The sequence below is a fragment of the Betta splendens genome, chromosome 2, assembly GCF_900634795.4.
Source record: "Betta splendens chromosome 2, fBetSpl5.4, whole genome shotgun sequence".
Lineage (NCBI taxonomy): Eukaryota > Metazoa > Chordata > Actinopteri > Anabantiformes > Osphronemidae > Betta > Betta splendens.
In genome coordinates this window covers 28,323,044-28,447,301 of record NC_040882.2, presented here as the reverse complement: position 1 = coordinate 28,447,301, position 124,258 = coordinate 28,323,044, and the positions used below count along the sequence as shown (strand labels likewise).

The window sequence follows — 124,258 nt, the reverse complement described above, 5'->3', positions numbered from 1 at the left end:
CAGTTACTCTTTAAAATGCTGCTGGACTGTACTTAGGAGGAGATATTAGATAGCTTCACTTGGAAAATCTAGAAGAATCAGGTCCCTCTGAAGCACCTTTTGGTTTAGCTTCTACAGACTTTGATGCTGGACTTCCTTCACACACTGAGCTCCTCACCTTTCCTTCTATCGTCCAACTGGCCAGCTCAGCCTATAGCAGTGTATTCTGTTCCATTTGTATTTGTGTTTCTCTCCCTCTTCTACAGCTCATAGATGTCCATTTTGTATAATACTAGGTTCAGCAGCATCAGGGCTTCAGGAAACACAAAGCGAATTTCAGAATAAACATTTTGGCGTCTTTATTTTCAGGTGGGTGCTTTTCTTTACAGAGTTGTGACTGGACACTGGTCCGTCCCATTGTAAAATGTAACACTGCTCCCTGTTTGAAACAGTCAGGAAAACATGAGGTCTAAAGTGTCACACTCACCACTAGAACTTTACACACTTTATTCATCAGAGTCCAGATTATACATAACGACGAGTACGGCGGCCGTTTCCGTCAGCTGACAGAGAGAGGAAGGCAGGCGGAAGGTGGAGGCGGCGGCCATCTTGCTTCACATTTTGTTATGCCGCAGGTGTTGAACATTTTTGAAGACCTGTGATGCCACCTGTCCCCCAGAGGCGTCACTTGTGCCAATAGCTATGATCATAGCTGTGGAGACACAGGAGCAAAGCATGGAGCTAAATGCTGTTGCAGTAAAGGTGTATTATTAAGAACTGATCAGACGTACTTTACTACTGACATCAATTACTGCAGGGTCATTAGAATAGTCTTGTTAGCATTATGTAGCATGTAGAGAGTCTGTGGCTATAGATGCAGCATCATTAGCACATGCTAGCATGGCCCTTGTTAGCCAAACCTAAAGGCCTCGGAAGCTTTTATACCACAGATCCTGCTCTCAGTGACCGTCCCAGGGCCTTTGCACTGATCGAGCTTCAGGTCATGTGCTACTAGACGTTAGCTAGAGTCAACCCAACATGGCCTTACCTGTGTGGGAGTAGCCAACACAAACGTTGTAGCAGTGGCCTGCAGCATCAGCAGTGGTCTTGAAGTCGATGCACCACATCCCTTCTGTGTCCCTGTTGTTTCGCAGGAACCTGCACTTGTAGGGTCCGATGTGGGGGCCCGACTGGGCGAAGGAAGAGGGGTTTCCACACAGCACTTTGATTTGTTCAGGCTGAGGACAAGGAGAAACAAAGGAGCGTCAGCCTCTGCACAACACAAAGCCACGAGCTGAACTAAAAGACTGCATGAGCTGCAGGGAAGTGGTGGAACTAGTTTGACAGCGTGTTGTTCAAATGTTTGTTGACTCATTGTGATGCTGGGCTCTTGTTTCCTAGTATCTGCCCTGGGTTTCGTAACTCAGCATCAGGCTACTGACCACTGGCTTCAGATTGACCCTGTGGTGGAGGAAGGCACGTCCTATGAACCGTCCTGCAGAGCTGCTGCTTTTACAGCTAGAGTCTAAACATCAGGACCAGAAACCAGAGCGAAGAATGTGTGGAGGGCAGGTTACGACATGCTGCCGCTGCTTGCACAGGCACAGCCACTTCCTGAAAGCTTCCAGCCAATCAGAGCGCAGACCTCACACACATGCACTGACATGGGTTCATTCTGCGCGTGGCTTCTCAGGGTTAAAGGTTAAAGACATCTGGCTGCAGGTGTGAGCGTCTCTGGCTTCTCTTATGTCACAGCAGCTCCTCCGCCCTCCTCTCCTCAGCCGGTGACACAGAAACGAGAAGTGATCGTCTCCACTTCCTGTATTTGCCGCTCTTTTTGGCGTCATGACCTTATAAGGCAGTTGAAGTCAGGCTGCAGCGCGGAAATAAAACCACAGAAACGCCCGGAAACGGCGGCAAACTGCTGCTTCTCAGCTCAATCTGCGGCAAAGAGCTGCTTTAGGAGAGTCGTGAAGCTTCTCACTGCTGAACAGAGCTGTTTATTGCACCACCTTTTAATACTGCGACACCTGAACGCTCCACCCGCCTGCGCTGACAGGGCAGGGACGCCGCGAGTCACAAGCTAGACATGAAAACCCAACACTCTACTTCTGTTCAAATGCTTGAAGTGGAGCCACTGGGCGGCGGCTCGGCCTGAAGTCACCTGCCGCTGACTCAGGGATTTCTGGGCTTTAGAGGCTTTTCTACGCTAAAGTCAAGTGAAGCTCCTAAATAGAAGAAATCAACTTAGTTTGAAGCCTGACCTGCGTTAAATGAGAAGGGCTGAAGAAGGAAGTGCTCACTGTGCCTGAACACAACGAGCATCTTCCTGGACACTGACAATCATTTTAAGCAAAGCTTTATGGTCGTTTTCCAGAGTTTGAGTCTTGTTCTTCCTGCCAGTCAGTGTTCCAGCAGTGAGAGTCCTACTTCCTGGATGAACGTGTGCTGCAGCGTTTTACCGTGATTGTGAAGTTAGGTGTGGAGGCCCAGACACTTGGAGGATTCATCCCACAGATGGCCCCGATCTGGACCGACACCTTCCCGCTCTGGTCGGTCCCCATCATGTTGGTAACGTACCCATCCCACGACATCCTGATTAACAACCACAAGCAAAAGGCTCATTTAAACCCAGCCGTCAGAGACAGTCCTGTGTGAGTGTGAGTCAGTTACCTGTTCAGGTGGAGGCTCGGGTGAGTGAACGAGGGAAGAGAAAAAGTCGAATGCACAAAGTAGGAAGACGAGGGTTCTTTTATGCGTGTGACCACTCCCAGGCTGCAGGCTGCTTCCTGCCTGCGCACTCGTGTCTCCACCCGTTTACTCTGCAGCAACGAGCCTGACTCTGACCTCAACCTGCTTTAAATCTACTTTAACAACAGGGATTGAACCGAAGTCTCATCGTTTCTAACCTGAACCTTAACTGAATTTGATACTAACCTGAAAATCTGTTCTGGTTCCAAGCTGAACGTGATTCTAACCCTCTGAGTCTCTGAGATCGATACCAGTCTGAAACCAGTCTGTAACCGGTCTGATTCTCTTTAACTAGCCTGTAACCAGTCTGGTACCAGTCGACAGGCAGGTCAGGACTCCACCCTAGCTAAAAGATGATGCATCATTCAAACTCCTGAAGACGACACATTAATCGATTGAATGTGATTTCAGTAAAAACCTCCTGCTGCAGCATCTGACGGCTGAAGACGTGTCGGCTGCTGTTTGACCCAGTTCTTTGTCTCTGGGCTCCGCTTGGACTGTTTCAGCTGCTGCAGTGCATTCTGGGACATGAGCATCAAGCCTCTTCTGGAGGTTTAGAACAGACGAAGCTTCCCTGCTCACACACGCTGCATTCCTCATCTCTCACATACCTGAGCCAGTTCAGACGTGTGAACGTCAGGAGGCCGAGGACGTGTTAACACAGAGCCCACCTCCAGGAGCAGCCGGGTGGAGTCAGCCAGAACACGTACCCACCGGGAGGTAGAAATACCACGGAGATACAGGCAGCAAGTACAAATAATATATACCGTTACTACAGCTACTAGACAGCTGATATCATATACAGTAAACTAGATACTGCAAGTATTACTGCCTCCAGCAAGCTAAAGCAGAAATACTAGTACATTGAGTTCAACAAACAAGTTACTGCATTTACAGGACAAATGATACAGATACTGTATCACTATAGACCTGTGGATTCTAGAGCAGCATCTCCACTTTGATGAGCTGCTGTGTGTGTTTGGGTTCTGGGTTGAGGTCTAACAAGCGCAGGCAGGTACATGTCCTGCAGAGCTGAGACCTGTGGGGCGGCGGCTGACCTTTGACCCCGTGACACAGTTTGGCGAGGAATGTGAGGCCTGCAGGAGCATTGCTGACCTGCTGTTCACATGTACAGCAGTGAAGTATCTAAGGTACTACAGAATACTTTAGGTAGTTCTTTAGGTAGTACATTTTGTGGTACATAGTATTTAAGGTATGCGTTCCCTGCGGCGCTGAAACACTCGCTCTGCCTCTGATCACAGGATGTGAGAGCTTGAAGCCGCTGTCACTCTGTTTGCTCATTTGTGGATCCTCACTCAGGGAAACAAGCCTCAATGACACAGCCCAGAACCAGAACCACCAGAACCATGAGCCTGAGGGTCTGGACTAACTGCAGATCAGAGGCTGAGGACCATCAATGCAATGTATCGAACTATGTGTACAAGTACTGTGAAGTACTTCTACTTGTACTTTTATTCTGTAAAACCAAACCCACTGCAGTACTGGTTCAACTGCAGGGTGTATGGTTTCAGTGACCTTTGGACCTGCTGAGGCCTGAGCGGCTCTGGTTCTGCTCAGCTGAACAGACAGGTTCAACCACATTGAGGGCCACAAAGTAACAGAACAAATACGGACATGTGGACTTTTGTCTGATCTTTGGCTCCTATTGACGACGTGACGAGTCAGAAGCTGATCTCAGCTCCGGTTGGGGCAGAAGTGAAGCACAGCAGAGACGAGAGCAGAGGAAGAGCTGAAGGTCACACACTTCCTCGCCAGCGATGAACGGCTTCTGAGTCAAGTCGAGAGATGTAGAAGTGATGGAGCAGAGGAAGTGGTGTCGCTGTGTGGGCCCCGCGCGACCTTATATGGCAACAGGCTGTTTCTCATCAAGTAGAGTCTCACCACACTCGCAGCCTGTTCACTTCCTGCTCAGCATCAGCTCCAGCGCCAGCGTCACACTCTGCTGGTTTACTGGGTCTGAGGCAAAGCAGGAACAAACATTCCTGAAGAATCATCAGCTGTCACATTACACAGCTGCTGCTCTGTTGCATCACTCTGGCCCGAATTTCAGTCCAGACCATGTTAGTTCCTGTAAATAAATAATTTCTCTGCAGTAAAGGTGCAGAAAGTGGAACCTGACAATGCCAGAGGAAGAGGGGGAGTCATCAAGCGTTGCACATGATCGAGGAAGTAGCAGAGGCCCAAGCAGAACATAGACCTTCACTAAGGCCGGTGCACCAAGCACGTGTCCATTAACTGGTCAGCAAGTTCTGGTGTGGAGGCTACACCAATAAAAAGCAGCACAGAAGCTGCTTGAAGGTAAAGAGTAGAGCTGTGGGAGTGAATGAGACGACACTGCTGATTCTAACTACGACTAAAAGCCTCATGTCTCTTACTGGAAGGAGTCAGAGCAGACGTCTCAGCCTTGCTGCTGGTGATGTTGCTCCACTTGCTGGACATAGAAAGATGCAACATGTGGATCCCACACATCTAAAGTTAAATATTAAGCTTTCCAACGCAACATCAGGGTCAGTGAACTAAACATTACTATAAACGCAAAAATAGCAGTGGGCCCAGAATTTACTAACTGTTTTGTATGAAGGTCACAAGCTTTTACTTTTTATTCTGCAAAACATTGATATTTTTGTTTGAGGAACTTTTATTCATGAACACATCTCGACAACATTACAAACTGAGGAATAACTTTATTTATCCACCTTCAGATCAGAAGCCGTAACCATGGTAACTTGTCAATTCCATGATGTTGAATTAAAGTGTGAGGATGTTCAATACTTCAACAAACAAGACTATCAATTGAAAACATCATTGATGTTTACACTACACGTTTATCTTTTCTTTACAAAAAGAATTTCATTTTTAAAATAGTGTCTGTCTTATGGTGCCAACATGCCAAGACGCCATTGAGCTTCCAGCTGAACCGCCCGACATCCGGCGTTTGGTATAGTAACGGATGGCTGCGTTTCCAGACTGAAGCGTGTAAAGCGTTAGCGGTCCAGGACGTAGGACTTGTAGAGGCGGTTCATCTGCTCCAGGAAGATGAAGGTGAGGACCGTGTGGGGTCCGAGCCGGGCGTAATACGGAGTGAAACCTTTCCACAGAGAGAAGAACCCTTCCTTCCCCACGACCCGAACCAGAACCTCCTGACACACACACACACACACACACACACACACACACACACAGCAAGCAAATCCACAAGACATTAGTTACAAAATGTTTGCGTAGAAGCATTAAATTTCAGTCTGAACCTGAAATACACGCACGTACGCTGTCGTGTTTCACATCTACGTGGGGACTCATGATTGACATATCGCCTTCCCTAGCCCCTTACTCTAACCATCACAACTAAAGGCAGACCTCTAACCTTTGCTCTCATCTGAACCAAAACTCAATTCTAACCTCCAAAAGCCTTTGGGGTGTCACAGTGTCCTCACCTTGATAGCAAAAATAGGGTTTATTGGTTTATGGCCCCACGTCAAAGGAAAGACATGTACGTACACACGCCACACGCAAATACTGACGTCAAAGGTCAATTGTTTTTGTTTTATTCTCGTCAAACTGAAAGTTGTTGATTAAACTCACCAAACCGTTTTTATACTCAGGCTTCCCGTCGATCATCCTCATGTTCTGAATCCTGGGACACACACACAGATGTTTCATGACAGTCTGGCCTCGTAACAACCTGCCATTCAAACACCACTCACTCTTACCTGGTCTTCACGATGTCGACAGGCATGGAGGCCGCCGTGGTGACCAGGCCGCTGATCATGCTGGCACAGAAGTGACACAGAATATCATCCCTGAAATACCCTGAAGGGGAAGAGAAAACCTGGTTACTGCTGCGTGGCCTGGTCAGTGAGCGGCCAGAGTGACAGAGACGTACCCGAGTCCAGCAGCGCCTGTTTGGACTGAGAGTAGGAGGCGAGCTGAGCAGCGTTCACCACCACTGCCCGAGCCATGGTGGGAAGGCACCCCTGCAACAAGCACACAGCACAGTGATTCCTCTGACAACAACAACAACAAAACTAGTGAATCCTCGCATAACCACAATAATAAAAAAAATACAGTGACTCCTATAATAAGAATAAAAAAAACTACAATGATTCCACTAATAACAACAATGTTGTAGTGTAGACTCCACTACAACAATGATATTTATAATGTTCAAATCTAAATATTTCAATATTACTCTGAAAATGAGTTAAAACAAGAACGGCTCCACTCCAGCTCACCCTCCACAGTGTGGCCACTCCTTCCTCTCTGGTGATTCGAGCCAGAGCGTTGAAAACGTTGGTGTAGCCTCTCCTCTGGTCTGGAGGAAGCCTGGAGACACACACGACACTGTGTCAACCACCAGCACGTCTTTATGGAGCTGGATGCACAGGCAGCGACCTAACACAAACCCACCGTCCGTCGGCCGTCATTCGGATCAGCGCCACCTCCGCTGGCGTCCCCACAAACGCCCCCGTAGCTCCAGCCGTCATACCGATCAGAGCCTGCAGGGGGAGACTCTGTCACCGCGTTGACCAATTAAAATGAGAAAAGCCTGCAGCTCACCCCACCGTACCTTGAGGAAGAAATTTGGCGGCCGTCCGTCAGAACTGGTCATCTTCTCAAACAGGATGGTGTAGATGCCCAGACGGGTGGTGGTGTATGTGGCCTGACGCAGCAAACCTGCTGAGAGACTGAAACAACATGAACACAGCTGTCAACTGAAGAACGCTACAGAACTGAACTGCTGAACGAGCAGGTGTGAAGTGAACCCAGCGACACACACCCGGTGTAGATGCCTCGGACGCCCTCGTTCTTCAAGATGGAGAACAGAGCGTGGAAGCTGGTTTTGTATTCACGCGCCTTCGTTCCCTGACCGCTCAGCTGCATCCGGTTCTTCACTAGGTCCAGAGGCTGCACGAAGACCGTCGCACCCATCCTGCAGACAGACAGGCAGCGAGACAGAGACAAACAGACAGACACAGAAAGAGACAGATGGAGCTGCAGCTTAAAGAGGAACCCATGAGCATTCTTTACTATTGTGAAGAACAACCAAGTCCTTCAGTCAACTTTCAATCATGGGATTTGATTTGAGTTTGGTCTCTGTGACTCCTGGAACACCATCAGGCCTTTCCAGAACCTGCATGACTTCAAGTGAAACACGGCCGTGACCCAACACAGGCTGAAGTTATTCTGACGCTCATGGACACGCTAACCTCCTTGGAAGACGTGTTTTAAAGGTTGTGGGGGTTGTAACATTTAAAGGACACACTTGCAGCTGCTTGCACGTCTCTGTGTCTTTTTATAGTGGGCAGTCACTTCCCCCCTATTGGAGGTTTATGAGCCACAACTTACTAGTTAGATGGACAATTTCATCAGTAGGAGGAACATGTCAAGGTCCCAGAGGAGGAGCAGGGAGACACTGCTGGGAGGAAGGTGTGTAAAACCCCCTGCTGCATCTGCTTCCTGTGCGATGGCAACTTGATCACAGATGAAGAGAGATGAAGACGGTAATGAGGAGATGCTAGTTTTGGCTTTCCAGTTTCTGATCTTCACAGGATAATGTGTCAGTGTCTCTGTAGTTAACCCAGACACCCTGCTGGGAGAAGAGCCACTGTGACTCCAGGATGTTTGGACTTATCGTGTTTTTGTAATTAGCTGCTTTGTGTTGATGTGAATCATTCTGAGCCATTGAACCATGTGAAGCCTCAGGAACAACAGCCAACACAATTAACATGTGATCTAATGCTCATAAGCAGGAGGAAACATCAGCACTAAAATATGATGACATCAAAGACCTCGAGCTGTGGATCAGTTGCTCAGTCCACGGACAGGTTTAACTGCTCACGGACTCTGGTTAGGGTCATGCACAACGTAAATAAACATTGCTGGTTTCCATCACCTCCAGTCAGGCCAGTATCAGACACAATTAACGGCAGGTCCACAGAAAACGTTTTAATGTCACCATAGTGATGGTGAAGGTTTACTGCTGGTCCAGTAAAAGCCCAACTTCCTGCTTTACAAACAGAAGGGAAACCGGTGACTCTGAGGTGCTTGTTGATCAGCTGCCACAAACCACATGGTCATTCTCATAACCTCCAGGATACACATCCATGTGTCCCTGTGCAAAACTCAGGTTCACCACAGAGGTGTGTGAGGTTCTGGATAAAAGACCTTGATCAATGATCAATGACTTTGGACTCAAAGTTTGGTGTCTGTGATGGGCAGCTGCAGATCCAACCATCCTGCCTGTGTCCAGTCCCTGGTCCAATCATCCTGCCTGTGTCCAGTCCCTGGTCCAAAGATACTGCCTGTGTCCAGTCTCTGGTCCAACCATCCTGCCTTTGTCCAGTCCCTGGTCCAAAGATACTGCCTGTGTCCAGTCTCTGGTCCAATCGTCCTGCCTGTGTCCAGTCTCTGGTCCAACCATCCTGCCTGTGTCCAGTCCCTGGTCCAAAGATACTGCCTGTGTCCAGTCTCTGGTCCAATCGTCCTGCCTGCGTCCAGTCTCTGGTCCAACCATCCTGCCTGTGCTCTGTTGTTGCTTGTTGTTGTTGCTGTGCTTTACCTTTTCTGTCCAATAACCTCCCATCATTGTTCTATGTTCAACTAACCTTGTCTCTTTCTCTCCAGTAGTTGTGCTTCTCTCCCGCTCTCTCTCTCTCTCCTCCACTCTGTCCTCACCTACAGGTATCATTGGACTCGAGTTTGGTGTCTGTGATGGGCAGCTGCAGATCCAACCATCCTGCCTGTGTCCAGTCCCTGGTCCTACCATCCTGCCTGTGCTCTGTTGTTGCTTGTTGTTGTTGCTGTGCTTTTCTCTCTCTCTCTATCCTCTCACCCCAGCCGGTCGAGGCAGATGGCCGCCCGCATCCAGCCTGGTTCTGCTGGAGGTTTCTTCCTCGTTAAAAAGGGAGTTTTTCCTCTCCACTGTTGCTGTCAAATTAAATGCTTGCTGTATGTGGGGTTTGTTGGGTTTAGTTGTGTGAGGTCCTAAACCTTACTTTGTATAGTGCCTTGAGATAACTTTGTTGTGATTTGGCGCAATATAAATAAAATTGAATTGAAATCACTGTAAAGACACAAGCTAGTGCTGCCGCCCCCTCATTCTGCCATCAGGTTTGTCTGGAGTCACTGTGGTTTTACTTTGTAGCTACACAAACCTTTCTCTCTGACCCTTCAGCTTGCAGTTCTGCTGTTTGCGTTCCTCCCACAGGTTCTACACACAAACACGTGTGTAGCATCCAAGGATTTACTGCGAGTGAACCCGTGTTTATCACTTTCATTACGCAATGAACACAGCCAGCACTGTTGGTACGCTGATTGGCTGACTGTCTGAGTCTAAGCTGGGACCCTCGCACCTCCTGGCCCAGTTAGCCGAAGTCCAGCCTGCTGCTGATTCTTGGTGAACTTTACAGCAACTGCCGCGCATTGCTCCTAAACACACCTCAGCACGCCTCACTCAATAAAACGTTTCTTAAATTACGTGAGTTATCGACGCTGATAGCATCAGCTAACGTTAGCAACGCTAATCTGCTAACACTAGCCTCAGACAGGTGCGACTCAGTTCAGGTAACGCTTGGTTCAAATCATGAGGGCTTTACACTAAATTCTAATTGAAGTTCGGGGAAAATGCTGCCACACAACACCCTGACCGCTAACGTTAGCATGCTAGCACGTGAGCTAGCAGCGGCACCTACCCTGCCAAGCCCCCGAACAGGAACTTGATGGCTTTTGGAGATGTCTTGGGTTTCGCCTCCGCCATGTTTGCCCCGATTGGTCAATCCCCGGTTCTATTCCCGCTGCTTGTGAGCCTCTGGGCCACAGAGTCTCACCGGTACAGAAGGGGCAGCGGCACCCGGAGCAAGGTGACTCTGTGACGGGCAACGTCCGCAGACCAGAAACCGAGCTGGCCAATCAGAAGGCGAGAACGAAGATGGACGAACTGTGCCGATGTATGCTGCATTCAGGGACCCCAGAAGTTTGTTCATCAGGCTTTTTTCCTGATTGTCATGCATATTATTTATTCGTTTAGTCATTTAGGCTGTTCAAAATTAAACGGTGTGATTATTTAGCGTCTGTATTATCCCGACTCTTGTATAATGAAAACAATTATTGTATATTATTTCTATACAGAGCAACATTTTAGTTACCTCTATTAAACGTTCAATAAACACGGTAAAACGTGGTAACATAGTTGTTTATTCTATATATAGTATATACATACATTAACTGAATACTCTGAATAGTCCGATAATAATATATAATTTAGCTTATATAAACGTATATACGACGTAAACAGGTCGAAACAAGTGACTGACATGAGTCGTCTCCAATAGAAATCCGGAATTGTCTCTTTCTGCACACTGATTGGACGAGCGGTTTGCCGGGGTGGGACCTGGCAAACGCTAGAGCTTTACGAGGAAGTGGTGACGGCTAGGGCGGTAAGTAGAGATAAAGCCTATTTCTATTTTTTACTGAGTTCCGATGCATTTCTCTTTAAAGTACGCGCAGGTAAGAAGTATGAATAGGCAGCTGCTGGTGAGTTTTGCGTTACCACAGTTAATGTGAACGTTTCTGGGCTTAACGCTGCATGAAGCAGTTAGCGATAGCTTTGCCAACCGAGATCATCAACAGAGTTAGACGGAGTTTAAAACGTGTTCACGTGCTCGTTCAAAAACTGATACAGCAGAGACTCGGGAAGAACAGACGCTTGTTCCATTAGCTTGTACTGAGGCCTGTGTCGGTTCTGTTATTCATACTTAGAAACACTGAATGCGTTAATAAGCATTTTGAGACGTCACTAAAGTCACAAACAGCAGCAAAGCTGCTAAAATACAAACAATATTAACTGTGAAAAAAACATTTTACCTTATTTGGCAAATGTTATATCATAACGTTATATAGTGGCAACCAACTGCTCATCTGTGGGTCAAACGTAAAGGACAGGAAGATCAATAAAATATCAACAGTATCTATAGATATAATGTCTGGAAGCTGAAGCGCTGTAAAAGCGGGACAGCGAAGGGCACCCTAACCCCAAACATACTACTACTAATAATAAAGATGATGGGATATTACCCCCAAACACACCACAGGTCTAGCTGAGCTCAAAGCTGCCAGGTGGTTCTATCATGGTTATTAAATTGTTTATCATGTCATAGTTTATTCATTTAATTTTAAAATGTTTGAAATCAAAATGTTTAGAATGTAAATATATGTTGTTGTAATCCTTGTGACCTTTTGAATTCCCCCTGCGCCAGGTGGCTGTGACATCACACCGCAGACCGTCCAATGACAGCACTCGGATCATGGCTGTGGGTGGGACACCACGCAGGGCGGATCAATGAGGAGGAGGGACAACCATGACAAAGTGGGACGGGGCGGGAAGGCGCTGCAGCCGGCGGAAAGGAGAGAGGACAGGGAGCATGCTGTGAGGGATGAAACAGTGGGTGAGACAGGGGGTGCTGTGGCCCTGCTGCCTGTCTTCCTGTTCCCCACAGAGCTGGTGTTCTACTCTGAACAGAGGAGCTCCCACCGCAGAGTGTTGACACTGTACAACCCCTACAGCTTCAGCATCAGCTTCAAGAGTGAGGACCAGTCTGTAACGTACCTGTCTACCTGTATATTACCTGTCTGTCTGTCTACCTGTATATTACCTGTCTCTCTCTCCCTCTAGTGCTTTGTACTGCTCCCTCGCTCTACAGAGTGGTGGAGGCAGAGGGCAGCGTTCGAGCCAAGTCATGCATTGACCTGTAAGTACACAGATAAGTACTGGTGCCACCTGTACCCTATCTTACTGCTGTTGTACTGTTGTTAGTCCTGTTACTGTTGCTAGTTCTGTGACCGCTGTTACTGATTCCCCCCTGTCCAGCTCAGATATGTGACTTTTGATGCTCTCAGGGTGGTGCGTCACCTGGACGTCTCCCTGCAAAACCTGGGTCGCAAAGATCAGTTCCGCATGGAGGTCAGAGGAGGAGGCCAGGTGGGAGTCAGAGAGATCTGGGCTGAGCTAAAAGGAGGAGATGAGGGAGGAGAGGAGGAAGATGAAGAGGAGAAGAGGAGGAAACAAGGAGGCAAGAGGGAGAAGAGGAGGATAGAGAGACATCAGAGGGCACTGTCGGCTCTGTCTCCTCTGCTGGTGCCAACACAAACACGCCTACAGTTGCCAACCTGTACAGGTGAGATAAGGAGAGGAGAAGAGTGGACAAGGATGAGGAGGAGACAGAGGTGCAACCTGTAGTTTGGACTAATGTGTGTGTGCATGTGTCTGTGTGTGTACAGCTGTGCGCAGTGTGTCTCAGGGGGTGCTGTGTGTGTTGTTGGCATTGTTGTGTGTTACAGTGTTGATGCTCCCCCTTCAAACTGAGAGAAGCTCGCTGGTTCCACGCTGGCTGCACGTCTCCACCAATCAGAAGCTGGCCTGCGCCTACACACTGGGTAACGCACCCCTAGTGTAGATCACACACTGGTCTGAGCTAGATGTGGAGACAAGTCGGCAGAAAAGGAATTAAGGAGACAGGGAAGGAAGGAATCTAGAGATGTCAGGGGTAGAAGATGAAGGAAAGAAAAAGAGCGAAATGTGGAATTAGGAAGGAGAGAAAGGAACAAAAAAAAAAAGGATGTTAGAGGTGAAAGTGAGGTAGTAGAGAAGGTAGTCAGTCTGACTGTCTCTCTGTCTGCAGGTCTTCTTACCGTGATGTTTCTACGGTAATACTCCTGTTGCTGCCGCCTCTGATTTAAAACTGCGTCTAGCCACCATGGTAACTGCAGACATCAATCGCCTGACCTCTGACCTCAGAGCCCCATCCACGTTGGGACCACACAGAAACAGACTGTGTTCATTATCTCAGCACACACAGGAATGTAGTCCAACAGTTGAATGAGGACATGAAGTCTTGGTCCGATTAGATTGTTAATCAGCACAGACTGGCCGCTCGTAGCTTCTGCTCAGGTATTAGAGCAGAATCAGTCTTGAATGTCACAAGGTGGTTAAGGTAGAGATGGTTGTTTATCTGTGTTAACATTTTTTTATTGTTATCGGCCTTTAAAGGAGAAACATGCATCATCAGATGAACCTGTTTAACCAATCTGAATAAAGTGTTGCTTTGACAGCATGTTTTCTTTTGTGTGGTACATTCTCATCATAACAGAGAAGGAAGTAACCATGTAGAGGAGCAGGTACAGGAGTTACGTAGCCCAGAGTTTTTATCAACTTTCCTTTATTACTGTCAATATTGGTGTCTAGGTAAAATCCTTAGCACCGCACCAGAGTCACTCCTCGTCTTCTTTCATGGTTCAGGACAGGATTTGGAAGTCACTCACACCTGGTAGCTTAGTTTTCTATTTTGGTGGTGTCTCCATATCTGATTCCTTTGTCAACCTGAAAAAAGCTTAATTCTTTTTATTCTTTTCCCTGACCATTGATTTCACAATTTCCCAGTTTTACCTTTTTCCAGTAGGGTTCCAGTACAGTCTGATGTAAAAGCTTAGGCACCCCTGATAAATTACAGATTTTGGTGATTTTTTTAAAATTGAAAACAAGTTAACATAGTCTCACTTAGGATGGAAATGGAAAAAATGCACACATTTTTTAGCAAACATTGGTGCATAGTTACTTCTAATGCCATAAACTGAACAAAGATAAAAATAACATTATTATGCCACTGTGGAAAAGTTTGGGCACCCTACATAATCAATGTTTAGTAACAGCTCCTCTGGCAGATATCACAGCTTGCAAAAGTCTTTTTATAGCCAGCTAATAGTCTTTCCATTCTTGTACTTGGGATTTTTCCCCCTTCTTTGCAAAAGGCTTTTAGTTCTGTAATATTCTTTGGTCGTCTTGCATGCACAGCTCTTTTAAGATCTACCCACAAATTTTCAATGAAGTTTAAATCAGGGGACTGTGATGGCAACCTTCAGCTTGAGTCTCTAGAGGTATTCCATAGTAGATTTTAAGGTATGTTTAGGATCATTATCCTGTTGAAGAAGCCATGCTCTTTTCAGCTTCAGCTTCATTACAAATGTTTGCTGGTGGTTAGTGGAATCCATTTGTCCTTTCCCCTGTGCTATGTTTCCTGTGCCACTGGCTGCAACACAACCTCAAAGCATGATAGATCCACCCCAAGAGTTGGCAAGGTGTTTTCTTTCTTTTCATGAAATGCTGCTCTGTTTTTTTCTCTAAACATGCCTTTGCTGACATGAACACTGTTGGGGCAACGCGAGGGTGGTGGTAGTGCCAAATGAATTAGCAACACCACCTAGTCTCAGAAAGGGCGGAGTTTGATTAACCTCACAGGTTTGCACCAATTATGTTGGGGATATGCGAGGAGCACAAATTATAATTGGATTTATAGATCTTGAGTGGAGATACCAATTATGTTTATAATTTAGATTCACAAATTTCGGTTATTAGCTTAAATATATATAACTATATGACAAAGTCTATAGTTTGGTAAGTGAAACACCTAACTATTAGTAAATTAAGTAATTATTAATTCAATTAATAATTATTAAATCAATAACAATAGGTATCTCTACTCAAGAGCTATAAATCCAATTATTATAATTTGTGCTCCTCGCATATCCCCAACATAATTGGTGCAAACCTGTGAGGTTAATCAAACTCCGCCCTTTCTGAGACTAGGTGGTGTTGCTAATTCATTTGGCACTACCACCACCCTCGCATTGCCCCAACAACACAAAGCGAGAGATGATGCACAAGGAAGGTTTAAAGTAATGTACAATCAGGAAGAGCTGCCACCACTAGACAAACCCTGGAACTAGCATGTGTTGAGTTCTGGAATTTTTCTGATGTCCCGGCGATAATCTGCAGATATTTGTTACGAACATGGAATCGCAGGAATCATGCTTTATGCCACATGCCAGGCCATGTCATCCGCTCCATATTGGGTGACTAAAATGCTCCTTCTGCCTGTGTAGTAATTAAATAACAACCTGAGGTTCAAAATGCCAACAATGGGCTGGGTCATATTAGATTCAGAGGATGTGCTGTCTGGTAAAAAGATAAGACTGATGTCATTGGGTTGGAGACAGGAGACGTACTGTAACTTCTGAATGAGGATGTAGTAGCTGTGTGAACATGATAATATGGTTGTTGTTTGATAATCAGCTAATATAAAAGTCTGTAATTACGTTAAGTGTAGAGCTGCTAACTAATCCAGCATGACATCACTTTGGTCCCACAGTGCATGTGAAGCAAAAGAAATGTGCTCTGGACAGATTTATATCAGCACCAGCTGTGTACAGAAGCATCCAGAGCAAAGGACACAAGAGGAAGCGACTGGATTCAAAACTAGAAAATGCAACCAGGAGGAATTTGTCCAGAAGCCCTAGTAGCTACAGCTCAGCTTAAAAGGTCCACTGGGCCACATGTCGGTGTTAAAACACAAGCGTTACTGACAGCGGTTCTGCTGTAACTGTAGCTCAGAGAGGAAACGTCTACACTTCACATGACCGAGGCTTTAACTGGTTCACAGCCTCCAGCAGGTGGCCAGCAATTACAATGGTACAAATCCAATAACGGAGTCGGGTTTATGTTTACTGTCATTTAATAGACAACATGTTTACGTTGTAATTAACACACAACACATGTCCATGTTACTACTATAACAATTATCATTATCACTTGATAATTGCGCTGCTAACTACAAACAGTAAATACCAGTAAAGCAGGTAAATGATTCATTCAGTCAGTCACAACCTGTGGTATTTACGCAGGAAAAGACTAGTCCATGTTTGGAGAAGCTGCCTTCTGCCCAAACACCCAATACTTTGTACGGTCCCATCAGACCGTAAGACACTGACTCTCTAATCAGTGAACTGATGGTGACTGGTCCCTGGGAGGGCCTCATTTATCATCAGCAAAAAGAATGTGACCGATTAACACGGTGAGAATTGGTTTTATGGATTACTGTTTAAAAAATGAACATCCAAGAAAATCCTGCAGGACAGACCTAGAGGTTTAAACTGTGTGGGTTTGTCATTTTGACACTTTCCTTCACCAAGGTTTAAACACAGCAGAGCAATTTGAAAAACAATAGCACAAAAGTCAGTAAATGATTTTAACGACGGGTGCAGTTTCAACATTAGTCGAAGGTTGGATAAAACCACCCATCCTTTCAATTCATGTCAGTAAAGTGCTTATAGTACAGTGATCACTGACTGTGTGCTATCAAAGTGCCCTAAAACCCTAGAGACCACTGTGTGTGAAAGGCTGAATGAGAAGCATAAAGTGCTTAGAGAAGCAATGAAGTTAAAACGCTGTAATTAAGTGCAGAGAGTTTATATTTTGTCAGTCAACTTTTCAACAGACTGTAAATGGGACAGGTTATGGTTCAGACTAATGTTTAGGTAGAGCTCAATGCACAGCAGTAGCGCATGTACATTGAGTTAATACAGTGGACACTGACGTTCAGATCCAGAAGAGCAATCATATCATCATATCATTATAATCAGGTCAAATTCAAAATGTCACCAAGGATGTGGGCACGCCTGTTGGTGTGTTTAAGGAGCTAGTGCTAAGTGTTTAACTGTACATGCTAAGCTTTACAGTTATTGTTAATGTATTATCCTTGTCAATATAATTTAGGATTCTATCTCGCAGACAGAAAGAACATTGATTCTAAGTTCATTTATTTTTTAAAAAGAATTATTACCATGAGTAAACATTTAGCCTCATTTTGTTCTGAGCTCAAAGTTATGCCGGCAAACCTTCAGCACATGCAAACTTACACTGTCACTTCGGTTTCAACGGTTTCAACGGTTTCAACACACTGGTGGTTTCTTAGGTTGCTGTGCTGAGAAAAGACTTTTCCACACTGATCACACCAATAAGGTTTCTCTCCAGTGTGAACACGTTGATGACTTTTTAGATGATCGCACCTGGCAAACGCTGCCCCGCAGTGGTCACAGCTGTATGGTTTCTCTCCAGTATGGACACGCTTGTGGAGTTTGAGGTGATCGTATCTTGCAAACGCTGCCACACATTGGTCACAACTGTATGGTTTCTCTCCAGTATGGACCCGTTTATGACTTTTCAGATGATCATATCTGGCAAAAGCTGTGCCACATTGATCACAACTGTAGGGTTTTTCACCTGTGTGTACACGTTTGTGTGATTTTAGGATATTTATTGTAGTGAACGCTGCTGCACACTGGTCGCAGCTGTATGGTTTCTCTCCAGTATGAACACGTTTATGATTTTTTAGATGATGGTAAACAGTAAACGTTGCCCCACATTGATCACAGCTGTATGGTTTCTCTCCAGTATGTACACGATGATGGATTTTCATATTACTTAATGTGGTGAAAGTGGCGCCACACTGGTCACAGCTATAGGGTTTCTCTCCAGTGTGTACACGATGATGGATTTTTAAAGTGTTCAATGTGGTGAAAGCTGCCCCACATTGATTGCAGCTGTAAGGTTTCTCTCCAGTATGAACGCGTTTATGAATTTTTAGATAATCATATCTACTGAAAGCAGCTCCACACTGGCTACAGCTGTACGGTTTCTCTCCTGTATGAACATGTTTATGTTTTTTTAAAGTACGTAATGCAGTGAAAGCTGCTCCACATTGATCACAGCTGTACGGCCTCATTCCGGTATGAATTTGTTGATGAGATTTTAGATTACTTGACCGTGTAAATATTTTCCCACACTGGTCACAGATGTTCAGGTTCTCTCTGGTGTGGACTCTCTGATGAATCTGTAGGTCTGATGGTGTAGTGAAGGCTTGGTCACACTGCTGACACCTGTGTGTGCTCTGTTTATAAAGAAACAAACAAAAAAGGCAAGTTAGGTTTTATGGTAGACCGATCTGTCCAGTTATTTCACCTTTTGTATTTTATGTTGTGTATTACAGTCATTTTACAAAACATGGGTTGTTTGATTGTTGTTCTAATAATTAAAGGCCGCATATGCAGAGGAGAGAGCTCAGTCTGTAGGAGTCTTCACATTACTATATATTAGAATTAAAGGAAACATGCTGATATTTGACCTGAGACAGGATGATGAATTTTAAATGTTGTTTATGTATGCTGTATGCCTAATAGTCACAAGTCAAACGGGACTGTTTAAACATGACTACATTACAACTAAAATGTAATAAAACCTGTAAGGTTTACAGTTGTTTTTTTTATCTAACACGTTTGTGCAAAAATGGTTAAAGGAGCCATTTCATTATATTAGATATAAGCTAAACAAATTATTGAACAAGATTCACCCAGCTGACATTGTCTGGAAGGACTCAGATAATGACTAGGAAGATGAGGGAGGCACAGGTGACAGTTCCTTTATCTGTCCATCTGACAAGCCTGTGTTTTACAGCTGGAGGATAAATGTGTGGCCTGAAAAGAGAAGACAAAGATCCAAATGCCAGGACTCGCCTTCTAGAGTAAATCCACATATTTAATGTTTGATTTACTGGACAACTCTTACATTTGGTATTTGAGTAAGTATTTTTCTGAGCCTCCTGTTTCCAGTAATTAATACATTTGTTTTTCACTTAATGAAGTTAACCAGGGTCAACATTGTTCCTTTGTGTGCTGTTTTTGTACCTTCGCCGATCTGCTTCACTGGTAATGTCCTCCACCTGTACCTGACCTGTGAAAACATTAAAGACTGTGTCTATCTAAACCTGCGAGTCTCCCGAAGCTGTGCATGTGGGTCCGCGATCCTCGTTCACACACTGATCGTGACACTGCATCAATATGAGGAGATTCAAGAGCTGAAACTGAATCAATCGTGCCTCATAACAAACATCTGTAACCAGCCTGTGGGACAATAAAGTAGACAGAACAAACCTGTGGAGCCTCAGATTCAAATATCAAACTTCACCTCTTTAACTTATCAGCACTTGCTTACATTTACATCACAGTGTCTATGTTTAATACTTATTGGGAGTAAATTGGCCACTTTTACTTTTACTAGAGCTTCATCGATACAGCTTGATGGCAACAGCAGCTGCTGGAAATACATTGGAGAAAACAGGTCAACCAGAATTTTACATTAAACAAAGATGATGATAACCTGAAAGTTGTGCAAAGCTCAGTTTGAGGCTTAGACATACAACAGTGATACACACGCACACGCTGTGCATCCATTACATGAAGATGCTTCATTAGGTGCAGCTGTGTAGAAAAATATACTCTACTACTATACTACTGCCCCTTGCTAGTGTCAGCTGGTTGAACAATCATCTCACTGCTACATAGTAATGAACAGTGCCACCTTAGAACAGCTTAGTTGAAGCAGCATTAAAATATGAGGACATGTTTCAGTGGTTTTCACTGTTGCCTCAGAGCCAGAAGGTTCAGGAGTCTGTAGAGTTTACACGAATTACACAATTCCTTGATAAAGGGATTTATAATAAGCAAAACATCAAACCATTGTTTTATTCCTATTCATTGATTTATCAAAATAACCAATGGATTACCAAAATAAATGTTAGTTACAGCCTTACTGTGTCCTACTGTCAAGTTAAATCTACTCAGTGCCTAGAAACGCCCCAGGGCCCATTTAAAGAAGATTATGTACCAAAATTTTTCCAATCCATTTCAAGAATCAAACCCTCCATGATTTTGTTTAGTTTTTGATGCCCTGAAAATTTCATCCTCAATCCTCATCAGGGATCAAGACAAGATGAGACAAACACACTGTAATGGTCATGTGTTACGTTACGTTTTGTTTGTGTTTGAGGACTGGTTGCTTTTGATCACATGATTGTTTCTGTTTGATTATTAGATGCACCTGTTCACCTGTGCACAGCGGTGTGGTGTCACTGAGAGCATTATTTGTTTGAGGTTTCGTTTTATGGGAAAATGTTACAGTGACAAGAAACTTCCAACACCTGTACCTCCATGGAGGTGAGGACCTCCATTGACATTATTACTCCCCTAGCATCACAACTGAAGACAGACGTCTAACCTTTGCTCTTAACTCAATTCTAACCTCAGCCATAAAATCTTAACCCATGTGACATACGGTAAACATGACGTCACCAAGTGAAAAGTGGTAAAGTTTCAGACAGTAACTGGACAATAGTCTAACTGTTTAACGTTGTAACTGTTCTAACTGTTCTAACTGGAACCGTGTGAACCGGGTCGAACCCAGTGACGTCACTAACCGCAGCACCATTCTTACCTCACACAACCCCCTGATATCTGCTCACTAAGCGCTGAGGCTAACGCTACCAGCCGACATGCTAACAACAAGCCTCCCTCCATCCGGCTGTAGCTCCACACTACGAGTTTAACTGGTTTCTAGTTTAACTGGTGGCCGAACGCCGCACTGGTTGCTCTTAGTTACCGCAGCTGTTTGAATGTGGGAAAAGCGGTCCTCGTCGATGCCTCCTGTCGTCTGTACTTGATCTAAACAGTCTTAGATCGGTCTTTAACACCGGTCCTGGTTCGGACCCAGTCGTTTAACCGGAGGTTAGTTCCGTGTTTTGTGTGTGAGGTTAAATTACTGCGGTCAAGTGAGCCGTCGTTCGTTCATCCGTCGTTCAGCCGCGTTTCAAAAACGTCTTGCGCCCGTATTACGCGCTTTACAGCAGAGCACAAAACACGCTCGTCGCGACTTCCTCTTTTCATAGCGAGACGTCGGTCTGTTCAAAATATGGAAAACTACGAAACAAATTATTGCATATATAGAAAAACTGTCGCCTAATAAAGATCTGTGTACTTTTACTGTAAAATTAAGCATTTATTAGTATTTAAAAATACCATGTCATACTGTGAAACTTTTATAATTAATAACTTGACTTTGGTGCATAGTTCCAGGCTCAGACCACTTTCCCCTTCTTCTACTAGAGGTGTACTATCACCCCCCAAAGATTTGTGCACTTTTACTTTATAGTTTAGGATTTATTAGTATTCAAAACTTCCAGGTCATACTGTAATACTCTATGGGCCTTATATTCAACTATGATGATGAATAACTTGACTTTAGTGCATAATGCCAGGCCCAGATTATGTCACTTTTCATATAAAAAACGTGAGTGAGGCTAAGCACACACACATTAAATCCTTTTATTACCATCTGTTAGGACTCCAAAGTGTGACTTTTAATATTGAAACTAAATGTTTAATGTTTAATATAAAGTCATGGAACAGTCAAAAACTGAATATTTATGTGTGAAACATACATTAACGTGGTGGAGGAGTTTGTGTGCCTGAATGACCCCGGGAGCTATGTTGTCGTAGGCTAAATGCCCCTGGTAGGGTCTCCCAAGGCAAACAGGTCCTGGGCTGAACTGGAGGACGTGTCTGGAGAGAGGGAAGTTTGGAGTTTGCTTAGACTGTTGCCCCCGCGACCGCCCCCAGAAAAAGCGGTTGAAAATGGATGGATGGACATATAATTACAGTTTTGTGCCAAAATGAACAAAACTATAAAGAGAAATAGGATATATCCTGTAACTGTTTTATGGTTGAGGAATTATTTACAAAGACAGCAATTCCAGTCCAGTCTTCAGTTGTTGCTTTCTTAAGTGTGTTTTTATCTATTTGTAAGCACTGTGCATGAAACCACCTGCAACAGCCGTCACAGTGTATCTGTAAAAGGGCACATGAATGACCATTTTATAGCACCTGAATGAAATCGTTATTTGTTCTTATGAAACCATTTCCCATGTCTGGAGTTTGTTTTATCTAAGTTATTGCCGTCTTTGTTCTTGCACATTGTAATATTTAGTTTTAAACACTAAAATGTAAATACAAAATGTATATAACCAAATATTCAGGATTAGATTTAATGCAATTATTCTCTCTTCACAATACAGACTTAAAACAATAAAAAAGAAAGTTACACACTACACTGTTTGTAGTGCAGTACTTATTGGTTTTATGCTTGACTGTAAGGGCCATATTTCAGCATAACATGGTACTACTAAAATCCTAAACTATACAGTAAAAATACACAGATCTTTGTGTGGTGATAGTACATCTCTAGTAGATCATGGGGAATGTGGTCTGAGCCTGGAACTATGCACCAAAGTCAAGTTATTAATTATAAAGGTTTTACAGTATGACATGGTATTTTTAAATACTAATAAATGCTTAATTTTACAGTAAAAGTACACAGATCTTTATTAGGCGACAGTTTTTCTTTATATGCAACATTTTGTTTCGTAGTTTTCCATATTTTGAACAGACCAGACGTTTTTGTGCTCTGCTGTAAAGCGTGTAATACGGGCGCAAGACGTTTTTGAAGCGCGGCTGGCTGAACGACGGACGAACGAACGACGGCTCACTCGACCGCAGTGTTAAAACTACAGGTGACGTTTGTCTCCTGCTGTAGCGAAGGCCTCACTACGCGGCTGATAAGAACCGACACCGACCTGCTGCTCGGAACCAGCTGTAGCGGTGCTCCGGTTCTCCGCCTCCTGCTGCTCTTCCTTGATGCTTATCTGCTCCACCGAATCCAAATGTCGGGTTTCCTCCTTAACTTGGCTCACGTAGAATTCCTGGTTCTCCTCTTTGAGCTCGTTCGTGGTCACACGATCCTGCGTGATAAGGTCCAGATCCGGTTTCTCCTCCTTTATTTCTATCTTGTAAACGTCGTAGTCGACCCAATCCTGGTTCTGCTCGTCCATGGTGGTTTGTTTTGGTCTTCTTCCTCTTGTGTTTTGTTTTCTCGTGGTTCTCTACCGCCCCCTGGGCCCGGTCCACCTGGGCCCGGTCCACCTGGGCCCGGTCCACCTGGGCCCGGTCCATCTGGGCCCGGTCCATCTGGGCCCGGTCCATCTGGGCCCGGTCCATCTGGGCCCGGTCCATCTGGGCCGGGGCGGTAGAGAACTGTAGGGGTTGTATTTCCTGCATCCCATAATAACGTTCTACTTTCTCCAGATCCTCACATAATTCACACAGCCCATCCAGATGCCTTCCCATCAAATGCAGCCTGCTGTTTAAATAATATGCCCCATCCTCACTCTGTCTAACGTGACTTCAGCTCTCCTCCCCCTCCAGCTGATCCTTCACGCCCCCCCACCTTCAACTGTATGCAGCTTCCTACCTTTCCACTCTTTATCCCACTCCTCCAGGATCTTCTCCCACACTATGTTTTCCTCTCCTTTTCAAAACTTTATGTCTCCTTCAGCTTCCTCCTTCTCTCGTTCTACCATCTTAGCGCCACCGGGATCACACTCACAGGGTCTGATGTTGTGATCCTGTCTATCCTGTTCCCTCCACATTAACTTCTGATCAAAGATGATGCTCCTTCTTCACTACATACTTTCTGTTCTGTCCCCTTGTCTTTTATATTGTCCAATCATCTCAAGTCTTTGTCTCTCTCACTAAACACACCATCTGTTCTACTTTTTCCTTTCGTTCTGATACTCTGTTAAAAGATTTTATTTCTCCAGCTCATACATGCTGGGCCTTGAAACGGTATTCAAACACATGTCTTCACAGCTTCTGGAGGTTCTGTCACGTGTTGAGTCTGATTGAAACGACACAAAGCTTGAACAGTGATGCAGCCACGTGTCTCATGTCCAGTCTGAGCTGAACCACCAACCATTAACTACATCTCCCATCATGCCACATTGCTGGCAGCAGCCTCTGACCATGTGCACAGTGTGTCGTTAGTCTGATGAAAAAAAACAGGAAACGTGCTGACTTGATGTTTACACCAGTAACACAACCCAACACAAATGGCTCTGGCATCTCTGCTCAGTTTATTCAGATGCCTGAAGATGCTCCAGATGTTTCCTGGCTTCTGTTAACATCTGTTCTCTTTTCCCCGGATCACCAGCGCCACCCACAGGTCGCAGAACATTTACCTTGGCAGGCAACAGGAGGCATCAGCAGCCCGAATGCTGCACAGCTGCTGAGGTTCCGTCATGTGATGCATCAGTGGAGTAACAACATCAGTGTCAGGAATAGAACTGTCACACAGAACTCTGGCTAAATGCACACTGAGCAAATATGAAATGAGAATGTGGTTACATCAATGAATAGACTGAACCAATGCTTAAAGGATTTATTGAATGAACCTTTGGTGTGTCTCAGATCCATCAGAACCAGAACTAGAGCACTGCTGGTGAGACCGAGCTGACACCACTCAGCCCAGCGTGTAGGAGTAGTTGAGGGTCCCTCCTTTCTCCAGGTAGCAGTCATGAGTGTGGGTCCCCAGCTTCATCTGCCTCTGACAGACTCCCAGCCTGTCGTCAAACAGGAAGTCGCTGTCATAGACCTCCAGCCTCAGGACGTCGTTCTCCTGAGCCTTGAAGTAGGAGAACTCCTCCTTCCACCAGGGGTCAGCGTTGTTGTTGATGACGGAGGTTTCGCCCATGGAGGCGGAGCTGCAGAACACTTTGACGTAGCCGTCTGTGGTGGATATGAGGTTGGAGGGGAGTCCGGTGGCCCTCAGGTTGAACACCTTCACCTGGGCCTGGGTTGCAGTCAGACAGGCCAGGACCAGCACGAGTAAGGCAGGAGCGGAGGCCATGGCTGCACTGCAGGACATTTGGACTCAGTGTCCACGTTATTAGAACCAGCACCATAGTTCAACCCACTGAGTCGACACCGTGAGAAATATCTGTAAGGTTTATGGGCAAATACTGGAAGCTGTTTGCCAGAATTTCACAATCACAAAAAATGAATAACAATGAAATAAACAGTATAAAAAGTGTTTGATTACAAATGTTTACAGTTTCTAATCGTGATCCAAGGTTTGGCCCCTGTTTGAAATGAACAAGGAGCCAAACAATGCACAGTGTGAGATTCATCAGCCACAATGATCCAACATAGACCTGAGTCTAAGTCTCCAATACCCAAACTGTGAGAGGCTGAAAGACTCTTCACAGTAGTTTGCACATGATCAGTGTTGATCGGATATAAACCATCAGTTGAAGGTTAAACCCAGTAGAAGAACACAGATGACTGATGAATTAAACTGAGCTCGGCCTCTGAATTAAACCAGAGGGCTCAGTCGTTAAAGCTGCTGTGACAGTTCTGTCCTCCAGCAGCAGTAAAACATATGTAAAATATGATGACTGGACACAAACACATCAGCCACAGGTGAGGTCTTACCTGTAACCTCGACGCCGAGTCTCAACACGCAGCGTTTTGTTCCGTAAGCTTTTAAAGAGCGGAGCTCAGCCGCCTGCTGCTCCCACTGTTACGTAAGGTCACCAAAGGTCGGGCCCTTATCGGACCTGGGGGGGGTCCTGAGCAGAGCACGACGGCGTCTGTGCAGAGACATGCAGCTTTACTCACCGCGTCTCACAACAGCCAGTTTGAGCTCGGCCCAGTGGAACCCTGAGGTTCTGTTGGTTGGAGCAGCTGCTCGTCAGATAACAAACCACCGTTCACTGGTGGAAACCTGCAGATATGAAGCGAGTGGGAACGTTGTGCTCTGCAGCAGCTGGACGTGTTTGTTGTCAGGTCACAGTTTGCTCAACAGGAAGAATTCGTTTGGATCAGAGCTGTGAGTGTGCCTGGTTCTGGACTTTCTACTCTATCCGTGAAAGACAGTGGGAAGAAAACAGTGTAAAAATAAATGAAGTTAGAAAACACTGATTACAAATAGAATGATCATAACCAAAACTTTGATCCTCCTTGTGGCTGGATCTCCTCCTGAAGTGGGCGTTTGTGAAGTAGATGAGACTAAAGGCGGGTCTCAGTACACGAACGTGACCTCACAGACTGGACTTTAAGTTCCATGGTTTATTAGAAAAACACAGAATCACAACCAAGGACCTGGAAGGGGTTCGTTCATCCATCATGTGATGCCCCAGGAGCGTGTGGCTGCTTTGTTAAACGACGACCTGCTGCTGGAAGGAACCATCCTGGAACACAAGGTCCCACCTGTGGCCCACAGCCGTCCACAGAACCAGCTCAGAACCAGGTGGGCTCCCTGATGAGGGGCCCCGGCTCTACAGCTGGTGCAGCGTTTATTATTATGGTTTATTATTAAGGATGCGTATTTGAACAGTTCTCAGTTTTTAGACCTGAAACAATCCCAGCATGAACCCAAAGCATGTCGGTTGTTACTTTAGGTCAGTTCTACTGAGTTTACAACTTCACTACCCATGGTGCACCGCATGTGTCGTTGCCAGGATACGGTCCATTCCTCCGGTAGCTTGTTCGTTCCGTCCGCAAGCATTTTAACACACATAACTCGGACCCTCGGTACGTCCCTCGGTACGTCAGCGTTTAATCCCGAACATTCTGGCCGTGTTCGGTTTCTTTTGTCAGTCTGCAGTAGTTTGAAGCCTTTGGCGGCTCCGTCGTAGTTGTAGCTTGTTGCTAGGTGCTAGCTAATGTTAGCTTAGCCCAGTGGTGTCTTAGGTCGGTTCTGTCGCTTCGGACGGGACGGGTTGATCTAATGGATACTTAACAAATCGGTTAAACCTGCTGACAGTTTACGCACAGTTGACGTCAGATTTAGTTGAGTTCGTCCGGGGTCCAATGGAGCGAACCGACCGCGGTAAGAACACTAGAGTGCTGAAGAACCAGCCCTACGACGAAAGTCTGGACGTGGCCGACACCGAGGAGGTGGCGAGCGTCTACAGCCCGACGCCCAGCGGACAGCGTCAGGTACCATCCACCTGTCAGAACCAGAACAGGACCAGCCCCACACACCCTGAACCTGCAAAACACACTAAAAGACCATCTAAACCTGGCTCCTTTGTTTAAACTGCTGCCATCAGTCAAAAGGCACAGAACCAGTAACAAACAGTTTTTATCCCAAAACTGAACCAAATCAAAGAATAATGAAAATAAGAATGCTTTAATTAGTCCAAAGGCGCGGAAACTTACAACAGCTTGAATGAACAAACAAACATGAAACAATACACACACATGCCCATTAAGAGCTCTGGGATGGAAAGCGGATGCTGCACATCACGAGTGTGATGCAGGAGTAGAACACAGAGAAGAGGGTAAAAGGCCGAGCTGTCTGTGTTTACAGGATGACTGTGTGGGAGACGTATGTTAGGGTTTTAGTCATTCACACATTCAACCTACTGTAAAATAAAGAACTGGACCAGGCTCAGTTTATGGCGAAGCACCTTTACCACAGCTGGTTTCTCTCCAGTCCAAGAGCAGGATTCGTGGCCTGATGTCAGCCAACAGCAGCAGCGACGAGTTCGATGACGACCCGGAGCCTCCGAGAGTCAAACAGCCGCTCAGCCCAGACAACGAGGATGAAGATGATGATGATGATGATGATGACGACTCTGATGAAGAGGAGACGGACGATGAAGACGATGAGCCGGGGCTGGCGCCCGAGGGAGCATACGACCCGGCAGACTACGCCAACCTGCCCGTCAGTACCGAGATCAAGGAGCTGTTCCAGTACATCACGCGGTGACTATCACTCACTCCTCCAGACGTCGGGCTCATCAGCACGTCTGTGCTTTTATTTGTTCTGTCAGACTCAAAATGTTTTAGACCATCTTCAGTCTTTATTCTGCGTGGTCTGCTTCCAGCTACACTCCTCAGACTGTGGAGCTGGAGCACAGCCTGAAGCCTTTCATCCCAGACTTCATCCCAGCTGTGGGAGACATCGACGCCTTCCTCAAGGTCCAAACCCACCATCAGCATTAGTGTGGTAGAAGGCACCAGTGTTCATTCGTCTTCACCTGGACCTGTGTGGTGTTTAGGTACCGAGGCCGGACGGAAGCGCGGATGGTCTGGGACTGCTGGTTCTGGATGAGCCCAGTGTGAAGCAGTCGGACCCCACGGTGATGTCGCTGTGGCTGTCAGAGGAGACCAAACAACACGGAGCCGCTGAGGTTAGTTACTGGACCAGGGTCGGAGGTAGGCGTTCCTGTCAGGTGACTCACCCAGCAGTGTCACCTGTAACTACAGGAGGTGGGAGGGCAACACCTGAGCATCAGAATTCACATCTTCCACATCAGCACATCAATAACCCCTGAATGAAAACATCTCTCCCGTCTCTCATGCAGTTGAAGAAGGTGACGAGTGTGGCGAGTCCTCAGTCCAACCCACGGGTCGTGGACAGTTGGGTGGAGAGCATCAGCGCTCTGCACCGCTCCAAGCCTCCGGCCAGCGTTCACTACAGCCGCCCCATGCCCGACATCGACAGCCTGATGCAGGAGTGGCCGGCCGAGCTGGAGGAGCAGCTGGGCCGCCTGCAGCTGCCGCCGGGCCGGCTCGGCTGCAGCCTGGCGGACTACACGGACGTGGTGTGCAGCCTGCTGGACATCCCTGTCTACAGCAGCAGGATCCAGTCCCTGCACCTGCTCTTCAGCCTGTACCTGGAGTTCAGAGACTCGCAGCACTTCACACGCAGCGCAGCCCCCTGACGGCGCCGGGCAGAGGGCCGGCGCCAGCCTGCACTGCGGCCTCAGTGTGTTTTCTGATTTTCCCACGATGAAGTAAAAGAAAATAACCTGCTTAAAAATCTACAAATGACTGTAAACAATGAAATAAATTTAATTTTTAAACCAAAGCAGTCGACCAGAGAGGTGCAGGAACACAAAAGGAGACCAGATCAAATGTCTGGGATCATCAGGCAGAACATGGATGAAGGAGGAACCACAGGAACGTCTCAGTGAAGCGTCCAGATTGATGGAGTCCAGATCTGACCCAACGATGGGTCGCAGATACGAGCAGGCCATAGTTTACCATCACTTGCTGGTACGATTAGTCATCTTTACACGGTTATGCTGCTTTTAATTCAGTTTTATTTATGTGGCACCAGTTCACAACAAGTCATTTCAAGGTAATTTACAACAATAGAATCTAACTAACCATTAAAGAGACAATCAGTTAAAATGTCATTTTTACCAGTTGCTCCTCAGTGGTATAAGCTGGATCTGAGGTTCTGCTCAGACGTCTTCTGCTCAGACGACCGGCACAAGGTCAAACAGTACTTGTACTAGCAGGATTACTATTGCAGCAACACATCATCAGTAGGGTAAAACTAACCGGTCTCACGGCGGTCTAGTACAAGTAGTACAACAGATTCATTCACATTCACCCACGTCAATCTAATAAACGAGTTTCTGGCGTTAACAGCCGCCTCTGCCTCTATTTCCCACAATGCACCGCTCTGTTATTGTTACTATTGTGTCCAATATGGCTGCTGCTGGCTGCGTCTTCCACAGAACCCTGGCCCGATCCAGACTCGACCCGTCCAAGGTCCCGTTGTTGTTTTGGTGCTTCGTCTTGTGTTGGTCACGTGTTTCTCGCTGCCGCCTCCTCACCCCGTTTCCCGCTAACAACGTCCGTCTCCATTCAGAAAACGGAGCTTGATTTCAAAGGGGAAACCAGAAAAATGTAACCACTGTAGAAACTAAAACCGCAGTAAAACGGTCGTTTTTATGGACGATGTTTTTCCTAAATGATAAATACTTAAGAGTTGCTCAGTGAATATAACAGTTACAGTAAACGGTTTTTAATTTTATTCAATCGTTTTCTTTTTCATATTTATTCGTCATAACTTCCAGCTCCATCATCGGAACCAACGCAGTCACCCAAGTGCCTTAATATAACCTTGTTGTGATTTGGTGCTATATGAATAAAACTGAATTGAATTCAGGGACCGTAGCTCGCCCGTCTCTGTCTCCGTGCAGGCGTCCTCGTCCTCGTCCTCGTCCTGTGTCTGCAGGGACCTTCTCTACGTCGTGGACCTGCATCGCTACAGCAGAGACCAGGGCTCGTCCGTTTACTTCCCCCAGTCCGTTCTCAGCGGTAGGACAGTAGCTCATGCTGTTATAACCAGCGGCTTCGGTCTCACTCACACGTTGGGTCCACTGCAGGTGACGACCTGTATGACGTCACCGTGACGGACGGGGACTGCAGGCTTCGGGTGACGCTGGATCCAGGTTTGAACAAGCTGGTGGAGCGGAACGTGCTTGCGCCCGGATCGACGCTACGTAACGCCACCTTCACCCCCGCCTTGTCTGCTCAGCTCCCAGCATGCACTGGGGCCTCCGACAGGTGAGTAGGACAGGTGTCGTGCCAAAAAGTGACTGTCTGCCAGAATTTGATTTCCGCACGCGGGAGCGCGCACCGCCTCGTTAATGTGTTTAGCTCGGTTTGTGTAGGACTACAGCTGCTTATTTCGGTTTCAAACGGCCATAACTTGTAAATATGATCCGCTACACGTTTTCTAGTGGACGTAGTGACGCCGCGTCTTTTAGAATTTGTGTAAACGACGGACATAATCATCGTAATTCTCTTTACAGCGATCGTAGATCGTGACTGTTTAACTCTATGACATGACGCTAGGACTCAGATCTACGACCCAATGTTGCTGCAACATGTTTGTTCTTCACATTTTGTGTCTGATTAAAACTGCACGAGTGACCACCGAGTTGTTTCACCACTTTTAACTTCCTGTATGGGACCAGTTAAACCAGTAAGATGCTTTCATGTTGCCAAAACGTGATTATTAAAGCCAAAGCTTTCGGTCAGAAGCTTAATTATGTCTTATTTTAAATACACTGAGCTCTGCTTTGTTATATTTACAGATGTGATACACCAAGACCAGTAGAACCAGTAGCATGCTGGTTTTATGTTGCCACAAAGTGATTAAAGCCAATATCTGTTTACTGAAAGCTTCTTTCTCCCTTATTTTAAGTTCATGGAGCTCTGCTGGATTATAATAATAGATTTAATGAGCATCCAGTACATCTTAACACTTTCCACACCTGTCTGAGACCAGTTAAACCAGTAAGATGCTGTGTTTACGTTGCCAAAATGTGATTACAGCCAATATTTTTTAATAAGAAGCCTATTTCTTCCTCATTTTAACTTCATCAATCTCTTCTTGGTTATATTAACAGATTTAATAAACATCCAGTTCACTTGACCGCTGTCTGTACCTCTCTGAGAACAGTACAACCAGTAAATAGCTGTTTCCATGTTGCCAAAATGTGATTCATGCCAATATCTTTTAACAAGAAGCTTACTTCTGCCTCATTTTTTATCTTTATCAAACTCTTCTTGGTTATATTTACAGGTTTAATGAGCATCCAGCTCATTTGACCCCGTCTGTAACTGTCTAAGACCAGTACAACCAGTAAGAAGCTTTTTCCACGTTGCCAAAAATTGATTTATGCCAATATCTTTTGACGCGAAGCCTATTTCTGCCTCATTTTAAGTCAGTGGAACTCTCCTTATTAATATTAAACAGATTTAACCTTGACCTCTATCTGTACCTGTCTGAGGCCAGTAGAACCAGTAAGATGCTGTCTTCACATTGCCAAAAAGTGATTCAAGCCTCTCTGATTTGATGAGACACTTATTTCTGTCTCATTTTAACATTAGATGTGTTCTACTGGATCAAACTGAAGATTTAGTTAACATCCAGTCCACCTGATCACTTCTTGTACCAGTCTGAAATCAGTAGAACCAAGAAAAGGCTTGTTATCATGTTGCCAAAAAGTGATTCTACCTCACAGGTGCAGACTGTGGTCAAGTGAACTTAAATCTGTTAATATAATCAAAAAGAGTTCTGTGAACTTAAATTGACACAGAAATAAGCCTATTGTCAAAAGATATTGACATGAATCACATTTTGGCAACGTGGAAAAAGCTTCTTACTGGTTGTACTGGTCTCAGAGAGGTACAGAGAGTGGTGAAGTGAACTGGATGTTTATAAAATCTGTTAATATATAACCAAGAAGTGATTGATGAAGTTAAAATGAGGAAGAAATAGGCTTTTTATTAAAAAATATTGGCATAAATCACTTTTTGGCAATGTGGAAACAGCATTTTACTGGTTGTACTGGTCTCAGAGAGGTAATGACAGGGGTCAAGTGAGCTGGATGTTCATTAAACCTGTTAATATAACCAAGAAGAGTTTGATGAAGTTAAAACGAGGAAGAAATAGATTTCTTCTCAAAAGATATTGGCTGTAATCACTTTTTGGCAACATGAACACAGCATCTTACTGGTTGTACTGGTTTCAGACAGGTACAGACAGCGGTCAAGTTAATTTGAATGTGTTAGTATGAACAAGAAGAGCTCCACAGACTTAAAATGAGGCAGAAATAAGCTTCTTGTTAAAAGATATTGGCATGAACCAATTTTTGGCAACGTGGAAAAAGCTTCTTACTGGTTGTACTGGTCTTAGACAATTACAGACAGCGGTCAAATGAGCTGGATGCTCATTAAACCTATAAATATAACCAAGAAGAGTTTGATAAAGATAAAAATGAGGCAAAACTAAGCTTCTTGTTAAAAGATATTGGCATGAATCACATTTTGGCAACGTGGAAACAGCTTTTTACTGGTTGTACTGGTCTCAGAGAGGTAATGACAGGGGTCAAGTGAGCTGGATCTTCATTAAACCTGTTAATATGAACAAAGAGAGCTCCACTGACTTAAAATGAGGCAGATATAAGATTATTGTCAAAAGATATTGGCTGTAATCACTTTTTGGCAACGTGAAAACAGCATCTTACTGGTTTAACTGGTCTCAAACAGGTGTAGACAGTGTTCAAGTGAGCTGGATGCTCATTAAATGTCTTAATATGAACAATGAGAGCTCCACTGACTTAAAATGAGGCAGAAATAAGCTTCTTGTTAAAAGACATTGGCATGAATCACTTTTTGGCAACGTGAAAACAACTTCTTACTGGTTGTACTGGTCTCAGAGAGGTACAGACGGTGGTGAAGTGAACTGGATGTTTATTAAATCTGTTAATATAACCAAGAACAGATTGATGAAGTTAAAATGAGGAAGAAATAGGCTTCTTATTAAAAAATATTGGCTGTAATCACATTTTGGCAACGTAAACACAGCATCTTACTGGTTTAACTGGTCTCAGACAGGTGTGGAAAGTGTTAAGATGTACTGGATGCTCATAAATCTATTATTATAATCCAGCAGAGCTCCATGAACTTAAAATGAGGGAGAAAGACGCTTTCAGTAAACAGATATTGGCTTTAATCACTTTGTGGCAACATAAAACCAGCATGCTACTGGTTCTACTGGTCTTGGTGTATCACATCTGTAAATATAACAAAGCAGAGCTCAGTGTATTTAAAATACGACATAATTAAGCTTCTGACCAAAAGCTTTGGCTCTAATAATCACGTTTTGGCAACATGAAAGCATCTTACTGGTTTAACTGGTCCCATACAGGAAATTAAAAGTGGTGAAACAACTCGGTGGTCACTCGTACAGTTTCAATCAGAGTCAAAATGTGAAGAACAAACAAGTTGCAGCAACATTGGGTCGTAGATCTGAGTCCTAGCGTCATGTCATAGAGTTAAACAGTCACGATCTACGATCGCTGTAAAGAGAATTACGATGATTATGTCCGTCGTTTACACAAAATCTAAAAGACGTGGCATCACTGCGTCCACTAGAAAACGTGTAGCGGATCATATTTACAAGTTATGGCCGTTTGAAACCGAAATAAGCAGCTGTAGTCCTACACAAACCGATCTAAACGCCTTAACGAGGCGGTGCGCGCTCCCGCGTGCGGAAATCAAAATCTGGCAGACAGTCACTTTTGGCACCACACCGGTGCTGCAGGGATGTCGTCGGCTGGTCTAACGTCTGACGTCTGTGCTCCTGCAGCTACAGGCTGGTGAGCATGGAGGTTGTAGCTGATGGGGTCAGGAGGGAGGACGTGGACGTTCTGCCCTGGTTTAGATCCTCTCAACCTACAGGTACCGGAGGAGGTGATCAGCACCTTTTACAGTCAACATGTAGAGACATGTACTTCAGGTTCTGTAGCCTGTAAACAGAGGTGGGACTGTACAGAACCAGCCTGATCCAAACCGCAGGTCCTCTGCGGGCCAACCGGAGCGTGTTCCTCCCTCTGTGGAACAACGTGGACTACAGCGGGGACGGGTGGAGGGGAGCCCCACCTGCTGAGGAAGAGGAGGACGAAGATACACAAGAGGCTGGTCAAGGTGGAAACCACACACACCGACATGTTGACCAGCTTTGATCAGCAGCTCGTCTGCACACTCTGACGGTCTGTGCTTCAACAGGACTCCGTCCTGCCGTCACCGTGTCTGAGCTGCGTGACTCCTTCCTGTCCGGTCGTCGGCCTGTGGCCAGGGGCTTTGTCCAACATCAGCTGATCGTACGCATCATCAGCAAGTCCCACTTGATGTATTATGGAAGAACAGAGCAGAACTGTGAGTGTCCCTATAAGGTCAGTGAACCCCACGCTCAATAAACCAGTAGTGTTTGTGGCCATGTTAGAATCAGAATTAGCTTTAATGGCCAAGTTTACACAGGACAACCAAAGAAGAATATGTGGTCTGACTCCGTATTTGTCCCCTCTTGTGACAAAGAACAAATTATATATGTTATATATCTGTAACTATGAAGTGGGCGAAGACGATGCCACAGTCTGTTAAGGTCTCTCTCTCTCCATCAGGCGGTGCTGGAGGTGTGTGACCAAACAGGAAGTGTGTGTGTGGTGCTGTGGAACAGTGTTTGTGTGGACTGGTATCGTTGCCTGAAGCCAGGCGACATCATCGGTCTGAGGCGCTACCGGGTCAAACCTCACTACCAGGCTGAGCGGGGCGCCATAGGTACCGGACACAGCACCCTCCCACAGCTGATGAATGGAGTAGCGTTGACTGTCCGTAGCCTTCATGTACCTGCACTCACTGTCATTTCCCTCGTTCTGTGCAGAGATCAGTGTGAACAGTAGAAACCCGGCTGCACAGATATCTGTAGTCCCAGAGTCCTCGCTTTCCCCTGAGTATCTTCCTCCTGCACCAACCTACAGCTTCTACACAAGGTGAAGCCCTTTGATGCTCTCAATGTGATCTGTGCATCACAGCTGCAGGTTCTGCTGCTTCCACTGACTGTTAATAAGGTCTGTCCTCACCAGTAAGCAGCTGCTGGAGCGTCCTCACGGGTCTGAGTGTGATGTTATTGGCCTGATCATGTTCTCAGGACGATCGGAGCGAATCAGGAACAAAGGTGAGCTTTGCTGTGCTCACGCAGGGAGTCGTCAATACTTAAGTGAGCAAGTGTGGGAATGTGGTGCTGTGACATGTATGTTGTCATCAGCTGGAGGGGCGGAGCTTCTGGAGTATCACTGGTTGTCGTTGGAGGACGGGACCAGTGATCAGCCGATCAGGGTGAAACTCTTCTCCACGTCTCAGCCTGAAACCCACAGCAAGCTCCACCCACGTAGGACCTGTAAACTCTGAGGACCGGTTTATGTGTGAGTCACACAGCATCTGATAAGCTTCTGTCTCTGTCTAGTGTCAGTGGTTGTTTGTACCAGGCTCAGGTGTATCAGAGATGCAGATCGGACAAACGTGGGCTTCTACCTGACCAACACCTCGTACACACAGGTGTACTGCACAGGTAAGAGCCTGGTTGGTGTTTGCCGCCCCCTGGTGGTGGTGGGTGGACACACACCAGCACTGCATGCCTAAACTGTCTTCCTCCTTGATGGAAGGACTCGGCCACCACTCAGAGATGAGTTACCGAAAGCTCCGACCAGTGCGGCAGTTTCTCCAGTGGCTCCGCAGCCAGGATGATGGACAGGTGCTGAGCAGGGCTCTGATTGGAGGATTCTTCATCCACCCGCCTCCTGCCTTCTGCTTGGAAAACTACATGAAGGACAGGAGAGGTCAGTCCGTGCTCACCTTTTTAATTAAATAGGACAAAGTGAACCTGAAGGACAGTGATATAGTTTCAGCTCTGCATCTTCATCTGGTCTTACATCATCACATTTTGTGGTCAACGAGAGCAGAGTCAGCAACATTTCTATCATCCTGTTCATCTGTTTCATGGAAGAATGAAGATTTTCAGAATAATAGTTTGCTTGTATTTGCACAGTTACCACATTATGGTGTGACCACAGCAGAAAGCTGGGACCTCTGTGCCAGTGATGGTGACTCTGTGACTGAGTAATATCTGTCAGCGTCTGTCTAGTAAAGATGGATCCCTGAAGAACCAGAACCTAAAATCTGGTGCTTTGTTTGCAGGGGAGCCAGGTTTCCTACGAGGGGTGGAGCTTCAGAGGGAGCTGGAGAGGCTCTGCTACAGAGAACGGCAGACCTTCTGCATCCAGGCAACAGTTGCCATGGTGACATACTGCCGCAGAGGAGAGGTAGCTGCTAAACGAACACCCAGATGTTTTCTGAACTTCCTGTGTAACAAACTGTCATGTTCATGTTCTCTGTCGTCCTTAAGGAGGATCGATCTATGTTCTGGTCAGACCGAGCTTCGTCTCTGCCCTCTCCCTCCTCATCCTCCCTTCGTCCGTCTCCCATTCTCTCTTTTCCCAGCACCCCCTCTCTCACCTCCACCCCTCGCTCATTCAGGTCTTCCTCCCCGTCCTCATCCATTCACCAGCTGACGCCTCTGCCCCGTGGAGCAGGGTGAGTCGTTAAAACACGCGTTCACTTTGGAAGTTAACTAAAAACAATGTGGGTTCTCATAGTGTGATGTTCCAGCAGGACGTCACGTAAGAGGAAGCAGCAGTTGCAGGAGCAAACACCTAAAAGGAGGTAAGGAGGTTCGGTCCCATGGCAGAACACATAAACAGAGAACATGAAGGAAAATGTTAAGTTATATCAGTAAAGCATCACAAGTCTTTGTGACACTGACTGTGACCCTTAGTGGTGAGCAAACAAAAGCAGTGGGGTTTAGAAAAGATCCAGGTGGGTTTGCACACAGAATCAATAGTGAACACTGTCAGAGGAATCAAAGTCCTGGAGGTCAGAGGTCAAAGGTGATGAAGCGTCATATCACCATATGAACCAGCGAGGACAGAGGCTGTGGAGTCAAACAGTAATCATACATTCAAAAACATTTAGTTTTTTTAGTGAAACTATGATTAACGGCTGTCAGACAGGAAGGTCCCGTCAGGCTTCATGAGCAGCGTCATCATGAAGATGGGACCTCTGTAGGTGGAAGCGCAGTGACCCTGCTCTCTCTGTGCAGACTCCCGAGGTTCAGGCTGCAGCCGGAGCAGAACACCCAGACAGGTGAGAGTCTGTAGGCCTTGGCTCCTGGTTGCCGTAGCAACAGTAACCATGCTCCTCTGCCTGCAGTGATTCTGTTCGAAGCCTCCAGGGAGTTTCTAGACAACACCAACGCTGACGAAGACAAGGACAGCACTGATGAAGACGCTGCGTCCTTCGTTATCTCCCCCCTCCCCCCTGACTTTACACCCATCGCACTGGAGACGCTACCTATGCGATTTGACTACACGCACAGAGAGGAGCAGGCGGTCGCCGTGGCGATGGGAGGCAGAGTGACAGCTGAGCGGCAGGACTGGGCCCTGGAGGACTACTACACACTGCGACTGAGAGGTAGAACCTGGTAGAACCTGAGAACTGGGCGGGTTGTAGATACAGCGTGTGCTTCACTGAACCTCTGTGTCTTCTCAGCGCTGTCAGACAGTCTGATGGTCGACGCCGTCTTCCTCCCTCATGCCTCGACTTCACCCCTCCTCCCTCACTCCAACACCTGGATCTCCATCCTATCCCACGGAGCCTTCTCCTCACACGCACCTCCACCCTCACCGGGTCAGAACACACCAGTATAACAGGAGTCATAATATGATAATAATATGATAATGCTGACGCTCTCTCTTTTTTGTCTCAGCTGACCTTATCGCCATGGCGACCCAGTTGACCAATCAGAGGCTGGTGTGTGTCCTGGAGGCCTGTCACCTGGGCGGGGCCAGAACCGAGCTTATCCTGAGCAGAGCCTTTCACCTGACTGACTGACACTGGATGTGAGGACAGACCCAGGGTCAGCTTCAGAACTATCTGTCGCCTCCCAGCCCTGGGACCAATCAGAACACGGCTGGTGAGATGGACCACTGCGGTACCAGAACCACCTTCCCTTACTGAGTCCAGACTAGCAGCTGATGAGGGGGCTGGCTGATGGTGTGATCATCTCTCAGTCCAGCGGGAGTCAATTCTGCCACTGACTCTGGCCTGGATCAAGGGCAGCGTTTAACCGATGTGAAGTCGTCTCACAGTTATTAATATTTAAAATTATTTAAATTAAACTACATGTAATGATGCACTTTGTCCCAAGTTGGGAGTTGTATTTTTTTAACTCATTTGTTTATTTTGTACCAGATGTTGTGTTTGGTTCCATGTGCAGCTTTACTTCTGTTAAATGAGAGCTGACACACATCATGTGACTGAGTTCCTTTATGAGGCTGAAGTTTTTGTCTGTTTACGTTAAAATGTGTTTGTGAGTAAAGAAATTTGAAGGATTTAAACAACGTGTCTTGTTTTGAGGTTTTAGTTTTTTAGTGGCCTCAGGTTTGGGTTTTGGTGCTGCTTAAGGCATTTGGTCGCATTTTATCTGGTGGAGGCAGTTTTCTTGTGTTTCACCTTGTGTTCGGTGTCTTTTCACACAGAGCCACATTATTATTACAGAGAGACAATAGTTTAATTCTCCTCACTCTGATATTTCATTGTTGTTTTTTAAAGTAAAACCATTCATCCATCTTCTTCCTCACTCCTCTGATGTCACACTGAAGGTCGGCGGCAGCAGCTCCAGCTGTTTGTGGACCAGCTGGGTCCGGTTCTGTTCAGCTGCTCTGCTTGTGTCTCTGGCAGATGAAGCGCAGCCTGGTGGAGCAGTGCAGGTCGTTGAGGCGTCCGTCGTTGTGAAGGTGGGCGCAGTCTTCGTCTCCGGGGCCCATCCCGTGGCCGGTCCAGCTATCGGGCTGGTTCGGTCTCCACCTCCTAGAGCACAGACGCACACGGTCAGTACCAGACACACTACAGACTGGGTTCTGTAACCACGCTCTGTCTAGAGTCTGGGTCTAAGTCAGTGCATCTGGATACGGACGCTACCGGGGATCAACTGGTACCAGGGAGTTACTTCACTCCAAAGCTGTAAAACCTTCAGAGATGCACTACGAACAGGTGTTCATTTGATGAAGCTCATCACATCAAAGCATCTACAGCTGCAGGTCCGACCCACCTCCGGTTCATCACGTACGGCGTCTGGTTAACCCACTCCCACTTCCCGATTCTGTCATCAGACAGGCCGATCCAGAAGAAGACGCCGTTAGCGTGACGGGTCACAAAGTCCTGGAGCGACATCACACACGTCCATGAGGAGGACCAGAACCGGGCCGGCAGCAGGTGGACAGATGCTCACCCACTCCTCGTCGCTGTGCAGGATGACCAGGTGGGACTCGTGTCCGTTGCACCAGTCTCTGGCTTCGGGCCACGTCAGCGCCGTCTTGCTGTACAGGTAGCAGCTGGACCCGGACAGCTCCCAGCCCAGAGGACAACAGCCGTCCGGCGCTGAAGCTGGGGGGCAGAGACAGACGGATGCGACCTTTGGTTCTGACGGCAGCAGCAGTGAGTGAAAGCTTCAGTACCGTTTTTCATGAGGCGTTCGAGGGAACACTTGAGCGTCGCCACGGTCCGGCTGACGGTGTCCAGAACCGAGAGCTGTTTGAGGGCTGCAGACACTGAGCAAACATGTTTACAGGTCAAGTGACTGCGAACCCTTGTTGTCATGACGATCAGCTTTAAGGGTTGTCCGTACCTGAGCTCAGCTGCTCCCTGTTGGTCTCCACAGAAAACTTCAGCCGGGTCACGTCTTTAGCTGCATCTGAGACAGAACCAGCAGAACCATGGTCATCTCAACCACTGACCTCAGAACAGATCAGGGGACCTACCTTGAATGAGCTGCTGGCTGGAGCTCAGAGAGTCACTCAGGTTGGAGACAATGGTCTCCACAGACCACAGGCGCCTCGACAAACTGGCGTCTGGAGACGCACAAAGGTCACATGATCAGCTGGTCCAGAGCCGCCTCCGCTCCAGTCTGTCTCTCTGCCTGTGTGTGTGTGTGTGTGTGTGTATGTGTGTGTGTGTGTGTGTGTCTGTCTGTCTGTCTGTCTGCTTGTGTGTGTGTGTGTGTGTGTGTGTGTGTGTGTGTGTGTGTGTGTGTGTGTGTCTGCCTGTGTGTATGTGTGTGTGTGTGTGTGTCTGTCTATCTGTCTGTCTGTCTGCTTGTGTGTATGTGTGTGTGTGTGTGTGTGTCTGTCTGTCTCTCTGCCTGTGTGTGTGTGTGTGTGTGTGTCTGTCTGTCTCTCTGCCTGTGTGTGTGTGTGTGTCTGTCTGTCTCTCTGCCTGTGTGTCTGTGTGTGTGTGTGTGTGTGTGCATCCTCACTGCTGGCTCCCAGCGCTATGACCAGAACCAGGACCAGTGAAGCCGTCAGAGCAGGGATGAGCCATCGTCTGAACCTGGAGACGCCAGAGAAAGCGGCGAACGTGGGTTCTGCAGCAGAGAGGAGAACCCGGCCTGTTAGCAGCTCGTTTGTAGCTCCAGCCAGGACGGATGTTAACGGACCGGTACCTTTGTTCCAGAAGGAGCTGCTGTCGTCCTCGGGCTCGTCGTGGTATTCTGTCGTCATCTTTCTCGTGCTTCTCTTCTCTCCCAGACCCTCCACTGACAAACACTGCCTGTCCAAACACTGAGCGGAGGTCGTTGCACCAAACGCACTTTGGACCCGTGCTGCTGTGACCGGGTCACTCAGAGGCTCCATGGTTCTGAGAACACGGTGGTCACTGGGCCTCCGTCTGATGCCACCTGCTGTAAACCAAAGGGAAGCTCCGCTCTGTGTGTTTACACCTGTGGAACAGCTTCATGAAGATAATAACAAGAGTATTTACTGTTAAATCACATCCTTCTGTTCAGACACACAAGGTACAAATGCATTTAGAGTTTGATGTGAGTTAATGTTCAGTTTAACTGATCAGTAAATGGACAAGCAGATTAACGTGTGAACCTGGATCTGACTGTGCTCAGCACTGACTCGAACAGGTGAAGGTGGTCGTAAACCATGTGAACACATCATGAGACGTTCTGACGTGTGTGTGTGTGTGTGTGTGTGTGTGTGTGTGTGTGTGTGTGTGTGTGTGTGTGTGTGTGTGTGTGTGTGTGTGTGTGTGTGTGTGTGTGTGTGTGTTTGCCTGCGTGCTTGAGCGCGTCCTCATTGTGCATAACCTGTTGTCGTGAACGATGTGAACACATCATGTGACCTCCAGACGTTCTGCCTGTAACAGTGTGTTTATTATGGGGACATAGACACTCCTCCGCCTTCAGCCTTCACACTGTGTTTCTGGCATATATATTTCATTCTGATGGAGCAGTGCAGGTCATTGAGGCGCCCGCTCGAGTGAATGTGGGCACAGTCTTCGGTCCTGCCGAGCTTGTGGCCGGTCCAGTTGTCGCGTTGACCCGGTTCCCAGCGCCTGGACACCACACACACGTTAAGCAGGTCCTACCAGAACCGTGGCACCACCAGCTGCCAGCTGACTTCACCTGCGCTGCATGACACACGCACATGCGTACACGCACACACACACGCACACACACGTACACGCACACACACACGCGCGCACACACACACACACACACACGTACACGCACACATACACGCACGCGCGTGTACACACACATACACACACATGCACGCACACATGCACACACACACACACACACACACACACACACACGCACGCACGTGCACACACACATTCTTGTACTTACATCAAAGTGAGGACCTCCATTGACATAATGCCTCCCTCGCCCCTCACTCTAACATCACAACTAAAGGCAGACGTCTAATCTTTGCTCTAATCCGAACCAAAACTCAATTCTAACCACAGCCCTAAAATCACACACACACGCCCACACACACTGAGGCGTTTTCATGGCGATGTTGTCATCCTGGTCGTCTTCCATCAGTTCGTCTTCCTGTTGAGACAATCTATTGTCCAGGTCAGAATCAGACTCGTACCTGTTTATAGTTTACATGTTTGTACTTTTCATGTTGGTCGTCATTTTGGTTCATCTTAACCCCCATAGATTGAGCAGATGTGTCAGCTCAGTTGGTGTCTATATGATCAACTCACGTGAAGGATGTTTATAAGGTTTAAGACTTAACAATAAAAAAATGAAAACCCAACAAATCTCAGCAAAGTCCAGTTGAGCAAATGGTTGCATTCAAAAATTGATCAAATCTAAACTTTCATTTTTTCCTGTGAACATGTTTGTTAAAGTTAAAGCCTGCACACACACATTCAGAGATGTGACCCCTCCATTAGCAGGTCAATGATGACTATGATTCTCCAGAGCCTTGGAGGTTCTGTTGGGCTCATTTTGGGTTCTGGCTCACCTGGTTGAAAGATACACACTATAGGTTGTAGCACAAAAAGTCTGAATAGTTTTAGACTCAAGTACAAATTTGGACATTAAAAACTGAAATGTATTTTAAATTTAGTTCCCTTTAAAATAAAGGTCCGATCTAATTAAATAAATTACAGGGAAGCAGCTTCACCTGCACATTCATGAGCTCATCCATGAACCTCATCGTCATCAGCGTCCGCATATCACAGTCACACGACTCACGTCACAGAATGAAGAACCCGACGCAGAACGTTTCCCACCCTCAAAGTTCAGCAGAGACGTTTTCTGTTCTGATCCTGCTCGTCCTCTCGTCCTTCTGCCTCCTTCTACAAAACGTCCAGTCACTGATTCACAAACATTCTGCATTCTGATTAATTATTTCATAACATTAGACAGATGTTCAGTTTTGTGCTGACATAAGTTCTTTTTGCTTCCACTGACTCACATTCAACTCTTTGACAACTTCTCTTTTATTCTGAAATGGTTTCTGTTTGGGAAACGGACCCTCAGTTCACACTTCTCCAAAGAATGTTCAGAACAGACAAACAGGTTTGGACCTTTATGACGGAGCAGAAGTCCAACCACCAAAGACAGATCATGAATCAGAACCTTGATTAACTAGATGCAGAGGTGACGCTTCCTCCACACATTCATCAAAAATGAGCCTTTCTCCAGATCTGCAGGGTCTTTATTAGTCATGTTCTGACCAACATCCAGAGACAATGCAAGCAAGAGATCCTTCAGCCTCACCCATCACTAAATCCACTCAATAACAAATGGGACATCTGATCCACTGGAGGTCAGAGGTCAGAGGTCAGCCCTCGGTGAGGTCGTCGTTGAAGTACAGGAGGATGGCGGGCGTGAACAGGTCCCGGTCCAGTCGCAGCCGCTCCAGCTCGGGGTCATCGTCGAGGATGTGGTTCTGGCTCAGCGTCCTGCTCATGTCCAGGCTGCAGCCGCCGTGTTTCCAGGTGTAGCTGCCGGCGTGAGAGTTGAAGCGCAGGTAGCGCTGGAGGATCTCAGCCAGAGTCTCCTCTGAGCACACCTGAGGAGGGGGACAGTGTCGGACCGCGGCAGCTCCTGGAGGACGACCCCAGAACCAGACCACTCACCTCCAGCTGCTGCTCCTGAGACGTCAGCGTGTTGATGATGCGGATCCGCCTGGTTTTGGCCGACAGCAGTCCGACCTGGAAGCGTCCGTCCCTCCACCAGGGCTGAGCCACGTCATTGGCCCAGTCGGAGCGGGGGCCGGGAGGGGGGACGTGCAGGAAGCGCCCCCTGGGGGTGTAGTACCTGACGCAGTTGGTCTGAGGGTCCACATGCGTCAGTACCTGAGGACGGACGTGGATGAAGACAGCAGAATACGTTACTGCTACTGTAGTAGTAGTAGTAGTACTCTAGCTACTGTAGTAACCTGTACCATCAGCTGTAACTGGTACCAGCTAAACCAACGACACGTGTTACCGTAGGAACTGGTACCAGTTACAGCTGACCACACGTGTTACTCGTACTGATCATCTGGTTAAGTTTTATGCCAGTACACAAAGTTTGCACTTTTACTGATCTTCACTTGTACTTTTACCTAAACACCTACTTATCGGTTTTACTGCTCACATCTTTGGTTTCAGGGTCAAACCAGGAGCTGATGTCCTTTCCTGCAAACTCCATGATGGGTAGGAGAAGAGCATCTCCTGCAAATACGAGAGGATCTGATGCTGGTTATGAGGATGGGGAGTGGTCACTGGTGGTTGGTTTAACTAGAAACAGCTTAAAATAATGTAACACAAGAAAAATGCCACATGTCCATAGTGACATCATCTACATCATGCTCAGTCACTTAATCAATTACTTCCATCCTATAAATACTGAGTCAGGGAATAGTAGTACTGCTGTAGTTTTAGCAGGCAGAAGTGCATTCGTGCCCGCTTCCTGTTGCTCACCTTCGTAGCGGCTCATCAGAGGAGTCAGGTCGCACACTTTGCCCAGAAACGACAGCCACAGGTCGTTCGCCGTGTTGTGAGCAGCGACGTCAGAAGGAGTGAAGTACGTCGGTCTGTCCATGACGCAAAGCAAAGCAAAACCCGCTTTAATCTGCGGACACGCAGCCGAACGACGCAGTTTACCTTGCGTGAACACGTTACCATGGCTACGCGAAGCCAAGGGGGCGGGACCGATGAAGCTAATGTGTCAATGTTATAATATTTAAATATTATAACTTTTCAATATTAAGTTGTTATTATGGATAGATTTATCCTTAACCAGTTGCTTAGTAGTTGGTGAAACATTAAATCAGTAAACAAGTAAAACAAGTACTGCTTAGATGTTTATTAAATCATTTATAGAGATCAATTCTCGCATGCTTTTCTGTCATTTGTCATTTTACGCATTAATACTTCTGAGCTATTATTAAAATAGGATGGTCTAAAAATTATTATATTATATTATATTATATTATATTATATTATATTATATTATATTATATTATATTATATTATATTATATTATATTATTTTATATTATATTATTTGTAAACCAATTTTACATTCGTTTTACTACACCAGTGCAATAATGTATTTAAATTTAAATTGTTATAAAATAAATTAAATACTTTTAATTATTTAAATTAAATTAAGCCTTTCTTCCGTTAGGAAAGGCAAACAGACATCGATCCCTCATTATTTCTCGCCATTCCTGTCTTTCTCTACGTATTGTTTCCAGCTCTCTCGCTCTCTCTTTCTGGAAAGTTTCGGACGTGGCAGAGATTTCACTTTCACGAAGTTTCTCTAGCTCCGGGCCATGAAAATCACATATTTCCATTTGTCCTCTTTTGATTGGCTCGCATCTCCTCACACCGGCGGGTGATTACTCACTGATCGTGTCAATCAAACATTTGGCGCTGCTCAGTGGTTGACACCCAACTAATGGGCGGGTCATGTCTGTCCCTTGATTTCTGGTGGTCCCTCTGGGGTCGGGACATCCCGGAACCCGAAGAATCGCGAGATTTGCAGAGAGTGAACCGATGGAATGAGCTCGGTGGTCAAGAAGGAGTAAAGTGACTATTTGCATTCTCGCCCAACGCTAACAGGTTGAGAAGACACCATGTCTTGCCTCGTTCTTCTCTGCTTGACAGCTCTCGCCTCCTTCCCGGCGTCCGTGGCGGCCGAACAGCGGAAGCTTTCTCCCGGTAAGGCGGCCTCAGAGTGTCCCTGGCTGGCACGGCGGACCGGTGTGTCCGCACGGAGCAGCGCTGCTCCGCTAAATGTTGTTATATGTTGATTTATAATCTGCCCAAAGCGACATTACCCAGTAGAGCTGTGACAGTGACTTACTTAACTTTTGAACTTAGCCTAGCATAAAACATCTCAACTGTGAGCGACGCTTAGTTTGATTATTGTAAGAGTCGATGAGCTCATCGCACATTTAACCGAACACGTCTCATGTTAAATCCTGCTGAGGTGCTTTATCTGTGAACTGTGAAACACTCACATTCTGAGCTAGTCTTGGTTGGTGAATGTTTGTACTGAACAGTGTCTGCAGTGCAGCTATGATCAGTTAAAATACTATTAATTAACATAGAGCATAGGTTTACATTGAATCATCATTAATAGGTGGTGTAATGCTGAGTGTGTTGTTATCTGAGGCCGCTGCTCGTTTGAACAGCTGCCTGGATGTCGTCTAACACTTGAGCTGCACGGTACTGAAGGAGGAACCTAGATTTGATGACCTGCCGTCAGGTAAACCCACGTGTCTGTGATAGGTGGCTGTTGGAGAGTCACCTGTGACGTGACGGAGGCTGCATCAGCTCAGCACGTCTGTATTTTACACTGAAAAGCTTTGAACTTGTTGAATCAGGTTTAAGCTCAAACTTCAGTGGTGGTGACGCTACAGTTGTTGAAGCAGTTGTTTACTTTTTTTACTGCCCAACAAAAGCTGTTTACTTCTGCTGCTTGTGGTTTCAGTGAGGAGAACCTCTTAGAACATAACTGTTCTGTCCACATTATCCTCACACTGTTGTGGTGAAGGTTGTCGGGTTAATTTATGCTTTAAAGCCAGACTCCTATTTAAGAACAGCAGCACTGGCTCAAGGAACGGTTGGATATCAATGTTTGGCCACGTCAGGACTCCGAGAGCGTGAGAAATAAGTGACTAAAGCCCAAAAGAAAGAAGATCCTTGTTTCCCCCAGTTGCAAGATTCCGTTTTTTTCAGTACAGTTGTGGCGTTAGGTCTGAGTTTAATGGAACCATTTGTGTCTGATTCCTGTGTCTTTGCTGATCGTCTCACAGTTTGTCACTACAGAGGCACACGCATTGAATTCCACATCTCTGGTGATTAGATTCCTTCGTATATATGGTTGAGCTGTGAAAGCGTCAGTCTCAGCTCTGCAGAGCTGTGATGAAAGGAACAGCTACTGGTCAGATTGTTTGTTACTTCAGCCGTTTCCTACCAGCGGCGGGTGTGTTCTTCTTAGATGCAGATTCAGCTCAAAGGAAGGGCATGAAGAGCCGAGCTGAGGTGGAAGCAGATCCACAGAGTTAGTGACTGACCATGAAAAGCTACAGCTCATCTCAGTCAGTAATCAGCTTGTTCAGCTCAGGTGAAGTACTATCACATGTACAACCCTTCAGTAATTATTATGTTTTAACACTAAATAATTGAACTTCAACAGTCTGCAGGAGCGTGTGTTAAACGTCTGTGGCAGCAGCTGTGCATATTTCCTCAGAATGTTCAGGGAACCCTTTGTTGCCCTTGGTGCCGTCAATGGGTCCGTTCTTGGTCACAGAGCGTCTGTGTTCCCTCCTGGTCCTCACCTCCTCACCCGCTCACAGGAATTCCTGAGGAATTTCACTTTTTTTTCCTCAGCACTGCTTTGAAAGCCTGAAGGAAGGGAGGGAGCAGTGGCAAACAAGAGGGAGGGAGTTTATGTGTTCCCGTTCCAGGCTCACCTGAGTGGATAATCATTGATTGTTAATGAATTATTATCAATAAAATTAGTGATCCTTAGGTTTCATCTGTTTTTCTAGAAAACCTGCTGGTGATCACCGTGGCAACAGAGGAGACGGACGGCTTCAACCGCTTCATGAGAACAGCGCGAGAGTTCAACTACACTGTAAAGGTAAAACACACACACTGACAGTGATGATGCTGACGATGATGATGACGATGACGATGATGGGCTGTGCCCACTCAGGTGCTGGGTCTGGGGGAGGAGTGGAAGGGAGGAGACGTGGCTCGGACCGTGGGAGGAGGGCAGAAGGTGCGATGGTTGAAGACGGAGCTGCTTAAACACGCTGAGGAGAAGGAGAAGGTCGTCATGTTCGTGGACAGGTAATCTGCCCTCGCCTTGGTTGCAGACACAGTCAAAAGTTTATTGTGTTTAGATCTGGAGCACAGGGCGTCCGTGTCTCGCATCTCAGAATGGTTTGATGTAACAGACTTAGTCATGTACATTAACACTGGCTGGAGACTCAGCAGCTACATGAAGGCAGACAGACCACAGCAGGAGCAGAGACCCCAGGTTTGCTGCATTAACAGCAGATCTCAGGTCAGGACTTGCTTACAGTGTCTGGGTCACAGTTAATACATAAATATCCCTTAAGTTTTTGTGCTACGAGCAAAACAATGAGCTTTAACCCCATATGGTTCCATGTAAATCAGGGGGCATTTGCTCCTGAACAAACAGAGATTCAAATGAAAGCTGTTCAGTGGACTCGTACACACATTTTTTGATATGTTACATTTCTAACATGAAACCTTTTTGTCTCTGTGCAGTTATGATGTGATCTTCGCTTCGGGGCCTGAGGAGCTGCTGTCCAAGTTTTCTCGTCTGGGACACAGAGTGGTTTTCTCAGCCGAGGGTTTCTGTTGGCCCGACCAGAGACTGGCCTCCAAGTACCCAGAAGTGCATTCTGGGAAACGCTACCTCAACTCAGGTGGTGAGTGCCAGTTAACAGTTAATCCCTGAAGACGGTTTCAGAGCTTTAGTCAGACCCACAGAAGCATGATTGTGTGTGTGTGTGTGTGTGTGTGTGCGCGCATGCGTCCATGTGCGTGCGTGCATGTTCAGGGTTTATCGGCTACGCTGCTCAGCTCAGTGCGATCGTGAATCAGTGGAAGTACAAAGACAATGATGACGACCAGCTGTTCTACACCAAGATCTACCTGGACAAGACACAGAGGGTGAAACAGCCACCGACAACTGCAGCTTTCATTTTGATCCCGTGTTAAGAGACGACCGATAAATGCTGTCTTTTCTTTTCTTACAGACCAAGTTCAACATGACTCTGGACCATCGATCCAGGATCTTCCAGAATCTGAATGGAGCCGTTGGTGAGAACCTTAGGCTGCTCTTTGCAGCAGAATGAGAGTGAATGAAGCTTTTAGACCAGAGATGTCCCTGAGATCAAAACATTACTTGAAGAACCAAATTAAACTGAGAGTATCTAAAATGTGGGAAGGGGAGAAAGGAGCCCACACAATCTGACCCAACTCTCTCTGTCTCGTAGATGAAGTGGTTCTGAAGTTTGAGAGGGCAAAGGTCAGAGCGAGAAATGTCGCCTACGACACACTTCCTGTCGTTATTCACGGCAATGGACCCACAAAGGTAACGTGCAAATCCAGTTCAACATGCAGCGAGTATCAGTCTGACGCCCGAACCTGGTGGATGTGTGTTAACGTGTGACGTGTTTATCTCCGAGATCTGACTCAGTGAAACACGATGGTTGGCTTTAAGTTCCAACTCAGAGAAAAACAACAACTGCAGGAAACCTGTCATTAGCTCCCACACACTGACAGCTGACTGGATCCTCATGTCACTGTCTGCACAGGCTTCTGATTCTAACTGACCTGTGAGAAAAAGCAGTTAAAGCGTGTGTGCGTGTGTGTCTCTCCCTCTCTCTCCCTCTCCCCACAGCTGCAGCTGAACTACCTGGGTAACTATGTCCCCACAGCATGGACCTATGAGAGCGGCTGTGGCACCTGTGACGACGACCTGCTGTTTATCTCTGAGGTCCGTGTTCTAGCTCTGCCTGGGGATTCTGCTCTCACGCACAGCTCTGACCTGGATGTTGTTGCTGTTCCAGGAGGAGGAGATGCCTCTGGTGTACGTTGCTGTGTTCATCGAACACCCCACTCCCTTCATGGAGGAGTTCCTGGACCGGCTGTCGACGCTGAACTATCCCACAGCGAGGATCCGCCTGTTCATCCACAACAACGTAGGACACAGAACCTCCCACACTGTAGTATCAGTCACGGTCTCACACTGAGCTCCTTCCAAACCCTCCCATGTACTCTGTGTCCTGGTTCCACCAGGTCGTGTACCACGAGCGCCACATCCAGAGGTTCTGGGAGCGTCACAGGTCCTTGTTCCCTGGTGCCGTGTTGGTCGGACCCGAGGAGAACCTGAAGGAGGACAAGGCCAGAACCATGGCTGTGTGAGTATGGAGCTGCTGGTTGAATGTGAGCGAGCAGGTGGTCTGGTCCAGCTGCTTCATCTCGTGTGTGTGTGTGTGTGTGTGTGTGTGTGTGTGTGTGTGTGTGTGTGTGTGTGTGTGTGTGTGTGTGTGTGTGTGTGTGTGTGTGTGTGTGTGTGTGTGTGTGTGTGTGTGTGTGTGTGTGTGTGTGTGTGTGTGTGTGTGTGTGTGTGTGTGTGTGTGTGTGTGTGTGTGTGTGTGTGTAGTGAGGGGTGTAGGAAGGATCCAGAGTGCGATTACTACTTCAGCATCGACTCCAACGTGGCCCTGACCAACCCCGACACCCTGAGGATACTCATCGAGGAAAACAAGTGTGTACACATACGCAGTGTGTATATATATATATATATATATATATATATATATATATATATATATATATATATATATATATATAGATATATATTAAATTAGCCTGTTTATATTTAAACAAGCTAATTCCCTTCATACAAGACGAAGTAAGTCATGTGTGCTTCTCTGTCAGGTCTGTTATAGCTCCCATGTTGTCCAAACACGGGAAGCTGTGGAGCAACTTCTGGGGCGCTCTGAGTCCTGAAGGTTACTACTCCAGATCTGAGGACTACGTCGAGATCGTCCAGGGAAAGAGGATGTGAGCAGGAGACATCAGCAGGCTGTGGATTACCTCTCTAAATCGAGCTCCTTCACCTGTCTGTCTCTGTGTGTCTGTGTGCGTGCAGTGGTCTGTGGAACGTGCCCTACATCACTCAGGCCTACCTCATCAAAGGCAGCATCCTGCAGGGTAAGCTGTCCCAGGTGAGCCTGTACGAGGACAAGGGGATGGACTCAGACATGGTGTTCTGCAGGAGCATCAGGGACCAGGTAAGAGCAGCAGCACCACGGTGTAACATGAGCATAGGACGCCTAATCAAACGTGAACCCGTTACAGGGAGTCTTCATGTTTGTGTCCAACCGCGATGAGTTCGGCCGCCTGGTGGATCCATCCAGCTTCAACACGTCCAGGCTGCACCCGGACATGTGGCAGATCTTTGACAACCCTGTGGTCAGTCAGCACTGAACCACAGCAGACACTGTGACATGAAGGCAGCAGGCTGAGTGTGTGTCTGTTTGCAGGACTGGAAGGAGAAGTACATCCACGAGAACTACTCCAGGATCTTTGAGGACAAGAAGGGCTTCGTGGAACAGGTAGCACACAGACTGGTACCACCACAGAACTGGGCCTGGGAGGTGCTCGTCACCATTTCCCTTCTCTCTTCCCTCAGCCCTGTCCAGATGTTTACTGGTTTCCAGCCTTCTCAGAAAAGATGTGTGACCATCTGGTGGAGACCATGGAGCATCTGGGCCAGTGGTCGTCTGGGTCACACAAGGTAACCTGTCGACCCGTGGGCCATGTATCTGAAGTACACATGTGTGGTTCAGGTGCTTTAGTTCTGCTGTGTGTTCAGGATGAGCGATTAGCCGGTGGCTATGAGAACGTCCCGACCGTCGACACCCACATGAACCAGATTGGCTTTGAGAAGGAGTGGCTCAAGTTCCTCAAAGAGTACATTGTCCCTGTGACAGAGAAGCTTTATCCTGGATATTACCCCAAGGTAAAGTTAAACACCGCCCAGTTATCAGTTAGTGAGTGCTTTATTCATGTCCAGGGGTTCTGGTACGGGTTCATGTCAACTCCTCTGTCCAGGCCCAGGCCATCATGAATTTCGTGGTGCGTTACCGTCCTGACGAACAGCCGTTCCTTCGGCCGCATCACGACTCCTCCACCTTCACCATCAACATTGCCCTGAACAGGAAGGACATCGACTATGAGGTACAGAGTCGCACGGACTGATCTGAAACCCAGCAGAACCAGAATCCTAAACATTCTTCACACTTCTGTGTCTGAATCTCCGTCAGGGTGGAGGCTGCAGGTTCTTACGCTACGACTGCAAGGTTGAGTCTCCCAGGAAGGGCTGGTCATTCATGCACCCTGGCCGGCTGACGCACTACCACGAGGGTCTGCCCGTGACCAAAGGCACCAGATACATCATGGTGTCCTTCGTCGACCCCTAGACTGACTGTGAAGCATCACAGGTCGTCGCAGAACATGTAGGTTTTTCTCTGGAACTGGTTATTTGTGATTGGATCCATGTGTCCTGCGTCTTCGCCAGGTCGAATCTGTACCTGTGACTCACAAGCTGTGGATTTTTTTCATGTCATGAAGCAGCTATGTTGTGATGAGACTGTGACATGGATTCGAATGCATCACTTACTATTTCACAAGAGTAAATTTATTTCATCTTTATTTTTATTCAGACAAGCATAGGTGATGAGTTGATGAACAGGTTTTCAGCTTTATTTACATTCTTTAGTCCTATTGACACCAAGCTGCCTTACACATGCTAAACTACCTAAACCTATGCAAGCTGAACACACTCCATGATCTGACAGCATGCAGCAGGGGCCTGGCTGGGTAGGGCCAGGTAAACACGGCATCACATTGGCAGTTACCATGGCAACCGTCAGATTACACGGTGTGATGGGGCAGACTGCAACATTCAGACAAGTTTCTTTTTGGTTTTAGTGTGTGAACTGATGAGGTTTTTAACTGTTACTATATAAGGACCTTTTTATGATTTTTTTCCTGTTTAGTTTTTTATGCATCTTCTTTGCATACTGTTGTGTAGCTAGTTGTGGTTATTTTGTGTCAGAATGCAGCATCCTGGTTCAGGTAATGAAGAACCCTCTGCTGTTTTGGCTTCTCTCTCCATTTGTGCCTGTCGATCAAAGGGATCACTCTCCAGCTTTGTACAAACTGCGTTAAATTATTAAGGGTGAGATGAGATTTAATAAATAATTTTACTGTTACTGTGTGTTTGCTTTGTCAGCCATCTAAAGAATGCAACAGGAATTATTTGTTTTTCATTACCGTATTATCAGCTATATTTATTATAGGTAACCTGATGATTGTACTGGACTTTATCCAGGCTCATGGACCAAATGTGTCAAGCTAGAATAAAGTGGAAGCCACATGATAAACAAGGGAATATGTGTTAAATTGCATGTTTAGCCTGAAATCAAGTAGTACAGTAGCAGCTTCTTACAGACCCGAACAAATATGATGGAACATTTAGGACCAAACTATCGATTGACCACGTCGGCAAATAATCAGTAGATTATTATAGTATTTCAAAAGTGTTTAACAATTATTATGTTAAAACATACAGTTTTCATTGTTGCTACAAAAATGATTCTTCCCGGTTGCACCACCTGATGGCGACGCTGAACAAAATCGTTCTCTGCGGCTTAAGTATCGGAACATATGACTCGGTCAGAATGGATCTATAATAACTGTCGACTTGAGGAGTTTGAATAGATCCTAAAGACGATGTAACAAATAGAGCCCAAAAATTACAGTTTGCTGTTCATCTGTAGCAGAATTAAAACGCGCTTCGCCCTTTAGGTCCTTTTGCGGCTGCCGCAGACCGGAAGTGGAAATTTCCAACATGGTGCTGGAGAAGAAAGCTTCAGGTGAGAGTTATCAATTTTAACAGAATTACAGAACAAAACGCGACTTTTTTGCGGTACAGCAGGCAATAGTAATGTTGTAGATGTAGACGTTGTCTCTGTGATACGTTATCTTTAACCGATGACGATACACACAAATTGTCCTTAAGCAACGGCCTGTGTTCAAGTTGAACTCGTTTCCAGTTTAACTGGTGACCGACCTCCGAATGCGCACTGGTTGCTCTTAGTTACGGCAGCTGTTTGAAGCAGAGAAAAGCGAGTTGCTGTCCTCGTCGATGCCATGACAATGTTTTGTCGTCTGTACACGATCTGAACAGTCTTTACAGTTTTATAAGGCGACATCTGACGCAGTTTGATCGTTGCTCCTGGACAATAAGGACTGAATAAGTCTGCTGTTATTGCTGCGATCTTTTGTGAATAAAATATAAAATGTTAAACATCTGCATTCTGTCTTTTGAGTCTTGTTTTAACAAGCCTTGCTTATAAAAAATCTCATCAATGTTTTACCTCGACAAAACACCGTCAAGGCGTTAGACTTGAACACCTGTGTGTTTTAACGGGTCGTTAGGTTTAAGGTCAAAGGTCAGAATAGAAAGGCTGAGACATCTACCACCGCTGAGGCTCTTTAATGAGAGTTCAAAAGCAAACTTTGTGTTTTTAACTGATGACCTTCTTTGTTTAGCCTCCAACATCAGACACATAACAGGAACAGAGAGCACACGCTAATAAAGTCAAACCCGTCATCCCTTCATATCATATATATTCACTGGCTGCAGCGAGCAGCCAGTGGCCCCTGTTCTAGTTAAAGGTATTTCATAGAGAAATGAATCAGTCATTGTTGTCAACTATTTCATCTCAGCTAAAGAGTCATAAACACTTTGGATGAACATTTTGAAAGACTTTCCCAATGGTTCAGGATGGTGTTTTGTGTAGCTAGTTGTGGTTATTTTGTGTCAGAATGTGTCTTGTTTTGGTCTGAATGAGCAGCTGCTGCTTTGTTGCAGCTCCAACCTCAGTGAGATAACGGACACTGTGTGTTTGTCTGTCAGCTCGGGTGGAGGCGGGTCAGCGTAGAGTCCTGGATGAAGCCACCAGGCAGCGGAGACTGACCAGGCAGCTGGAGGCTCTGGAGAAGGACAACTTCCAGGTAATCTCAGTGCAGAGTCCATGTGTTTACAGAGAAGCAGTTTATCACAGTTTGTCTCCTAGGTAGAACAGAAGTAGACTAAAAGTACCAGTTTACCTTGCATTTCTAGGACGACCCTCTGTCATCGCTTCCTCCCCCTGGTCCAACTGCTCGACTCCCTGCCTTCAGTGAGACAGAGGAGCCTGGTGAGACCTGAGTCACCTCCATACTCTGCTCATGATATCATATCATCATATGTAGTGTTTAACAAATAAGGTCTCTGCAGCCCTGACCAGCGCTCAGCCACCACAAGCCAACCTCACCATGCAAGAGAGGAATATGTTCACTGCTGGATCTGTGCCTTAACACCACATATTTCAGCTAAAGAGGTGACTTCTACAGACAGCAGCACGGCCGTGCTAGGTTCAGCAGTGTCATCCATTGTTGCTAAGCTGTACATGGACGAAGCGGCGAAAGAGGCTCTCAAACTCCTTTCCAGGAATTGCCCCAACACACTGGTTTAGTTATGTGGATGACACTTGGGTGAAAATCAAAATCCAAAAAGTGCAGGGTTTCACAGACCACATCAACACAGTGGAGAGCAAGTTTCAAGCAGTTTTAACAGAGAAGACACAAAGAACAACAGGTTAGCCTTCTTGGACTGTGCAGTCATCGGAGAGAATGACGACAGTTTAGGAATAGAAATTTCCAGGAACGTCACTGACAGACATCACCCATTACAACACAAACTTGGTCATCAGGACCCTCAATCACAGAGCACATAACATCACCACTTCCATCGAAGCCAAGAGAAAGGAAGACAGGCATCTGAAGGCAGCACTTAAGACCTGCAGCGCTGGATGGGTCTTCAACAAGGCAGTGTCACAGTCCTGAAGAAGGACAACAGAACAACCTGAGACCCAGGATCAGTGGAAGAATCTGGTCATTCCTCACATGAGCGGTGTTTCAGAAAAGTTGAAATGATTTTTGGGAACTACCTAAACTTGTTTATTTCAAACCCACTAATACACTCGGACAGAAACTTGTTCACCCAAAGGATCAGACACCGAAACAGAAGAACAGAAGAGCAACATTGTTTATGCAGTCCAGTGCAGTGAAGAGTGCTCAGAGCTGTACATTGGAGAAACCAAAGAGCCTCTACACCGAAGGAACCTGCACAGAAGGAACAACACATCAGACCCAGTTTCAGCGGTGGATCTCCATCTGAATGAAAATGGCCACTCGTTTGACGATAACGAAGTTCACATTCTAATCACAGAGGACAAGTGGTTTGAGAAAGGGGTGAGGGAAGCGTTACATGTACAAGTTAACGCACCCTCTCTCATCAGAGGAGGCCTCAGACACAATCTGTCTCCATTCATCATGCTGCCCTTTCATCTATTCCAAAAAAGATCAAGACCACTTCACAAGTCCAACAGAAAGGACAAAACCAACGATTCTGTACCGATGGAGGAGCCTGGACGTTGACACTTACTCACCCCCGGCCCTTTGGAGGGGAAAAGCTTACTGAAGGATAAATGTGTGGCCTTCAGCCAACTTCTTTCAGAGTGAAGAAGCTAAAACTGGTGAAATGATTCTTTTTTCTTTCTTGATTCTTTTTTTTTTTTTTTTTCTCCGGCGCCGGTCGAGCTGGCTGCTGGTCACAACAGCTCCTGTCCTCTTACTTCTATTTATTACTTTCTTTACTTATTTAAGTTTACCTTTCTAGTGTGTTGTTAGTAGCATTAGTGTACACAACCTGTGCACAGCTTTTATATAGTTTTTCTAAGTTTGGCGCAGTACAAACGCTGTTTTAAAGCTACGATGTGCGTCGGGGTCAGAGCGCGCATTGTTTACACCGCGGAGCAGCTGATCGCGCTGCGCAGCGCCGTAGTTCTGCCCAGAGACAGACACGAGATCACCGCTGAGGTGCTGGTGAAGTCCCGACGTGGGCGCCGCGCTGGAAAACTACGACGGGAGAAAACGAGACGCTTCAGGCCCGCTGTCCCCTCCGTCATCATGGGGAACGTGAGATCTCTCCCCAACAAGGTACCAGCCGGAGTACAGAACGAGCAGCGTGCTGCTGTTCACGGAGACCTGGCTGACGTCACTCATCCCGGACTCGACCGTCGCACTGAACAATTTTCATCTGCGGTAAGAGGAAGGGAGGGGGTCTGGCTGTGGTTGTGAACACGAGGTGGTGTATTCCAGGACAGTGCACTGTCAAAATGAAGCTGTGTAACAGAGACATTGAGCTGTTGGCGGTGGGCATGAGGCCATTCTACCTGCCACGGGAGTTCACACACGTTATAATAATTGCTGTGTACGTCCCACCCTCCGCTAGCGCTGACACAGCTTCTGAGACCCTGCTCTCAGTCACCAGCAGGCTGCAAACACAGCACCCACAGGCCCTCTTCCTGATCTCTGGGGACTTTAACCATGCACCTCCTTCAGCTGCTCTGCCTACATACACCCAAGTATGTGACCTGCCCCACCAGAGACAATAAAACACTGGACTTATTCTATGCCAACACCAAAGAGGCCTACGCTGCATCCTCCCTCCCACCACTGGGCAGAGCTGACCACAACATCCTGCATCTCCTGCCCGTGTATAAACCTGTTGTATACAGGCAGCCGGTGGTGCCCCGCACAGTGAAGAGGTGGACAGCTGAGAGCGAGGAGGCTCCCAGGGACTGTTTTAACACCACTGTGTGGACGGAGCTCTGCGACCCACATGGGGAGGACATTAACGCAATAACAGACTGTGTAACGGACTACGTAAACTTCTGCTGTGAAAACACTGTTCCCACCAGGCGGGTTCGGTGTTTCACCAACAGCAAACCATGGGTCACCCCTGATATTAAAGCTCTGCTAAAGGAGAAGAAGAGAGCATTTAAATCAGGGGACAGGGAGGAGCTGAGGAGGGTGCAGAAGGAGCTGAGGAGGAAAATCCGTGAGGGGAAGTCCAGCTACAGGAGGAAGATGGAGGAGCAGCTGCAGCAGAACAATGTGAGTGAGGTGTGGAGGAGCCTGAAAACCATCTCAGGCTTCAAAGCTCCACACCCACAGGCTGAGGGGGACCTGAGCTGGGTCAACGAGCTGAACTCACACTTTAATAGGTTTGACCAAGCACCCACTCACACCACCCAGCAGCTGCCTCCAAACCTTTTGTCACCTCATACCACTGGATTACCAGCCCCCACAGCCCTTCACACCTTTACACAAAGCCCTCTACCCTCAGCCCTGACGACTGGTGACTCATCCCAACCACACCGCCTCACTTCACACCACACTGAGTCACTTCCTCAACCCCTCGCTTCACACCACACTAAGACACTCCCTCCACCCCTATCCTTCTCCAGCACCCAGGTGAGAAGTGAGCTCAGGAAGATCAAGGCCAGGAAAGCAGCTGGACCAGACGGCATCAGCTCCAGACTCATAAAGTCCTGTGCAGGCGAACTGTGTGGAGTTATGGAGCATGTCTTCAACCTGAGCCTCAAGCTGAGGGTGGTACCACAGCTCTGGAAGACCTCCTGCGTGGTACCAGTACCCAAGACACCGCACGCCAAAGACCCCAGCAGCTTCAGACCAGTGGCTCTGACATCACACCTGATGAAGACACTGGAGAGACTGGTCCTGGGTCACCTCCGCTCTGCAGTGGGAACCTACCTGGACCCGCTGCAATTCGCCTACCGACACGGCATAGGAGTAGACGACGCTGTCATCTTCCTCCTACATCGAGCCCTTTCCCACCTAGAAAAGCCCGGCAGCACTGTGAGGATCATGTTCTTTGACTTCTCCAGTGCCTTCAACACCATCCAGCCGATGCTTCTGAAACACAAACTGGAGGAGGCTGGTGTGGACCTTCATCTGACGGAGTGGATTATGGACTATCTCACAAACAGGCCTCAGTTTGTGAGAGCCAGGGACTGTGTGTCTGACACTCTGACCTGCAGTGTGGGGGCCCCACAGGGGACTGTACTGGCCCCCTTCCTTTTCACCCTCTACACGTCAGACTTCAGACACGACACGGACAGCTGTGTTCTGCAGAAGTTCTCTGATGACTCTGCGATCGTCGGACTGATCACCGATGATGACGATGCAGAGTACAGAGGACTCACTCAGAACTTTGTGGACTGGTGCCAGCGGAACCACCTCCTGATCAATGCAGGGAAAACGAAGGAGATGGTGGTGGATTTCTGCAGACAGCAGCCTGCTGTCATACCACTGATGCACATCCAGGGAAGGGACATAGAGAGAGTGGACTCTTACAAGTACCTGGGAGTGCATCTGAACAAAAAACTGGACTGGACTCATAACACGGATGCACTGTACAGGAAGGGTCAGAGCAGACTCTACCTGCTGAGGAGACTGCGGTCTTTTGGAGTGAGGGGGCCACTCCTGAAGACCTTCTATGACTCTGTGGTGGCATCAGCCGTCCTGTACGTGTGGTCTGCTGGGGCAGCAGCATCACAGTGAGGGACAGGAAGAGACTGGACAGGGTCATCAAGACGTCCAGCTCTGTCCTGGGCTGCACTCTGGACACGGTGCAGGAGGTGGGTGAGAGAAGGGTCCTGGCTAAACTGACATCCATCATGGACCAGGACTCTCACCCACTGGAGGACTCACTGTCTGCTCTGGAGAGCAGCTTCAGTAGCAGACTGATCCACCCTCGCTGTGTGAAGGAGAGATATCGTAGATCCTTCCTACCTGCTGCTGTCAGACTGTACAATCAGAACTGTTGACCACGTCCCACCACAGTCACTCACCCACTGCATCAGTGGTTTATATAGCAACCTGCTCTGCACAATATTTGTGTATATCTGTGAACAATCATGTATATTGTTACCGGTACAAATCTTATACCCATTACTGTGCAATAACCCTGCAATGACCTCATACTCACTCTAACTGTACTGTACTGCTTTGTACTGTGCCAACACAAACTGTTCTGTACCTGTATTCTTGCTCATCTGTACTGCTGTTGTGAGAGGTAATTTCCCCACTGCGGGACTATTAAAGGTTTTCTTATTCTCATTCTTATTCTTATTCTGATTCTACTGAAAAGAAAACCCCTGGACAGAAGTGTCCAGGGAGAAGGAAGTGCGGAACTCTCTGCTCAGACTGCTGCCCCCGTGACCCGGCCCCGGATAAGCGGATGAAAATGGATGGATGAAAAGAAAAAATCCAATTGACGTGACTCAACCTTTAGAATAAATGACGTTGTGCTTTGTTTTTATGCAGAGAAGAAGAAGAGGAAGACGAGGGGCGACCACTTCAAGCAAAGGTTTAGGAAGAACTTCACCACATTGTTGGAAGAGGAGGTCAGTTAGACACTTTGGAGTCTCCTGCTCTGTGATTGGTCGACAGTCGGCTTTGACCCTTGACCCCTCTGCTCTCCGATTGATAGAATCTGTCGGAGAAGGCTGAGCCTAACTACTTGTCAGCAGCGGCGCCGCCTTCATCGCTGCCCCCCCGTCATTTCTGCTGCGTCTGTGGGTTCCCCTCACACTACACCTGTACCACCTGCGGGGGGCGCTACTGCAGCAGCAAGTGTCTGTGTACACACCGAGAGACCAGGTATGAGCAGGTTCCTCACGTTTCACAGAAGTTTAGACGGAGAGGTGATGGAACCTAATTCTGTTTAGTTTACTAACTTCATCCTTCTCTCAATAAATACATTTTCAAGAAGTTCTTGATGATGCAAAAAAGATGCTATAAAAAGGAATCTAGCAAAACAACAGAGTGGAATCTAATGAATTTAAATAGTTTCATAACAGAATCGATTTGAAAATCAATGTTCACAAAAAATCTATTTCACAGTTTATGAATTATTCTTCTAACATGTTAAATGGTACTTTTTCTTTGTCTTTGCAGGTGTTTGAAGTGGACCTTGTGACTGCTGCCTCGTCACCACGGTGATGGAGATGATGGGCTGATGAGTCGGTTATGGCTGGACATACATAGACTCATCTGAACAGGTGGAGAGTCTGAGTCACCAGCCAGAGCAGAGTCTATTGGCTCAGTTACTGTTAAACCTTTATCCAAAGTGGGAAGTTTTGCTTCTGTTTCATTCCACATTGTTAAATATGGCATCAACTCGTCTCCTGCAGAGTCAGAGTTTTGACTTGTGGCTTTTTTGTTTGTAAAGGTATCAAGTGGATAAACACGAAACGGGACGTTGGGTTCTTTTTAGAAAAAAACAAATGTTTACTACTGTAGTTGTGTTTGTAAATTTGCTAGTGGATATTATGTTGTATGTAATAAATATCAGCAGTGATTACTCGTGTTCAGTCTCATTAACGATCGTCTGACTGAGCAAACGTCTTTAAAAGGAAAGAATGAGTCAGAGTTCAGGCTGAGCCAGGGTCAGATCTCTGTCCTTGGGTTAAAAGTCCACCACTCTCTCTCTTTCCTGGTATCCATGGCAACGGGGTCATAAAGGCATGTCAATAATTAATGTGAACCTTTGGATGAAGTTTTCAGAGCAGAGCAGTGCCGTCTGCCTCGTCCTCGTCCGTCAGCTCCAACACACTGAAAAGCTGCAGCTCCAGACCAGTAAGTACAAAGTGGAAGAAGTGGGAGGCAGACGACAGGTGAGGAGAACCAGAGGCTTCGCTTCGGCTCAGACTGGCGCCATGGGGTGATGGAATGATGTAATGAATGGTAATGATGGTTTGACTCAGCAGCAGCGAGTGGATGTTTTTACTGGTGGTTGCAGCTGCTGAATGAATGAACCCGCTGAAGCTTCAGCATGAAGTCGTCTTCATCATCAGCCAACTCCACCTCAGAGACGCCACCACAGGAAACTCAGCTCCTCCCGTCTTCATCGGCTCCTCCTGCTCCTCTTCCTCGTCTGTCTCTGCAAAGTCCAGAGCTGCAAGCTGCGTTTCTACGAGGTGACAGTCACAAAGATCAGGGCAACAAGTAACGAGCAGAAAAACAAAGCAACTATGGAGAGACATGTTGATCCTATGTTAGGCTTCAATCAGCGAACAACGTAAAACCAAATACATCCCAGCGTTAAACCACCTCAGACACTAAATTCTCTCTCCTTTGATTTCCAGAGAGTCAGAACAAAGTTGAGTTGCGCAGAAAAACCAGTGAATCCAGCATCGTCGGCTCTCCTTTCTCCCCTCTTTCCCTTTTTTCTTCCTCGTCGCCCCCGCCCTCCCCTTTCACCCCCTCTTCCTCACCCCGGAGCTCCTCGTCCTCCTCACCTTCACCGTCTCCTCACCACAGCAACAGGCCAGGTGAGCTGACTGGATGCAGGAGATTCTTCCCCTGAAGGCGGACGGAAGCACGAGGCCATGAAAAATCAAGTGAACACAACTTCCTGCTGCAACGAACAATGGCTCAGTGTGACGCAGGATAGTCTCCCTTCCAGGGTTCTTCTGCAGCATCTGGGCTCCTCTCACCACCTGCTGTTTGTCTGGTTTGTCTGCAGCTCGTCTCTCGCTGTCCAGCCCTGAGCTGCTCTCTGAGCTAAAACAGCACCGGAGGCGTTCCCTCCATCATGTTCCTGCACACAATGGAATGACCACTGTGTTCTCTGGACGAGGAAGAGGAGGAGGACGGGTGAGGAAGCATATTTAACCATCGTCGGTCTTAAGAGTTCCTTCCCGCCTTAGTGTTCATTGCAGCAAGAATTCCTTAGATGTTTATGCTCATCAGCATTTTACTAATTTATTAATAGTGTATGGTTGGAAGTTGGTCAGAGAACACACAACCTATGACGCATTCGTCACACTGCAGGTTTTTTTCTAGTTCTTCTTTTGAGAATGAACCACTCAGTGTAACAGGACCATTTCTTCCACCAACAACACGAGATGTGGAATAAACACTGTCCCCAGATCTTCCTGCTTTCTTCAGCAGCCAGCTCCTCACGACGGGTTTAGCTCCTGCACCTCCCTCCGGCCCAAACAGATGATGGTGATGATACTCTTATTTGCAGGCGTCTGGCTCCACTCCCACCACACAAGCAGCCAATCAGAAGGCGTCAAGCCGAGGTCGTCAGAGCAGATGATGTGAACCAGAGGCCACAAGCTTCAGCTCCATCGTTTTCTACAGTCTTCAAACAAAACCCTGCAATATTTGTAACTTACATAAAATCCTCTGTATGAATGAAAAGTAAACTACAGCAGTGTTTTGTTTCTAACTGCGCTTTTCTAGACATAAGAATAATATTATATCATATTTACACACATCTCTGTCAAAACCTGTAGACCTTAACGCAAGTCACTTTCGAACAAACTCAGTTTAGTGTCTTTAGTGTCAGTGGAAATCAGGAAACATGTTCGATGAGAAAAAACTTGTATTTATAGTGTCAAGCATCACAAAGCTGCATGTTTAATTTGTACCTTTAAAAGGAATTTTTGCACTGATTTTGCATAGGGGTTAACCAAAACGACATTGGGTAGTATGTAAGAATGAAGGGACACTCACATTCCTCCATATTGTCTACACTACAGTTCAAAAGTTTGGGGTCACTCAGAAATGTCCTGTTATTGACAGTAAAGCACAGTTTTTTGCAATGAAAATAGCTTCAAACTATTCAGAAATACACTGTATACACTGCTAATGTGGTAAATGACTATTTTAGCTGCAAATAGCAACTGCAAAATGTTTTTTGATGCAATAAATACATAGGCGTATGGAGGCCGATTTCCAGCGACTATCACTTCAGTGTTGTAATGGTACAATGTGTCTGCTCATTGCGTCAGAAGGCTGATGGAAACGACCAGATTACCTCAATAATCAATGAAGCAGGAGACGAGGAAGTTGGCAAGAAGAACGAAGAAGAAAGGGGGAGTTAAGAACATATGGAAATCTGTAGTAAGATTCGTTTTTAGAAAGAAAGTGAACAATGGGGAGAAATTAGCACGTAGGGGAGGAATCAGGGATCTGTACCTGCTGTCTCTGTGTGAGGAGCTTTGATCCACCAAGGAGACATCATCTCTACAGGAATCTGGGACCAACAAAAGCTGATAGTTGCAGAAGACCCACAGTGGGGGAGAAAGGACACTCTCTGACCTCTCTCTGACCTCTGTGCAGGAAACAGACCAAGACTCTAACTAACTGCTCCTTCCAGGAAAAAAGGATTTTCTTCCAGCAGGTGTTTGTTGATTACAGGCACCAAAATCAGAACAAAAGAGAAGATGCAACAAATGCTCAAAAGTGAAGACAGGAAGGTGTTGGTGACTGGGAGATGGAAGAACAGCTGCTGACTCTTCAAAGAACTGAAGGTGATGGAAGTTTACACCAGCCGGTGTGAGAAAGGTCCATGAAAAAGAATGAAGGAGAAAACAACAGCACTGCCAGAGCGGTCAGAATCATAATGTGACCGTTCTAATCAAGAAGAACCAGATCCTGTTCGATCCAGACCCAAGGATCTCATCAAAATCTGCTAAACCACTGAGACAACAGAGGACGACGGGTCAGAAAACAGAGAACACACTGACATGAACATAGAAACATATAGAGAAGGCATAAATTATTGGGATGTTTCTCAAATCAACACTAAATTTCAACAGTAAATTTAGAATTAGTAGTTTTTTATATCCAGACTATTTATTTACGCTCTAAAAGTTTTTGAATAGAAATCAGTAGGATTGAATAGAATTTTTTAAAGGGTTTATACAGAAAGCATACATGGAGATAAGAGATAAGATGTTGTGAGTCTCCTCCCAACCTCAGAGGGCGGCACTGAGCAGCTGTTTCTTTCCGGGAACATCATTAACTGGGGGACTATTTAAGTGGAGGATGGAGACTCCTCCAGTTGTCAGTGTGTCATGGTGGACTCTCTGTTTGCATCTGTCTGGCCCCGGTCTCCGACTTCATGTACGACGGTTGGATTTGTTTGATTTGAATTGTGGACAGCCCCGCTACTTCTTGTCACAACTTCAGTGTGGACATTTGCACAACGGTCATTCCCTGTTTTATTTAGCATTACTTCCGGGTTTTGTTGATCTTCAATGTCATGTGCTACAGTAGCTTTACTTCCGGTCGATTTTCACATCACCTGTCGGCAATAGACAATCAGTTCAGGTATTTTACCACCAGTACTCACCTCAGACCTCCGCCAGATTGTAGTGATGCAGGTGGTCTTTCCAGCGATTCTTGTGTATAGACCTTGTTGCCAGACCTTGCCTGTTTGTGGACCTCGTCATAGCCTAGCCCTTTGGTACCGTCGCCGTAGATACCCCGGTTCTGACCTTGCCTGTTTGTGGACCTCGTCTTAGCCTAGCCCTTTGGTACCGTCGCCGTAGATACCCCGGTTCTGACCTTGCCTGTTTGTGGACCTCGTCTTAGCCTAGCCCTTTGGTACCGTCGCCGTAGATACCCGGGTTCTGACCTTGCCTGTTTGTGGACCTCGTCTTAGCCTAGCCCTTTGGTACCGTCGCCGTAGATACCCCGGTTCTGACCTTGCCTGTTTGTGGACCTCGTCATAGCCTAGCCCTTTGGTACCGTCGCCGTAGATACCCCCGTTCTGACCTTGCCTGTTTTGTGACCACTGATCCTGCCTGCTCCTGCTTACCACCTTGCTTGTTTTCCTGTGAATCCTGTTTTCCTGGAAACCTGTAAGTCTATTAAATCGGATCAATTCCACCTCTTCCACCTCACAGTCTCCTGTGCCGTGCATGTGGGGCCGATTCATCCGTCCCCTGACACTTCTAATTTGGCTACGTTTGTAGAAAGGTGTTGAGCCTGACTCTGTAGTGTGTGTAGACTAGTTACTCTCGGTTATATATTACTTGCTCAGTGTGGTGACCTATTGTGTGAAATGTGAAACTTGAGTATTAATGTTATTTCTGACTAACGTTATTGGGATTTGCTGAAACTTTACAGGGTTAATTTGTGTTATGTGGCCAGATTGTTTTCTCCGGAAGGTTTACAAGATTTGATTCTATTCGTAATTTTCCTAGAAATATTGGAATATTGGAGATGCTAAATTTACAAACAAAACATTTAATAGAATCACTAAGCAATATCCTAATTGGAGTTTTTAGAAGGGTATTACTGTCCATGGATGTGATTTTGAAGAGATCTCTCCCATATAATTTACGTTGGGATTGTTTTTGCGACTATACATGACTTTTTGACTTGGATTTCTGACTTGCAACACAGACTTGATTTTTATTTTGTTTCATTTAGTTAACCTAATTATGCTCTGTGGAAATCTTATTTAACAAACATAGAAACAAACAGATGTTATGTGTATATATATATATATTGTATATATGTGTATATACAGTATATAGGTTTGTTCCTTGCTTGTTTTGGGATTTTTTGATTGTTTTATATGCTTTTGTTTGTTTTAACCTTAGATTACTTGCAGTAAATTGAGTTTCTAATTAGATGGTTTATACAAATGTTTGAAGGACCACAGTATACAATCATTTCTGTTCTTGTAGCTTTTAACATTGGGTTATTTGTTGACTTGTTTTTGCTGAAAAATTTCATTTTCAATCCATATCTTCTTTGTGAAGTCAGGTTTTGATGAAGGGTGAACCTGGCTCAATCCAGGTGCACATGCTGACGTTTCCTTTCTTTTTAGCACAATCCACTCATGGGTTGAATCCATGTATCAAAAGAGAGGAGGTCTAAATATTTGTTTGTGATTTTTAGAGGTTTTGTTTTTGAAAGTGGTTTTGATTTCTGATCCAATATTGAAAGTTGAAAAAGAATTTTATTGATGTTAACCTACACAATTTCTTCAGAGAATGATAGTGTTGGTTTCTAGATGGCAATCAAAAATCGATTAAAAATACATTCAAATCAAATTAAATCTTAGAAATTGTGACAAATGACACAAATGCAAGTTGTACTTGAAGAAGCCACATTATCAATCATTCAAAAAATAAAAATATCGGCGAAGGTACAGGCAGGCAGGCGGCTGGTCAAACAGGCGGAAGGTCAGAACACAAAACACACTCAGGCTACGGTACCAACAGAGATGAACCAAGCAGAAACGGTGATCAGGCAGGCAAGTATACAGAATGCTGAAACGGAACAAAGTCCACGATCTGGCAGGGAACTCAGGTAAGTGCAGTGCTTAAATACTCAGTAGAGTATTTAGGCCAGATAGAACACAGCTGTACGATCACGTGACTAGTAACGTAAAACCTGGAAAAGGCATGACTGAACATAAAACGGAAACTACAAAATAAAACAGGAAATACATGACACAAAAACCCCAACTATGACAAACGCGCACCTTCCCACATCCGCTGACCAGGTCGCAAAGGCAAGGGAAGAGGAATTAGACCCCAAATGTACAACCCACGTATACGAAAGTAAAAGTTAACACAAGTGATTTATTAATTACAAACATAAACTCACTGCAAGGCAGGACTAAAGTTCAAACAACGTGAGAACAAAAAATCGCTGCAATGCAGGAAAACTAAACACCACTACATTAACAACCCTACAACGCTCCGTACACTATGGCAACTGAAACTCTAAACATGAAACGTGGAAACACAAGACAATCACAAACCTTCACAAGAGACAAAACATCACATGAAACCAAAACTCCACTTCATCCAAAAACTCCTCTTTGACTAGTAACGTGGTGTAGCTTTCCAGCTTACGACCGTGTACACACCAGCAAGGAACGAAACACATAACAGCCCTTAAATACAAACTAAAGCAGGTGGTCAACATCAACTAATTACAGAGCTGCAATAGACAGAAATTAAAGGCCTGCTGTATGTGGGATCTGTTGAGTTTAGTTGTAAGTGTAAGGTCCTAAACCTTATTTTGCCTTGAGATAACTTTGTTGTGATTTGGCGCTATATAAATAAAATTGAATTGAAACATTGAATAGAAGAGCAACATCAGAAACTAAGGAATCGTCTGTGAATATGGGAACCATGTTTCCCTCTATGAATGCGGACGAGCACCAACGGAACATCAAGGACTGAAAGAGAGACTGACACTAAATGGAGAATAACTTAAAATGTTGTTTGTATGTTTGACACTTAGTGTCAAAAAGGGAGGAATGTGGGAAATTTTGTGTTTGTCATGACATGCTGTGCCTCTGGCTGAGGGTTGTTCCTGGGGGTCATGAAGCATTTGGTTTTCAAATGGTGGAGGTTTCACTGTGGTGACCATTGTTAAAGGACGTAAAGGGGGGTTTACTGCCTCCCTAGCCCCTTACCCTCACTCTAACCATCACAAATAAAGGCAGACGTCTAATTTTTGCTCTAATCCATGATGTCTCAGTGTGGATAGAGATAGAGCTCTCCCACACTGGCCACAGCCTCTCAGTTGCGTTCATGAGAGATAATGAAAGATTCCTCACACTGATCACATATGTATGGTTTCTCTTGGGAGTTCTGTCTCTTTGAATCTGTAAATTTGAATGATGTAAAGGTCTTGTCACACACCTGACACCACTGATGGTCTGTACCTCTGTGAACACCATGTTTTTAGGTAACATAAGGTTTGGAAACCTTTCCTACATTGGTCTTAAATGTATGGTTTCTCTTGAAAGTGACTTTCTAAAGAAACAACGTCTGAAGGTTTTCTTACATTGTTCACATTCATATTGTTTCTGCTCAGTGTGAATGCGTTGTGCATGTGCATTTTTAATAAATAATTTCCCACACTGGTAACAGATACTTGGTGTCGTTCCAGCATCGTGCTTCTTTTGAACTGTGGTGGAAATTTCCATAAAAAGGCAGATGAGAGAGTTGTTCTTTTGTGCGATTTAAGTGAAGTAATAAAGAAAGTAAAAAATAATGGGGAAAGCAAATAACTAAATAAGTACTTCAGCTCATCCTCCTCAGACACCACCACCCTAAACCAGTGACCCAGTGCTTCAAACCACCACCTCAGACCCAAGTTAACCACCTACTGTGGCCTGTCTGGACACGTCTGAATTAGGCTCTAATGAATTCTAATGAAACCATTTACCCTATTTTACTATTTTCCTCCAATCTGAAGAGAGCAAACCACCTTTTTCTAGTCGAGAACTGTGGCCTCAGACTTGGAGGAACTAATTCTCATCCCAGCCCTAGCACACGCTGGAGGTCCTGGTCCGATGATGCCAACAGGACAACTTCATCTGCAAAAAGCAGAGACACAATATTGTATATTTTTTTATAATTTCTTTACATAAAGTTCTATTAACATTATTTACTATCTACACATTTTCTCCGTTGCTTTTGCAACTGTAAGGACAATTGTCACAACCCCTCAGTCATACTTTAAAACATTTTTACATATTTAAAACCATAAAAACCTGAAATCATTGTATGTAACAGCCTTTTGTTTTTCTTCTCATCTTTTGGTCATCATTTCTTTGGTTATCAGAAATCAGAAATCAGAAAACGTTTATTGCCAGGTCCTGTCAAGCGCACTTTACAGAACGAGGAATTTGACTTGGTGTTGGCAGGTGGTGCATCTCAGCATAAAAAAGTACAAACAGTATAATATACAACATGACATGGTGACAGTACAACATACAACATGACATGGTATTTGAATAGTGCAATTAAGGATAAATTAAAATGAAGTTACCAACAGTGGAGTGAAGTGGATGCATAGGTGGTCTGGGATGGTGTAAGTGGCAGTGATAGTCCTTTGGTTGGTGGGGCTGAACTGGGGGGAGTTTGGGCACTATTCAATAGACTAACTGCAGTTGGGAAGAAGCTGTTTTTGTGGGGTGAGGTCCTAGTCCTAATGAACCAGAGCCTCCTGACGGAGAGGAGGGGCTGAAAGTGTTCATGTCCTGGATGAAGGGGAGGTGTGCAGCTCCTGGAGAGACAGGAGGTGGCAGCCGATCACCTTCTCAGCAGAGTGTATGACACACTGCAGCTTGGCCTCGTCTCTGGCCGTGGCCGCAGCAACCAGACTGTGATGGAGGACGTGAGGATGGATTCCATGATGGCAGTGTAGAAGTTCACCAACGTCTTTACAGGGAGGTGGGACCTCTTCAGCTGCCTCAGGAAGTCCATCCTCTGCTGAGCTTCTTAGTGATGGAGCTGATGTTCTGCTCCCCAGGAAGTGGACGGATTCCACAGAGGTCACCGGGGTGTCACAGAGGATGACATAGGGGATGGGGGGGCTTCCTGAAGTCCACTGTCATCTCCACTGTCTTCAGAGCATTGAGCTCCAGGTTGTTAGCGCTGCACCATGACACCAGACTGATCTCACTCCTGTAGCGACTCATCACCAACAGAGATGTGCAGCCATTTGTTTACAGGGAGAATAACAGGGGTGAAAGGACACAGCCTTAGGGGGATCCAGTGCTGATGGTCCGGGAATCAGACAAGCTTCCCCAGCCTCACATACTGCTGTCTGTCCATGAGGAGGTCTGTGCTCCACCTGCAGGTGGAGTCAGGCACATTCAGCTGGGAGAGTTTAATGGAGCAGGGATTGAACTATTGTGTTGAAGGCAGAGTTGAAATCTACAAACAGGTTTCTGGCGTAGGATCCTGGAAAGTTCAGCTGCTGGAGGATGAAGTTGAGGGCCCTGTTTACAGCATCGTCTACTGATCCATTGGCTCTGTAGGTGAACTGCAGGGGGTCCAGGAGGGGTTCTGTGATGTCTTGAGGTAGGAGAGGACGAGGCGCTCAAAGGACTTCATGACTACAGAGGTCAGGTCCACGGGTGTGTAGTCATTCAGTCCTGTGATTCTGGTCTTTTTGGGGACAGGGATGATGACTGAGGATTTGAAGCAGACTGGCACATGACATGTCTCCAGTGAGGTGTTGAAAATGTCTGTGAACACTGGAGACAGCTGGTTTGCACAGTGCTTCAGGTGGAGCGGGAGACAGAGTCCGGGCATGCAGCTTTGCAGGAATTCAGCTGTTTAAAGAGTTTGTTGTTTTGTTGTTTGTTTTGTTGGTGGCAGACCTAAAAACGTCCCAGTCTGTGCAGGCACCATTAGCACCGCTGATGGTGGTGTAGCAGTGGTCCAGTATCTGTCTCTCTCTGGTCGGACATTTGATGAACTGTTTGTATTTGGGGAGTTTAGATGAGAGGTTGGCTTTATTAAAGTCTCCCAGGATGATGACTACGGTGTCTGGGTTTGTCTGTTCTACGCTCAGCGCTCGCTGGGCAGCGCGCACATCGCCCTGTGGTGGGATGTAAACACCGACCACCACACCTGTTTTACTGTACTGTGTGAGAGATTTGGAGATCTGTTCATGTTTCTTTACATGGTACAGTACATTTTGCCTCTATCCTGCACAATTTAAGTACACCACATGACTGAGCTCTAAATATATAAATATGTTTGATGTTCTATTTCCGCACATTTCTTTCTAATTGGAAATTTCCCACTGTGGGATAATTGACAAAATGACAAAGATTAAATCCATACGCAGATCCAAAACGTCTCGTCCCTGGGTGGGCTCGAACCACCAACCTTTCGGTTAACAGCCGAACGCGCTAACCGATTGCGCCACAGAGACGTCCTTTGATAGGTCGAGGAGCAGGTTTCTAAGACACCCAATGCTACGGGTATGTTGTGTTTAATTTCTGAGGTTAAGAATGGATCCATTTACTTCCCGATCGAGCCTTAGTGTTCATTTGTCGACCATAAAACGTTCTTTCACTTCTGTCGCCAACGTGTCATTCTTCCATCAAACCGACAGGAGCGCACGTGTCTTACCACGAAATCAGCCCCGGAAATTCCAGCCACCGGAAGTCTCGTTGATTCTTTGCATTCTCCGACCAGCGGCGGGATAACGGTGTTTGTTTAGGTTACTACAAAAGCTTTTACTTTTGACGTCTGAATTTCAGGTAAAACTGGACCGAAGCTTTTTATCCATGGTTTGTTAAACGACAATGTGGCCAAGTGGAAATCAAACAAATACGAGGAATGAGCTCATGTTAGCACAACGGCAGTTAGCTGATATGCTAACTAGCCGTGATTAGCTCAAGGCTAACTACTAGCGCAGCCTTTGCTAGTTCCATTGAAGTTAGTGCATCAAAGCTTTGTTTTTTAATTGTGTGCTACTGTTGCTTTTTACTGTACTTCCAACATAGGACCGAAGTTATTAAACTGACTGAATGAGTCCAAGCAGCTTCAAGCTAAGAGGCGGATTATTAATGCGTTGTAGAAATGCCTCCGTCAGGAAGAGGCGCAGTGACTGATGAACTCTTTATGTGGTTGTGGTAAACGAAAGGTTCGGTTTGTGGGAGATAAACATCCGCTTTTTAATCTCAGCTCTTAGATTTGACCAATTTCATCAACGTCAACAATCATAGCAGCGGTCAATCGATGAAAGAGTAATTGTTTTCCTTGGAGAACGTACTTATGGAGAAGTTCGACAGTGTGTCATGTGTTTGTATGATAAGAGGAATCATCAGTTTATAGACATGGAGAAGTGAACGTTGGTGTGAACTAAATCTAAGATTTGTTCTAATTAAAACGTGTTGGTGTCTGTTTTAGTCAAATGGGAGACAGCGATGATGAGTTTGACAGGAGGAGGCGCGACAAGTTCAGGAGAGAGAGGAGTGACATGGAGCGGTCCAGAGAGCGAGAGGAGAGACGGAGGGACGACTGGCCTGACAGGTACCGGCCCGGTCCAGTGATGAACCCTTTATTCTTAGTTAAAGTAAATGGTTTTAATGCTTAGTTCATCTTTTTTTAGCTTTGTTAGTGTGTATTCCTATTGTCCAGTATCTGGTTCCAGCAGACACTGAAGCTTGTCAACTTTCAAGTTGTTAGTTGCGTAATAATTACACTGAGTGAACACGCTATGACCGACAGCTTTGACGTTTTCAGGGACTGGGACCGTGGTAGAGAGCGGAGGAGAGATTACGATCGAGGTCGCAGGGAGAGATTTTCTCCACCCAGACACATCAGCCCTCAGCACAAACGCATGAGACGAGACTGGTGGGTGTGTCACAGCAGCCTCACATGCTTATTTCATCTCCATAAATGGTTTATGATAATTCCCTTTTCCCCCAGGGACGACCACCGGGGTGAACCTTACCACTACGATTTGCCTTATGGAGGAGGTGGGGCCCCATTCCTGGGAGCAGGGCCTCAGGCTTGGCATCCGGACCTGCCTCATCTACACCCCCCCCACGGAGCTCACCTGTTACAGGGCAGGTGAGTTCACCCTCAAGTCTCAAACTGATGGAAGTTTCTTTAATATATTTGTAAACAACACATCCCAATGAGCTTTGGAGTCAAATATTTAAAAAATATGGGACGACTCTGTTTGAATGTACATGAGCTAAAATGTGGAAGAGCAGTCAGTCTTTTTTTCAACAGGAAGACATTGTGTCTGTCTCATTACTGGCTGTGTGGAAGGAACATGATAGAATAATATGGGTTTATAAATGATGTTTCATTCTTAGGCTGGGAATGGTGGATCCAGACCTCCCTCCTCCTGGTCCCCCTGTAATGAGGAGCTTTAAGGTCAGAACATGCAAAGCTAAAATGTGCACTGGTGTTGAGGTTGTGATTTTTTTGGGCATCAGTTCATTAAAAGTTGTGTGTACAGGAGTTTCTATTGAACATGGAGGACAGTGTCGATGAGACAGAAGCAGTGAAGCGCTACAATCAATACAAACTGGATTTCAGGCGGCAGCAACTTCAGGATTTTTTCCTCCAGCATAAAGACCAGGAGTGGTTTCGCTCCAAGTACCATCCTGACGACATTTCAGCAAGGAAGGCAGAGTCTCTGTCCGCTCTCAAAACACGGCTCAGCATTTTCCTCTTTCTGCTTGATAATAACTGGCTGGACAATGTGTCGCTGGACATGGACCACGGCGCTGCCATCATTAAACTACTGGATGCTGGTAAGGACACACATGTTAAGAAGAAAAACAAAGCATCTTGGGTTCATGGTTCTGTTTGCTGGTGGTGTTCTGGGTAAGTCCACAGTGCAGCGACTCTTTTCTTGTACTTGACTTTTCAGCTGTAATAAAGATGGAGGGAGGCACAGACTTTGACTTGCAGGTCCTGGAGGCTCCAACCACTGCATCCGGTTGTGTGGCCAGCAGCAGCGGTGTTAGTGAGAGGAGGCAGGGAGATTCCAGTGCTGCTATCATGAGCATTAACACTGGACCAGAGTTAACAGCTGGTCGGACAGAGGATTCTACCAGAGGAGAAATGGACCACACAAAACACTCTAAGGTGTGTACTGTGTACGGTGGATTTTTTCATATATTGGCCGCACCGGTTTATAAGCCTCACATCCACGTAACGTGAGATATTTACCATACACTAAGACGTTATACAGTTTTTTTTGTAAGCTTTAATTCCGTAAGTACTGCAAAGTTAGCATTTGTTACACGGCTAGTTTAAGTACAGCAGCGTACTGCAAAAGTAATTGACCACTATCTACCGCTCCCTTTGTGCATTAAAACCACTAAAGTTGTCGTATTTGATGTTAGAATTAAACAATCACACAATTTCTGGGTTTTTCTTTTGCTGTTTTGCTGACGTTTTCCTCTTAGCCAAGGGAACACTGTCGGCTGTGCTCTGATGGACAGGCCTTTTCGTCTCATCTTCTTTAAGGTGGCGATTGTTTTGGCTTTTATTAAGCGCAGCAACTCCTGCATAGTTTGCGTGTAAGAATAAGTGAAACATTTTAACAAACTCTTTTGGCGAACTAGCCATTTATTTAAGGCAGAAAGAGATCCTCAAATTAGCTGCACTGTTGTTTAAGACGCAGGGTACAAAGTGCATGGAAAAAGTAAAGACTACTATAATTTCTGGACTAGTCCATAAATTATGGTAGTTTTTATGTGGGATTCTATTGTTACAAATACTCTGCCATGTCCTTGTTTACTAATGTTTACTGATGTGTTTCTTTTTAAATTCTTGTTTTTAATTTGTTAAAGTCAGCATCTTTGAATACCGATGGTGGTCGCAGAGTCTCAGGGAACATGTTACAGGGAGGCACAGGAAATGTCAGGACGTTTCCTCTTCCGTTGGTCACATGATAAAAGCGTTAGTAGACTCACAACTTGATCCTGTGTAAAATCCAGATTGTTTTGGTTTAGGACTGTGGAAAACAGGCCAAGCAGAATGGAGCGAAGCAGAAGGATGATGAGGAAGAAGAGGAAATGAAGGATGAAGAGGCGGATGAAGAGGAGGATAAGAAGACCAAGAAGGTGAGTTAGTTGTTCTTTGTGCTAAGTTGATGCTGCTGCTGTTGCTCCTATTCATCGTCCGTTTCCTCTCAGGGCAGGAAGAGAAAACGCAGCGTGTCTGCCGACAGCGGTGAGGGCAGCGCCTCTGACTCTGACTCCTCCCACTCTCATGGAGAAAAGGGGGAGGATGAAGAGAAGGAGGAAGAGGAGGAGGACGAAGAGAATGGTATGAAGGTGCTTATCCAGGCAAGACATCAGGTCTGGGGCATGATTTGAGCTGTGGTGATCAACCTCCTTCTCACCTCCAGAGCGCCATAAAGAACGGGGAAAGGAAAGAGAGAAGGAGGCGCCAGTGAAGCCCCGCCCCCTCCACCTCACCACCTCCCTGTTCATCAGAAGCATCCCACCAGAGGTGTCCAAGGACGAGATCACTGCTGTGAGAAAGCACACACTCGTGTTCTCACCTGTCCACTTCACAGCACCGTCACTGACTTGTTTTTCTCTGTAGTTGTGTCGCAGGTACCCTGGCTTCCTGAGGGTGGCGCTGTCCGACCCTCAGCCTGAAAGGAGGTGAGGCCTGAAGTGTCTTGTGGTAGTTTGTCCTGCTTGTTCTGCAACATGTCTTTTTAATGTCGCACACCACGGTTGTGTGACTCAGGTTCTTCAGGCGATGCTGGGTGACGTTTGATCGCAGCGTCAACATAAAGGAAACGTGTTGGAACCTCCAGAACATCAGGGTAACACACACACACACACACACACACACACACACACACACACACAGCCATCGCTAGCATTGACTGATGAGTGGTTACTGTCATTTCAACGTCTCGTCTCTCAGCTCAGAGACTGTGAACTTGCTCCGGTGGTCAACAGAGATCTGTGTCGCCGCGTTCGCAGCGTCAACGGTCTGACGCACCACAAACCGGTGGTGAGGAACGACATCCGCCTGTCTGCTCGGCTTGTCCACAGTCTGGACCAGAGGGGCGAGCTGTGGGGCGGACAGGTACGTCACTAGTTCCTGTTGGTGTACTCGACAGCCAGCTAAACCGCTACTGTAAATGCGTGCACTACGTTACCCACAACACCTAGGTCACTTCTCTGCCTGCAGATGGAGACCAACCCCGTTCTGAAGAACATTACAGATTACCTCATAGAGGAGGTGAGTGCTGAGGAGGAGGAGCTGGTCGGTGCCTCTGGGGGCAGCAGGGACGATGCGGGTGACACCAAAGACCCTGCCTCATCCTCTGACGTTTCCGTGGAGACAGACGAGAAACTACTGAAGGTAGGCGGAGCCTGTTCTTCCCGATGGTCTTGGTTGTTGAAGTTTAAATGATGACAGCTGGTTTCTGTGTGTGAGTGTAGGTGCTGGACAGACTGCTGCTATACCTGCGTCTGGTTCACTCTGTAGATTATTATAACTTCTGTGAGTATCCTGCCGAGGACGAGATGCCTCATCGCTGTGGGCTCATCCATGTACGAGGACCTTTACCAGTGGCCAAGATCACTGCCACCGAGGGTACGGCGCACGCACGCACACACACACACACACACACACACACACACACACAGGCTGCTTCAGTCTAGAAGGGGTCAAACTCAGGCCACCGTCCTGCTGGTACTTCAGCTCCTTTTATTCACCTCCATCAGGAGTGACACCTGATCAAGATGATCAGCAGAGAGAGACAACTAGTAGGGACCCCACAGTCTGCTCCTAAACACTTTGTGTTGCTACCATATACTCTAGGGGGTCTCATAAAGGCTAGTTACGCACAAAAACATGTCGTAGGTCTTTACGCAAACATTCAGATGTATCAGAAACTACATGACGTATATGCACATAGATCATAGATGGCAGCTCTCTGGCTGGTGTAAGTACTTTTCTACAGCTATTGGTCTGTCGGCGACACCAAGAGGTGAAAGAGGAAAACTGTTGATTATTAATCACACAGGAGAAAAAGATAAACAATTAATACAGATAGGTGTCTGCAATAACTGCAAGGAGTAGCAGTGATGCAGGGTGCTCGATGAACTATTATGAAGTGACTTGCTCAAGGGCACACCTGATGCCGAGACAGGAATCAAACCGGGGACCTTTTGCCTCCCAAGCTCTACCAACAAAGCTGCAGAGCCAGCCACATCCAGCTACTGACCACACTGGGCATCCAGAGGGAGCTGCAGACCGGTCGGGTATATGTCAGCTGTGTGGCATCATCTTCCCACACGTATCCCATGTATGTCAGTGTATATAAAGTTTCCATACGGTCCCAACGGTTGATCGGGGCAAAATTAAAGCGCCGTTTGCATCAAGAGCAGGTTACCTGATGTGATCGGACTCATCGACTAGACACCGTCACAGGATGAAACATGAGTCAACAGGAAACATTTTTATTTCATCAACGTACAAATAATAAGTGACGCACAAATGCAGCTACAGTCAGCAACATTGTAGCGAGGTGCCTGGTTTAATGATGATCCATTCATCGTATCAGATTTGAAGCTGGTACCGGATCGGTGGTTTCCTGGTCAGTCAACAGCAGGTGGTTTAATGTAGAGAAGTCCTGTTAGTTGAACACAACCTGGTTTGGTGATGCTTTGGTAGTAAACTTTATTTCGCATCCACCTTCATTTCAGACCAATTTCCACTACTTTGCAGAACCTACAGCATCACACCTGCTTGATGTGGTAAATGTGGGACATTAATAAATAATTAGGGGTTCAGAGCTAGATGAGATCTGTAAACGTGGCAAATGATTTGAACAGTTTCTGAAGCTGGGTTCCTTAAGGCTGTGCTCATGACCCACTGTGTATTTCTTTTTATTGGTCAGTCAGTGAACATCAGAGGATGTGTGAGGAGCGTCTGGCCCCGCTTCTCTCACCGTCAGAGGCTCTGAGCGAAGACGAAGCTACGAGGTTTGGAAAGAAGGACCCAGAACAGGAGGTACCGCTGCTGTCCGTCTTAGCCGTCTGTCTGTGTGCCTGAGTGTGATGCTGATCTGTCTCCTGTGTTTGTCCAGGTGGAGAAGTTCCTGTCTGCCAACACTCAGGAGCTCAGCAAAGACAAGTGGCTCTGTCCTCTAAGTGGGAAGAAGTTCAAGGTAAACCCTGTTACCTGTACCTGTATGCAGCTAGCTTGGCTGAGCGGTTACCGTGGTAACGTGTCGTTGCTGTTCTTCAGGCTCCGGAGTTCGTCCGTAAACACATCCTGAACAAACACGCTGAGAAGGTTGCTGCTGTCAGACAGGAAGTACAGTTCTTCAACAACTTCCTGCTGGACACTAAAAGGCCTGCTCTTCCTGAGAACAAGCCCCTCCCTCCAGCTGCACAAGGTGCGTCTCATCCTCCAGGAGGCATCGGAGGTGACGCTTGATTTGGATGTCAATACACACTTGTTCCCTGTCTGTGTTTCAGCGGCTCCCCCTGGTGTAGCAGGGTTTCCTGGTCAGTCTCCACAGCAGCAGAGCCTCCTGGGATATCCACCCGGAGTCCGGCCTCCGATGCCGGGCTTTCCTGGTAAACACACTCTCCACTACCAGCATTGGTATTAGTTTGAGATGACTCGGTCAACAGTGACACCAGGCTGCTCACAGCATCAGATCCAGAAAGCGCTCTCTGTGCCAACTAAACCCTCTATGTTCCACGTTGGTCTTTCCTTGGAAGCTTTGCTAATAAAGCCAACCTGCAGCAGAAGTTACCAAATCTACGGATCAGCGAATGTAACAAATGTAGATTGTAAAGAATGTAACTTTGTGTAATGCTTATTGCTGGCGTGTGTTGCAGGTGGACCCCCCTACCCCCCCAACCAGTTTGTGGCAGGACGTGGTAACTATGACAACTTCAGAGGTCATTTAGGAGGAGGAGGAGGAGGCTTTCCTGGAAAGCAGCGAAACAGCAGGTGAAGATGTGAGGAGCCTGGACAGAGTGACCTGGTTGGTACGTGGCTAACGTCTGCGCTGTTTGCAGGGGGATGCGAGGCGACCCACGCTCCATCATTGAGTACAGAGACCTGGACGCACCGGACGACCTCGACTTCTTTTAGGCAGCAGTGAAAACAACAGGATGTTTCTTAAAAGGTTTTTTATTCCTGCTTTTGTCTCGATGTCTTTCACCTTCCTGCCAATATTTGTTGGTCTTTTTTATGATGAGTTAGCGAAAATAAGGTGTGTGCGTGTGTCTCAGCAGGACCACTGTAACCATGATGATGTTGATTTTATTTGTTCCACTTTCCAATAAAGATCAAAACGGGAGAGCAAGTCCTACCTGTTTGTTTCTTATCATCATCATGTTACAGGAAACGGCAGCTTTGCCAAGTCTGAGTCACAGTTAGAGTGACCAACAGGAGGAATTTGCATCTCCTCCTACAGATGTGTATCAGTCTGGGACTACAGCTACTTATTTTTGTATTGGTTTCCATCCTCCAGATCTGTTGTCCTCAGCTCAGAGACACAGACTCATGTTTAATGAGAAACAGTGACAACATTTAATGTATCAGTAATAAACTGTTTTTTTATATTTTTATACACACCCCTTTTGCGGTTTTTCATTTCAGCTCAGATTTAGATCAACATGTTCAACACGACTCACAGGTTTTGATGAAAAGCTTTTAGACTCATGTTACAGAGGCTAAAATATAGAGTACAGACGAGGACTAAATGTCTAATTCTTTTTAAAATAAAATAATGGTATAATAATGAATGCTATTAAGACTTTATTCGTCATATTTACACCTTACATTGAGTTGCCAGATGATCAATAAAGTCTGCAGAAGACACACCTTTTATGCAATTAGAATAAAATTCAGTTGTTTACTTCCACACATTCATTATTTCAAAAGAAAAAAATATATATTTTGTTGTAACTATGTGCAGTGGTGCTATCACCAAGATATCAAAGAGCTTGAAGCTCACAGTAACAGATCAGAGAAATCTGCAGAAACCACAACCACTAAACTTAATTTAAATACAAGATTAAACAAAGATAATATTTGCACAACAAACCAAATATAAACTAAAACGCACTATTACCCCCAACACGAAGCCTAAAATAAAACCATACTGCAAGGGGAAGATTCCCCCTCCTGGGCTCACACACTTGACCACTCACTGAGAACGCACCCGAACACAAAGAAAGGTAAAACAAATTAGACTAAGACAGAATGTTAAAGAAAATGCATGCACTCAAATCAGATAACATACTTCCAAAATAAAGTGTGTGCTGTGTGAAATCAAAAGAATATGTGTGGTCATTAAACTGATGTTGGTTACATGTTTTTACAAACCAAACAATCACTAACGGCGTGGCCGTCACAGCCTCCTTCATCCTTGGCTTAGCCATTTGTAGTTTTTCCATCCCTACTGGGGCCTGTGGATCAGAACACACAAAAATCACCAGTTGCAGCTCTGACACATACACTGACCCACTTGGTTCTGACCGAAACCCACTGTCTCACCTGGTTCCACTGTCAAGGTGACAGATCTTATCTTGCGTCTTTTTCCCTGGGTGTCATAACATTCGTATATTCCACTGTCAACAGTCATGGCCTCTTTCAGAACCAAAGAAATGTCTCCATTCTCCATCTCTGTGTCCTTCAGCTCTACCCAGTTCTTAAAATACGGATGCTGCTTGTCAGATATGTGTTTCCCATCTGTAGATATGAAGACATCACCTGCTTTGATCAGATCTTCTCGCTTCCACTCCACATCAGTGACGGGGCCGTTACTGTTACAGGACAGAACGACCCGTTGTCCAGATTTAGCTGTGATATGGTCTGAAGCAGAGAGACAAAACCCAAACCAGTGACATTATAACTCAAAGTTCATCCCATCACTTTAACATCAGCCAGTCAGAGTTGGCATCTGTTTAGCTGTGACCAGCCTGTAAATATCAAATTGCAACCAGACCGGTGCATTTGACCACTAGTTTCAGCTGTTGCTGGTTAATACAAACACCAACATGAGGAATCAGTAGTTCAGTGAATGCTCCACGTCCTGTGGACTCACCTTCCACCACCAATCTGATGCTGTTGATGAGTTCAGGTGCAGACCTCTTTCTGCGTTCAGAGGTGGTCTTTCCAACATAACACTCATATGTTCCAGCGTCGTAGTCGGTGACGTTGCTCAGAATCACATCCACGTTTCCGTTAGTCATCTCTGGATCTCGAAGCTTTACCCGACCATGAAAAGAAGAAAGCTGGTAGTTGTCATATGTCTGCTTATCTCTGAAGAAAAACACGTAGTCATCTGACTCCAGATCAGCTTTGGTCCACTCCAACTGTTTGATGTCAGCATCGGTGGGGCCCTGACAGGTAAGAGTGGCATTCTTTCCCGTTTTTACTTTCACCTCTGTTCAAGAAAAAAGCAGAAAGTAACAGTTAAAAAGAGACCTTTGTATCTAAACCAAGACTTTTTAAAGATTTTAAAGGGTTGACCAAAACGACCTCGATTAATATTTAAGAACGAAGAGACACTCAGATTGCTCCATAATTTCTATACAGAGGAGTTATCGTTTCTTCCTCCCGTAAGATGCCTCAGCAGATGGTTTGCCGTGGGCTCAAAAACTACAACTAGTGATTCCTGGTTTCCTCTGTACCTGCCCCAGCAACGGTCAGACTGAGAGGGGGCGGGGCCATGCGGAGAGGGGGCGGGGCCAGGCTTCATGACCATGCGACCTTTCTCTGGATTATTTAGAATACAGCGAATTCTCCAGCGGCCGAAGGGCGACCGCTATGAGTTGATAGCGAAGCAGCCGACAGGGAGATCCGACCACGGGGCAGCTTACAGTAGCTGTGTGCAGGGGACAGCCGGTGGTCTGCACCACACGCCGATGTAAACAACTGAATATCACTGTGCTGAATTTCACCGCTACCGATTTCGTTCAGGTAAAGTTGCGGACTCTACTGCTGAAGACACATCATCACTCTTGGGCTACATGTGGATAGAGGAGCTGGAAACTAGCGTCAGGATACCGAGAAGAAACCGGAAAATAGCCGGGACAGAACGGTGGAATGAACAGAGTAAGTAATATATATAATCATTTATTGTTTTATTTTGCGCTGTAAGGTTTGAGCACAGTTACGAGCTGCTGCTTCTCGTGTTGTGGAGTGTCGGGGATAGCGTTAGCTTACCTTGCTATCGTTAGCCTGTGTGTCAGCTTGGCTAACAGCAACACTACTATACTAATGAAATAATTAATGTCATCCTATTGCAGGTAATATCTTCGGGTCGCGTATCGTCACAGACGAAGAAACGGGGGTTTTGCCTATTGTAGAATCTGTGGCTTTCTAACAACTGTGCCTCGATTCAAAATGAAAAGTTGCGGATCGACTTAGAAATTATGTCAATTGTACTCATTTCAGCGCAGACACATAATGCATCTCTGCCGGACGCCAGCTCTCTGCTGTGGGGACCGGTGTGGTGCCAAAAAGTGACTGTCTGCCAGAATTTGATTTCCGCACGCGGGAGCGCGCACCGCCTCGTTAAGGCGTTTAGCTTGGTTTGCGTAGGACTACAGCTGCTTATTTCGGTTTCAAACGGCCATAACTTGTAAATATGATCCGCTACACGTTTTCTAGTGGACGTAGTGACGCCACGTCTTTTAGATTTTGTGTAAACGACGGAAATAATCATTGTAATTTTCTTTCATGTTGCCAAAACGTGATTATTAGAGCCAAAGTTTTTGGTCAGAAGCTTAATTCTGTCTTATTTTAAATACACTGAGCTCTGCTTTGTTATATTTACAGATGTGATACACCAAGACCAGTAGAACCAGTAGCATGCTGGTTTTATGTTGCCACAAAGTGATTAAAGCCAATATCTTTTTACCGAAAGCTTCTTTCTCCCCTATTTTAAATTCGTCAAGCTCTGCTGGGTTTTATTAACAGATTTAATGAGCATACAATACACCTTATCACTTTCTACACCTGTTTGAGACCAGTTAAACCAGTAATATGCTTTGTGCACTTGCCAAAAAGTGATTACAGCCAATATTGTTTGATAAAAAGCTTATTTCTGCCTCATTTTATCTTTATCAAACTCTTCTTGGTTATATTAACAGGTTTAATTAGCATCCAGCTCACTTGATCGCTGTCTGTACCTGTCTGAGACCAGTACAACCAGTAGGAAGCTCTTTCCACGTTGCCAAAAAGTGATTCATGCCAATATCTTTTAACAAGAAGCCTTTTTCTGCCTAATTTTAAGTCAGTGGAGCTCTTCTTGTTCATATTAAGACATTTAATGAGCATCCAGCTCACTTGAACACTGTCTACACTTGTTTGAGACCAGTACAACCAGTAAGATGCTGTCTTTACATTGCCAAAGAGTGATTACAGCCAATATATTTTCACAAGCTTATTTCTGCCTTATTTTAGCTTTATCAATCTCTTTTTGGTTATATTAACAGGTTTAATAAACATCCAGCTCACTTGACCACTGTCAGTACCTGTCTGAGGCCAGTACAACCTGTATGATGCTCGTTTCACGTTGCCAAAAAGTGATTTATGCCAACATCTTTTGATAATAAGCTAATTTCTGTGTCATTTTAAGTCCATGGAGATTTAAGTTAACTTGACCACTCTCTGTACCTGTCCTGAGACCAGTAGAACCAGTAAGATGCTGTGTTCATGTTGCCAAAAAGTGATCCTCACGGACAGCCTCGTCCTCCTCCATACGACGTAACTTGTCGGTGCTGTACTCTGACTCATGCAACTAACCACAAATATCAGAATGTGCGTGCTGAAGTAAATGGTGGTAAAGATGGAGCTGATTTAACTGATGACTTTGTGTCTAAACTGGAGAGGCTGGGAAACAGTGAATATGATAGTGGAAAATAATGTGTGAGCTTTTCCAGATTCAGATTAATGAAGTTGAAGGCTGTAAATGTGTAAAAATAATAAATAAGAAAGTAGGACAATGTTAAACAACTGAAACTAGTTGTAAAGTGATTTTATGTGGGTTTAGATAGTTACAGCAAGTCTGAAAACTTGCCTTAAGTTTTCAATTGCGTTTGACTTGGATGTGTTCATGAGAAATATTCACAGATCTAGTTTAATAATGAAACCAACAGCTCAATGCCTGATCAGCAGCAGCTTCTTCCTGTTGTCGGCCATTAAACCACCAAAGTAAAACGACAGCCGCGCCGCCATTACACAAAGGAGCAGAGATGCGTCATCACGACTAGCACCAACAACAGGAGGTTAATAGTTAAACATTAAAATTTGAATCTCTCCCCCACACAAATTTGTTGTCATATTAATTTTTTTGGAAAGTTAAAAGAGACAGAGTTCGAACAGAGCAAATTCACAGTCAGTAATATAGTAGATAATTTGCTTCAGAACTTCAGTAAATTCTTATCTTACCTAAGAGTGGAGAGCAGCTCAAGAAACACGACAGGAGACAAAGAAGCTTTAGACTGAACATGGACATTTCTTCTTTTTCTCCACAGTTAAAATAAGTAGACCTGATATGAGGCGACTGTACCTGTTTGTTCTGTTTTTTTCTCTGTCTTTGTACATGTAGCTGAGCAAAGAGGGAGGAGTCATACAAGACTTGCACGAAAACAAAACCTAACCACAGAATGCAAAGTGAAACTGAGCACTGAACATTCTCAGACAAACAATCTATCTTCCTCTCAAGGTTCTGTCGCACATTAAGTGCTGACATCTAATGTTGTGTTTGACTGACCGATTGTTTATGGCTTGTGTCTGCCTTTTACCCCTGGTCTCTGGCTCCTTTCTATCTGATGCCCCACCAGACCCAAGGCTGTAGACCTTGTGTATTCCCTGTGTAATGTAAACATCTTCACCCACAGTGTGATAGGAAGATTCCACCAGGTCCCGGGAGAGAGGTTAAAAGGCAGAGACAACCTCAGAACGGGGTGATCTCAGCATTATACCTCCGTGGTGTATGTTCAGATCTCCCCAGCTGGCTTTTGATTTGCTTTCCTCATTATTTTTCATTTCCTTTATTATCTCAATAAATCGCACAAAAGGACAAGTCTCTCATCTGCCTTTATTCCAAAATTTCCACTACAGAGACTCAGTCCTGACAGATGTCCACTTTAATGGAAACCCGTACAGACTTTTTCAACCCATTAACATTGCTAATTAGCTGTACTGAGACACACTGAAACTGGACTAGACAGAGTGGCAAGGTGGCATGGAGATTCCTCAAGATGCCTCCAAACCCACCTGAGAACCTTTTAGGGTACAAGGTTCAAGATTCAAAAAACTTAATTAATTCCATATCGTAGATCCTTCCTACCTGCTGCTGTCAGACTGTATAATCAGAACTGTTGACCACGTCCCACTACAGTCACTCACCCACTGCATCAGTGGTTTATATAGCAACCTGCTCTGCACAATATTTGTGTAAATCTGTGAACAATCATGTATATTGTTACTGGTACAAATCTTATACCCATTACTGTGCAATAACCCTGCAATGACCTCATGCTCACTCCAACTGTACTGTACTGCTTTGTACTGTGCCAACACAAACTGTTCTGTACCTGTATTCTCGCTCATCTGTACTGCTGTTGTGAGAAGTAATTTCCCCACTGCGGGACTATTAAAGGTTTCCTTATCTTATCTCTCTCATCTGCTTCTTTATGGAAAATTTCCACCACAGAAATTGGCGTCACGAACAGGATCCGCGGCAGGTCGTCTGGACGGTGTGACCAGGGACGATAGTCCTGAGGACTAGGGTCGCTCAGCCTCCAAACCTCTACAGCTGTTCTGAGTGGGAGGACTGCTCACCCGTCTGGATCGCCTCTGACGAGATCCAACGAACACAAAATGCAACCTCTACTCGGCCCGGTGAGAGAGATTCCGTTTTGTTGCGACTTATTTATTAAAAAAAAACAAAAAAAACGATTTGAATTTGGTTTCAGGTATTCGGGGTTTACTTGGCTCTGATCATTTGGTTTAGGGAAAGTAAGGCAAATAACAATTAATTCTAAAGCATCCCCTACTAGACTTAAACAAACAACGACAAAAGAAAATATAACTAGGACTAGAGACAAAAATATTTCTAAAACGACTATGTTTGGTTTAATGTATAAGGTTTGTTAAAAAAAACAATGGATGTAATGCAACTATGTGTTATAACTTTACATTCAGTATTTAAACTCGTTCTCTCGCAGATGTTTCATGTAAATGTTTATTGTCATTCTAATGTCACTTACTCACTCACTTTGCAAAGCGCTCACCATACGTAATCACTCACTTTCCTTTTACTTTAATTTTCCTTCCCTTTACTCTTTTTTCTTCACCTACTTTCACTCCACACTGTTTACATCCTTCTTTTCTCTATTCGTCTCCCACGTAGTCAGCCAGTTATGTAGCCCTCCAGCAGCCACACACAAACATCTACTGCACAGGGGAATCACGTGCACATACATAGATAACACACAACTCAGAATACACAGGTACTTAAGGTTAGCCACACACCTAAAGTCTGTCACACTATATACACACAAGACTAGTGATCCACAGCAGTCAGGTAAGATATGACACCACTGAAGATTGTCACTTGGAATGTACGTGGAATCAATAAGAAGGAGAAACGATTTAAAATATTTAACCATTTGAAAACCCTACAAGCAGACATTGTTTTACTACAGGAAACTCATATTCCCAAAATTATAAATTACACTCTGGCATCAGCAGAGTTCCCACATGCTTACTTAGCCGGTTACAATTCTAAACAAAGAGGGGTCGCCATCCTGATAAATAAAAAGATTAACTTTACGCATAACAATACCATTGTAGATCCAGAGGGGAGATATATAATCATTAATATCTTGATAGGAAACATTGAATATTGCATAGCTAATGTGTATGGCCCTAATGCTGACGACCCCTCTTTCTTCTTCACATCACTGTCTGCTCACTCTGGTTCCAAACTTATAGTAGGAGGGGACTTTAATTTAGTATTTAACCCAGAGTTGGACAGGCTAAGCAAAGCTGTGAGCAACAGGAACTGGCAATCAGTACAGACCTTAAAACAGTACATGGATGACTTTGGTCTCTGTGACACATGGCGTTCTCTTCATCCTACATCCAGGGAATATACCTTTTTCTCGCCAGTTCACCACTCTCACTCCCGTATAGATTATATTTTAGTAAATAACTCAGTCTTACAAGATGTCTCTGACACCAATATTCACTCTATCACAATCAGTGATCATGCACCAATGTCCATTTCGTTGATTAAGACAGCCACACCATCAACCAGGAATTGGAGGTTTAATACATCATTACTCAATGATCAAGACTTCATCAGTTATGTCAGGAGAGAATGGAAAACCTTTATAGAAATCAACGATACACCGGAAATCTCACCCTGTGTTCTTTGGGAGACTGGGAAGGCAGTTATGCGCGGTAGAATTATTTCATATTCATCACACAAGAAAAAAAAGGACATGTTACTTGAATTAGAATTAGAGCAAAAAATAAAATCTCTAGAGATTAAATATGCAGCCTCTCCAACCAATGATGTCCTAGAAGACCTAAAGAATCTAAAGCTGAAATTAAATAATATAATTGATTGCAAAACTCAGTTTCAGATAGACCAATTACGCCGGGAGAACTTTGACCATGCTAATAAATGTGGTAAATTTCTAGCTAACCAATTAAAAAATAATAAAGAGAAACAAATCATCCATTCAATAACTAATAAGGAAGGCAACATTACTCGTGATCCCCATGAAATAAATGATACCTTTAAAAACTTTTACCAAGAGTTATATACGTCCCAAATAGATCCACCCACCTCAGCCATAGAGGCGTTTCTGAATAAACTAGAACTGCCAAAGCTAAATGAAGAACAATCTACAACTCTAGACTCATTGTTATCTTTGGCAGAACTACATGAAGCTCTGCAGGAGATGCCCAATAAAAAAGCTCCAGGACCAGATGGATTCCCAACTGAATTTTATAAAGAGTTCTGGTCCATGCTGGCACCCAGCTTTTACAAAATGTTAGCTGAAATTAAACAACAACATTCATTACCCACAAATATGAATTCTGCCTTCATAAGCCTGCTCCAAAAACCAGGGAAAGACCCTACACTCCCATCGAGTTATAGACCAATTTCACTAATAAATGTAGATCTAAAAATAGTGTGTAAAGCACTTGCTAGAAGATTAGAAAAAATCACTCCATATATAATTCACTCTGATCAAACAGGCTTCATTAAAGGTAGACAGTCAACAAACAATATGAACAGACTAATTAATTTAATTGATTATGTCACCATCCATAAACTAGAGACAGCCATCGTCTCCTTAGATGCAGAAAAAGCTTTCGATAGAGTAAACTGGAAGTTTCTTTTAGCCACTCTGCACAAATTCGGCATTGGGGAAACATTCATAGACTGGATCCAAATATTATACAACTCAGCAAACGCTGCAGTCAGAACAAACAACCAGATCTCACCAAGGTTTAATCTGCATAGAGGGACAAGACAGGGCTGCCCACTGTCCCCATCACTATTTGCAATATTTATTGAACCTCTAGCCGCAGCAATAAGACAGCATGAAGGAATTACTGGAATATCGACCAAATCAGTAAATCATAAAATAAGTTTATATGCTGACGATGTGTTACTGTTTCTCCTTGAGCCACAGACGTCTCTTCCTACAACTATCAGCCTCATAGATGAATTCTCAGGACTTTCAGAGTACTCTATTAACTGGACCAAATCTATAGTGCTACCACTTAACCTTAAGGTGACTAACATCTCCTCTACCACACTCCATTCAGGAAACATTAAATACTTGGGCATTGAATTGTCGTCTAGGCTATCAGAGCTTATTGATCTAAACTACAATCCATTATTAAAACAAATAGAAGCCAACCTCAAAAGATGGCAGTCCTTACCCATTTCACTTATGGGAAGAATTGCCACCATAAAAATGATGATCCTGCCAAAAATTAATTACATATTTTCAATGATTCCAACTCAGCCAGCCCAGGCGTGGTTTAAGACATTAGACTCCTACATCTCACAGTTTTTGTGGAAAACCAAGCCACCACGAATTAGTTTAAAAACTCTTCAAAAATCCAGACGCTGCGGCGGCCTAGAACTACCTAACTTCCACCACTATTTTCTTGCCAATAGACTGAACCATGTCCACAAATGGATAAAACCCATGCCAGCAGACTCCTCCTGGATAGACATTGAACAAACATTTTGTGGAAATATTAAAGTTGCAGATCTGCCCTTTATCAGCACCAAAATCAAACATCATAGTTGTTACCAGAACATTAGCATTAAAGCATCTCTGCAAGCCTGGTGGGAGTTTCTTAAAATTAATGGGTCTTCGCTTACTCTTTGCCAAAACACACCTCTCTGGAACAATTCAGACATCATACAAAACAAAAAGGCAATACACTTTCCAACTTGGCATATCAAAGGGATAACACATCTGAAACATGTTTTCACAAGAGACAAGTTTACCTCTTTTGAAGAACTAGTGTCTCACTATGAAATCACTAGTGCCAATTTCTTAGAATACCAACAACTAAAGTCAATACTTAATGCAAAAAGTAAGAATACTGCCATCCACATGCAACCACCACCAGTAATAGAGCGATTTATTGATATATCAGGGAAAAGGACAGTATCCAAATTATATATCTTAATTTCCAATGTAGACCAGACAGTGAGCCTTCCGATCTCTAAATGGGAAGCTGATCTCAATATCACCACTAATTACACATTCTGGAATAACATATGTTCTAATTCATTCAGAATGACAAAAAATACAAATTTACAACTAATACAATACAAAATTCTTCATAGAACTCACTATACAGGACAAAGGATGTTCCAAATGGGTCTCACAAACTCAAATATTTGCCCTCACTGTACAGATAACACAGCAGATAGATTCCTACATGCATTCTGGTCATGCTCACCTGTGCAGCAATTTTGGCAAAGAGTATGTGAACACCTGTCAACCCAGTTAAGCTGTCCAATCCCAGCAGCCCCTGCACTTTGTCTTCTAGGAGATCTAAGTGGGCTTGATCTAGAGACAAACTCATCACACACACTTCTTTCTGCCCTCTGTGTCGCAAAGAAAATCATCCTCATGAACTGGAAAACTAAAAAAAAATTAAGCATTACTCAATACCTGAACAGCTTGTTAGATTATACCACCTTAGACACATTGTCTGCTTCATCAAATCAATGACCAAAACTATACTCTGATTGATTCCATTTCCAGGTAAGGATGCGTGGGGCTCGGGTGCTGCGTCATGTCTGGCACAGTGGTGGGGGGAGACTAGTGGTTGGTGGTGCCTGCCTGCCTAAGGAACCGGGACAACGGGTTGGTGGACTCAGGGCTGGCCGCAGGGGTCCCCTGCGGCGGGGGTGTGGTGGCTGCTGGGACCGGCGGCCCTGTGCCGGGGTGGGACCATTTTGAGGGTTGGCGTGTGCCTGTCTCCGGGGAGCCGGAGGCGGGCCTCCCTGCCGGTGTGCGGGGGCGGACCTGGGGGTGGAGACCTGGGTAACCTGCGTCCGGGGGACTCCCTCTGGGGGTGCCTGCCTGTGCCCGGAGGGGTGTCTCTCCCCTGGGGCGCTGCCCCTGCTCGGGTGGGGCGCTGCCTGCCCTAGCGGTCCGACGCCCTCTGGTAACTGCTCGGGCCTGTTGCAGGGGGGGGTTGGCGGACTACTCAGGCTAGAGCCTTCATTGGGCCCTGGGCGGAGGCTGGCCCTCAATGCACAACCGCAGAGTATGTGTGTGGGTTTGAGTGTCACACTACACGGGGCGAGCATGGGCATACTTGAGCGAGAGAATGGGTAAGTGTGAAAGAAGGGTGAGGATGGCTCTGGCTGTGCTGCGTGTGGCGCCTGGGCAGTAGTACTGCGGTCCCTGGGTCTCGGCTGTCCCTTCGTGGCTGGGGGTTGTGGGGGGTGGTGGGATAGGTAGCAGAGCCAGTCGGGAACCTGGCTCTGCGGACCCTGGAGCTCTGCTTCCCAACTACATTTCTCCGCATTCATCCACTTAGGTCTGCAAGGGGCGTCCTGCTGATGGAGGGACCAGGGCTACTGGGAAGTGGTTCCGTCCCTTCCAAGTGGGATGCTCTGCAGTTTTAATTGCATTAGTCATACACACTTGTCCAGGAATCTGGGGGCTCCTTCCGGGGGGGCCAGTAGACTTCCCATTGATGGCTCTGTCTGCTGGACCCGCCGGAGAATTGGGTATCTCCCAAAGTTCCTCATACTTAGCTACATACACATACATTTAGGGCCGGGGGTGGGCTCTTTCACTGGGGCCTGGGGCTGAGGCCAGTTGTGGCCTCGGCCACTGGCCCTGATGGAGAGATCACCACCCAGTTTTAACTGCAAAAAGACATTTAGGGCGAGGGGGGGCACTGTCCGGGGGACACACCGTCAGCCAGCGGTTGTGCTCCTGGAGGTGTCACCCACCTTCAGTGCACTTTAGTTCCACACACTCACGTCCAAGCTGGGTTGCAGGGTTCTGGGGTGCCTTTTTCTACTGCCCTCTGCCTCCCCCGGGTTGGGGGGGTTGGTCGGGGCTCGGGAGGAGCTGCGGTCCCTGCCTGGGGCCACATGGACGGCAGGCCGGAGACCTACCCTCCCCACGAATGTGATCAAGCGAATGGTGTGGGTGCGAGAATGTATCTGAGAGTGCATTGGTTCACGTATGATTGACTAGTTGTGAGAGAGTCTATGGTGTGTGTGTGTGTTGATGTGATGATGTGTGTTGCACATGTGGGTGGGTGTATGCGTCTGTGTTTGTGTGAGTTGGTATGCGTGTGGTGCGGTTGAAGTGTGGGGGGTCCGGTTTTTCGCCCGGGGTACGATGATCGTCTGCCTGGGTGGTCTCTTTTCTGCTGACCCCACCAATTGCTGGCCTTGTGCTGCAGGCCGCTGTAGCGCCAGGGGATGAGGTCGGGCCGATGGGGTGGGCCCCGCTCCGCCCGTGCGGGGGTGGTGGACTGGGGGCGGGCCCCACTCTGGGCGCGGGGGCATCTTCTGGCGGGCTCCCTACGGACCGTGGGTCCTCGGGCTCTACTCTTTCAGGCCGACCCCCCCGCCGGGGGGAGTGTTTGCCCCTGGTTCTCATGGGGCGGACAGCGTTGACCCCCGGTGGCCCACTCTCGCCTCGGGTGCTGTCTCTGTGGCTGCTGCAGCTCTGCCTGGGGGGCTCTGTGTGGGCGGCTTGGGTCGCAACACCTGCCCTCCTGGAACTGAAGGTGTGTGTGCTCCCTGGCTGCTAGGATTCATTCCTCTGCTTGCTGGATGGGCGTAGTGGCGGAGCCCCTCACATCACCCTGGCTTCCACAAGTGGCATTGTTCATGCACCAACGTCTGCCTCACCCTTTGGGTGAATAATGTTAAGCTACAGCCTTACTAACCTTGTAGTGGGACACTTTCCAAATCCAACTGTAAGTATTATTGATACTTAGCACTACCAATATCAATAATGTGTGAATATGGAAAATGTGGTGTTGTATGTCATGACCTTTATTAAGTAGTATGGGATATGTATAATAATGCACATATGTATGTATATTGTATGTATATGTTTGTATTAGTATGTGCACATACCTTAGCACTATTATTGGTATTAGTATTAATCTCCAAGGTAAACCACAGCACAAAAATTGTTTAGTTATGAATGTGTTAGCCTAAGGTACATCCATGCTTCTTATTTATTTATTCTATTTATTTATTTATTTATTTTTTTTTGCTCCGATTGTTTACTTAACAGATTTGCTTGGTTTCAGCAGCTGGTTGCACCCCTTACCCCCCTCCCCCCTGCATACACACCCTAAAGCAGAAACCTAACCTGTCCACCAACACAGCAACATCACACACATTTTGGATTAGCTAAATAAACCATTAAATAAACCATAAATCAGGAAGAGTATATATATTCTATATATACTCTTCTTGTTAAAGCAAAGCTGTCCATCACAATATGGCATTCAGCGTAATATATGCTGCTTGCTTAACTGCTGGACAGAACAAAAAAAAAAAAATAATAAAAATAAAATAAAATAAAATAAAATAAAATAAAAAAATAAAACGACTATGTGGCTGAAAACATCCAAAATATAATATTAGGATTTTTTTTTATTTTAAATTTAATATTCTGGTAAAATTAATTAGGTCAAAGTCTGCCCTGGTGGCTGAGACGGTGGTTGCTAAGGGTTGGCTCGTGGGACCGAGCTTGTTTTTGTCTGTACTGAGGATACAGACCAGTGTGCAGATCTGAGCGCAGTCCAAAGGGAGTGGACAAGAAATAAAAGACGGCTTCTGAAACACGGAGCGCGTTTGCAGGGGGAAGTGGTTTTGAGATACGAGGGACCCGGGTCTTAGAGGGGCCTGACGGTGAGGGACCACTTCCGAGAACCCTGTCGCTGATCTGAGCGGTTCCCTTTCTACGGAGACGTCCGTGGAAGAGAAATTTCGAAAAAAGGTTCCGGCCGGAACACAAAAAAGTCTAAGGCAGAAAACCGCCGGGACTCTGAAAGATGGGTTCGGGGCGATCTAAGTCTCCACCACCAGACTGCAGCATTACAAAAGTAAAAAGTAATTAAAAGTAAAAAGTAAATATGGTTATTAGTGCGTTTCATGTTTCCATGAGTGGGAAACTGGTTATGGGTTCAAAAGGAGAATCACTTAGTGTAAAAGACATATGCACCTTAAAAGAAAAGTTAGATACAAAAGATGAGATTTGAAAAAGCAAAACTATCTGTGACGGTCTTCTTCGTCCACTCGCCTGAGTGACAGACGGAGACGATTGGTGGAGGTGATGGGGGCGTGGTGAGAGCCTGGCTAAATGCAGGTGCGTCTAAGCGCCAGTCCTGTCTTGCCACTTACAACGCACGTAGCAGTGAGGCCCAGTAGGGAGGTTGGACCTGCATGGGATCCCTTCTATATGCAGCGCTTATGAGCGATTGTGTTTCAGAACCGCCTCCTACCTGGACCGTTGATCGAGGGAGGTGGGACTGACAGCAGTTGGTGTCGCGGTAGGTGCACACCAGCTTTTAGTCCCTCAGCTGCTTTTGGCCCGTCTTATCTGTATTATATCTTTTTAAAGTGCCAGCAGGTCGGGGTGATGCACCGTCGCTGGCGCTTGTTGGCTGCAAAGAGGACGGAGTAGATTGGGTCGAGTGCTGATCGCAGCATATTGTGGTCAGCTGATTCGACCTCCTCAGCGTCCTCTGCTGCCGCTCGACGGTGTCAATGCGGCTTTGTGGTTTTAATAATCTCAACTGCTGCTCCCGCACGACTGTGTCGATGCACTGCGGTCAAGTGAGCCGTCGTTCGTTCATCCGTCGTTCAGCCGCGCTTCAAAAACGTCTTGCGCCCGTATTACGCGCTTTACAGCAGAGCACAAAACGCGCTCGTCGCGACTTCCTCTACGAAACAAAATATTGCATATATAGAAAAACTGTCGCCTAATAAAGATCTGTGTACTTTTACTGTAAAATTAAGCATTTATTAGTATTTAAAAATACCATGTCATACTGTAAAACTTTTATAATTATTAACTTAACATTGGTGCATAGTTCCAGACCACTTTCCCCCTGATCTACTAGAGATGTATTATCACCCCACAAATATTCATGTATTTTTACTGTATAGTTTAGGATTTAGCAGTACTTGAAGGTACTATGTCATAATGTAATACAGTCAACTTTGATGATTAATAACTTGACTTTGGTAAATAGTTCCACGCTCAGACCACTTTCCCCTTGTTCTACTAGTGATGTACTATCACACCACAAAGATTCGTGTATTTTTACTGTATAGTTTAGGATTTATTAGTATTCAAAACTACCATGTCATACTGTAACTGTATGGGTCGTAGAGTCAACTTTAATCGTTAATAACTTGACTTTGGTGCATAGTTCCAGGCTCAGACCACATTCCCCCTGATCTACTAGAGATGTACTATCACCCCACAAAGATCTGTGTACTTTTACTGTATAGTTTAGGATTTTAGTAGTACCATGTTATGCTAAAATATGGCCCTTACAGTCAAGCATAAAACCAATAAGTACTGCACTACAAACAGTGTAGTGTGTAACTTTCTTTTTTATTGTTTTAAGTCTGTATTGTGAAGAGAGAATAATTGCATTAAATCTAATCCTGAATATTTGGTTATATACATTTTGTATTTACATTTTAGTGTTCAAAACTAGATATTACAATGTGTAAGAACAGAGACGGCAATAACTTTGATAAAACAAACTCCAGACATGGGAAATGGTTTAATGAGAACAAATAACGATTTCAGTATCCATCCATTTTCAACCGGGGGGCGGGTCGTGGGGGCAACAGTCTAAGCAAACTCCAAACTTCCCTCTCTCCGGACACTTCCTCCAGTTCAGCCCAGGACCTGTTTGCCTTGGGAGACCCTACCAGGGGCATTTAGCCCCCAACAACATAGCTCCCGGGGTCATTCAGGCACACAAACTCCTCCACCACGTTAATGTATGTTTCACACATAAATATTCAGTTTTTGACTGTTCCATGACTTTATATTAAACATTAAACATTTAGTTTCAATATTAAAAGTCACACTTTGGAGTCCTAACAGATGGTAATAAAAGGATTGAATGTGTGTGTGCTTAGCCTCACTCACAGTTTTTTATATGAAAAGTCACATAATCTGGGCCTGGAACTATGCACCAAAGTCAAGTTATTAATCATGAAAGTTGACTGTATTACAGTATGACATAGTACTTTCAAGTACTGCTAAATCCTAAACTATACAGTAAAAATACATGAATATTTGTGGGGTGATAGTACATCACTAGTAGAACAAGGGGAAAGTGGTCTGGGTGTGAACCTATGCAACAAAATCAAGTTATTAATCATTTAAGTTGACTATACGGCCCATACAGTTACAGTATGAAATGGTAGTTTTGAATACTAATAAATCCTAAACTATACAGTAAAAATACACAGATTTTTGTGTGGTGATAGTACACCTCTAGTAGATCAGGGGGAAAGTAGTCTGGGCCTGGAACTATGCACCAATGTTAAGTTATTAATTATAAAAGTTTTACAGTATGACATGGTATTTTTAAATACTAATAAATGCTTAATTTTACAGTAAAAGTACGCAGATCTTTATTAGGCGACAGTTTTTCTATATATGCAATATTTTGTTTCGTATTTTTCAATATTTTGAACAGACCGACGTCTCGCTATGAAAAGAGGAAGTCGCGACGAGCGTGTTTTGTGCTCTGCTGTAAAGCGCGTAATACGGGCGCAAGACGTTTTTGAAGCGCGGCTGAACGACGGATGAACGAACGACGGCTCCCTTGACCGCAATTGTCGATGCGGCTTTGCGGGTTTTAATAACTGATTTTTATCGTGGTTTTAACAGTGCTATTGGTATTTTGGTTTATTTAGTTATTTTTCTTTTTTCCAAAGCATTGTTTTCTGGTTTTGTACTTGTTTGTTTTTATTTGTTTTTCTCTCATGTGTAACCCACACGTTCTCTTCCTCTGTCCACTACTGCCCCTGACCAGTGCTCTGCGTTGTGTTAGATGGTGTGAATGGGGGGAGGAGAAGAGCAGGTGGTGATGGTGGGAGAAGGAAGGGAGCGGACACAAGGTTCTGGATGCGGTTCAGACTCGGCCGTCGTTTATTTAGCCTGTGTTGCAGCGCAGCGTAATATCAGCCAATATGAACAAACATAAATTTACCATTAGACATTGGTACTCAGCATAACATATAAATAAAACCTGTCATGTATTTCTTGTTCCGACATTGTTAGAGAGTTCACACAGACTCAACTTTTATGCTCAAATTAACACATGAATTTATTACATAGAATTAAATAGTACAATCACAGAATGATCATGAGAGAGGTGGTGGCCGAATTCACCCGCTTGTTCTTCTGCAGGAAGAACTGAGAGGTCGAAAAAGGTCAGCTGGGTGTCTGCAGCAGACCCTCTGCGAAGCACTCTAAGAAACGTCTCCCAATGCCCACTTTTTAAAGCTGTGTTGTTTATGCAACCAGCGAGTGCCTACGTGTCCATCGAAAGTCCATGTTTACTCAGCTGCAGCAGTTTATTTGTTTCAGTGGCCAACCTGACACCACGGTCAACTTGACATTTGTTGCAATGGACAGAAATAACTCCATAGGAGGAACAGAATTTACCACAAACCAAAACATAATAATCTCAATTTAAGGTTGTACTCTCAGATTAAATTAGCACTTTCAGTGAAGAAGTTAGACCAAAAATATTTCAAATCAATAACATAACAGAAAACGGCTACACATGCCACATCCTCCAAATGTTATAAAAGTACAAAAACACAGACAACTGTCACTCAATTTTAACCAAAACTATGATATTGCACATTAGTTATTAATACCCATAAACAAATAAGCCAGATGGGCGTTATTAGCATTGATATTCATGGATGCTTTGAGCAGCCATGCTCACTGTTTACCTGTGTTGCAGCGTAATATGAGCCAATATGGCAACCAGCGCGCAAATGGGAACAAAACTACAGCGTCCCGGGAGGGACAGGCCGAGAAACAAAACTTAAAATCTGCAGTGACATGGTGCAACAGCGGCATCTTTTGGCCGTTCGGGAACACTGCCCTACACATGCATGGTGTGGTTTTGGTTTTTGATATTTGTTTTCCCATGCATGGTGTGATTTGAAGTCATTTGATTTAATTTTTCTATTGGCCATTGCCTGTTTTTAAAGTACTATTTTAGTCGTTGATTTTTATCGCTGGCGAATGATTTAAATTGTGCAATAAAATCTATTTCAAATTACCGTTTCTTTTAATTTTCTGACCCCTGGTGATCTTCTCTTTCAGATGGGCCTACACTGCCCTGTCACACTTTAAAACTAAACCCCTAAAAGAAACAAAAGAGAAATAAGAGTAACGGGAAAAAAAAAAGGAGATAACAACTCTGGGGTCTCCCATTGTTTCTGCTCTCTATTCTAATGCAGAACTGAGCGCGATGAGGGTAAATCCGGATCTGGACTCCTTTCCCACCATCAGCAGAAGAACCGAAGGAGAAGAAGCGCCGACCAACAACCAGAACTGGGTGGAAGCTCTGACACCACAGCCGCTGGAGGACACAGACCACAGCATGGACGCCTCAGCGACTCCCACAACGTCTGCAGCCATCACATTCTGGGCTCATCAGATGAACCAGCTACTACAAGCGTGTGTGTCTGACACAGACACCTGCTTATGACAATCAGCAAAGGAAAACAAGCACAGAGCAACAGCAGAGAAGACGTGCTCTGACACAGACACTGGTTGAAACAACAGGAGAGGCTTCAGACGTGATCGGCCCAATAGAGCTGCATCTGAGGATCCAGGAAAGGTCTGTCATCGAGGAACAACTGTCCCATTGAAAGGCTTCACCCACTGGCGCTCACATCAGACTGATGGTTGGGGAAGGAGGAAGGTGACGGTTCCTTTTCACGTGACGTACAAGATGGTACCGCAAACATACACACACACATTCATACACGCAATGAAGAAACACGCTTACAGCTGATACACGCTCAAATTCATGTTCATGCTTATCTGCTCGCAATGAAGAATCGCTTTTTGCTCAAAAAAAAAAAAAATCCCACAGAGTGATTTTACAATGATGACAAACAGCTAAATGACAACTGCTGCATGACTTTACAGTCTGATGGGTTTAAACAATTTAACTTGCAACAAATTCAGTAATAAAATCCTCCATGTTTCTAAAAATATTTGTGCACACTATAGGTTCGTCTGGCCAGACTGTAGAAAAAACAAAACAGACTGTAGGAAAACAAAAAAAAAACTAAACAAAACAAAACCAGACCATAGGAAGACTGAAACCAACTGAAACAGACTATTAATGACTATTAAAGGGAAGACGACTATTAGAGAGAAGTAATAATAATGACTGTACGTACCAGACTATTAAAGAAAAACTTATTCTTTCACTGTCTTGTGCAACATCTGACAGCAAGACACCTTAACATTAATTTTTGCTTTCAAACTTATGCCCAGTTAATTTTTGAGGAAGACATCTGATGTGTAGTTTAGGTATTTGATTGATTTCCACTCCAGACGGAGTGTAGGTCACATCTACAGACATTCTAAATAATCCCTCTTTTGTTGGTGTTAACTTCAGCTCAGCTGTGATTATTGGCTGCTGAGGGGGGGCTGTAACTGAGGCCCTCACACAGGCTGCATCACAGCTTGTTTCCATGTGATACGACCTCCAGAGACGCATCTGACCTGTCCTGTACAGCACATGTGTCTTCTGGTCCTGATGAGAGGTTTGAAGAGTTATGATTTCACACACACACTCAAACTGACCTCAACTTCCCTCTTTTGGGATGAACACAGGTCTGCGCTTGCGATTTCTTTTACTAACGAACAAAAAGATTTTTGATGTTTATTCTACAGTTCCACACGTCTCTCTGTGAAAACATGATGGAGACAGACGCAGGACGTGGGTCCTTTCGTGAACAGATGTCAACGGGGTGGAGACTGGTGAACGACTTCTGACCCCATGCGACGTATTTACCTACTTTACATGCTTTTAGAAAATTTTTTACTCTGCCTGTCATGCTCAACAAACAGTGAACTGGGTACCTCCACATTCTAATGACACACTACATGCTTTTGTTTTTATTTTCATTTCAGAGGACGCTCTTAGCCAACACTCACCCTTACAGGAAGCCCTGCTTCCCTGTGGCTCACACAGACATGATGTAGGTTTGATCAGAGGATGTGAACCAGTGGTCATCACACCTAAATCTGACCACAGACCATGTAAACAACAACACCCTCTGAAAGGAGCCATAGATGGTGTTACTGCAGACACCACTAAGCTACTGAAACATTGGATGCTACAGGCCACAAAGAGAGCCTGTCTAAATTACAGTTTGTTCAGACTAAGGTTATTTTCTGGGTCATTGTAATTACAGCTGATGGCAAATCCATCTCACCCAACAGAGTTGAAGCAATTTGAAACCTGCTTAAACCGTGCACGTATAAACAGCTTATCTTTTCTAGGTCTTCGTTCTTATTGTAGGACTTTCGTTCCTAACTTTATTGTCTCTGAGGCCCCACTCAGGGTTCTGATGCAGACATCTTCATCTTCCACTTCTTGTCTCACGTGGACGTCTGAGGCTGAACAACGTTCACTGACCTCATGCTCAGTCGGCTCCTACTTTGAGTCTTCCTGATCTGACCCTACGCGACCTTTCACTCAAACAGTGGATGAGAAATCAGGTTTTACGACTTCTATTCTTGTGTCCTCATACTGTGACTTTGATTCTTTTGGAACAGAAAACATCCCATCTTTCTACAGCCAGATGGCTTAGATACAACACCATTTTCTACCTCACAGGAACGCAGACTCTGGCTGACGAATGGTTCCACCTGTAGCCATGGAGTCTGGTTTGGGCCTGATGGCAGCCGTGCCGCCCAAAACACTTTTTCCCCAAAATTCAGATTTCCCAACAGGTTTAAACAGGCGACAGGACCATTACAACATCCAACCAGGGCACTGGGCGATCGTTAAGGAGTTCAGGAGGAAGCACTGGGACTCCAAACGGTGGCAAGGCCCCTTCCAGGTCCTTCTGACGACCCACACAGCTGTGAAGGTCACCGAGAGAGCGACTTGGATCCACTCCAGCCACTGCAGGAAGGTCCCGGATCCAACAGACGACCCTCCATCTACATCTACATCCCACAGAGAAAACCACCACTAAAGAAAAGAACTGAGAAGGACGACCCTCGCTGTGTTCACACACGCACTGAGGCGAGGCTGCGTTGACCGTTCAGCTAAAGGTGTGAGCCAAGCGCCGCCTGAAGCTGCGTCGGTGAATCACACTATCAGACCATACATCTACACACACGCTCCTGAGAAAACACACACACGAGCAGCCTTGAGTTGCCGACGCTGGACGACGTGTAGACTCTTCACATCACGGGAGTGACAGTGACAGACGACATTGGAAGGAAACCTGGCGGTGATAACGAATCCCAAGTGTCTCTGTGATCAGCTGATCACAACTTGAAGAACTCCAACGAACTGTCAATACATCAACACACAGGTTGGAAATAATCTAACGCTACTGTTCAACAGGAAGAAGCAGATTGTTACAGACATCGATTGTAACCTTGTTGTATTAGACTTCATTTTATGTTACTTGAAATTTTGCCTTGATCACATGATGTTTCTATGTAACTTTACACACTATTTTTGAATGAGAAAATTTCACAACACTGAGTTTAAATATCCTGAAGTTGACTTGGTGTTTAATTTGCTCACATTCACTTTATTCACTGCTACAATTAGCTGTTATCCTTCATCGACAGATGATACAGGTTATAAGACAACACAAGCAGCAAATGCATCATCATTCTGGTTAAATTCCTGATTCTCCTGTTCACTCTAGACCCAAATCTACAATTAAAGATTCGAAAGTTATTCCACTGGTTAGAGGTCTCATCATGCGTGCGACCTCAGCAACACACTCGTATTAAATGACACAATGCACTATGTTCAAAAACCCCAACTCTAATTCACTTAATGACTTTGACGATGGTCTTAGGCTATCTGATCACAAAATATAATCTGATACAAATATGATTATTGACTTATTTGCTTCACATGCTCATACAGAGGTTATTCTTGTTTAACTACCCACCAAAAACAGCTCACAACCTTTTATCCCTAAGTTACTTGCATTTTATGTGAAGATGTATTTTTGAATCTTGATGAGTTAATAACCTTATTGTTTCATTTGTAAGGGCCGTTATTACTACAAAATTCAATGTTTGACAATTTTTTTTTTTTTTTTGTTCTGTCCAGCAGTTAAGCAAGCAGCATATATTACGCTGAATGCCATATTGTGATGGACAGCTTTGCTTTAACAAGAAGAGTATATATAGAATATATATACTCTTCCTGATTTATGGTTTATTTAATGGTTTATTTAGCTAATCCAAAATGTGTGTGATGTTGCTGTGTTGGTGGACAGGTTAGGTTTCTGCTTTAGGGTGTGTATGCGGGAGGGTGGGGGGGAGGGGGGGTAAGGGGTGCAACCAGCTGCTGAAACCAAGCAAATCTGTTAAGTAAACAATCAGAGCAAAAAAAAAATAAAATAAATAAAATAAATAAGAAGCATGGATGTACCTTAGGCTAACACATTCATAACTAAACAATTTTTGTGCTGTGGTTTACCTTGGAGATTAATACTAATACCAATAATAGTGCTAAGGTATGTGCACATACTAATACAAACATACAGTATACATACAATATACATACATATGTGCATTATTATACATATCCCATACTACTTAATAAAAGTCATGACATACAACACCACAGATTCCATATTCACACATTATTCATATTGGTAGTGATAAGTATCAGTAATACTTACAGTTGGATTTGGAAAGTGTCCCACTACAAGGTTAGTAAGGCTGTAGCTTAACATTATTCACCCAAAGGGTGAGGCAGACGTTGGTGCATGAACAATGCCACTTGTGGAAGCCAGGGTGATGTGAGGGGCTCGGCCACTACGCCCATCCAGCAAGCGGAGGAAGGAATCCCAGCAGCCAGGGAGCACACACACCTTCAGTTCCAGGAGGGCAGGTGTTGCGACCCAAGCCGCCCACACAGAGCCCCCCAGGCAGAGCTGCAGCAGCCACAGAGACAGCACCCGAGGCCAGAGTGGGCCACCGGGGGTCAACGCTGTCCGCCCCATGAGAACCAGGGGCAAACACTCCCCCCGGCGGGAGGGTCGGCCTGAAAGAGTAGAGCCCGAGGACCCACGGTCCGTAGGGAGCCCGCCAGAAGATGCCCCCGCGCCCAGAGTGGGGCCCGCCCCCAGTCCACCACCCCCACACGGGCGGAGCGGGGCCTACCCCATCGGCCCGACCTCATCCCCTGGCGCTACAGCGGCCTGCAGCACAAGGCCAGCAATTGGTGGGGTCAGCAGAAAAGAGACCACCCAGGCAGACGATCATCGTACCCCGGGCGAAAAACCGGACCCCCCACACTTCAACTGCACCACACGCATACCAACTCACACAAACACAGATGCATACACCCACCCACATGTGCAACACACATCATCACATCAACACACACACACACCATAGACTCTCTCACAACAAACTAGTCAATCATACGTGAACCAATGCACTCTCAGATACATTCTCCCACCCACACCATTCGCTTGATCACATTCGTGGGGAGGGTAGGTCTCCGGCCTGCCGTCCATGTGGCCCCAGGCAGGGACCGCACCTCCTCCCGAGCCCCGACCAACCCCCCCAACCCGGAGGAGGCAGAGGGCAGCAGAAAAAGGCACCCCAGAACCCTGCAACCCAGCTTGGACGTGAGTGTGTGGAACTAAAGTGCACTGAAGGTGGGTGACACCTCCAGGAGCACAACCGCTGGCTGACGGTGTGTCCCCCGGACAGTGCCCCCCCCGCGCCCTAAATGTCTTTTTGCAGTTAAAACTGGGTGGTGATCTCTCCATCAGGGCCAGTGGCCGAGGCCACAACTGGCCTCAGCCCCAGGCCCCAGTGAAAGAGCCCACCCCCGGCCCTAAATGTATGTGTATGTAGCTAAGTATGAGGAACTTTGGGAGATACCCAATTCTCCGGGGGGTCCAGCAGACAGAGCCATCAATGGGAAGTCTACTGGCCCCCCCGGAAGGAGCCCCCAGATTCCTGGACAAGTGTGTATGACTAATGCAATTAAAACTGCAGAGCATCCCACTTGGAAGGGACGGAACCACTTCCCAGTAGCCCTGGTCCCTCCATCAGCAGGACGCCCCTTGCAGACCTAAGTGGATGAATGCGGAGAAATGTAGTTGGGAAGCAGAGCTCCAGGGTCCGCAGAGCCAGGTTCCCGACTGGCTCTGCTACCTATCCCACCACCCCCCACAACCCCCAGCCACGAAGGGACAGCCGAGACCCAGGGACCGCAGTACTACTGCCCAGGCGCCACACGCAGCACAGCCAGAGCCATCCTCACCCTTCTTTCACACTTACCCATTCTCTCGCTCAAGTATGCCCATGCTCGCCCCGTGTAGTGTGACACTCAAACCCACACACATACTCTGCGGTTGTGCATTGAGGGCCAGCTTCCGCCCAGGGCCCAATGAAGGTTCTAGCCTGAGTAGTCCGCCAACCCCCCCTGCAACAGGCCCGAGCAGTTACCAGAGGGCGTCGGACCGCTAGGGCAGGCAGCGCCCCACCCGAGCAGGGGCAGCGCCCCAGGGGAGAGACACCCCTCCGGGCACAGGCAGGCACCCCCAGAGGGAGTCCCCCGGACGCAGGTTACCCAGGTCTCCACCCCCAGGTCCGCCCCCGCACATCGGCAGGGAGGCCCGCCTCCGGCTCTCCGGAGACAGGCACACGCCAACCCTCAAAATGGTCCCACCCCGGCACAGGGCCGCCGGTCCCAGCAGCCACCACACCCCCGCCGCAGGGGACCCCTGCGGCCAGCCCAGAGTCCACCAACCCGTTGTCCCGGTTCTTTAGGCAGGCAGGCACCACCAACCACTAGTCACCCCCCCACCACTGTGCCAGACATGACGCAGCACCCGAGCCCCACGCATCCTTACCTGGAAATGGAATCAATCAGAGTATAGTTTTGGTCATTGATTTGATGAAGCAGACAATGTGTCTAAGGTGGTATAATCTAACAAGCTGTTCAGGTATTGAGTAATGCTTAATTTTTTTTTAGTTTTCCAGTTCATGAGGATGATTTTCTTTGCGACACAGAGGGCAGAAAGAAGTGTGTGTGATGAGTTTGTCTCTAGATCAAGCCCACTTAGATCTCCTAGAAGACAAAGTGCAGGGGCTGCTGGGATTGGACAGCTTAACTGGGTTGACAGGTGTTCACATACTCTTTGCCAAAATTGCTGCACAGGTGAGCATGACCAGAATGCATGTAGGAATCTATCTGCTGTGTTATCTGTACAGTGAGGGCAAATATTTGAGTTTGTGAGACCCATTTGGAACATCCTTTGTCCTGTATAGTGAGTTCTATGAAGAATTTTGTATTGTATTAGTTGTAAATTTGTATTTTTTGTCATTCTGAATGAATTAGAACATATGTTATTCCAGAATGTGTAATTAGTGGTGATATTGAGATCAGCTTCCCATTTAGAGATCGGAAGGCTCACTGTCTGGTCTACATTGGAAATTAAGATATATAATTTGGATACTGTCCTTTTCCCTGATATATCAATAAATCGCTCTATTACTGGTGGTGGTTGCATGTGGATGGCAGTATTCTTACTTTTTGCATTAAGTATTGACTTTAGTTGTTGGTATTCTAAGAAATTGGCACTAGTGATTTCATAGTGAGACACTAGTTCTTCAAAAGAGGTGAACTTGTCTCTTGTGAAAACATGTTTCAGATGTGTTATCCCTTTGATATGCCAAGTTGGAAAGTGTATTGCCTTTTTGTTTTGTATGATGTCTGGATTGTTCCAGAGAGGTGTGTTTTGGCAAAGAGTAAGCGAAGACCCATTAATTTTAAGAAACTCCCACCAGGCTTGCAGAGATGCTTTTATGCTAATGTTCTGGTAACAACTATGATGTTTGATTTTGGTGCTGATAAAGGGCAGATCTGCAACTTTAATATTTCCACAAAATGTTTGTTCAATGTCTATCCAGGAGGAGTCTGCTGGCATGGGTTTTATCCATTTGTGGACATGGTTCAGTCTATTGGCAAGAAAATAGTGGTGGAAGTTAGGTAGTTCTAGGCCGCCGCAGCGTCTGGATTTTTGAAGAGTTTTTAAACTAATTCGTGGTGGCTTGGTTTTCCACAAAAACTGTGAGATGTAGGAGTCTAATGTCTTAAACCACGCCTGGGCTGGCTGAGTTGGAATCATTGAAAATATGTAATTAATTTTTGGCAGGATCATCATTTTTATGGTGGCAATTCTTTGACAATTTTTATTATTTTAGTGTTTGATTAATGTGAAATCAAAAGAGGGGGGTGTAATGGAAAAATTTTGCCTTTGTGCTATTTCTTATCCAACACGCTCGTCATGTGCTGGTTAGGTGCAATACTGAACTGAACATTCTTACACAAACAACTAATCTCTTGTGCTGTCGTACATCAAGTCTAAACATCTGATGCTCCATTTGACTGACTAATAATTTATGATATATGTTTGTCTTTTCCACCCGGACTCTGGCTCCATCCTATCTGACTCCCCACCAGACCCAAGGCTGTTAAAGCCAATGCATCTTGTCTTGGAAGCTCGGTGTTCCTTCCTTTGGATAACAAGACATGACGATGCAGAAGTGAGAAAGCAAACATTCTCACTCACAGCGATATAAGGTGGCGCAAACTATTCCATTGCTGCAGAGAGACATTCCACCAGAGCCACAGAAAGGGATTAAAAGGCAGAAGCAACTTGAGGATCGTGGGCTCTTTGCATCACACCTTCGTGGTGTGTGCACTGATCTCCAGCTGGTTTTTGGTTTGTTGATGTGCACGATCAACATCCATGCTTTTTATTTGCTTTCCCCATTATTTTTATTTTCTTTATTATTTCAATAAATCGCACAAAAGGACAACTCTCTCATCTGCCTCTTTATGAAAAATTTCCAACACATGCATGCATTGAAATAAGTGTATAGGACATACATGTACTTACCACAGTGCAGCCTGTTACTTAGGGTTGAATCACGATATATTCATGAGTCATGACCAGAGTCAGACTTGGCCTCCAGGTTTGTAACAATATGTGCAGCATCACATATGATCTTGCTGGTGTAAACAATGATACGTCAGTTACAGTATGGTGATGTAGTCTTTGACCATTAGAAAGAGTAGTCAGTGTACCTGCACATTTCTTAGTTTATTTCCAGGGGTCACGGCAAACAGAATGCCTTTATTAGTTCCACAGGGGGGAAATTCCCATCAGCAGCTAGCTTAACCGGCGCTAGTCCGATAGTGGAAGCAATTGCAGTACAAACAATAAAACACATGCACATACAGTGGCACACAGTACAAGTGGAAACCTTGCTGGAATTTTTTCTTGGGTTCATCAGGACAGATAGATAAGGTTATTAACTGATCATCATTTTTCAGATTAGCCTCAATGAAACAAATTAATTACCACATACCTGCAGTCCTGTGAAACTCCTCTTTATAGGCTTTAAGGAGTTTGTGTCATGATGCGCTTGAGGTCGAACTTTTCTACATACAGTGACTTCACTAACGTGCTCAGCATCTCCAATGTTATAAAGAAAACTACTGTTTGCAAAAAAACGTAACGCAACACAAAGAATATGTTCGGATGTAAAAGCACGGCCACGATGGGTGATGTGTTTGACGTATGGGTGAATAAGATTACTAATATATGTCATGGAGTCTCGAGAAAAACAGTACCGCTCAAATAAATATGCACTGCGATATGACAGAAAATTAACTCGTGGCGTCAAAATCCTCTCGCGGCGTAAATTCAATGCCGTGTGAATTAATACAGCGTCCTCATCTACAGGATCCTCTAGAAACGGACATCTCTGCGCGAAGGAAACAGGTGAAATCTATGAATGAACTGAATGAACACTTTAAAAAGGGGCGGAGACCGAAGGAAACTCTGGGTTTCCCGAATAAAACCTGCTCGCGACCAGGTTAGGTTCACAGAGTAAGTTGCCATAGTAACTGACTCACAGAGTCAGTTGCCATAGTAACTGACTCTGAGTTTCGATTACCTCGCTTCTTGAAACGGGTTTAAACTTACCCCGCTTTGCGGGTTTAAGTTACCCCGCTTTCTGAAACCGAAAACTCTGAGTTTTCCTCATTTCGGGGTTAACAAACTCAGAGTTTCAACAAAACCTCCTTCTTGAAACGGGCCCCTGTTCACAAGGATCAAGGTGACTGTATGTGTACACACATACAACTATATTATAATATAATTGTTATTTTTGTACTCTTCTTTAAACAGGATCTGCCGACATCCAGTCCATTTGGGGAGGCCAAAACAAACATCTGTCAAAAAAACAAAAAAAACCAACAACAATGTAACCACAAATATTATATTACATTGCAATTCTGAATACTTTTTCCTTGATACAAAAGTACATTTTATTTAGTTTTTTTAGATTTTGTCAGGGTCTAAAATTAAGGCAGATTGATATGAAGGCTGATGAAATTGCAACCAGTTCAGCTACACTCAGCAAAATGGCAAAAACATTAAGAGATGTCTGTGTGACAGCAGTTGAAAGGATGAGAAGACACACAGGTAGAGATGTCGCTTCGTGAATCTCTGAACAACTATGACGCAGTTGGTCTGAAATCGACACATTACTCGACACCGTTTGACACAGTCAGAACAGCGACATCTGCTGGTTGTGTGTGAGAACTGCATCAGAGCAGACTGACCGTCAAACCCTCGCTGATACGTGGTTGTTCAGGATCACAGTCCATGTTTTATTGTCAAATAAAAGTCAAATAAAATAAGTCAAATAAAAGTTGTTTAATCAAAGGTGTGTAATTGTGTTTCTCTGTGGATAATAATATATCCGTAGCCTTGATGTGGAGAATATTTTTGATAGTCAGATGTTATTAGAGCTGTATTTGGTGCTTCTGCAACTCTGTTTATTACCACATTGAGGAGACATGTTTGTCATTTACGACGGGCCAGACTAAGAGCGGTTCACAACCCCCTATGAAAGACAAACCACCAAGGCCAGAGACGTCGCCCGGTATGGCGCAGCCGGGGCCCCACCCTGGAGCCAGGCCCGGGGTTGGGGCTCGTATGCGAGCGCCTGGTGGCCGGGCCTATTCCCACGGGGCCCGGCCGGGCACAGCCCGAAAGAGCGACGTGGGGCCGTCCTCAAGTGGACCCACCATCCGCGGGAGGAACCGTAGGGGGCCGGTGCAGAGTGGATTGGGCGGCAGTCGAAGGCGGGAGCCTGGGCGCCCCAATCCCTGGATAACCAATCTGGTTATTGGGACATGGAATGTCACGTCACTGGGGGGAAAGGAGCCTGAGCTTGTGCAGGAGGTCGAGCGGTACCGGCTAGAAATAGTCGGGCTCACCTCCACACACAGCCTGGGCTCTGGAACCCAACTCCTTGAGAGGGGCTGGACCCTTTTCTACTCTGGAGTTGCCTGCGGTGAGAGGCGGCGGGCTGGTGTGGGCTTGCTCATAGCTCCCCAGCTTAGTCGCCATGTGTTGGAGTTTTCCCCGGTGGACGAGAGGGTCGCTTCCCTGCGCCTTCGGGTGGGGGATAGGTCACTCACCGTCATTTGTGCTTACGGGCCGAATGGCAGTGCGGAGTACCCGGCCTTCTTGGGGTCCCTGGAGGGAGTGTTGGAAAGCGCTCCAACTGGGGATCCCATCGTTCTTCTGGGAGATTTCAATGCCCACGTAGGTAACGACAGTGATACCTGGAGAGGCGTGATTGGGAGGAACGGCCTCCCTGATCTGAACCCGAATGGTGTTATGTTATTGGACTTCTGTGCTAGGCACAGTTTGGCCATAACTAACACCATGTTCGAACATAAGGGTGTCCATCAGTGCACATGGCACCAGGACACCCTAGGCCGGAGGTCGATGATAGACTTTGTAGTCGTTTCACCTGACCTTCGGCCATATGTTTTGGACACTCGGGTGAAGAGAGGGGCTGAGCTGTCAACTGATCACCACCTGGTGGTGAGTAGGATCCGCTGGCAGAGAAGGAGGCTGGAACGACTTGGCAGGCCCAAACGTATTGTGAGGGTCTGTTGGGAACGCCTGGCTGAACCCTCTGTTAGACGGACCTTTAACTCACACCTCCGGGAGAGCTTCGACCAGATTCCGAGGGAGATGGGAGACATAGAGTCCGAGTGGACCATGTTCTCCGTCTCCATTGTCAACGCGGCCGTTCGGAGCTGTGGACGCAGGGTCTCCGGTGCCTGTCGTGGTGGTAATCCCCGAACCCGGTGGTGGACGCCGGAGGTAAGGGACGCCATCAAGCTGAAGAAGGAGTCCTACCAGGTATGGTTGACCTGTGGGACTCCTGAGGCAGCTGATGGGTACCGGCAGGCCAAGCGTGCTGCAGCCTGTGCCGTTGCGGAGGCAAAAACTCGGGCTTGGGAGGAGTTCGGGGAGGCCATGGAGGAGGACTATCGCTCGGCCTCAAAGAGATTCTGGCAAACCGTCCGGCGCCTCAGGAGGGGGAAGCAGTTCTTTACCAACTCTGTTTCAGTGGAGGTGGGGGGCTGTTGACCTCAACTGGGGATGTTATCGGACGGTGGAAGGAGTACTTTGAGGATCTCCTCAACCCCTCCGACATGCCTTCTGCTGAGGAAGCAGAGGCAGGGGACTCAGAGGCGGACTGGCCCATCACCCAGGCTGAGGTCACCGAGGTAGTTGGTAAGCTCCTCGGTGGCAGAGCAGCGGGGGTGGATGAGATCCGTCCTGAGTACCCTCAAGTCTCTGGATGTTGTGGGGCTGTCTTGGGTGACACGCCTCTGCAGCATCGCGTGGAGGAGGGGGACAGTTCCTCTGGACTGGACAACCGGGGTGGTTGTCCCTCTTTACAAAAAGGGGGACAGGAGAGTGTGTTCCAACTATAGGGGGATCACACTTCTCAGCCTCCCTGGGAAAGTCTATGCCAGGGTACTGGAGAGGAGAATTCGGCCGATAGTCGAACCTCGGATACAGGAGGAACAATGTGGTTTTTCGGCCTGGTCGTGGAACGCTGGACCAGCTTTATACCCTCAGCAGGGTGCTTGAGGGTTTGTGGGAGTTTGCCCAACCAGTCTACATGTGCTTTGTGGATCTGGAGAAGGCATTCGACCGCGTCCCTCGTGACATCCTGTGGGGGGTGCTCCGGGAGTATGGAGTCCAGGGCCCTTTGCTAAGGGCTGTTCGGTCTCTGTACAACCGGAGCAGGAGCTTGGTTCGCATTGCCAGCAATAAGTCAGACCTGTTCCCGGTGCATGTTGGACTTCGGCAGGGCTGCCCTTTGTCACCGGTTCTGTTCATTATTTTTATGGACAGAATTTCTAGGCGCAGCCAGGGGCCGGAGGGGGTCTGGTTTGGGGACCACAGGATAGCATCTCTGCTTTTTGCAGATGATGTTGTCCTGTTGGCTTCATCAGGCCAGGACCTCCAGCGTGCGCTGGTGCGGTTTGCAGCTGAGTGTGAAGCGGCTGGGATGAGAATCAGTTCCTCCAAATCTGAGGCCATGGTTCTCGACCGGAAAAAGGTGGTTTGCTCTCTCCAGGTTGGAGAAGAGTTCCTGCCTCAAGTGGAGGAGTTTAAGTATCTTGGGGTCTTGTTCACGAGTGAGGGAAGGAAGGAGCGTGAGTTTGACAGACGGATCGGTGCGGCGGCTGCAGTAATGCGGTCGGGTGTATCGGTCCGTCGTGGTGAAGAGGGAGCTGAGCCGAAAGGCAAAGCTCTCAATTTACCGGTCAATCTACGTTCCTACCCTCACCTATGGTCATGAGCTTTGGGTCATGACCGAAAGGGCAAGGTCACGGATACAAGCGGCTGAAATGAGCTTCATCCGCAGGGTGGCTGGGCGCTCCCTTAGAGATAAGGTGAGGAGCTCTGTCACCCGGGAGGAGCTCGGAGTAGAGTCGCTGCTCCTCCACATCGAGAGGAGCCAGCTGAGGTGGCTCGGGCATCTAGTTCGGATGCCTCCTGGACGCCTCCCTGGGGAGGTGTTCCGGGCATGTCCCACCGGTAGGAGGCCCCGAGGAAGACCTAGGACTCGCTGGAGAGACTACGTCTCTCGGCTGGCCTGGGAACGTCTTGGGGTCCCACCGGAAGAGCTGGAGGAAGTGTCCGGGGAGAGGGAAGTCTGGAACTCTCTGCTTAGACTGCTGCCCCCGCGACCCGGCCCCGGATAAGCGGATGAAAATGGATGGATGGATGTTTGTCATTTAGTTAAATCAAAGACTTTTATTTTATTTTTCCACAGAACATGACTTTAATCACATTCTCACCACCTCTCCAGCTTTAGAGAGGAGCCTTTTTCACGGCACTGATGTCTGACTAATAAAGACATTTGTATTGGAATTGCGACTTGTCAAAATATAGTTTTAGTCTTTAATTACATTTTGAACTTGTCATAAATACATTAGATATCCGTAATGTGAAAATTGTCGATCTTAAAGATCATCTATGATCTTATAGATCATCTCCGGTCCGCTGCCACGTTTATAAAGCTCTGACATATTGAAACAACCAGTCAGTTCAAACTGCACTTAAGCCGCTCGGCAGTCACGTGACGTATCGACGCCTCTCGCTCTCATTGGTCACGTGATTCGGAACGCGCTCGAGTTTCTGCCTGACGACACTTCCGCCTCAAGAGATCGATGCTGAGTCGAGTGGGAGGTCTCGAGTTGGACATCTCTACACACAGGCCAACTGATTGGAGGAAAAGGGAATTTGTTGTTATTAATGAAAGCCAATTTCGACACAAAAGAAAGGTGTGTTATGGCAAATTATGCTGATTCCTGTAACATTTGTGTGGTAAAACTATTTCATAACATCTCTGAGTTTAAAAAGATCTAGGAAGCATCTAGTGCCTTTGATTGCTCGTCATGTGAGGTTAGAATCATCAATTATCAGTGATAAGTGGCGTGCTTATCGCATACTCCCTGATTTAGGGTACAATCATCACACTCAGCCAACCACAGCAGGTGGTATGTGGAACCCCACGAGAGGGCATGGAGATCATACAAGGAGCAGGTTTGGAGGCTTAGAGGAAATCGCACTGACTGTTTGCTTTCTGACCACCTTGCAGTGTTTGAATGGAATGACTGGCTTGCAAAGAAACATAAAGATGGTACATTTGGTAGGCTAATTCATGACATTGCCAAAAAGTACAAGTAGCCTAACACATACATGCAATATATCATTTTTGTATGTTTTAAAAACATCAAATCTGCTTCCCTTCAAAATGAAGTGAATGTAGCATGATATTGTTAGTAGAGACGACATTGTGTTCAGGGTTTGAAAGAGTTATGTGAGTTCATATTTGTACTGTTTACAGACATGTTTCTTTGTGTATAAATATGTTTTGTGTTATTTTTTTTATTTATTTGTTGAAGTATGACAATAATCTTTTCATTATTTGGCACTTTAATAACTGTTCTTGACTGTAAGGAACCATGTTTGATTTTATGTATTTTTTTATAGTGAAGTTGTATTGTAAAGTTTTCAGTACAACTGAAATTGACCACAAAAACTATGTTCTGTATCCTTGTGTCATGTCTTGATTTCAAGGCACCCCAAACTGGGTGGGCGGAGGGCCACCACAAACAACCCCCACAAAGACCCCCACAGAAACCAGATAAAACCCAAACAAAATTTAAAACAGAGTCCAGAACAAGAGTCCAAACTGAAATTCAACTCATACGAGAGTCCACTCAAGGGAAAACCAACAAACCCTCGTCCTCTCAGGGAGGAAGAAGGTTAGGCGGGACCCAGCAGCCGCTGGGCCGTGGGAGTACCACCAGAGTCCAGTGGCATGCAGTGGGCTCTGGGAGGTCAGCACTGGAAACAGTCGCCTTCCAAGCTGACGTGTGTGCCAACGTCCTCCAGACGGGATGCCGACCTGGGGATGGAAAAATCGAGGCGGCCGGCGACGCGGCAGAGTGCTCCCCGCGGCCCACAGGAACCGACGATGTCCTCCAGGCAGCCGCCCATCCAGGGAGCTGAAGAGTCGAGGAGGTCATCAAAGAAGGAGGCAGCGCCACCCCTGCTGCAGGAGGAGCCGAGGGTGAGACAAGCGGGAAGACGAGATGACTGATTCGGGACTTGAGACGAGGAAGATTACGAGGAAGAACCGGGACCAGAACCAAAGATTTCAGACGAACCATGGATGAAGACGGGTGAAGATCCGGGACTGGAGCCAGAGAAAAGGACGGACGAGACGCTGGCACCAGAGATGAACCCAGATTTGGAGGCAGAGCCGACGTGGACATCACTGAGTTATCCGGAGTCAGGACAGATGTGGTCAGAACTAGACCACCAGGAACCGGGACAGATGTGGTCAGAGCCAGACCACCAGGAACTGAGGCAGACGTGGTCGGGGTCCGACTGCCAGAGGCTACACCTGCACACAGTGAAGCAGAGGACACTGGAACCAGGAGCGACGTGGTCACTTCTTGACCCCCGGAGACTGGACCGCTAGGGGCGAGGACAGCCGTGCTTATCCAAGCACCACCAGGCACTCCAGGGAAGACACCTGTACAGAAAAGAACAGAAGACCCCAGGCCGACAGGGACCAGCCTGGACCCCTGGGAAGGAAGTGGAGCGTGGGCCCCTCTAGACTCCCAAAAATTCCTGAAGTGGTTTCCTCGTGGCCGACGGAGACAGACGCAGGAATGGGGACTAAGACAGGAATGTCCTCTTCAGGGCCGACAGGAACTAAGACAGGCGGCGTCCTCTCGGGTCCGCCACAGGGAACAGGGCTATGAATGTCCTCCTCCTCGGAGGAGGACATTGGTAAATTCTGTTGTGGTAAATTCTGTTCCTCCTGTGGAGTTATTTCTGTCCATTGCTGTTCCTCCTATGGAGTTATTTCTGTCCATTGCAACAAATGTCAAGTTGACCGTGGTGTCAGGTTGGCCACTGAAACAAATAAACTGCTGCAGCTGAGTAAACATGGACTTTCGATGGACACGTAGGCACTCGCTGGTTGCATAAACAACACAGCTTTAAAAAGTGGGCATTGGGAGATGTTTCTTAGAGTGCTTCGCAGAGGGTCTGCTGCAGACACCCAGCTGACCTTTTTCGACCTCTCAGTTCTTTCTGCAGAAGAACAAGCGGGTGATTTCGGCCACCACCTCTCTCATGATTATTCTGTGATTGTACTATTTCATTATGTGTAATAAATTCATTTGTTAATTTGAGCATAAAAATTTGAGTCCGTGTGAAATCTCTGATAAGGTCGGACCATCAAAATACACGACAAAATGGCGTCACGAACACAGGCGTGAGGAGCCATTTCCAGAACCAACATTTGTCCGGACTGGCCCGGACGCACGACCGTCGTCATCAGTGAAGGTAAATAGCGCTTAAAGCTTTTACGTGACGATTCTCTGTGTTCGAGACAGTGTGAGCAAATGTTGGTAAGATTAGAGAAATCCGATCATTAAATTCTGATTTGGCTGCTTTAAGTAAATTATCTGTGTGGGAGAGACAAAGAGAGGTGGTGGAGAATTTACCTGTGCTTACTTATACTGCTGTAAATAGCTGCTTTGCATAACCAACTGCTGTGTGTGTATGTGCTATCTTGCGCTTGGGGAAAAATGACATGGCCTATTGACCTCTAGAAGTTACGTAGGTTAACTTGAGGCAGGCGACGTTTGGAAAATCTAAAGTATGGGCATTGTAGTCTGCATTCGGATAAAATAAATTTAAGGCTGTGTAAGTTCTGTGTCGATGCTGGAAAATTTGGTCCAGGTATTGAGCGGGGTCACTGAACCATACCTCGTTGAGCGGCTGTTAAATTAAAGGGAAAGATGTACGGTACCGGTGTCGGTAGACAGTGCGGACTCGGTGCAACGGGTTGTGAAATTCGGTAAATTTGACCTGCTCGATAGAATCGAAATTTATTAGGCACTGTAGGCTTGTGTAATGTATTGGGAATCTACATTAATCTTGGAACGGATCAATCCAAGTGTAGAGCTTCCCAAGGTTTGTGAGGCCTGGTAACATAGGGATAACCGGTAAAAGCGCTTTTTGTTTATTGTGTGTTGAACTGCAGTGTGTCGATTGTGTCAGTATTGCGCATGTATAGTTAAGTTGGGGTGAGTATATGTTAGTATATGTTAATGCATTTAAGGATAGTGTGATAAGTGCTAAGTTGTTGCGGTGTTAATAATAATTAACAGGTGTCGAGGTAATAACATTTGAGTCTGTGTCTGTAAAAAAAAAAAAAACCTTGAGTGTGTGTTAATAATTGACAGTGTGCGTTCCCTTTTGGTCCTTTGGAGCAGAGAGTGTGTGTGTGACGGGGAGATAAAGCCTCACTGTTCAGTGTCTGTGTGTGTGTTTGTTTGTTTTTGAACAGTCTGGGGATAGCCGTGGGGTAAGTGCTGTGTAGATTACACTTTCGAACGTTTTGATCATTCTATCATTTTTGATAATTCTAATATTTTTTTAGTGTCCTGTGTGGACATTGGGGTAATCATTGTTTGAAATAATCTGCATATTTTAGAACAATGTTTCCACACTGTGGTTGGGACTGGTCAAGCAGGTCACAGAGTGTGTGCAGATTGCGGTCTTCTGGTTTGGTTAAAAAAGAAAAAGGGGGGAGGAGTGAATTGGGACTCCAAATTGGGCCCGGAGACGTTAGTTTTGTTCCTCTTCGCGTGTTCACTTCTCGTGTGTGTGTGTGTGAATACTGCTCAGAGCAGGAAGTCAAATAAGTCAAGTATGATAAAAAATAAAAGTATAATAAGTCCAGTAACATTCATTCCTGGTCAGTCCATTTAAGTGTGTCTCATACATACCTATACATATGCCGTATATTCATATTATGAATCGCGCCGGTTGCTTTCTTCTCCAGGGATAGGAATAATGAGAAAACATCCTCTCTTTTCTCAGGAGATTCAGAAGTATTCGAAGAAATAGAATAAGCGGACGGATAAGGCTACGTCACCCTGGCCAACAGAGGGGACATTTGATCTGAGGCAGTGGGTTGAGATCAAATCTGTGATGCAGTGTTGCATTTTATTAGCTGTGCAAAAATGATGGGCAAAAAGACAGCTCAATGTTGTAATAATCAATCTAATCAGATCACTATAATTAAGTCTCTTTCAGATGCGTCCCAGATGGATGCAGAAGAAACAAAACCTGGAAGGAGAAAGAAGCCAGTTCACCCGGTAGCTGATCTAGAAGGGACAGACAGGGCAGTGGAGAGGGATGAGTTATTAGAACTGCCAGACGTTTTAAAAAAAAAAAAAAAAAAAAACAGAAAATATCAATTGGAAATTCCTGCAGTGAAAGTGATCTGCGTGACAGAGCAGTTAGATCACTGTGGGCTGGGTCAGATGAGGAATCAGTGTGTGTGGGTGACGGACGGGTAAATGAGGTTTCTGATGGACTTCCTCTGCTGGTCAAAGGGGCAAAGCGTCAAAATCTGCCCTGGCCTTCAAGACCAGATCAGAAGGATCTGAATGACACTGTGGAACTGTGCAACATGTCAGTAGAACAAATAACTGACCATGTGATTCATGCTGTTGAGCTGCGTCAAAAGCAGGCAAAGGAGGCAGTGAAAGAAGCAACACGCCAGCAGCAGCGAACAAAGGGGGAGAAAAGAGAGAGGAGGATGGTGTCTGCTCAACCAGCCAGCGTGCCTCAGACCCCACCTACACCACCAGGCATGGCCACACCTCAGGTGATGTACATTCTACCAGGAGGGTGGACAAGACGACCTCCTATGAGGAGAGGAGGGACTCCTCCAGGCCAAGGAGCAAGACGAGGATGCTGTGGAAAAACTGTGAACTGCTTCCAGTGTGGGAGGTATGGACATGTGCAAAGCCAGTGATGGAACAAGAGTCCACCTGGACGGCCAAGGAAGGCTGAGGCTGAAGCAGGGCCACTGAGACAGTGCAGGCTGTCAGATATGAACTGTGTCAATGGACGTTATCAAAAGCCAAAAAGCCGGAGGCCTCTGAATCTGTGTTCTCACCTTGCTGCACACTTTAGTACTTTAAGACTCAGACAAATATCTAAATTTTTAAAAAAACAAAATAAATAAGTTGAATTGGTGAAAATAACTCAGTCCTTAAAGCTGCCAAAAGCTTAAAATAAATAAATGAATAAAATAAAATAAAATAAAATATTTCAATTTTACAAGGAAAGGGAGAGGTATGGAGAATATTTCAAAATAAAGTTCAACTTTATTTAAAAAATAAAGTTCCCAATTCACTCACTCTGCTGTTGAAATGCTTCACCTGATGGTCAGTGGTTGACTGTGTTTTATCCTCCAAGAGGTTTGGCTGTATGTGGGTTTATATGAACTTTCTTTAGTAAGTTACAATATTTTAGTTGTAGTTTTTATCCACAGTTGTTACAGTATGTTGTCATTAGAGACTCAGATAGTCACGGGGGAAATTACAATTAGATGCAGTAGTGATTGTGGGGTTGTTTGTGTTTCTAGGTTTATTGCTTTGTGCAACAGGTTCAACAGGTTGTGTTATGTCTAATGTGTCATCTCTGATAGGTTGTGAGAATGCAGCTTATTTAGTCTGTATGTGTGGTGGAAATTTTCCATAAAGAAGTAGATGAGAGAGAGTTGTCCTTTTGTGCGATTTATTGAAATAATAAAGAAAATAAAAATAATGGGGAAAGCAAATAAAAAGCATGGATGTTGATCGTGCACATCAACAAACCAAAAACCAGCTGGGAGATCAGTGCACACACCACGAAGGTGTGATGCAAAGAGCCCACGATCCTAAAGCTGCTTCTGCCTTTTAGCTTCTCTGTCCGACTAGGGTGGAATGTCTTTCTAACCCAATCAAATTACATGCACCATCTCCTCCCTGTCGCAGTGTGTGTGAAGATTTTTACTTTCTCACACCTGCATTGCTGATGTCCAACTATCTGTGAGAAAGGAGCACCAAGTCTCAACAGACAGAGACACAACTCGCCGACCTTGGGTTTGGGAGCTAGAGTTGAGAGTCTATCAGGCAGAGACAACCATTGAACAATCTAGGTGAAATGTCAAATGCATACAGTAAGACAAAACATAAGATATTAATTGCAGAACATAAGTCATAAATCATATAATAACTGCATAGAAGTAAGGAAGACACATAGAAATAAGGAAGAGACAATTTTTCCCATAACACTCCCCCCTTTTGATTACACATTAATCAAACCATTAAAGGATAAAAATTGTCAACATCACATTCTGTAATAATAAAAGATCCTTGCAAATGAAACAATAAGGGTATTAACTCATCAAGATTCAAAATACACCTTCACATAAAATGCAAGTAACTTAGGGACAAAAGGTTGGGAGCTGTTTTGGTGGGTAGTTATACAAGAATAACCTCTGTATGAGCATGCGAAGAAAATAAGCTCATTATCATATTTGTATCATTTTATATTTCGTGGTCAGATAGCCTAAGACCATCGTCAAAGTCATTAAGTGAATTAGAGTTGGGGTTTTTAAACATAGTGCATAGTGTCATTTGATACGAGAGTCTTGCTGAGGTCGCACGCATGATGAGACCTCTAACCAGTGGAATAACGCAAAAACCAAACAAGAGAATCACAGCCATCTCAATTATAAAGGAAACAGCTGCGGACATGAGAACAGATTTCCATTTTCCAGACATTTCGTCTAGCCAATTCCAAGGGAAAAAAACCTATACCAGAGTTAGCTGAGATTCTGAAGGCCGTGTAGCGCCTTCGCCACAATACCATTAGAATCAGTGTTATTCAGGATGTAAGTACAACATGCGTCTCCAAACATAACACAAACGCCTCTTTTCTCTGCTAACAACGTGTCTACGGCCATTCGACTGTAATGTAATAAAGACAATTAATGTATAAATATATAATGAATAGGAGATTCAGGGATTTAACCAGAATGAAGATGCATATTGCCGCTTGTGTTGTCTTTCATCTGTAGATGAAGGATAAAAAATTTTGTAGCAGTGAATAAAGTGATTGTGAGCAAATGAAACATCAAATTAATATTTAAACTCAGTGTTGTGAATTATGTGAAAGTTTCTCATTCAAAAGTGTTGTGTAAAGTTACATGGAAACATCATATGATCAAGGCAATAATCAGAGTAACATAAAATGTCTAACGCAACGAGGTTACAATTGATGTCTTGTAACAATCAGCTTCGTCCTGTTGAACAGTAGCGTTAGATTGTTTCCAACCTGTGTGTTGATGTATTGCCAGTTCGTTGGAGTTCTTCAGGTTGTGATCAGCTGATCACAGAGACACTTGGGATTCGTTATCACCGCCAGGTTTCCTCCCAATGTCGTCTGAGTCACTGTCACTCCCGTGATGTGAAGAGTCTACACGTCGTCCAGCGTCGGCAACTCAAGGCTGCTCGTGTGTGTGTTTTCTCAGGAGCGTGTGTGTAGATGTATGGTCTGATAGTGTGATTCACCGGCGCAGCTTCAGGCGGCGCTTGGCTCACACCTTTAGCTGAACGGTCAACGCAGCCTCGCCTCAGTGCGTGTGTGAGCACAGCGAGGGTCGTCCTTCTTAATTCTTTTCTTTAGTGGTGAATTCTCCGTGAGATGTAGATGGAGGTTCGTCTGTCGGATCCGGGACCTTCCTGGATGGAGTGGATCCAAGTCGCTCTTTCTGTGATCTTCACAGCCGTGTTGGTCGTCAGAAGGACCTGGAAGGGACCTTGCCACCGCTTTGAGTTCCAGTGCTTCCTGCGAAGCTCCTTAATGATCACCCAGTCTCCTGGTTGAATGATGTGCAGTGGTTCTGTCGCCTGTTTGGGCAGAGCCGCTTTCACCTGTTTGGAGATTTGGGACAAAACAGAGGATAAGTTCTTAAAGTACTGTAGCATTGCGTCTTCGCACATTTCAGTAGGTGGTAAAATCCTAGTCTCGGTCTCAGGGTGGAGTCCCATCATAGGGGGTCTACCGAATAGGATCTCATAGGGGCTGAGGTTTGTTCTCATCCTTCTCCTCATTCTCATGTATGAGAGCACAATGGGAAGAGCCTGAGTCCACTTGAGACCAGTCTCTGAGCAGCATTTAGCCAGTTTGTTTTTCAAAGTGCCATTCTCTCTCTCTACCGCCCCTCCGCTTTGAGGGTGGTAAGAGCAGTGCTATCTGATGTCGATGTTCAGAAACTTTCCCACTTCCTCGAGGGCTTGGTTTGCGAAGTGTGAGCCGTTGTCACTGCTGATTTTAGATGGAATTCCCCATCTGGGAATTATTTCTGTCAGCAAGGCTTTGGTAACTGCATGGCTGTTAGCATGTTTAGCTGGGAAGGCCTCCACCCATTTTGACCACATATCAACAATCACTAAACAATACTTTTTACCTTCTGCCGGCGTTAGTTCGATGAAATCCAGCATTAAATGGTCAAACGCCTGTTCCGGTGGTGGATGAGCTGCCAGTGGTTTGGCAGTTGTCTTACCTGGGTTGTGTTGGGCGCATGTCATACACGCTTCACAGTATTTTTGCGCATAGATTGAAAATCCCTTAGTGTACCAATGTTTTGTAAGAGCATCTAACATTGCCCCCTTTGATACATGGTCTAATCCATGTGTCAACTTCGCGAAATGAGGGAAAAAGTGTTTAGGTAGGCAAGGTTTGCCGTCGGGCCCATACCAAACGCCATGGCTACTGGTGGCGCCATTCGTCAGCCAGAGCTTGCATTCCTGTGGGGTAGAGAATGTCTGAAGATCAGGGAGAGCAGAGGGAGGAGAGGGAGGTTGGGTAGAGGTGGAGGATAAGAGGCAGGGAACAAAGGGAAGGGGATGTCGAGCAGCTGCCTTCGCAGCAGCATCAGCGCGTGTGTTTCCAGCAGAGATGGGATCAGTGCCCCCAGTGTGTGCAGGGCACTTACATACAGCAATTGCAGCTGGTAACAGAATTGCGTCGAGCAGATCAGCAACCTTATCATGATGCAAGATAGGTTTGCCATCAGATTTCAAAAACTTTCTGTGTTTCCACAGAGCACCAAAGTCATGTGTGACTCCAAAAGCGTATCTGGAGTCTGTGTAGATGGTAACAGACTTCCCTTCAGCCAATTTACAGGCTTCGGTCAGTGCGATCAACTCTGCAGCCTGAGCAGATTAATGTCCTGGTAAAGCGCCAGACTGTAAAACAGTATGAGAGGTGCAGACTGCATATCCAACCTGACAGTGGCCCGAAGCAGGGTCTCTAGAGGCGGAGCCATCAACAAAGAGAACGAGGTCACAGTTAGGAATTGGCACCTCCGACAGATCTGGGCGCGGAGTGCAGACCTGGTTCAAGACCGAAACACAGTTGTGAGGCTCGCCATCGTCAGGGCCTGGAAACAAAGTGGCTGGGTTAAGCACATTGCACCTTTTGACAGTAATGTTTGGCATTTCCAGTAAGATGGTGTTGTATTTAAGCCATCGGGCTGTAGAAAGATGTGATGTTTTTTGTTCCAGAAGGATCAAAGACACGGCATGAGGAACCAGCAGGGTGACATCAGAATAGCCAACAATGTCACGTGATGCCAGCACGGCTTTCTCTGCCGCAGCCACTGCTCGGAGGCATTGTGGAAGCCCCGCAGCGACTGGGTCAAGCTTAGCAGAGAAATAGGCTACAGGGCGTGGACGCCCTCCGTGATCCTGTAGAAGGACAGAGGTCATACAACCTGATTTCTCATCCACTGTTTGGGTGAAAGGTCGCGTAGGGTCAGGCAGACCCAAAGTAGGAGCCGACTGAAGAGCAAGTTTGAGGTCGGTGAACGTTGTTCAGCCTCAGACGTCCACGTGAGACAAGAAGTGGACGATGAAGATGTCTGCATCAGAACCCTGAGTGGGGCCTCAGAGAAGGTAAAGTTAGGAATGAAGTTGCTACAATAAGAACAAAGACCTAGAAAAGACATCAGCTGTTTTTACGTGCACGGTTTAGGCAGGTTTCAAATTGCTTTAACTCTGTTGGGTGAGATGGATTTGCCATCAGCTGTAATTACAATGACCCAGAAAATAACCTTTGTCTGAACAAACTGTAATTTAGACAGGCTCTCTTTGTGGCCTGTAGCATCCAATGTTTCAGTATCTTAGTGGTGTCTGCAGTAACGCCATCTATGGCTTCCTTTAAGAGGGTGTTGTTGTTTACATGGTCTGTGGTCAGATTTAGGTGCGATGACCACTGGTTCACATCCTCTGATTGAACCTACATCATGTCTGTGTGTGAGCCACAGGGAAGCAGGGCTTCCTGTAAGGCTGAGTGTTGGGTCAGAGCGTCCTCTGAAATGAAAATAAAAACATGTAGTGTGTCATTAGAATGTGGAGGTTCCCAGTTCACTGTTTGCTGCACATGACAGGCAGAATAAAAAAAGTTTTCTAAAGTATGCAAAGTAGGTGAATACGTCACATGGGGTCAGAAGTCGTTCACCAGTCTCCACCCCGTTGACATCTGTTCACGAAAGGACCCACGTCCTGCATCTGTCTCCATCATGTTTTCACAGAGGGACATGTGGAACTGTAGAATAAACATCAAAAATCTTTTTGTTCGTTAGTAAAAGAAATCGCAAGCGCAGACCTGTTTATCCCAAAAGAGGGAAGTTGAGGTCAGTTTGTGTGTTTGTGTGTGTGAAATCATAAACAAGCTGTGATGCAGCCTGTGTGAGGGCCTCAGTTACAGCCCCCCCTCAGCAGCCAATGATAAGAGCACAGCTGAGCTGAAGTTAACAGCAACAAAAGAGGGATTATTTAGAATGTCTGTAGATGTGACCTGCACTCCGTCTGGAGTGGAAATCAATCAAATACCTAAACTACACATCAGATCTCTTCCTAAAAATGTAACTGGGCATAAGTTTAAAAGCAAAAATGAATGTTAAGGTGTCTTGCTGTCAGATGTTGCACAAGTTTTTCTTTAATAGTCTGGTACGTACAGTAATTATTATTACTTCTCTCTAATAGTTGTCTTCCCTTTAATAGTCATTGATAGTCTGTTTCAGTCAGTTTGAGTCTTCCTATGGTCTGGTTTTGTTTTCTACAGTCTTCTAGTCTGGCCAGACAAACCTATATTGTGCACAAGTATTTTTAGAAACATGAAGGATTTTATTACTGAATTTGTTGCAAGTTAAAATAGTTTGAACCCATCAGACTGTAAAGTCATGCAGCAGTTGTCATTTAGCTGTTTGTCATCATTTTAAAATCACTCTGGGGGATTTTTTTAAGCAAAAAGCGATTCTTCATTGCGAGCAGATAAGCATGAACATGAATTTGAGCGTGTATCAGCTGTAAGCGTGTTTCTTCATTGCGTGTATGAATGTGTGTGTGTTTTTGCGGTACCGTCTTGTACGTCACGTGAAAAGGAACCGTCACCTTCCTCCTTCCCCAACCATCAGTCTGATGTGAGCGCCAGTGGGTGAAGCCTTTCGATGGGACAGTTGTTCCTCAATGACAGACCTTTCCTGGATCCTCAGATGCAGCTCTATTGGGCCGATCACGTCTGAAGCCTCTCCTGTTGTTTCAACCAGTGTCTGTGTCAGAGCACGTCTTCTCTGCTGTTGCTCTGTCCTTGTTTTCCTTTGCTGATTGTCATAAGCAGGTGTCTGTCAGACACACACGCTTGTAAGACAGTTTCACGGCCTC

The 124,258-nt window shown here is 45.8% G+C and overlaps 14 protein-coding genes, 3 long non-coding RNA genes and 1 other non-coding gene across 38 annotated transcripts in view; 9 read left to right on the top strand and 9 right to left on the bottom strand.

Annotated features, from left to right (window-relative positions):
* The first annotated feature begins 2,966 nt into the window (after positions 1 to 2,966).
* Positions 2,967 to 5,520, top strand: LOC129603199 (uncharacterized). The gene is made up of 2 exons (XR_008692906.1): positions 2,967 to 3,881; positions 3,993 to 5,520. It is a non-coding gene; the product is annotated as an uncharacterized LOC129603199 (long non-coding RNA).
* slc25a11 (solute carrier family 25 member 11) lies at positions 5,416 to 10,659 on the bottom strand. The gene is made up of 9 exons (XM_029128077.3): positions 10,443 to 10,659; positions 7,529 to 7,681; positions 7,319 to 7,436; positions 7,159 to 7,247; positions 6,984 to 7,074; positions 6,635 to 6,725; positions 6,462 to 6,561; positions 6,334 to 6,385; positions 5,416 to 5,891 (listed from the first exon to the last, which is right to left on the bottom strand). Exons 1-9 carry the CDS (start codon positions 10,505 to 10,507, stop codon positions 5,736 to 5,738), a joined length of 915 nt encoding a protein of 304 aa, XP_028983910.1. The 5' UTR covers positions 10,508 to 10,659; the 3' UTR covers positions 5,416 to 5,735.
* Positions 10,660 to 11,067: 408 nt separating this feature from the next.
* On the top strand, positions 11,068 to 13,859 carry LOC114842513 (motile sperm domain-containing protein 1-like). The gene is made up of 6 exons (XM_029128090.3): positions 11,068 to 11,186; positions 12,006 to 12,332; positions 12,422 to 12,497; positions 12,646 to 12,923; positions 13,027 to 13,182; positions 13,428 to 13,859. Exons 2-6 carry the CDS (start codon positions 12,089 to 12,091, stop codon positions 13,454 to 13,456), a joined length of 783 nt encoding a protein of 260 aa, XP_028983923.1. The 5' UTR covers positions 11,068 to 11,186; positions 12,006 to 12,088; the 3' UTR covers positions 13,457 to 13,859.
* A 2,436-nt stretch (positions 13,860 to 16,295) lies between these two features.
* Positions 16,296 to 23,816, bottom strand: LOC114851255 (zinc finger protein 239-like). Of its 10 annotated transcripts, XM_055514421.1 has the most exons (4): positions 20,906 to 21,042; positions 19,202 to 19,366; positions 19,023 to 19,110; positions 16,296 to 18,527 (listed from the first exon to the last, which is right to left on the bottom strand). In XM_055514421.1, coding segments are annotated over exons 2-4 (1,125 nt in total). In that variant the 5' UTR covers positions 19,204 to 19,366; positions 20,906 to 21,042; the 3' UTR covers positions 16,296 to 17,492. The 10 variants fall into 10 exon arrangements, with proteins under 10 accessions (XP_055370396.1, XP_055370382.1, XP_028998808.1 ...); XM_055514407.1 differs by lacking the exons at positions 19,023 to 19,110; positions 19,202 to 19,366; positions 20,906 to 21,042 and adding exons at positions 23,100 to 23,430; positions 23,461 to 23,800; XM_029142975.3 differs by lacking the exons at positions 19,023 to 19,110; positions 19,202 to 19,366; positions 20,906 to 21,042 and adding exons at positions 23,100 to 23,415; positions 23,461 to 23,800.
* Positions 21,054 to 24,751, top strand: LOC121202628 (uncharacterized). The gene is made up of 2 exons (XR_005898398.2): positions 21,054 to 21,195; positions 24,512 to 24,751. It is a non-coding gene; the product is annotated as an uncharacterized LOC121202628 (long non-coding RNA).
* On the bottom strand, positions 24,725 to 26,558 carry LOC114851291 (uncharacterized). Its single transcript, XM_029143047.3, has 2 exons — positions 25,792 to 26,558; positions 24,725 to 25,214 (listed from the first exon to the last, which is right to left on the bottom strand). The coding sequence occupies exon 2, from the start codon at positions 25,205 to 25,207 to the stop codon at positions 24,821 to 24,823; it is 387 nt and encodes a 128-aa protein (XP_028998880.1). The 5' UTR covers positions 25,208 to 25,214; positions 25,792 to 26,558; the 3' UTR covers positions 24,725 to 24,820.
* Positions 26,559 to 26,822: 264 nt separating this feature from the next.
* On the top strand, positions 26,823 to 29,179 carry ift46 (intraflagellar transport 46 homolog (Chlamydomonas)). The gene is made up of 5 exons (XM_029142990.3): positions 26,823 to 27,300; positions 27,800 to 28,071; positions 28,194 to 28,287; positions 28,368 to 28,499; positions 28,674 to 29,179. Exons 1-5 carry the CDS (start codon positions 27,172 to 27,174, stop codon positions 29,031 to 29,033), a joined length of 987 nt encoding a protein of 328 aa, XP_028998823.1. The 5' UTR covers positions 26,823 to 27,171; the 3' UTR covers positions 29,034 to 29,179.
* On the bottom strand, positions 29,157 to 30,415 carry LOC129605117 (uncharacterized). The gene is made up of 2 exons (XR_008696646.1): positions 30,276 to 30,415; positions 29,157 to 29,980 (listed from the first exon to the last, which is right to left on the bottom strand). It is a non-coding gene; the product is annotated as an uncharacterized LOC129605117 (long non-coding RNA).
* si:ch73-71d17.2 (RPA-related protein RADX) lies at positions 29,771 to 38,915 on the top strand. Of its 3 annotated transcripts, none has more exons than XM_029142946.3 (19): positions 29,771 to 29,871; positions 30,306 to 30,423; positions 30,492 to 30,672; positions 34,268 to 34,359; positions 34,477 to 34,605; positions 34,687 to 34,853; positions 35,082 to 35,238; positions 35,342 to 35,450; positions 35,544 to 35,635; positions 35,726 to 35,848; positions 35,924 to 36,028; positions 36,123 to 36,296; positions 36,655 to 36,779; positions 36,863 to 37,050; positions 37,126 to 37,179; positions 37,523 to 37,659; positions 37,726 to 37,986; positions 38,065 to 38,202; positions 38,282 to 38,915. In XM_029142946.3, exons 1-19 carry the CDS (start codon positions 29,773 to 29,775, stop codon positions 38,404 to 38,406), a joined length of 2,574 nt encoding a protein of 857 aa, XP_028998779.1. In that variant the 5' UTR covers positions 29,771 to 29,772; the 3' UTR covers positions 38,407 to 38,915. The 3 variants fall into 3 exon arrangements, with proteins under 3 accessions (XP_028998779.1, XP_028998778.1, XP_028998776.1); XM_029142945.3 differs by having other exon boundaries at positions 34,268 to 34,371; XM_029142943.3 differs by having other exon boundaries at positions 34,268 to 34,371; positions 35,529 to 35,635.
* Positions 38,916 to 39,060: 145 nt separating this feature from the next.
* asgr1a (asialoglycoprotein receptor 1a) lies at positions 39,061 to 43,180 on the bottom strand. The gene is given in 9 exon segments (XM_029142999.3): positions 39,061 to 39,271; positions 39,273 to 39,384; positions 39,626 to 39,735; positions 39,806 to 39,960; positions 40,032 to 40,124; positions 40,202 to 40,267; positions 40,335 to 40,424; positions 40,829 to 40,936; positions 41,015 to 43,180. Coding segments are annotated over 9 exon segments (1,044 nt in total). The 5' UTR covers positions 41,205 to 43,180; the 3' UTR covers positions 39,061 to 39,151.
* A 336-nt stretch (positions 43,181 to 43,516) lies between these two features.
* Positions 43,517 to 45,008, bottom strand: LOC114851282 (cytochrome b5 domain-containing protein 1). Its single transcript, XM_029143031.3, has 4 exons — positions 44,791 to 45,008; positions 44,465 to 44,541; positions 43,963 to 44,181; positions 43,517 to 43,895 (listed from the first exon to the last, which is right to left on the bottom strand). Exons 1-4 carry the CDS (start codon positions 44,909 to 44,911, stop codon positions 43,665 to 43,667), a joined length of 648 nt encoding a protein of 215 aa, XP_028998864.1. The 5' UTR covers positions 44,912 to 45,008; the 3' UTR covers positions 43,517 to 43,664.
* An 806-nt stretch (positions 45,009 to 45,814) lies between these two features.
* plod3 (procollagen-lysine, 2-oxoglutarate 5-dioxygenase 3) lies at positions 45,815 to 53,146 on the top strand. Its single transcript, XM_041072984.2, has 19 exons — positions 45,815 to 46,034; positions 47,873 to 47,964; positions 48,040 to 48,176; positions 48,621 to 48,784; positions 48,916 to 49,028; positions 49,115 to 49,178; positions 49,355 to 49,452; positions 49,762 to 49,857; positions 49,931 to 50,062; positions 50,160 to 50,281; positions 50,527 to 50,631; positions 50,805 to 50,930; positions 51,019 to 51,160; positions 51,228 to 51,341; positions 51,413 to 51,484; positions 51,562 to 51,666; positions 51,745 to 51,891; positions 51,984 to 52,109; positions 52,196 to 53,146. The coding sequence occupies exons 1-19, from the start codon at positions 45,950 to 45,952 to the stop codon at positions 52,349 to 52,351; spliced, it is 2,196 nt and encodes a 731-aa protein (XP_040928918.1). The 5' UTR covers positions 45,815 to 45,949; the 3' UTR covers positions 52,352 to 53,146.
* A 474-nt stretch (positions 53,147 to 53,620) lies between these two features.
* On the top strand, positions 53,621 to 61,212 carry znhit1 (zinc finger, HIT-type containing 1). 4 transcript variants are annotated; one of them, XM_029143040.3, is made up of 6 exons: positions 53,628 to 53,809; positions 54,856 to 54,953; positions 55,063 to 55,138; positions 60,177 to 60,256; positions 60,343 to 60,512; positions 60,810 to 61,212. In XM_029143040.3, the coding sequence occupies exons 1-6, from the start codon at positions 53,785 to 53,787 to the stop codon at positions 60,829 to 60,831; spliced, it is 471 nt and encodes a 156-aa protein (XP_028998873.1). In that variant the 5' UTR covers positions 53,628 to 53,784; the 3' UTR covers positions 60,832 to 61,212. The 4 variants fall into 4 exon arrangements, with proteins under 4 accessions (XP_028998874.1, XP_028998873.1, XP_055370334.1 ...); XM_029143041.3 differs by lacking the exon at positions 55,063 to 55,138 and having other exon boundaries at positions 53,621 to 53,809; XM_055514359.1 differs by lacking the exons at positions 60,177 to 60,256; positions 60,343 to 60,512; positions 60,810 to 61,212 and adding an exon at positions 55,219 to 60,170 and having other exon boundaries at positions 53,770 to 53,809; positions 55,045 to 55,138.
* Positions 61,213 to 61,346: 134 nt separating this feature from the next.
* On the top strand, positions 61,347 to 63,606 carry LOC114851287 (uncharacterized). Of its 4 annotated transcripts, none has more exons than XM_029143036.3 (5): positions 61,347 to 61,490; positions 61,654 to 61,831; positions 62,000 to 62,185; positions 62,380 to 62,510; positions 62,887 to 63,606. In XM_029143036.3, exons 2-5 carry the CDS (start codon positions 61,687 to 61,689, stop codon positions 62,956 to 62,958), a joined length of 534 nt encoding a protein of 177 aa, XP_028998869.1. In that variant the 5' UTR covers positions 61,347 to 61,490; positions 61,654 to 61,686; the 3' UTR covers positions 62,959 to 63,606. The 4 variants fall into 4 exon arrangements, with proteins under 4 accessions (XP_028998869.1, XP_028998872.1, XP_028998871.1 ...); XM_029143039.3 differs by having other exon boundaries at positions 61,359 to 61,528; XM_029143038.3 differs by having other exon boundaries at positions 61,359 to 61,528; positions 61,622 to 61,831.
* A 7,677-nt stretch (positions 63,607 to 71,283) lies between these two features.
* On the bottom strand, positions 71,284 to 71,357 carry trnan-guu (transfer RNA asparagine (anticodon GUU)). Its single transcript has one exon. It is a non-coding gene; the product is annotated as a tRNA-Asn (tRNA).
* Positions 71,358 to 71,528: 171 nt separating this feature from the next.
* On the top strand, positions 71,529 to 79,518 carry LOC114851237 (serrate RNA effector molecule homolog). Its single transcript, XM_029142947.3, has 21 exons — positions 71,529 to 71,688; positions 72,341 to 72,463; positions 72,677 to 72,787; positions 72,863 to 73,006; positions 73,258 to 73,318; positions 73,404 to 73,701; positions 73,821 to 74,038; positions 74,911 to 75,021; positions 75,094 to 75,226; positions 75,309 to 75,436; positions 75,509 to 75,570; positions 75,659 to 75,737; positions 75,842 to 76,006; positions 76,112 to 76,285; positions 76,366 to 76,519; positions 77,829 to 77,941; positions 78,018 to 78,098; positions 78,179 to 78,329; positions 78,412 to 78,513; positions 78,781 to 78,895; positions 78,964 to 79,518. The coding sequence occupies exons 2-21, from the start codon at positions 72,345 to 72,347 to the stop codon at positions 79,037 to 79,039; spliced, it is 2,595 nt and encodes an 864-aa protein (XP_028998780.1). The 5' UTR covers positions 71,529 to 71,688; positions 72,341 to 72,344; the 3' UTR covers positions 79,040 to 79,518.
* Positions 79,519 to 79,691: 173 nt separating this feature from the next.
* Positions 79,692 to 84,512, bottom strand: LOC114851267 (butyrophilin subfamily 2 member A2-like). The gene is made up of 4 exons (XM_029143001.3): positions 84,353 to 84,512; positions 81,000 to 81,341; positions 80,450 to 80,767; positions 79,692 to 80,361 (listed from the first exon to the last, which is right to left on the bottom strand). Exons 1-4 carry the CDS (start codon positions 84,417 to 84,419, stop codon positions 80,327 to 80,329), a joined length of 762 nt encoding a protein of 253 aa, XP_028998834.1. The 5' UTR covers positions 84,420 to 84,512; the 3' UTR covers positions 79,692 to 80,326.
* Positions 84,513 to 116,919: 32,407 nt separating this feature from the next.
* The window catches only part of LOC129605103 (uncharacterized), a 15,908-nt gene continuing 8,569 nt past the window's right edge, over positions 116,920 to 124,258 (bottom strand). For all 4 annotated transcript variants that reach the window (XM_055514486.1, XM_055514490.1, XM_055514489.1 and 1 more), the window contains one exon: positions 116,920 to 121,547. In XM_055514486.1, coding sequence (XP_055370461.1) covers positions 120,782 to 121,547 — 766 coding nt within the window. In that variant the 3' untranslated portion in view covers positions 116,920 to 120,781. The remainder of the gene's footprint in view (positions 121,548 to 124,258) is intronic.

Excerpts from the sequence above, each read along its gene's own strand:
- slc25a11 (XM_029128077.3), bottom strand. The coding sequence starts at position 10,507 with ATGGCGGAGGCGAAACCCAAGACATCTCCAAAAGCCATCAAGTTCCTG. Across the intron at positions 7,682-10,442 it reads CTGTTCGGGGGCTTGGCAGG|GATGGGTGCGACGGTCTTCG; the intron begins GTAGGTGCCGCT and ends GTCTGTCTGCAG. Across the intron at positions 6,726-6,983 it reads GAGTGGCCACACTGTGGAGG|GGGTGCCTTCCCACCATGGC; the intron begins GTGAGCTGGAGT and ends TGCTTGTTGCAG.
- LOC114842513 (XM_029128090.3), top strand. The coding sequence starts at position 12,089 with ATGAGGAGGAGGGACAACCATGACAAAGTGGGACGGGGCGGGAAGGCG. Across the intron at positions 12,333-12,421 it reads CTTCAGCATCAGCTTCAAGA|TGCTTTGTACTGCTCCCTCG; the intron begins GTGAGGACCAGT and ends CTCTCCCTCTAG. Across the intron at positions 13,183-13,427 it reads GGCCTGCGCCTACACACTGG|GTCTTCTTACCGTGATGTTT; the intron begins GTAACGCACCCC and ends CTCTGTCTGCAG.
- LOC114851255 (XM_029142976.3), bottom strand. The coding sequence starts at position 23,354 with ATGGACGAGCAGAACCAGGATTGGGTCGACTACGACGTTTACAAGATA. Across the intron at positions 18,528-23,099 it reads CAGCTGGTTCCGAGCAGCAG|AGCACACACAGGTGTCAGCA; the intron begins GTCGGTGTCGGT and ends CTTTATAAACAG.
- LOC114851291 (XM_029143047.3), bottom strand. The coding sequence starts at position 25,207 with ATGGCCTCCGCTCCTGCCTTACTCGTGCTGGTCCTGGCCTGTCTGACT.
- ift46 (XM_029142990.3), top strand. The coding sequence starts at position 27,172 with ATGGAGCGAACCGACCGCGGTAAGAACACTAGAGTGCTGAAGAACCAG. Across the intron at positions 28,288-28,367 it reads ACATCGACGCCTTCCTCAAG|GTACCGAGGCCGGACGGAAG; the intron begins GTCCAAACCCAC and ends TGTGGTGTTTAG. Across the intron at positions 28,500-28,673 it reads AACAACACGGAGCCGCTGAG|TTGAAGAAGGTGACGAGTGT; the intron begins GTTAGTTACTGG and ends TCTCTCATGCAG.
- si:ch73-71d17.2 (XM_029142943.3), top strand. The coding sequence starts at position 29,773 with ATGCACCGCTCTGTTATTGTTACTATTGTGTCCAATATGGCTGCTGCT. Across the intron at positions 30,424-30,491 it reads CCCCCAGTCCGTTCTCAGCG|GTGACGACCTGTATGACGTC; the intron begins GTAGGACAGTAG and ends GGTCCACTGCAG. Across the intron at positions 37,660-37,725 it reads GGAGCAGAACACCCAGACAG|TGATTCTGTTCGAAGCCTCC; the intron begins GTGAGAGTCTGT and ends CTCTGCCTGCAG.
- LOC114851282 (XM_029143031.3), bottom strand. The coding sequence starts at position 44,911 with ATGGACAGACCGACGTACTTCACTCCTTCTGACGTCGCTGCTCACAAC. Across the intron at positions 44,542-44,790 it reads TCTGATGAGCCGCTACGAAG|GAGATGCTCTTCTCCTACCC; the intron begins GTGAGCAACAGG and ends TCGTATTTGCAG. Across the intron at positions 43,896-43,962 it reads CTCAGGAGCAGCAGCTGGAG|GTGTGCTCAGAGGAGACTCT; the intron begins GTGAGTGGTCTG and ends CCCCCTCCTCAG.
- plod3 (XM_041072984.2), top strand. The coding sequence starts at position 45,950 with ATGTCTTGCCTCGTTCTTCTCTGCTTGACAGCTCTCGCCTCCTTCCCG. Across the intron at positions 46,035-47,872 it reads ACAGCGGAAGCTTTCTCCCG|AAAACCTGCTGGTGATCACC; the intron begins GTAAGGCGGCCT and ends CTGTTTTTCTAG. Across the intron at positions 51,485-51,561 it reads AGAAGGGCTTCGTGGAACAG|CCCTGTCCAGATGTTTACTG; the intron begins GTAGCACACAGA and ends CTCTTCCCTCAG.
- znhit1 (XM_055514359.1), top strand. The coding sequence starts at position 57,372 with ATGCACCTCCTTCAGCTGCTCTGCCTACATACACCCAAGTATGTGACC.
- LOC114851287 (XM_029143036.3), top strand. The coding sequence starts at position 61,687 with ATGAAGTCGTCTTCATCATCAGCCAACTCCACCTCAGAGACGCCACCA. Across the intron at positions 62,186-62,379 it reads TCACCACAGCAACAGGCCAG|CTCGTCTCTCGCTGTCCAGC; the intron begins GTGAGCTGACTG and ends GTTTGTCTGCAG. Across the intron at positions 62,511-62,886 it reads GAGGAAGAGGAGGAGGACGG|GCGTCTGGCTCCACTCCCAC; the intron begins GTGAGGAAGCAT and ends TCTTATTTGCAG.
- LOC114851237 (XM_029142947.3), top strand. The coding sequence starts at position 72,345 with ATGGGAGACAGCGATGATGAGTTTGACAGGAGGAGGCGCGACAAGTTC. Across the intron at positions 75,571-75,658 it reads GACCCTCAGCCTGAAAGGAG|GTTCTTCAGGCGATGCTGGG; the intron begins GTGAGGCCTGAA and ends TGTGTGACTCAG. Across the intron at positions 78,330-78,411 it reads CCTCCCTCCAGCTGCACAAG|CGGCTCCCCCTGGTGTAGCA; the intron begins GTGCGTCTCATC and ends TCTGTGTTTCAG.
- LOC114851267 (XM_029143001.3), bottom strand. The coding sequence starts at position 84,419 with ATGTCCATGTTCAGTCTAAAGCTTCTTTGTCTCCTGTCGTGTTTCTTG. Across the intron at positions 81,342-84,352 it reads GAGCTGCTCTCCACTCTTAG|AGGTGAAAGTAAAAACGGGA; the intron begins GTAAGATAAGAA and ends TTTCTTGAACAG. Across the intron at positions 80,768-80,999 it reads CATCAGATTGGTGGTGGAAG|ACCATATCACAGCTAAATCT; the intron begins GTGAGTCCACAG and ends TCTCTGCTTCAG.